The sequence below is a fragment of the Pipistrellus hanaki genome (assembly GCF_964339955.1).
Source record: "Pipistrellus hanaki genome assembly, chromosome: 6".
NCBI classification, from domain to species: Eukaryota; Metazoa; Chordata; class Mammalia; order Chiroptera; family Vespertilionidae; genus Pipistrellus; species Pipistrellus hanaki.
Window position 1 is genome coordinate 68,124,662 of NC_140508.1, and position 144,179 is coordinate 68,268,840.

The following is a 144,179-nucleotide window of genomic DNA, read 5'->3' on the forward strand; positions in this document are numbered from 1 at the left end:
TTGAGAAAATCCATGTACAACTTACATTTTCAAGATTCTGAGCATAGAATTCTGAGTCCGAAATGACTGTGCTACTTTAGGGGTTCTGTATGCCTCTAGAATTCAATGTCCATTTGTTGAGTTCCACAATGGGCAAAGCATTGTGGGAAAAGCACATTTTAGGCATTGTCCATTCTATAGCAAGGGGATTAGTGAAAACAAGGCATAAGAATACAGTAAAACACTCTGTCTATATAATAAAACATGAGAGGTGTTATATGAACAGGACAGACAGCCAACATTCTAAGAATTCAGAGGAGGAGATGACCGCCCTAAGGATGGCTACCCAGAGATGTGGGTTACATTTCCCCATCAGATGTGTAGCCCCCAGGGCTGTTTGGCTTTAAAGCTCTTTCTTTTCCTTTCCTGAAAGTTGGATTAACGTTGGTGAATCATGTTGGGAAATAAATGAATACATTTTGTGTGGCATTCCATCTCAGCTGGTTTTAATTGTCTGCATTGCTTTTAAGACAAGACTGTAAGACAAGAAAAGAACTTCCTGCCAAAGTCTATGAGCACCATGTGGCCTGAAGTGGAGTCTTGGTGGTCCAAGTCCATTCACAAGGATAGTAAAACTCACCACAACTATCCGGGAAGGGCTTGGAGCTGGAGCATTTCTCGTCAGAAATGTGAGGTGAGGAAAATGGCCAGAGATGAACTGAATGGGCCATAATTCTGGAGAGCTAGGAGCTTCATGTATTTTGATTTGTTTGTTGTAGTGAAACAATAGTGGCAGTTGGGTAGAACATGATCTGTGGAGGGAAATTGCAGGGAGGGAGTCAGAAAGGACACATAGCAATGCTGTCCAGTCCTAACCGGTTTGGCTCAGTGGATAGAGTGTCAGCCTGTGGACTAAAGGTCCTGGGTTTGATTTCAGTCAAGGGCATGTACTTTGGTTGTGGGTATATCCTCAGTAGGAGGTGTGCAGGAGGCAGCTGATTGATGTTTCTCATCGATGTTTCTAACTCTCTATCCCTCTCCCTTCCTTTCTGTAAAAAATCAGTATGCTGTCTGAGGATTGTGAGTGACACCAGGACATCAGTCAAAAGTGGCCATTGTTGAAATGTGTATCAGCATCCTGTGAAATTGTTAACAATTCCTGTAAAGACCACCTCCCTCCCCCCCACCGCTGTATTTCCCACAATGTTTATAATTGATTACATTACACATTAAATAAAGTATTTTATTCAACAAATATTTCATGGCTTTATGGTTTATTCAAGTCATATTGCACATTATTCCTACCCTCAAAAAACCCTGGTTCTAGTAAGAGGGTAAGACACGAAATCTGACGAATAGCACTAAATGGATAAAAGAAGAGAGCCATAGGAAGTCAGATGAAACATATCACTGGAGACTTGCGATCTCGAAACCTTAAGGAAGGCACTGGAGTCTGAATGGGGACCTTGAAGGACAGGGTCTTACTAGGTAGTGTGGAGCCTGAAATGCATTCCCGGTGGAGAACACGCACAATGGAAGAGCATAGCTGTGCGTGTGGAAAAGGCAGGGATGCACGTTGCTTAAGGTACAGACGAAAAGAAAAATGTGACTTAAAAGTGAGGCTGAGGCCAGACTTGAGGGTCTCTCCCATGCCAGGCTAACAATTGAACGTGGTCATCGCATCCTAAGAGTTGATGTGTATTTTACTTCAGAGTTTATGAGGAATAGTGTCTTTACACGTGATTTTCACAACAGTCATTTGAAGAAAAGATGATCACTCCAAAACAGACAACACAACTGAAGTCGGAGGAACTAAATGACCTGTTGAGGTCACAGAGCAGGCTCCTGCTGGTTCTGCCCACGCCTGTGCTTCCCAGCAGTTCATCCTCACCATCAATATCTCATTAACCGGAACACATCAGCACTAAGTGTGCACTTTCCCCTCCAGCACATTCTTTTCCTATGTGGGAAAAGCAGCCAATCTACTAGGAATTCCCACATGACTTCAAGTGGTTGGCTTAAGAAATTTCTTTGTGTGCAGGAAGGAGTATGGTGATTGGAGGAGGACCTTAGGTTAACACCTTGGCGTGAATCTGCTACTTCTCAGCTGTTACACTTTACTAAATAGCTTACCTATTCTGGGCATGTGTCCTTACCTTTAAGATGAATAATATTTACCTTATAGAGCTGTTCAGAGTAAACAGAAAACACAAATAAAATGCCCAGCATAGTGCCTGACTCAGTAAGCATTCCATTAGTGGAAATCCTAGATAATAAAAGGGTAATATGAAAATTAACCATCACCCCATCACAAAGATGGCAGCACCCATAGCCACAAGATGGCAGTGCCCAGTCCTCCCTCAGCCCCTCCGGAGTCCCCCCAGTCTTGGGTGGGAGGTGGCCACTGAGAGCTGCAGCATTTAACACCCGGCCATGGATGGCCTCTGGGCCATAGAGATCCTCTGGGCAGCAGGCAAGGAATGGCCAGGCCCTGCAGAGAGCTACTGGCACATGGATTCGTGCACAGGGCTACTAGTATTATATTGATAAAATATTTACCTAATAAAAGAGTAACATGCTAATTGACCATACCTTCATGATGCCCACCAATCAGGAGTGAGTATGCAAATTAACCAAAAAGATGGCAGGTTAATTTGCATACACAGGCACCAAGCAGCCCGGGGGGTGGGGAGGGATGCTTGCATTGTCGCCATGGTGACAGCACCTACTCCAGCTGCTCCAGGCCTCTGGACAGTGTGAGAAGGCGGAAAGGCGGCTCCGGGTTGGAGAAAGGCAGCTCTGGCCAGAGCAAAGGTGGTGCTGGCAGCCAGGGGAAGGAAGGCCCATTCTTGCACGAATCTCTGTGCATCAGGCCTCTAATTGTTGATATAATAGCTTTGAATTAGTAACTAAATGCTGTTCTTTTTATTCTTTTTACTTAATGTAGTTCGATTGGTCCCCAAATGTCCCAGATTTGAGCAGTGCAGGGATGACCTTGTCCTGCAGCCAAATGTTTACTTGCCCCCTGCTCACCTCGAAATGCCATTTTGTTGTAGATAGAGGATTTAGAAGGTCACAGAGGAGGGGCCGACTTAAGATGTAAACACGAGAGGGGATTACAATGAAGGATCACCTTACTGGAGTGACCTGAGTCTTCAGAACCTGAGCAGTGCACAGTCCTACAGGTCAACTCACCATCTTATTGAATTTAGTTGCCGGTGTCGTTTTTAGCACCATTAGTGCTAAAACACTATGGTATTCCTACTCCTGCTAACATAAAGAATTGAGATTTGCCAGTTCTTAAGAGGTTCTAGGCAATAGCCTAGAATAAAATAAAACAGAATAGTATAAGCCTCTCAAGCTTCAATTTGATTTTTTTTTTTCTTATTCCTAAACCTCTGTGTTGTATTCTTGAAGCACAGTTTTTATATGGGTCTCCCGAACTTAACCTTTCATTACTGCATCCAGCCTGTAGACTTAACGGATGCTAAAGCCCCATCTAGTACTTGGTCCATGCACATTGCACTATCCGGAGCACCCCTACACAGCCAAGCTACACAAAGCAAACATCCTACTGGGTATGTCCTTGGGGGGCCTTTTTGCTGCTTGCAGCCATTTTATTTTCCATCAATTCACCGTCCTTTGGTCAGGTGCTGCTGGGAAGCCAGACTTGATTAGTCACGATCTTCCTGCTCCCCTATCTGTGGGAACTCAATCCTCTTTTGGCCCATTTTCTCATTTATTTTAAAAATATTTTGCCCTAGAGAACCTGGTTTAATGAGCACTCTGGCACTTATGGGCTGTCCTTTGGGATATGTTTAATAAATACTTGATACTTACAATGTTGATAATTATGACAATTTAAGTGATGTGCCAAACAGCTGGGAAAATATAAATTTGGCTCCAAGAGGGGAGAGCAATGCAGGTGATAACTATAAGTCTACAGACACAATCTATAATAATAAAAATGTAATATGCTAATTAGACCACACAGCCAAATGACCTGGACGAAGCTGGGACTGCTATGGTCGAGCCCCTTGCATGAATTTCATGTGTGGGGCCTCTAGTTAGTTAATAAAAAACCTGGGTCCCTGTGCTCAAGGACTGCCTAAACCCTCTCCCAGGTTTATGTTGTCTAGTTATGGATTCAAAGTAGGTGTTTGCTTGGGATTAGGAAAAAGAATTATATTTACTTAATTGTTCCTGATATCTGGCCCGCCCTAGAGCTTTGGGCGATTTGGGGCATTTGGAGGAAGCCCTGCTGAAAGGAGCCACTGGGTCTAAAGGAGATGGTAATGGAGGCTACCCTAGAGAGAGGCTCTTTCTCCCGTTTGGTACGCCAGGGTGCAGAGGGGAAGGGCCAGGAGAAAGAAGGAGACAGAACCCACCATGCATGTTTCATGGAATACCAGGAAGATCAAATAACCCTTGAGTTGTGAGTTTGACCCCTAAGAATGGTAGATTCAGCTGGGAAGCATGGAAGTAAATTCTTTCTGGCTTGGAAGCTTCAGGAAGTAGCTTCCGACCCTTCAGAATTCTTTCCCTGGAAGGTTGCCCACCTGCTTCCTGCAGATACATGCCTCAGTTTCCCCTATGGTCTGCCACAGCCTCTTTCCTTGCCCTGCACAATTTCTTTTTCAGATTAAAAAAAAAATAAAATGAAATACTATATATTTAGAGAATGTATCTAATTGAATGTGTGGCTTATTTTATTATTATTATTAATTAATTAACTAATTAATTAATTTTTTAGAAAGTGTGCAAATACTGTTTAATACATATGGTGCTTCTACTACTTTCTATAAATATTTAGTTGTTTGATCTTGGGTAAGTCATGCCTCATTGTAACACTTGAACAGTTAGAGAATCTGATTCGACTCATTTTTAACTCAATATTTTCCTGACACATTCCATATTTTTTAGCATTGTCCATACTGTGTACATTTATATACTGCCAGGAAGCTAAATCCACTTGTAAAGTGTACTGCAGAATAAAAAACACTTAGGCATTTATATGTTACAAACATTTAAACAATTCAATGTAGAGATTTATACATAGGCTTTCTAAGTAGGAAGATAGAGACAATTGAATTAGTACATAAAGCTTTTATTTCAAGTTTCCCCCCTTCCAAGCAAGCTTCATTTACACATTCTAATACTGTACAAAATTTACATCCTCTGTGACTTAATTCTTTATTTCCCACTAATAACTTGTGTCCTTCTGAAGTACAGAAAGCTTTATTTATTGTCCTCATAAATGCTTTTTATTTATTTTAGTCAGAAATAAAACATAAATGAAGAACACGTGTAAGGAAAGCACACATCCGCATATAAACTGTGACATTCAGACGGGGGTGGTGACAGGTGACTGCGAAAGGTTCGGAGCAGACCTAGTTCTCTTTAGGGCGTCAGCTGGGACTTTCCCACAGGGCACTGTACCTTTTCTTGCTTTCTATATATTCAGATGCTTTCAAGGAAAAGGACACGAAGGCTGATTGCACTGATATATTTATATATATTTTACAACGGATCCTTTGGATCTGAACATACAAATAAATACAAAAACAACGAAGATTGCACTTGACTGTAGAGGCGCAGCAGATTCCGGTACACCTGTCTGCCTGGGTGTGTCCGCGGGGAGAGCTCAGCGCCTGGCCGTTTCCGTCCGTGGCTTCCCAGGCTGCTGTCCTGAATGCCACACGTGCTGAGGGGCTCACAGACATCTCTGGGTGATTAAAAAAGCACTTTAGGCTTTCATTGACTCCTATCAGATGTTTTCCAGATCCAAAGAGATTGAACATCCAACTCCTGTTGCTGCCAGTTTTGTTGGTTTGACTGGCCCCATGGAGACCATCCTGCCCTCCTGCCTCCCTCCCTGGGCTCCGGAAAACACCAGCAACTGCCCGCCACGCTGAGCTCGGGCGTCTCTGCTGGTGACAAACGTGGAGGATGAGTTGAGGGAATGACCAGGGTGAGTCATGTGCTTTTCTAGAGCCAAATCTAGAGCCATTTGTAGAGCCACAGTGAGGACGAGGGGGACCTGTTTGTTAGGAGCTCCTGTGGCTCTCGTAGGTCGTGTGCTAGGGACAGAGAGACAACTGGGACTGTCGTAACAGAAGTTATTCTTTCTTTTTGCTCCTGAACTCCTGAAAGCTATCTCCCAGTTTTCCTGTGGGTTAAGTTTGGGTCAGATATGTTACCCAACAGAATACACAACATGGATGACTTGCCTGCCAATCCTACCGTTGGGAGCAAATATCGGGTGTTCACTACTGGCTTATATTCTGTAAAAAAAAATAAATAAATAAAAAGAGCAAGACTCCATGGACCGAATAGTGACATAGTGTATTTTCTTTTAATCTTTCAGACAAAATTGAGGACACAGAAACGATGACTTTGGCTAGCGTGGGGCCTCCAGGGCAGAGAGCAATTGCCATCAGAGCCAGCCTCCTCCTCTCTCATCCCCGAGGCTGGAAGGGGCAGACGGCATAGATCAGGTTCTACAGGAACAGAAGTGCTGCTCTTGAACCTGCCAGGGTTTTCTACAACCGTGTTGCCTGGGGAGTCTGTGACGGAGCCACAGGTTAGGAACACGGAATCAAGTGGCAACTCCTGGAATGCAGGGTGCGGATTTTAGTGGGTCCCATTCTGAGTCATTCATGAACACGACATCCCCAAAAACGTCAACAAAGACCACATGCAGGTAGACTACAACGCACAACACTGATGGCCCGTCTCTCGGGCGCTCGCCTGTGTGTTTCCTTCCTCCTTTGGGAAGTTCAGATCCACGGGGAGGTGTTTCTGTCCAGCTGGGACAAGTTCAAACCAGTCTGAAATGGAAGAGTCTGTCACCGCCGGGAGTGGGTGGTGATCTGAGTCATAGACACAGTATCTGCTCAGGAGCAGGTCTTTTTCCTTTTGCAACCGTTCGAATGCATCGTTCCTAGTTCTAGCCGCGATGTCACCTGTCGCCGTGTCCCGGAGCGGGGCGCTGTCTGTCACTCCGGGGCTTCCTGGCGTCATTTGTTGTAAGGGACGCAGGCGGGCAGGATGACCGGGGCGCAGGCCGGGCCTGCCAGGGGCTCTGCCACGTCTCCCTCCAGCTCCGTCCAGCTGCCTTTCTCGGGACAGTAGCAGATGGTGGACGACTTGTAGGCCCCCTGCAAGGCAGAACAGAGCACTTAGGGCGCCGGCTCGGAAGCCTGCCAGGGCAGCTCATCGATCATGGGTACCCCGGTAAGCAAAGGCCCATTCTCTGCTCTTGTTTCAAAACCTCGGCATGAAAGCAGCGGGTCTGCCACTGTTTTAATCCAATGGGGAATTTGAGGTGGACCAATTTTTAAAATCGGTTTTTATGCGTGTGTAACTAATAAGAAAAGTTAAGTACCTAGAACATCCTGGATAATCAACAAATCCCTTAAAATAATTGACCACAAAAAAAAAAAAAATAGGAATTATCCTGCTGGGTTACGTTTAAAAAATTTCACCTGAAATAGTCAAATGATTACAGTAAATTGGATTTTAGATCGTTGCTCACATTTCCATTTTTATGTCACCGCTGTCGAAGGGATTAGCGCCGGGATTCAGAACCGGGTTAAAATGAGCTGCAGGCGACAGCGTGCTGATCTCGTCGCACATCGACTGGTTGCTTTCAAGAGGCCACATGGGGAACACACACAGAGCGTGTTCCCTTTGTCAGCCTCCGGGGTTAGTGCCTGTGGAACATTCCCCTTCCCAGACCGAAGCAGCTTCCTTTGTGTCACAGGGAACAAACAGACAAAAGTCCCCACCAACCTCACCATCACCTCCTGAGAGGGACACCTGGTTCCAAATCCGGGGACTCCGGTGGCTAGCCACTGACACTGGCAAACAGGCACATGCACTGCTATCTAGTTATGTGTGGCAATACACATGTGCCTCCGTATAACTAATATCTTCTTAACGCTCCCCCCACAACTTCACATGACTCCCTTGTTAGAGGCAAAAAGAAGTAAACTCATATGGTTACAACCCCGAATTAATCTCACAAAACCAACACATAGAAACAGAAAAAGATGCAAAGTCATCTTTTAAAAAGTGATGGTAGACGCCTGATGTGATGTGGGTTGAATTACGGAGCCTCATGTGTTTTTGCCAAAAATAAATAACAGAAAAAATTTTTTTTTTAAAGAAGAGCTGAATTTAACTAAGCCTTTATCTCTAACTTCCAGTCTACAGGGAATAGGGACACACGATGATTTTTAAATGATGTCGGCTAGCTGTAGAATGCGCGATGGCCTATGTAATAGACCCTGTTTTCCCAGCTGGCCAGAGGCATCGAACAAGAGTGGGAGAGAGGCAAGGCTGCACCTTGTAGATGTGTAAGAGCTAGCAACTACTACACGTGAGACACCTTTTAACACAGCAATTTGAATAATACATGTTTAAAAAATGAATAGGAGAATATTCACAAGAATATTATTTTGGATATAAAGCAATTATTGTTGATTTTGTTGGGTGTGATAGGGACTGTATTTAGATAAATGAATACTTTTAAAAGGTTAAATACTGACACGTTGAGAATAAAATAATGTGATGTCTAGAATTTGCTACCAATTGCTTCAGTAAAACAATTTTGAAGGATAAATGGGGTAAGTGTGGCGAAATGTGGACAGATGTTGAAGTTGGATGGTGTGTTAATGAGGGTCCACTGGACTCTAAATGTTGGGTGCATTTGGAAATTGAATGACAAAGGGGGGAAAGTGAAGCAAAATGGCAAATGACACATCCTGCACAGAACCTGTGGATATTAAATAATGGATTTCTGTTTTCATGCCTCACTGGGCAGGAACTTTTCAGACTCTCCTATCCCAACAATTTCAACAGAACATTGATGAAGCCACTTTAGTCTGACTTTTCCTTGGAAAGCCAGAATTGCAAAGCATGGGGAAGGAGAGAACCAGAGAGCTAACCCATTTATGACACAGCTGATCAGAGAGCAAGCCAGCTCTACCGCAACCACACTGACTCCATTACTAAAGTAATTGACTGTTGGCATCTAAGCATGATACTCTTTATTATTATTACTGCTTTCTTTCTTTCTTTCTTTCTTTCTTTCTTTCTTTCTTTCTTTCTTTCTTTCTTTCTTTCTTTTAGCATGATGCTCTTAAAAGGTACATGCATGGGTGGTAACACATTTTGAGGGAAACAACCAAAGAACTTGTATGCATTTATGCATAACTGTATGCGTAACCCAAGGACACAGACAATAGGGTGGTGAAGGCATGGTGGGGGGCAGGGGTGGGAAAAAGAGGTCAGTGCGGGGAGAAGGGGGGCATATGTAATTCTTTCAACAATAAAGATGGAAAGAAAAAAGCTGAAATGAAATTTAAAAAGAAGTAAGCACAAACCAGGAGGAGGAGCAGCTCAGTGAGTACGTACCATGCTCCAGCTGTAGCCTCCCACGAGGTAAATGCTGTCGTCAAGCACTGCGCAGCCAGGGCCGCTGCGGCCCTCCAAGATGGGAGTTTGGAGAATGTTCCACTGGTCACCTTTTGGGTCATAACATTCCACCAGCATGACATCGAGGTGGGAGAAGCCTGAGGGACACAGCAGAATAGAATCACAAAAGACAAACTCTCACAGTCCACCCGAAGGCCAGGGCTCTTTTCAGAAAAGGTCTAGAGGCAGAAGCAGATAATCGGTCTTGAAGGCATGCATGCTTACATTTATGGTGAAATTAGAAGTGTCAGAAAGACCTAAAACATACAAACAGCACACAAACAACCCGACTCTGGGTATTCCAGATGGACTGAAAGTGAGGATACCTGACTAGATATCCTTGGTTGATTATATGGGGGTAGATTTTATTCGAAATGGTTTATTGAAACTTTTTAAAAAGGCTTAAACTAATAATAAAGTAAGCATTTTATAGAGTACTTTTATAAGCTAAACAACTAGCTTATTATAGCATTTTCTATAAATGAACTAATTTAATCCCATCAGTCATCCTATGAGATAGTGATACCATTATATTTATTTTATAGATGCGAAAACTGAGGGACAGAGAGAGTTAATGACTTGAGTAAGTCACATGACCATAAGTAGATAGACTGAGATTTGAATCTAAGTGAACAGGCTTTACAGTTTTATAGACTAAACTCCCTCACTTTTATAGACTAAACTATATTGCCTTTTAAAAAATATATATTTTTATTGATTTCAGAGAGTAAAGAGAGGGAGGGAGAAACATCAATGATGAAAGAAAACCATTTATCAGCCACCTCCTGCATGCCCCCTACTGGGAATCCAGCCTGCAACCCAGGAATATGCCCTGACTGAAACTAAACCATGACCTCCTGGTTCATAGGTTGATGCTCAACCACTGGGCCATGCAGGCTGGGCTATATTGCTTTTTTTTTTTTTTTTTTTTTTTAAATATATTTTATTGATTTTTCACAGAGACGAAGAGAGAGGGAGAGAGTTAGAAACATCGATGAGAGAGAATCATCGATCAGCTGCCCCTGCACATCCCCCACTAGGGATGTGCCTGCAACCAAGGTACATGCCCTTGCCCGGAATCGAACCTGGGACCCTTTAGTCCGCAGGCCGACGCTCTATCCACTGAACTAAATTGGTCTTGGCTATATTGCTTTTCTTAAATGAATCTTTAAACTTCTCAAAATGTCTAACTAATTAAAATTTGTTGTTCAGCATATTTTACCTTTTTGGCAGCCTCTCTATGTTTATAAACAGCCATGACAATGTGAACCGGTTCCATATCTACTAAGGAATCGTGGGAGGCTACAGCTGGAGCATGGTACGTCCTCATTGAGCTGCTGCTCCTCCTTTCGAGTAGGGGGCTAACTTCCACTGAAGGGCTTCTCCCGACACTTCTGATAAAGTTTCTCAGTGGCTGGGACACCACTAGGTCACAGAGAACAACTTAGGTTTTGGGACTCTATTGGATCTTTAATGTAGGCAGTCAAAAAATCCCTAGTGGGAGTTTCGTGGTCATTGAGCAAACTAAGTCTTTAATGAATTTTTTTCCTAATTAAATGTATGGTATGGATATTTGCTAGCTGACCATTCTAATGCACATAATATAAATACATTGACATACTGGACTCTTCAAATTAATTGACAAGGTAGGCCAAAAAGTAGAATAATTTTCATTCTTGAAAAGGCTGACAGAGTATTTCAAGCTACCAATTTTTTACATAAAAGAAATCACATAGATTTGGGAACAGAGTAATGTGCTTACAGCAACTCAGTGGCATATTTTCTTTCCTTTACCATTAAGATAATTGGTGACAGTTTTTGAAGCATACATACTGGGAATGAAGGTTTGGGCAAATTCCTGGTTCTAAAACCCTAGAGGCATCGTATGAGAATGTGTGTGCCTTCTCTGTACTAAGTAAATTTATAGACTCTAATCCTCACAACTACCAAAGAAAGGATCACTATCCCATTTACAGATGTGAGGGAGAGTGTCTTACACAACTGTCAGTGCACAACTGGAATTCAAATCTAAGTTTAGATGCAACTTCCACACCCTTTCCTCTAAGCCACAGGCCTCCCTGAGCCAGCCTAATTTGATGTGCGTGCGTGTGCTATTTTTCATTTAAGTTGTCATTACTCAAATCTTTCCTTATAAGTATAAAACATACTTATATTAAGTATAAACATAAATATGAAAAGTTCCTAAAAGAAGAATTCTTGTGCAAAGAAATTAGTAGAAATCAAGTTTTAATGCAGGCAACTACTGAGTTAATATAAAACGCATGGATGTATGGGCCAGGGAGTGTGTGCTGACATGAAGGAGTGCCAACAAAGCAGAAAAATGAAGGGGGAGCGTAGCAGCAGTAATAACAATCCTCCTCCATCGGGAGACCGCAGCAGAGATCAGGAAATGACACTTCTGATTCAATATGAACTTGGATATATTCACATTAAAGTTATACTTGTCTGGTCTTTATTATCTTTAGGGGTAAATATGTATGTAGAAAAATAGAAAAAGTCTATGTCTAAGCCATTTTTAAAAAGCTGTCTATCTAATTGAAACCTAAGTGCTCAGATGGGCCTTATCTACCAGACCCAGATGGCCTCGTTCTCATTTCGTTCAGTTTCAAGGATCAGTTTCTTAATTTTCAGAAGAGGAAACTGAGGCCCAAAGCAATAGCAATCTTAATAGTATTCATCTCTCTGCTTTCCTATCAAGTTCAATGTCATAGAACTGCACATAAAGTTACATATGTGCGCATACACTACAAAATACGTAGTCATGCACTCATGTGGAGGAGGAGAGGAACCAAGAAATGGCTCTAAAAATGCTGTGCTTTAAGCAGGTGCTTTTATTAAAAAAAAAAAATAAATTTTAAAAAAAGCAAATAGGAAAACTTTGAGAATTATAGATGGGCCTTAAAAGAGATAATTCTAAATTTAAATTTAGACATGAAATTCTAAGTGTTTTCCTTAAGAAAAATCACATACTAGCTTTTTTGCACAGCTATGACTAAAGTTTTTATGATTACTAGAGAAAACAATTTTGTGGACAAAATCCATTACTATAACTTTGTTGATAAGGTATAATTTATTTTTACTGAATTCATTGTTACAACACATGTTTGTGCTTTTTCAGTTATTAATGCTTTCATTTTTAAATTTTCTGTAGACATTATTATTCATTTCCTTAATATGTGTGGTAAATTAAAAATAATCCTATCTTGTACAGGAGCCAAAATAGATGCTTGCCCAGTGCTACTGGTAAATGAACTATGTTTATCTGATGAGACACCCTCCCCACCCCCGCTTAGCGAGAAACGTGAAATGCAAATGTTATTGTGATTTCTTAAAAAAAGACCTTTCAAATGGTTTCCTCCAATTGCATACAAGCGATCATTCATGACAGCCAACGTGTGGATGGCGCGCTTTGTGTTCATGTCTTGTTTGCGAGCCCAGACGTCCATCACAGGGTCATAGCAATATAGCCACGGGACGTATTCTCCATTGTGTACGCCCCCTGTGAATTAAACACATATACACCCGTCAGGAAAGTGCCTGGGAACTGAACTTGGCAGCAGGAAGTGGGGGGAGGACTTGCCTGAAATGTAGATTTTCCCATTGTGCACTGCTCCTGCGTGAGCTGCCAGAGGCTGTGGCAGAGAGGACACATAACGCCATTCGTTTGTTTCCAGGTTGTAGCACTCCACGCTGGACAAATAGCCGGTTTCATTCCTCCCACCAATAACGTATAAATGTTTGTCCAGCCGACACGCGTAGAAACTGGCTCTTCTACGATGGAAACAACAACCCACCGTAAATCACACAAGGAGCCCAGGGGGTCGGGAAAAGGAGGTGCATTCAGCTTCAGAAAGGGTTGTAATCCTTTGGAAACCACACAGATAGCAACCTTCTCGATCCGAGACCTTCCACAGGGACCACATGCATGGCCATTCCCATGAACATTTCTGATATGAAAGTAACAGCAGAGGGGCAATTCACTAACTCTTTGTTGGAGCCCTTTTTATCTTACTTCAGACACTGGGAAAAGTGTTCCCTGATGTTTGGGGGATTTCGTACCCTGGAAGGATATCACAGCTCAGTAAGACAAAGTGAAAAATGAGGTAGATAATATAACAATAATAAATTATCTTGACATTCACTTTCTTTATGGTCCTTCAAGGGTCATTGTTCCCAATTTATAAGAGAACTACATCATCAAAATTTTTCTTCAATTATCATTTTTTTCTCTCCCCCCCCCCCCCCCCATCCAGTACTATGGCAAATAGAGAAACTTTTGTGAACTGAATGTAGTGTCGAAAAGTTGCTGTTATATAACCCATTGCAGGAATTATATCTGTAATATTTGGTGTTGATTCTTACAAAGCTATGGGATATGCTTTAGTCTCTTTTCTAGAGAGCCTCTATTAGTGTGTCTCATTATGTCACCAAAAGCATAAGATGCAAGCTGTGTCAAAAGGATTGGAGACAAAAGGACCCATGGGAGGCAGACCATAATCTAGGAATGAGGTGTTAAAGGTGTAAATCAGAATTTTAGTAGAAGACATGAACAAGGGTGAAAAAAAAAAGGTATTTTAAAGAAAGATGCAAGACTTGGTAACTAATATGATATGAGAGCCGCCCACCTGGTGTGGCTCAGTGGTGGAGCATCGACCTATGAACCAGGAGGTTACAGTTCGATTCCCAGATAGGGTACATACCAGGGTTGTGGGCTCCATTCCTCAGTAGGGGTGTGCAGGAGGCAGCCAGTCAATGATTCTCTCTTCAATGATGCTTCTACCTTTCTCTCCCTCTCCCTTCCTCTCTGAAATAAATACAAATATATTTTTTTAAAAAGATATGAGGACTGAGGGGGAATAAAGATTAGGAAAACTCAATTGAAATCCTTGATCCTTTGCTTCTTTTTCTCACTGATGCTTCTAGAATTATCTATAATAATAAAAGCATAATATGTTAATTAGACTAGAAGTCTTTCCGGATGACCTTCCAAACGAAGCTGGGGTTGCGAGGGAAGCCCAGGTCCCAGGTGCCAGAGGGAAGCTGGTGCCAGCAGCCAGGGGAAGAAAGGCCTGCTCTTGCACAAATTTCGTGCATCAGGCCTCTAGTATCTTCAGAAGGATAACAGGTGGTCCCATTTTGACAAAGTACAATTGTCAAATGCCGAGCCTCTTAGAGAGAGTATAATTTATGTGTGATGAATTATGATCTTCATAAAAAATTGATGCTAAGCCTCTTGGGCAATGTCAACAGGAAGATGAGAAGTCCCAGAAGTTTTTATCAGGTACACCTATAAGATTTGGAGATTTTCCAAGTTCTGTTTACAAAGAGCCCAAACCTCTTTGTAGCATCTTGATGAAAGGTTTGGTCTCTGGAATAAGATTGCCTGGCTCTACAACTTACTGGATGTGTGGCCTTTGACACATTACTTAACCCCTCTCAGACTTAGATCTGTAACGTGGAGTTGATGATGATACCTTTCTTATGCTTTATTTGCAAGTACACATGTAAAATGCTCATTACAGTGCCCAGTGTGTGGTTCATGCTCAGGGCCCATCAGTCAATATTACCTGAATATATTTCTCAAAATCAGCCATCAAGATGTGTGAAGGTTCCTCAAAAAATAAAAAATGGAACTGCCTTATGACCCAGTGATTCTACTTCTGGGTATATATCTGAAGAAACCCTAAACACTAATTTAAAAGAATGTTTGCACCCTTATGTTTATTTGCAGCATTATTTACAATAGGTAAGATCTGGAAGCAACCCAAGTCCCCATCAATAGAAGAGTGGATAAAAAAGCTGTGGTACATGTACCACGGAATATTATTTGGCCATTAAAAATAATAAAATCTTACCATTTGCAACAGCATGGATGGACCTAGAAGGTATTATGCTAAGGGAAATGAGTCAGACAGAGGAAGACAAATACCAAGTGAATTCAGTTATATGTGGAATCTAAAGAACAAAATAAACAAACAAAATAGAACAGACTGGCAGCTGTAAGAGGTGAGGGGGGTTGAAGGACTGGGTGAAAAAGATGAAGGGATTAAGTATTAATTGGTAGTTATAAAATAGTCACCAAGATGTAAAGCAGAAGGAATATGCACAACAATATTGTAATAACTATGTATGGTGGCAGGTGGTTACTTGAAATATTAGGGATGACATTTTGTAACGTATATGATTTCCTAAATGCTATTCTGTATACCTGAAACCAATGCAAAATAATGTTAAATATAATTGAAAAATAAAATTTTAAAATATTTGCATATATATTTTTCTCACACAGGGGTGAGGCAAAAGTAGGTTTACAGTATCCACTTTTGTTGCTCATTGGTTAAATTATCATCCATCATTACCTAAAAGATAAATCATAAGTAAGGATATGAAATAATAATAAAACAAATACAAGTAAACAATACAATAATAAATAATAATATAAATCCTGTTTTGCTTTCTCACAACTGTAAACCTTCTTTTGCCCACCCCTACATTTTAAGTGACAACTAAATTCTTTATTTGTATAGATGACTTATTACCATATAGGTATGATAAATGCTATATATGGTGATGTATTCAGTTTTATTTTATTTCCAGCTTTATTGAAGTATAATTGACAAATAAAATTATAACATATATAAAATGTAAAATGTGATGATTTAATACATGCATACATTGTAAAAGGATATCTACTATGAAGTTAATTAACACATCTATCACCTGACATGGTTACCCTCTATTTTTATTTTATGAGAACACTTAAGATCTACTCCCTTAGCAAATTTCAAGCGTATAACCCACTATTCACTATAGTCAGCAGACATCAGATCCTCAGAACTTATTCATCTCACTACTAAAATTGTGTACCCTTCAACCGACCACTCCCCCTCAGCCCCCGGGCAATCACCATTCTAGTCTGTTCCGTTAAGCTCAACATTTTTAAGATTCCACATATAAGTGACATCATACAGTGTTTGTCTTTCTCCCTCTGGCTTGTTTCACTCAGCATAATGACTTACTGTTTCAAATGGCAGGATTTCCTTCAATTCTATGGCTGAATAATATTCTATTTTATGCATACACCTTGTTTTCTTTACCCACTTCTCTGTGGGTAAAGACATCTTAGCTATAGTGAATAATGCTACATCTTAGCTATAGTGAATAATGCTACAATGAACATGGGAGTACAGAAATCTCTTCAAGATACTGACTTTGGTTCCTTCGGACATTTGTACAGAAGTGGGATTGTGGGATCATATGGTTCGGCTATTCTTCACAGTCCCAAAGTAGTATTTTGGCTATATTTGTTGTTTTTTTTTCCTATATATATATATATTTTTAAAATATATTTTATTGATTTTTTACAGAGAGGAAGGGAGAGATATAGAGAGCTAGAAACGTCGATGAGAGAGAAACATCGACCAGCTGCCTCTTGCACACCCCCTACTGGGGATGTGCCTGCAACCCAGGTACATACCCTTGGCCGGAATCGAACCCGGACCTTTCAGTCCGCAGACCGACGCTCTACCACTGAGCCAAAACGGTTTCAGCTTTCCTATATTTTTCTTGATACTTAAAAAAAAAACACATACGTGCTGAGGAAAATTCAGGAGGAGGATGAACAACAATGATGGAAAAAGGAGGCAGGAACCTGTAGGGAGGAGAATGAAGAGCAGGAGGGACAGATTTCACAAAGTAATGGTGGTTAACCTGGGCTGTGTTAACCTGAGGAGTCCAGGAAGCTCTTTTGAAATTGTTCTAAAATGTGTTTTGCGTATGTGCATTTTTGGGGAAGAATATGGAGAAAGGTTTTGGAGGAAGATTGAATCGTATTTTCAAAGGAACACAAACCTAAAAAAACTAGAGTTTTCTGGGATAGAGGAGTAAAAACTCATTGAAGTATAAAATTAGGTTTAAAAACAATTACAAAATTAAGTGCATCTAGGTGGGGATGTGGTTGGTCAAAGGGTACCCAGTTTCAGTTCTAAGATGAATCTTTTCATGTCTCTGGCCAGATTTCTACTGCTCTCTTATGAAATAGGATAAGTCAAGATGATTTTACCGGTGATTTTACCTCCTCAGTTAAAACGGTTCATTGAGAAGACTGACACATGTCTATAAAAATGAGGACATTGATATATCTTTGCACCATTGAAACAGCATAGACCAGGGTTCCTTCCCAGATGAGCCTGTTACAGGTCTTGGAGCCTCTGAAATAGTTAGTTTACTAATTTCACTACTCTGCCATTTAAAAGGAATTTGGACGCTGTGGGCAGTAAGGTGGTGAGTTCTTCTATGCACTATACTAGTATGTTGGTCTAAGAAAAAATGCCCATCATCATGACAAGTAGGCAAACGCTCCATGCAAGCGCTGGTAGTGGAGCATACTCGGAAGATCCCTCTTTGGGAGCGTGATCTCCTTTTATCGTCTACATTTCAAAGTTCTCGCTCCCCTTTCCTTCTCCACGGAGGCCCTGAGCAGCCTGCCAGGACTGGCTCTTTCAGCTGAGGTGTTCCTGATTGGATGCTCCGTGTGTACTCCTGGCTTCATCCACACAGTGTCACTTTAGGATCTAAATGGGAAACGACAGCCCACAGGTTTCCCTCCCTGGCGAAAAGTGCGTATTCCTGTAGCATTTCCGGCAGCGAGGACGCAGAGTCTCTGACTCCATCCCTTGCGTGCCCAGAGTCAGCCTTCACGACACGGGTCACAGACACACTGGGTCAGGGCCTGCCAGCCACTGTGAGCTTTTGCTCCAGGTGCAAATCTGCCTCCTGGGTGTGCTCCCTGCCCTGCCTCTGCACACCTGGCATGGGTGATTTAGCTCTTTTTGGAAAAGTTAGGATGATTAAAGATTCCTTAGTGGGATTACAGTATATTTTGAATTGATCATCTCTCCCCGCTACAAGATCCTCCTTACTCCATCGCCACAGCTAATGCTCAAAGGATTGAGATAAGTTACAAAGGACGACGGTAACATTTACAAACATGCATCAAATCCCGAATATTGTACTGGTTTTCCTCTGTCCTTCTGACCCTCGGGGCGGTCAGTTTATATCTACAGCCTGAGACGGAATAATCACAACCTCATCTCAGCTTGCATTTTTTAATTTCATCATCAGCTTAAAGCAACAATAGATTTTCAAACAGAATATTGTCTCTTGTAAGGCTTCCAGAAACAGAGTTAAATTTGGGAAATTTCTGATGTATTTGCTTCTAAATTTCACTTGCTCTGTGAAACACATGCTTTGTTTCTGTTCTCCAAACTGGCTTTTTCTTTTTCTTCCCATCAATCATGACAAGTATGCAAACCCTCTATTCAATATTCTGTTTGAAAATCTATTGCTGCTTTGGTGGTGGGACTCCCTCTCTCTCCCCTCCTCCCACTAGCTAGGGAATAAGATCTCCATAAGAATAGTACCTAAAATGTCTATTTTTATTAAAAAAACAAAACAAAACAAAACAAAAAAAACTTAAAGCCACCAAAGTGTTTCAATTGAGTCAAGTTTTCATATTTTGCCCTCATCTTTTCTGAAGAACCAAATCCCAAATCCGAGACCAAAACAACCCATCTGCACGACATTTAAATTTATACTTTTGTTTAACCATTTCCGTCAGGAAATTCACAGGCAGCAGGCATGCAGTCCAGGAGCGGACCTGTGGTGGAGAAGGCCTGACTGAGGCTGTGTGCCCATTTCCCCAGGGACATGGGTGGCATTCTGCATTGGGTCATACTCTTCTGGATGCGCTAATGAGGTAAGCTGGCCTAGGCATCCAGTCCCGCCAGCCCTGTGATTCAGAGAATGGGTTACCCCAGAGTGTTTTCGGACTCGTTTCTATTCTTCTCAGCTCGTTTGGCAACTTAATTAGCAGTCTGGTGGCAGCTAACAGAGTGGGGTGGCCTGGGAAACTTCTGGTGGGTGGTTTGATTCATGATCTATACAATGCGAATGAACTCACTCCAACCTTCAAGGAAATTCTCTTCTGATGTGTAGCCTGTGTCTCTCGTATGTTCTGGTTTTCTCCCTCTTTGTTTAATCACCAATTAGAACATGCGGATAAGTGGCCGTTCTTGCTATTCTGAGTGGCAGCGAAGACAGAAACATCTCCCTGTCAGTTGTGGGCAGCTGCCCGGGTCAGCCAACCCATAGGAGACGCGGAGCTGGAAGACAGACGGGGCATCCGTGGGCGCTGCCTGTGTCCCTCCGCTTGGCCAGGAGCTCTCTATTTGCTCTGTCGAGTTGATTGTTCTCGATGTAAAAAAAAAACACAACAACCCTCTTACCAGGGACCTGACATGATGTACCATAATGACTCGGGGAGAAACGTTAGACCGTCCATCCTGTCATCGGCGGCTGGCGGGCGCCGACGGACCGTGGAGGGCCCTTTTATCAGGTCAATGAGCTGCTCAGAATCGTCTTCGTCGGACCCCGCCAGGAGAGGCCAGAGTGCCTCCGAGGAAGTCATTATCGAGGATCAAGTAAACAATGCACATTTGAAAAAATTACTAATTAGGTTTTTGCAGCAACACTTCTCATCCCGAGGGGCTCCACGGCGAGATAATTGACCGCGACGTGAGTGATGCCTCCCGAAGCCGCGGCGTGAAGGTTAACGATCGTGGCGCCCAGCCCCCAGCGAAGGGGACCGGGGTGGGGAGATGCTGACATCTCAAATACGGTCTTGATGCTCACTTTAAAAATGTGGCTTCAGTGAGACTTTTTTTGAATGGTGTGGATGAAAGGGTGAAGTGAAGGGGCAATGATAACAGCAACCAGGAGAGAAGCCCCACGTGTGAGACACAAGAAGAAAGACCCCCGGAGGCTTTTACCAGCATGTGCCCCGGCATAGGGACCGGAAGGCTGAGCGGCATGGCAGGGCATCAGCTGGCTTAGAGTCATCTGTGGACGTACCTTTCGATTAGACGTTCCTAAACGTGTCTGAGATCCTTTCCACATAATGTGCCTCGTTATTTTCAGTGTGTAGCCCTTAGTCTCTTATAAGAAAGTCTTAACATGTGTACGTGGGATAGAAAGTAAGTTTCTTTATAGTCTTACTGTAGTAATTTTTTAATGAATGGCATAATCTGAAAGTTCCTTTTAAAAAAAAAAATCCTCACCCAAGAATATTTGTTTATTGATTTTTAGAGAAAGTGGAAGAGAGAGGGAAAGACAGAGAGAAATATTGATGTGAGAGAAACAAACACATCGATTGATTGCCTCCTGCAAGAGCCCTGACCAGGGCCCGGGCTAGGGAGGAGCCTGCAACCGAGGTTCATGCCTTAGACGGGAATTGAACCTGGGACCCTTTGGTCCGCAGGCCTATGCTCTATGCATTGAGCCAAACCGGCTAGGCCTGAAAATTTCTTTTTAACTTGGAATATATGATTAAGGATCTAACGTGATCTCAGTGCAATCTGATTGACTGCTAAAAAAAAAAAAAGGAACCGTTTGAAACGTCATGAAAGAAATAAGAAATTATTCCTTAAATAATTCAATCGAGAAAATAGGTTGTTGATTCTTGTTACAATTAGACTGAGGAATTTGCTCAAGAGGATGTGGAAATGTTATTTGAAAAGAACCAAGTGCGGAAAATTTAGCTTGCGAACTTGCATAGGCGCACTGAGTCACGGCCTCATGCCTAAGGGACAGCCAGGAGAGCCCCGGAGGTGCAAGTGGAGTTGTCATTCATGTCCTCTGGCTCGAGGAGAACTGGGCGAGATAAACACGGTATATAAAAAACGAGAGGACACCTCACAAAACTGTTTAGTTCAAAGCTAACAAGTGACAGGCTCTTGAATGTATGATGGAAAGACAGTTGAGGAGGCAAATGGGAAGGACTTGAATCAGTGAGACTTGAACAGTTTAATATTGAAATCTGAGCATCAAAACGCACATCACTGTAAACACGATGTTTTATATTTCCATTAGGATTTAAATATATCACAGCCACCGAAACCAGTTTGGCTCAGTGGACAGAGCATCCGTCTGCGGACTGCAAGGTCCCAGGTTCGATTCCGGTCAAGGGCATGTACATTGGTTGTGGGCACATCCCCCGGTGGGGGGTGTGCAGGAGGCAGCTGGTCAATATTTCTCTCTCATCGATGTTTCTAGCTCTCTGTCCCTCTCCCTTCCTCTCTGTGGAAAATCAATAAAATATATTTAAAATAAATAAATATATCACAGCCCAGGAGAGTGGGGCAGCCAGTGAGAGTGGAGCTCTGCTTGCCTCAAAGCCAATGCAATGTGGGAAAGGAAGGACAGTCATAAAACTGTTTTTCTTCCTATGTGAGGATAAATCATTGACTTGATTATTTTTCTCCACTGAGTTGCTAAGGCAGCTCATCCACATTGGCCGGCCCAAGGTTTGTATGTTGCCTCATCTACCTTTCCCTGTTCCCCTGAGCATGCCTCACCCGGGCAGGCCTTTCACACCCAGACCTCCTGTGCAGCCGCCACGGCATTTCCAACATGAGAAACACTTACCTCTCTTGCATGGGTGGGAGCTGAATCCAGCTATTAAAGCGGGGGTCGTATCGACTGACAAAATTGGTACTGTGTTTTCCTGCAAAATACACACAAAACTTGGATTCATTCCACTGTGGTTTTCTACATTTAACAGTATTTTATAAGACAGCTCTGCTCTCAGGCTTAACAAACAGATGCACGAAGCAGAGGGACTACCTAACAGGGTTTGGGAAGTGGAGTCAGTAGGAGAAAAAACGAGCCACCTCCGATGGTTTTCCCTTTTCCTCCCTTTTTGCTCCCCTTTTAATGAGTTCTGATAAAAATAAATAAACCCTAATAATGAGAGCAAATATGTTTGTCAAACCAGTTTCATCCCAAAGTTAGGCTAAAACACTCTAGGCTTTGGTGTTTTTATGCTTTAAAAACAGGGAGTTATCGCTTATAAAGCATCAGTTCCAAGACTGCCCTGTGTGGTATCTCCGGCTAGAGATTTTTTTTTTTCCTTCCTTTTTTTCTTCTTTAAATGACCCCAGAATTCCAGGAGTGGGAGAACCTCTCTCCCTGTGGAAATAGTAGCAATCGCCACAATACGAGGTTTAAAGAAGTCAGTTTTAATCTATACGTTGTGTGTGTGTGTGTGTGTGTGTGTGTTTGAGGGAAGCACAGTTGCTGTGCCCTCTCGCAGGTACACGGGCTGAATGGGGAACATGAACCCTTGGAGCGGGTTAACCAGCTTATCCCCTCTGCTGAACCCAATAAGCTCAGCAATGCCTCTGAGGTATTAACATTATTCTTATTTTACACACAGATTGTCGCCAGGAAATGGAAGCAAAGGAGTGTATTCCATTTTCTGAGGAGCACCTGAAATGACAATCACCTGAGATGCATGTGCATGTATGTGTGCCTGTGTGCATGCATGCATGTACATGCATGTTTCCACATAGGCATGTATACAAAACCCAATTACTAACTGCAGTTATCTATTGAGTACTTATTATGTGTCTTTTGTGTTAGATTCTGAGGATATAATGGGGGGGAAAAGGCCAAGTTTCTATTTTGGTAAATGAATAAACTAATATAGACTATATCATCAAGTAGATGAAGACGGAGATTGGTAGAGGGGAGGCCAGCTTAGGTAGAACGTCACAGATGCCTTTTGCAAGCCATGCAGATATGTGCAGCGTGAGCCTCTCAGGCCGTGGGGTATGGAGCAGAAACTCCTGGGCTGCTCATGAATTCAAACCCAGCAGGAACGCTGGAACGACAGGGACAGGAGTCGGAGGGGTGTCAAGGCCCAGAGCAGTGTGCTTTGTGGACTGGGGTAGGAGTCCATAAAGAATGAAGACAGGCCTGTGGGGGAATTGAGTAAGCAAGGAATAGGGCCTAAGGTGTCTCTTACAAAGACTACTCTGGCTGCTGCGTGAAGAACAGACTGTAGAGGCGCCGCTCTTGAAGCAGCAGAGCTATCAATAGGCCATTGAAGGAAGGTTCAGGCAGTGAGACGTGGTCAGGTTTGGGATCTACTGCATGGAAACGGCCAATACAATTTTCTGATTGTTAGTTTGAGGGTTTGAGATAAAGAGGAGATAATGAAGGACGGTTTCCAGGTTTTTTAGCCTGAGTAGCTGGACAGAAGGCCATGCGATTTGCTGAGGTGGGGAAAACCAGCAGGGGTAGTTTGGGGGTTGAGGAGAGAAGTCAAGGGTTCTGCTGCTTTGGACTTGACCTTGAGATCTCAAAGTGGAAGCACCTGGTAGACCACTGGCTAAATGAGGCTGTAGGTGCAAATTATGGCATTATTATTCCAGAAATATTATGTAAAGTCATCGAACAGGAGGAAACCCCTTTAGGCAGAGGGTATGACCATGGAAGGTAATACAAATCCTGGGAATTAGCCCTGGGTCAGAAGAAGGAAAACCAGCCAAGGAAAGACATTGTCAGAGAGAGGAGGAAAAGTGTGGCATTTTGGAAGCCGTGTCAAGCAGTGTTTCAGAATGAGGAGTGAGCATCGGAGAACTAACCATTCGTTTCTACCACAGGGAGGATGGTGGTGGCCTGGAGAGTTCGGCTTCCGTGGACGGGTGGGGATGGAAGCCCGAGTGGGGACCACTCCAGGAGACTAACATATGAGAAATCGGGGAAAAGAGGGTAGGAGAATGCTTTTTAGAATTGCTGCCATAAAAAGAAGATGATTAGAGCTGGAGGATATACCTCCTCAAGAAGCTTCTATTTGGTTGCTGGTGCTTCTAAGTTTGGAAGTATTGCAAAAGTGATTGAGCAAGCAAGAGGGAGTGAAGAACAGGCCTTAGATCGGGGCAGAGACAGCCATAGGAGAAAAGACAGGATACATGGGTAGCCACAGATACATGTGCATAGACTTGGTAGGAGCAAGATACAGATGTTTATCCTCGATTGCTTCTGTTGTGATTGCACTGAGAAGAGAGGCTGCACAATGAGTGAGGAGAGAGGCTGTGGAGAAAGGCATTTGAGAGAGAAGGTGTGGAGCAGTTAAGCCTGAGGGTGGGAGAGAGTGCTGATCAGGACAAATGAAACGGGAGCTGCAGCCGGGCCTTGGGTCAGGGAGTGGCTTTGACCTGGCTTTTAAAGAGAAGGTTCTGCAGACACTGCTCAGATCAGCCTGGTGCCAGTGACAGCACGTTCCCTTACAGATGCTCCGGTCAGCAGAAATCACTGGCGAGGAAGGACGGGTTAGGCAGCAATTGGGGCGCTTGCTGGGGGTATAGGGGGGGAAGCGGGAGGCTTTGTACCATCAAAGCCGTCATTTCAAAGGAAACTTGGAGGAGAGAGATGACCTATCATTTCCACTCCTGTTCTCTCAAGGCCCAGGACTGTCCCCTTTCCAGCAAGGAGAGCCGGGAACCAGCAGGCGGCAGGTCTCGGGAAGAATGTGCCCTGGCTTCGGAGAAACGCTCCCGGAGGTGGCTGGGTGGCACCCCTTTAAGACATTCCAGCGTGAACAGATGTGCCCATTCTCCATAATCTGCCTGGTGCAGATGCTGAGAGAGCATCCGAGCTAAAACAGACGCACGCGGCCCGTGTCAGCTCATCGGGATGTTCGGCGTTTTAAAGTGAAAACGTGTACCTGCCAGCTGCTCTGTGGTTTCTCGGCCATAAGCATCCCTGTTACACGGAAGGTACAGCCACAGCTCCCCCTCCGCGTGCAAGCTCCCCCCTCCTCCCCCGACCTGGTGCGTGTTCTGCCAGGCCCAGGTCCCCCTCGTGTTCGGCTCGGGAGATGTGTCAAAAGGCTTCGTGTCTCCGCGGGGAATGTCTGAAGCACCCACACCCACACCCACAGGCGGGGTGGCGGGGAGCTGTGGAAGGAGCCAGCGAAAGGTGAGCCACCTCCAATGGGTCCCCAGGAATAGAAGCTGCAAAGCAGCTCAGCGAAGGCTTTGTGAGTGCGACGGCAGATCACGCTGTGGATGGGAGGCCGTGGTGGAGACGGGGCGGGGGGGGGGGGGGAATTCTCAGCGCTGTTGCTGGCCCCTGTTCTGGGGAGGCTGGGGTCCCTGGCACCCATCGCTCGAGGGCCGGTGAGGAGAGGGGCCCAGTGCCAGCTCAGAGTCGAGCCCCAGGCAGCCTGTGATGAGCGCCCTGTGGCCATCCTCTGCCACCTCAGGCCTGACCTTCCTTCCCTGCACAGCCACCTCACTGACTCCTCCCCGGTCACTGGCACAGACACACATTTCCCACGGTTAAGATGCTGCAGCCACCAGGGCCTTTCCTGGCACACAGACTCATGGTTGTTCAGTAGTTACCATCATAAAAAAAAAAAAAAAATAGTTACCATCAGGCCCCGCCAGAGTGTCTCAGTGGTTGAACGTTGACCTAGGAGGTCACGGTTCGATTCTCGGTCATGGCACAGGCTGGGGTGTCAGGCTCCATCCCCAGTGGGAATGCAGGAGGCAGCCAACCAATGATCCTCTCTCATCATTGACGTTCCTCTCTCTCTCCCTCTCTGAAATAAACAAAAATATATCTAAAAAATAGAAAACACATTTAGTTACCATTAGGGTTCCACTGGTCCTCTCCGCCCAGCACGAACAGGAAGTTCTCCACCTCCACGACGCAGTGGTGGGCGCTGTTGTAGGGCATGACTGGAACGAAGAAGAAAACACAGATGCATGACCTTCGCCATCTTGGCCCCAGCCCGTGGCTCACGAGGCATTTGCTTCCACCAAAGGGTAGAGAACGTGAGACGAAGTCCCTGGGAAGGAGCGAGCCAGCAGCAGAGCAGGGAGCCCGCCCACCGCAGGGGCTCAGGGGGCCGTGCCCAGCCGGCAGGCCCGGCCCCTCTGGATGAGTTTTACATCAAGTTCGCCCATGAATTAATCAAGAACAGCCTGTCACTGCTGCTTGCAGGCCTTCAGCCGGCCCGCCCTGGCCTGCGGGTGGGTGGGGCTCTCGCTCTGAAGCAGGGACTGGGGCTCCCAATGGTCAGGGCGGGCTCCCTCCTGGAGGAGCTAACCCTGCACACACGTGGGGCCATTCAGAGGCCCCGCCCCCCCTCGGTTTGCCGGCAATCCCTCCGTGAAGACACTGGGGGTGCTGGGTGGCTGTCTGTCCTCCAGCACCCAGCGGGCCGGCTTTCCATACAGTGTTCAGCTTTTAAATTAAGGTCCTGCTGATTTAATGCCTCCTCCAAAGGCACACGCTCAATTTCCTGTACAATGTCATTAGCAGCACCATCACACACTGCCTAGCTCTCCGCTTAGGAACTCTTCTGGAACAAAGATAAAACCCACCGGAACATCACGGATATCCATCCGGCTCACCTCCCCGCTGCCCTGCCCCAGTGTGCGGGCTGCGGGGGGAGAGGGGGGTGGCAGCCAGGAGCCCGTGAAAGCCAGGCTTCTCGGGGTTGGTTCTCATTTACATTTTCATTTGGGAGACACACGCAACCAGAACAGGACGCCCGTGTCCCCCTGCCCGCCACCCCTTTCCCCCCCACGTGCAGCGCGGGGCTGACCTCTGCCGTGTCATCTCCCATGGTAAATGTGACCGGCCGAGCATCAGTTATCACACGCGCGGCGGCTCGGCCCGGGCGACACCCGGAGTAGAATGATGTCCTTGTTCGGCTCATCATATGGGCACCTTAAATCTAGGTGCGGGGAGAGGGAGGCGCTGTGCACGCTCGGGCAGGGAACGTATTGCCTGACACGGATCAGCAGAGCACTTAAGGAACCAGTGCGCTGGGAAATCAATATGCGCCAAGGCCAGCTCTGCCTCTGGCGCTCCCTCCAACGGGGGGAGAGGGAAAGAGAGGGCCCCTGTCTGACACCAGATGCATTTTGGAGGACACCCCTCTCTCATCTTATTTTGTTTTTATTGTTGTTTATTATTATTATTATTATTATTATTATTATTATTATTATTTTCAGAATGTGCTTAGGCAGGCTAAGGTATGCAACTAAAAGGAATCCCTAGGCAAAGCTTTGAAACCTCTAATGCAGCTTCTGAAAGAGCAAACCAGATAGTTGAAGCATTTTACTCCAGGATTCTAGGAGTTCTGATGATTTGATCACGTTTTTATTTTTGCTGTGACCATTCATTGTCCTTTGAGCCGACAGCCAAGAGGGAGGAGAAGGCACTGCTATGTAAAGCCCTGATTTTGGGGATAATGGAGGAGGAACTGGGTGTGCCCTTGGTCTGGGAGGTCCATTAATTAGGTCGATGGACACAGAGGGTCATCTTGGGAATGTCCCTCCCTCCCCCTCCTCCCCCTCCTCCTCAACCCTCAGTTATCTCTTCGGGAAAAGCTTTCAACCAGATAGATGGATTTTGCAGCTTCGCTTCTTAGAATCCATTTGGAGCAGAGTGGATGTTGGGTTCATTGAGCAACTAAGATTGGATAGGTTTTGAACATCCTTGCTTTTTTCTTTTTCAAATGAACTCGTCATTGTCTGGATTATGAGGATGGTTCCAAACACCAACAACCAACGACGCAACCCATATATACATTATGTGTCTCATGAACAGCCTGATGCAACTCCGTCCGTCACCCTGTCAGCTGGTCAGCAACAACTCTTAGCCTCGATGGCCGTCGGCTCACGGGAGAAATGGGCGGAAAAACAGAGGCCACCGGCTACAGCCAACTCGCCGATGGCAGCCCCTCTTCCAACGTTTACTTATAATTTTTGGCCCGTTCAAGGCCCGCATCTTATGAGCAATACAAATGGTATTCTCTTCTTTGTAATCGGAAGGCCAGCTTTATAATACAGCACTGTCCCTGAAAATACAGCCCTGCTTGTATTTTGTTTTTGCCATTCACTTGCTCTCACTTGGGCAGGCAGAAATGAAGTGAAGGAAGTAACAGATGCCTTATTCTGAAGCCCCCTTTTCATGTGATTACCCCTCCTGTTATGCTTCATGCAAACAAACGAAACGATTGCAGTAGGCTAACCACTGACACCTTCGAAATGAGGGAGGAGGTGTCTGAAGTTCTAATGGAAAGGCTACTTTGAAGATATTCCTCTTTATCGACACGGTTTTAAACCTCGTATGCTATCTTTCTTGGCAGAATTATTTCTATATTCTCATTCCTGAATTATTGTCTCTTTTGAATTACCACCATGAATGGAGAGGCTATAAACACACCCAAGAGCTCTTTGGAATTGTTCTGGATGTAACAGGCTCCGAGTTTATTAGAAGAGAATCTAAATGAAATCAAGGTTGGCGTTTTGCAAAAGACCTGCTTTCTCTGGCTTCTGGTCGAACCTGAAGGGAAGTGAAACCAACAGGGGCAGCGAGCAAGGGCAAACACCTGTTCCAAGAGGCAGGAGGCCCTGCCCTTATGGATCACCTTTCACATAGCGAAGCAGACCGGCCGGCCCCTCCCGGGCTTCCCGGGAGGTGGGCCCTCGCCGCGCCCTCACGCGCAGGTGCGGGGGGAGAAGTCCGTGCTCCGTGCTCGCGGGCGGCCCCGTGCGCGGTTTTTAGCGTGTCAGTCAGTGAGTCGGAGGGAAAGGGTAAAGAGAAGCTAATCAGGATGAAATGAGATTAAAGGCTGTCTAATTTTACAGCAACTGTGATCCATCAGCCGCTGTGAAAGTGACAGTGGAAATGAGTGATGGAGACAGACAGGTGGGGCTGCACATTCCCCTGATTTATCCTCAAATGCACTGGGCCTTATTTTATTGAGTGAACATGACCGCATCCATCACGACTGTCATCGGAGCCCACTTCCCTCCGCTTAGAAAGGTCACTTTACTCGCAGGGAGCAGGAGAGAGGCGCCTTCAGACCAGACTCAGCGTCTCCTCACACGTGGCTGCGGGACCCTGGGTGAGGATTCTCAACTTTTATTAAACCAACGACAATGCTGGAAGGAAAGGGGGAGGCGGGGAGGCCAGAAAACGGGAAAAGAAGAGAGCTTTGGTCACCTGTGGGAATGCACTCATGTAGTCTCTAAATTGGAAGCCATGTGTATCATTTTTGCCCTTCTCACTCGGAGGGAAATGCCATTCTAGCCTGGGAAGGGAAATAAAACGTTTGCATGGGGTGTTTTTCATGAAGAAAGCAAGAACAGGTGGTACCCTAAAGCAAACGAGGGAAGGCTGTGGAGTCCCAGCACTGACTCTGCGGAGGGGCCAGCCATCCCACGCTCAGTAGATGTCAGCAATGGCTACAGGTTGAATCTCGGCCACAAGTCACGTATGTGCCTGCTAATTGTTTCCCCATCATTTTGAGGCCATGGAGCTACCAGTTACCCAGGCTTTCCCTCCTCCCTGTACGGGTGAGGTAAAATAGCCTGGAGCGCTATGCATAAAGTTAGTCTTTGTGAAGAGCATTTTGTGTTACTTTTCACAACAGTCACCACCATTGACCAAATGTCTACCATGTGCCAGGAACTATGCTGGTGCTATATCTATATTTACACACACACACACACACACACACACACACTTATATTTACATGTAGGTACCTATATTATATTGCTGAAAATATAATAACATGTTTTATTCTTGCCACTCATTTGCTCCCATTCAGGCAAGCAGAAATGAAGGAAATATATATGATATTATAATGTATGGTAAGATATAATACAGGATCAAATACACCTCTATCTGATCTATCTGTATTTACCTATGTTTTTACATTTAATACAACTAACTACAAGGGAGGCATCATGCACTCGTTTTATTTCTTTAAGAAATACTGAGGTTTTAAGAGCTCACGTCACTTGTGGAAGGTCAGACTCGGCTAATGAGTGGCAGGAAGGACCCAAACACAGGGCTCTCTGGACCCCCACTCATGCTCCTACCCATGTCACTCTACCGACTCTCAGTAGGTGTGTGCACCCAACCAGCAAGTCATGACCAGCACCTGTGTCTTCAGTGATGGTATTCCTGATATTCCCTATCATTTTTGTGTGTTAAATCTTATTTTAAATGTCTATTATTTTCATATTTAAAGGAATCCTAATTAAAGCAAGTGGGCACTCCTTTAAAGTTTATTCTTGTTGTTGTTGTTGTTCTTCTGGAAATTCAATATTCAAATAGTGGGTTTTCTTAAAGTGGGATACATTTGTTTGAAGGAGCAAGGAAAACAGGGAGCAATCATGCCAGGGAAGGGCGGGGAGAGTCCACTGGCAGCGTTGTAAGCAATGAGCACCTGTCTCAACCTCTGAGCGGGTTCACCGAGACTCAGGCACAGAGACGCTTCGCCTGGCATGTGCACTGGGCAAGGGCTTGTGTGTTTGAAGGCCTTATCCTGCCGGAGAGCGACACTTCTGCTCCCTCCCCTGGGTCATTGCTGCGGAAAGCCTTCCTCCCCTGAGAGAGTCACGGGAACCCTCCACAACCACAGAATGTCCACGGACACCCAACCCGCGGGCCATCTGGCCATGCCAACGTCAAAAAATCGCTAAATAAAGGATGACCGGATATTTATCACGTTGATGTCACATTTATAAGGGCCTTGATTTGCTCTTGGCCTTAAATGCATAAACTTGTAAAACTGTCAAATGTGACATACGTCTACCTTGTTTTGAAAAGATAACTAGTGTTCATGGTAAAAACACTATCTTATAAGAAATAAGGTATGGAGGGCCATTAAGTCTTCCTCCCTATTCCTGAGCCTCAGCCTTTCGGCTCTCTGCCCCAGAGGCCATCGCTGGCACTGTGTTCAAGGTTTACCTTCCAGAGAGATTATGCGGAGGAGTCATTTCCTTTCACACAAATGGCAGCAGTGTTCAATGGGCACAATGCTTAGGGCTTCACTTTGTTGCATTCAAGAATCCATTCATTTATTTACTCCCCACCAACCAGCTGTTGTTTTCAGCGGTTACCCTATGCCAGGCAATGTTCTACCTGCTGGGGAGGTCGTGAGGAAGAGGAACAAGGAATGTTCCGGTCAGGGGAAGCACCTAGGCAACATGTACACAAATAGACAGGCACTGTTTTTAAGGACAAGTAGCATGAAGAGAAGTAAAGCAGGGTCAGAGGACGGGGAAGGACAGGGGGAGGGATTTTGAGAGCGGTCAGGGAAGGCCTTTCTGAGTGGGTGGCTTTTGAGTAGAAGATTGAGGGAACCGAACCGGGAAGGACGGAGATGCAGGAACAGTAAGTGCAAAGGCCCGGAGGCCCTGGTGCGGGGAGAATCAAGAGCAGCAGGAAGACCAGGAGCAGCGGGGTCTGAGATGAGGTCGAGGGGAAACCCAGGGCACCACCAGGTGCATGGTGCAGTCCTGGCCACAGCACAACCTTGGATTACCCACCACCATGTTCTTACAACAGCCCCACAGAGTTCCATGGGAGGGGTATGCTGCAGTGTGTTCCATGCCTTCTGACGGCCATGTATCAACTCCTTCAACACACCTTACAAACATTCACTAGGCGTTTGCTGAGAATATACCGGAAGTAAGCTGATGGTGTCCCTACTCTCGCAGTGCGTACATTACAGGGACAGAACATAAACAAATAGATTCGGGACACATGGGAACACAGCTAGGCAGTGACGTGATCTACAATGAAACAAAACAGGTCATGGCATTCGAGAGGGAGTGTCTGGATAGGACTCTGGCTGGGTGGCCAGGGAAGGCCTCACTGGGGAATGGTACTTAAGGGAGGGTTGGAGGGGTGAGAAGGAGCCAGCGTGAGAAAATGAGGGGAAGGAACCCAAGCTGAAGCGGGAATGAGCTGGGTGTGCCCCAGAAGCCTGGAGAAGCCTCCGTGCCTGGGGCAGAGGCGAGGGCCAAAGGCGGGGAAGGGGAAGTCCGGAGGCGGGCGGAGGCTGGCGCGGTGGATGTTGATAAACCAGGAGAGGTGTGTGGATTTTATTTTTAGCTTGATGGGGACATTGGAGGGGGTTGAAGCAGTAGAATGACATAATCTGGTTTATGTTTAAAAAGATTAAGATGTTGTGGGTAGAACAGGGAAGAGAGGGGGATCAGAGAAGGCAGCATGGGTGAGGGATGATGGATGCTGGATCAGGAAGGGGTCTCGGGATGGAGAAAAGGGGACACATGCTGACAGCTGTTCTAGTTACACCACACCCCTCCCCCCAGGAGTTTATCTGTAGAATTGATCCCCCCACGTGAAGCTCTGGGCTAAGGGATGGGTGCATTTTCATGGATATCATCACACTGTACCCTTTTTCGCACCTGTCCCTTTGCCCATATGGTAGGTAAACCACTGGGATCTAGTTAACATTCAAATCTGCATTGATTTAATTATGATACAGGTCCAGCATCCCTTCATGTTTAAAATCCATCTTTGTTTTACAGATTTTTTTTTCTGCTGGATTTTCATTTCCTGATATCATAATTTATGCTACCTGTACTTCTTGTATTTATGTCTGTAAAGTGCATTTCTATGGAGTTATCTTAACTGGCAAAATAAATGCTCTTTTGAAAGCATGGCATTGCTAGAATACCTATTTGTGAAAATATTTACTTATTGGAGTAAATTTAAATAGCAATTACATGCTGTTGAAAAAAAATATATATAAACCTGAAAGAAGGATGCCTCACTTTAACAATATTCAATGAGCATTCCTTGTCATGGGATTGTAGAGGTTTTGTTTGTTTGCTTTACTACTTTTTTTTTCTTCAATTTTACAGTCAGTGTAATTGAGAAACAAAACTGTTTAAAATGTCCTCATTAGTTTAATCCCTCCACCTGCGAAGGTCTAGCGATGTGGCCGATGCCACTCAGATAGAAGCAGACAAATGATCAAACATCTGGCAGCAGGCAGTGCCGGATGGAGATTATTGATCATCCCCAGCACAGGCTCTGTCCCTTTTTCCTGCCACATTTGGGTTGTCCTATCTCTGCAAACGACTAATAAACGGAAATGTGCTGTGCATCGGGGAGGACTCGATCAGCATGGACAGTTCATCTGGAAAATTAAATCCCGCAGGAAATTCACATGGTCTGATTCCAGTGCTGAGCTGGTGGAGGCTCTGAATTAACCCAAAGGTTTTCAACACTCCTCCACCGGCCCCAACTTGCTCTGCACACAACGGGCCGGGTGCCCGCCGTCGCACTGGAGACAAAGTCTTTGAAGTGAGTTCAAGATGCATACATCTGAAAACAAACAAACAAAAAACACGTGCACATGTGCTAAGTTTTGGAGGCTGTGCAAAACCCAAGAGAGCTTTTTCTCTGTTCCGGCTCAACACTGTATCTACGGAGAGTGTCCCGACAGCCAGTGCTGCTTTGTCACCCCCCTCTGCCCAGCACTGTACGGAAGGCATGCTTTACTACTCACTTGCCAAGTCATGACCCAGCTAACCACCAGTGTCTTTGAGTGTCATCCCCACAGAATCTGTGAGCTCCCTGAGGCCAGACCGTGCCATCTTTATAGCTTTCTGCCCAGCACTGTGCTCAGGACCTAAGGCTGGGTCAGACTCCTGTACTGCTATAGCCTTTATACCTAACACAGTAATTACAGATATTAGGGAAACAATAATGTTAGTAGCACAAATGAGTGAAATGCTAGCCAGCGAAGAGAGACTGGAATTCACGTCTCTGGAATTTGAAGAACATGTGATGGGAACCGGAAATATGCCGGAGAGAGGAACTGAAGGAAGAAAAGGGGAGAGAGGGAGGAAGGGGTGCCTTAGATCAGGATTCCTCGGCTTCTGGGATAGATGTCACCCTCTATGCAGTGCACATGTTAGCTTTAAACGAAGGGGGATTTGCAAGTTCTCCAAAGGCTATGACATATTTCATTAGGAACTATCCGAGGCCTGCTTGTGCCAAGCTTTCTAACAGGTCCTCACTGACTTACAGATAGAGTCTGAGCCCTGTACATGGGGTGGGGAGCCAACAACCAGTGAGACTTAAATAAAATAGCCTTTCTATTCGTTATTAAAGCAAAACTGACTTATTTTTATTTTAATTAGGATATTTTCACTGACCTAACCCTAAATTGTGGTTGTCATTATAACATCAGCTATTTTATTTTGGATACTTCCTGGTATGTTAGTTTAGACATTAAAAATAGTTTACTTTTGGAAAGTAAAACCACCTTTGGGAATGAAAGCTACAATCTATTCCAAACATTTCCCCCCGTTTCATAACGTGTTGTGTCTGCAGACACACGGATGGAACATGCCAATGAATGCTCCCATGCTCCCTTGCCGACGGGCCAACGTTACAACGTCTTCCTGGCCGCGTCTTTGGGGGGCTTGAGAGACTGTACTAGTCATTGTTCTGCACCTAAAACAAGGCTCATTAGAAAAACAGTCAACTCTGTAAATGGGTTAAACTAGTAAAGCAACACATGTTATTTATTTATTTTTTATTTTTTTATTAATTATCTGTGTACATATTTTAACACTCCCCCCTCCCATACCTACCCTCCTTCTCCAGAGTTTTGTGTCCATTGGTTGTACTTATATGCATGTATACAAGTCCTTCGGTTGATCTATTATCACCCCCAGATGTCCCTACCCTCCCGGCTATAATTTGACAGTCTGCTTGTTGTTTTACTGTCTCTATATCTATCTTTTGGTTCATCAGTTTATAATGTTCTTTATTATCCATAAATGAGTGAGGTCATGTGGTGTTTCTCTTTCATTGACTGGCTTATTTCACTCAGCATGATGTTTTCCAATTCCATCCAGGTTGCTGCAAATGATAAGAATTCCTTCTTTTTATGGCAGCATAGTATTCCATTAACACATGTTATTTAAACTTGTGAATATAAAATCCTTGACAAAGGTCGGGGGAGCCAGTGCTATGGAAACTGTGGATGAACTAGCAAGAGGACAGCACCAACGTCTGTGAAATCGCTTCCGCTCCCTTAAGAGGCTGGCCCCACAGTTGTTCCAACTTATTGAGGGGAGGAGGAAGGAAACGGGTGAGGTCTACCTCATGGGAATTCATTAGGAAGTGGATTCTGATAAAGATCACACACACTCAATGTGGGAATGTAAACTCTGGTTATGCACTTTATAACCCATGAGATAGCAAAAGGTACATTGAGAAAGCATCTGTCTACCAACTTATTCATTCTTCATCCACTCATCCCATTCACAAATAATGTATTTGAGGAAATACTGGTTATTGTGCTAAGCTCTGAGCATAGAACGATCACTTGGGCGCTGTTCTTGCAGGCCAGAGCTCACAGCACAGAAAGACAGAGGACCCATGAACTGCAGGGAGGACAGGCAATGCTATAGGGCAGCCCCATGTCAGCACCAAGGCAACTTGAATGTGGCTATGTCGTGTGAATGAAATTCATGTTATTGTTGCCTGAAATTTCCACTGTGTTTCCCTACACCACTCATTATCCTATTGTTCTAGATCAAGGGTTAACACACTATGGCCCATGGACTAAATCTGGCCCACCATCTGTTTTTGTAAATAAAGTTCCATTGAAACATAGTCACATACACACAGTCACATCCATCAGCTTATGCACCATCTACGTGGCTGCTTTCTTTTTTAAAAAAATATTTTTATTGATTTCAGAGAGGAAGGGAGAGGGAGAGACAGACAGAAACATCAACGATGAGAATCATCAACTGGCTGCCTCCAGCATGCCCCACACTGGGGATTCAGCCCACAACATGGACATGTGACCTGACTGAGAATCGAACTGTGACCTCCTGGTTCATAAGTCAATGCTCAATCACTGAGTCACGTTGGATGAGCTACGTGGCTGCTTTCTTGCTATAAGGACAGAATTGAATAGTTGTGACAGACATAATAGCCTGCCTGCAAAGGACAGAATATGCACTATCTTAACCTTTACAGAACATTTCCTGACCTGTCCTAAATGACCATTTTACATCCTCTTCTCCACTCTCTAACATATGCTTTTCCTGTGTACTTTTAGCCTATAACCTTGTTTCCTATTTTATGAAGAAAATAGGAACATTTAAAATAGAACTCCTCCAGGCTTCCCGAATGTACGTACCAAACTACCTTCACCGGCATACCTAGCCATTCTCGGCCTTTCTTTCTGTTTCCTTTTGTTACCAAGGACAGATGACCGTCCATGCTTATTTCCAAAGTCAAGACCTCCATTTGTGTGCTGGGTCCCATTTCCTCTCTACTACTCAAGGATATTTTTTCCAGAAATGTTATCACATCTTGCATCATTAATCCCCCTCCCCCCCCCCCATATCAGATGGCTCCCATCAGCAGAGAAACAAGTTGTTACATCGCCACCTTAAAAAAAAAAAAATCCTGGCTCACTATACTCTTCTTCCCACATATCTCATTTCTTTGTTTCTTTTCACATCAATAATCCTTGAAAAAGTTGTCTTCACCCAAAATGTCCAATTTTCCCCTTCCGTGGTCACCTAAGCCCTTTCTCATTGTATTTTAGCTTCCTCCTTCCACTGACACAGCTGTTGTTGACGTCCACATTGCTAAGCAGGATGTCCTTCTCAGTGTGTGCTCACCGGGTCCATCACTGACATAGCCCATGGCTCTCTCCTTCACCGGTGTCCTTCCGGGGGACCATGCTCTCTGGGCCCTCCTCCAGTCTGCCTGGCTGTTCCCTGGTCTGCACACTTGCTGGTTGCTTGCCATCACCTCAGTCTGTAAACCCAGCCTGTCCCATGTGCTTGCCCCCTTTCACCTCTACCCACACTCCCTCCCGGTGATCTTCCAGTCACATGACTTGCCAGGTCCACATGGACATCAGATGGGCTCTCCAGCTCCACATGCCCCCAGATAGAGCCCCGCTTTCCCACAAACACCTTCCCACCTAAGTCAGTGCCAACGCTATCTATCCTTGTACTTTCTCTTCTAGTATGCTTGATAAAATACATTATTTATCCCTCTCAGGATGAAAGATATGCTTTAAGACTTCACATACATATATAAAAATGGATTATAATATATATGCTTTTCTAACCTGCTCTTTTTACCTGTAAATATGTGATAACCTACTTCCATTTAAATAAATACAGATATTGATTAATTTCAGATATTGATTAATTTTTTAAAATAGTGATATGCCTTTTTTTTTTTTTTTTTTTTTTTACTCTGGGCAAACTAAAACTTGTTCAACAATCCCTAATTGTCAAACACAAATTTGGTTCCAATTAATTATTGTGGTAAACAATACCAAGATAGATATCTTTATTTCCCCCCCATTTTTTAATTAGGGTGTTATATGTGTACACATCTTACCATGCCCCCCCCATTCCTGTACATGCCCTCACCACCCCCCCTGAGTTTTGTGTCCATTGGTTATGCTTATATGCATGCATACAAGTTCTTCAGTTGATTTCTTATCTCCTTCATATCTCCCTAACCTTCCTGCTGTAATTTGACAGTCTGTTTGTTGCTTTATTGTCTCTGTAAGGATAGTTATCTTAAAAAAATATGAAAGATTACCATCTTACAGCAAATTTCTATAAGAGAGAACTGCTGAAATCTGGATCCCTATGTTTCTTAAAAATATATTTTTTATGTAATTTACATATAAATCTATATATAATATAAATACATTTTCCCAGATTCCAAGAGGATAGGGATATATTAATATTTGTTAGCTGAACATTATACAACAAATAAACTACCGATAATTTAGAAATTTTCTTTTACTAATGACATCTGAAGGGTAGTTACGAATCCAATGTATATAGAAGACATCATATATTCAGTTCACAGAGGACGTGCCTGGTGACGGGGGATTCAGGGACCCTTAGCCACAGCCCCCGGCTCCCCTCGCCTTCTCAGCCTGGCAGAGGACTGTCCATGACGATGTAGACAAGCGATGCCCTTAGCATATCATCACAAATGGAACCTGCTTCCTCTTCCATCATAGTTGCTCGCTTCATGACATAACCAACTGTTACAGCATTCATATTATTTCTGGTACTAAGCAGGCACGTAACCCCTTCTCATTAAAGCTGAGTAATTATAGACACGTAGTCAGGACAAAGTGGGGTTCTAACGGTGAGCTATTTAGAAACCTCCTAGATGGAATCTCCTATGTGCTGTGAGGCCTTCCCTCTGGAATTCGTGGCAACCACTTCAGCGCCGCTCAGGCACGTGGAGAAGGGCTGAAGGGAGAACTGAGTCTGTTCATTGCTGGGGGAGCAGAGGCCCAGGCTACATCCTGCTCCAAGGAGCCTTGCTGGGGCAGCTGCAGTTCCTAGAAGAGCCACTAGATGGTGTACACTGTCCTTTGCTGGCCCCCCAGAAAAAAGCATCAAGAACGAGGCTTAGAGATGGGGCTCCTGCCTAAGGAAGGCCAACAAAAGCAAAGAGGAAAACTGCAACAGTAAGACACACATTGGAGGAGGGAGGGGGTCTCTTTAAAACTCTGATGTTTTTTGTTTTGTTTTTTTGGAAGCAGATAATGCCGAGTTGGAGGATAATATCGATATTATTTTCTTTACTCAATTCCTAGGGAATTCCAAATATTTGAGCTGGACCAAAATCTATCTTTGATTCTTAGTTATTCACGGTAACCTCTTTTGAATTTCAAACCTCAGTGCAGAAGGCAACATAAATAGTTTATTTCCTCTTTTAGAAACTCAGATGGACAAATGCTGATCGGCGATATGCTAATATTGCATATGCAATATGCTAATATTGTTAAAGACAGAGTTTTACAATAGGCCAGATTTTCTAAAAACTTGAAGATCTACATTATCTGTGGCAGAGATGTAATGCACTAGAATTTACTGCTTCTTTTTGTCTATACGCAACTTTGACCCATGCATCAATGTAAACTCTATTTCCATATACCATGTATGCCCGATTTTCTTTGCTTTTTAGGGACTAATTTTACACATCAATTATTCCAAACATTTTTAAATTGAAAGTTGCATTAATAAGCAAACATTTTAGAAAAGTTGAAAAAATAAAGATCTCTTCCTTTCCTTAAGGTTTTCTCTTAGGTTTTTACAAATACAAAGGCACTTAACTTTGGATGACATTTTATTTAGAAGCTTCAACACATATTTTACTCTTCACTGAATCCACTTTTAAAACAGTAAACTACTTTCATAAAATAAAGAAATGTTTTACTGAAGAAATTGAGAGAATAAAGAGTCCTCTTCCTTATCTCCCAGATTTTTACAAATAACAAATGCATTTAAATTATGGATGATCCTTTTTTTTATTAAGTCATTTCAAGAATTTCTTTTACTTTTTTCTTGCCATATTAACCTAGATCCTATCAATACTAATAAAAAGGTAATATGCTAATTAGGCCAGGTTGACTGGCCATCTTCTGGACATTTTTTTTTTTTTCTGGAGAGGAAAGAGAGAGAGAGAGAGAGAGAGAGAGAGAGAGAGAGAGGGAGAGAGAGAGAGAGAGAGAGAAACATTAATGATGAGAGAGAATCATTGATCGGCTGCCTCCAGCATGCCCTCTTCTGGGGATCAAGCCCGCAACCTGGGCATGTGCCCTGCCCAGTAAACAAACTATGACCTCCTGGTTCATAGGTTGATGCTCAACCACTGAGCCACATTACCTGGGCATAGTATAGGCAGTCTTAAAGGAAGAGTGATTTGTTATAACTGCAGTTTTATGATAGGTTTAAGTGAGAAAACTGAACTGGACAAAGAAACGCCTGGAAGTGAGAGTGACAAGGGGAAGAAATCCTCAGGGTTGCTTTACATTTAGGCCACATAACTCACTCTTCTCCTGGGAGCCAGATGATGAATTGCAGACTTAGTCTGTGATTCAGATAAAACACTTGGGACAAAACAAAGAGCTATTACAAGATGCCCAGCTGTTCTTTGTCTACTCCTGAAAATGGTATTCCTTCATTCATGTATTCAACAAATATTTATTTATTGAGCTCTACTCTGTGCCATATACATAATCTTATTCTCTTAGAGTTGAGTCAGTTCTCTTTCATTTAATCTTTTTACAGATCTCAAAGACACTGTTTGCTTACCTGCTGACTTCAGAATTTCTATTTCTAGACTCTTTTCCTCTCTGTAGAACAATATTTTTCCAATCCTTTCTGAATAGCTCCCCTTAAATGTCTCCCAACCTTTAATTCTTCATTCCCCGCTGATGCATTCATCAAATATTTATTGAACACTTACAATGGGCCAGGCACAAGGCAGGACATAACGCCTATAGATACCACAACTTGGCATCTTTCAGACTAAATGTATTTCATCCTTTTCTACATTTGCATCTTCTTCTTTGTTTCCTCTTTTGAGCAAAGGCTTCAGCCCAAGTTGACCAACTAGCCTGACTATTCCTTACCTCCTACTACCCAGATGTTTAATTCCATTTATCAAATGAGTTTTCATTTTGCCATTTCTTCCTTGCTTTCACAGCTATGGCTGTAAATCAGGTCCTATTATCCCCTGCCTAGATTATGTAATACATGGTTACCCTGTCGCCAATACCTCCTGTACCAACTCACCCTCAGTTAGCTTTTAAACCCTAGATTTAATTATGTTGTTTCCCTGCTCAAAGATTTTTGGTGACTCCCCACTGACTATAGAATCAAATATAAATCTCAACCCACCTTTGGGCAGTCCCCAGCTCGTGCAATTTCCTAAATTTAAGATGCAATGTCACACTCTACGTTTGTTCGCGTTGTTCTCTCTCTGCCTGGAATAATAAGAACTCATCACGTTTGTAGGTTATTTACCAGATTACAGGGAACTTTCCCATTCTCCTTCTGTGAGGTAGGCCAGGATTATTCCCCAGAATAAAAATAAAAAGAACCAAGGCTCTGAACATGTAAATGATTTACAGAGGGTCTTATGATTAGTAAAAGAGCTAGATACTAAACATCAATGGGCACTAGCTCCAAAAAAAACCCCCACAAACAAATGAAAAACCAAATTAGATTGAAGGGTAGCATTTTTAGAGAATAAAATGAATTTGGAAGGTAGGTTTCTATCAGTACTCATAATTTATCAGTATTCAGAAAGGCAAATCTTAAATTCCATATATCTTTGAGTTTATAGCACTAATCCTAGTTTGAAAATAATTTCAATATTTTATAGTAACTGTGATAAACTCCATCCTGTTTTTAATCTTTGTGTATCTTTAGTAATGATATACTCACAATATTGGTAGTCGAGATTTCATGAACATTTTGTAAAAATAAAACCTGCTGGTGTCATCAGAATTTATAGTATGCTGTGTTACAATTTGATAGAAATACACCATTTCAACAGACATTTAGCTAGTATCTATTTTGTGCAACTATATTAGGTACTTCATAAAAGTTCATGAGAGAATACATTGTCAAAGCTTTCCCACAATTTTTTAACTTGGACTCTAAATAAGGTATGTTCATAGCCCATAAATCCATGATTCAAAAATCAAGATGAATTGGAGATTTTTTTTCATTAACAACTTTGGGACCTCACTACATAACCTTTTATATGCATACTAGAGGCCCAATGCATGGAATTCGTGCAAGAGTAGGCCTTCCTCCCGCCCCTCTCCCCCCCCCCCCCCCCCCCCCCCCCCCGCCCCGCTGCCAGCATCAGCTTCCTTCCCTCCAGCACCTAGGACCCGGGCTTCCCTCACAGCTCCTGCTTCATCTGGAAGGATGTCCAATTAATTAGCATATTATGCTTTTATTATTATAGATACCAAACAGTTTGATGCAACGCTCATCCACACTGATCACTGTATAAATAAAATGTGAAGGTAAACTGGCTGTGATTTGTTAGTTTATTGATTGCCAAGGTTCCCAAAGCTGCTATTGTGGTTTAGGTACTACTCCTTCAGTTCTTCAATAATTACTACGTGTGTTTGACTATAAAGATAACGAAGGCACATTATTCTTGCTTTCAGTATAGGAAGGCAGACTTACACAAATACAGTACAAAATGATAGACTTCCCAAGGTAAGTGTGGGAAGGGCACCCTGACAACACAGAGGAGGCCGCCAGCCTTTGCTAGAGCTGGGTCAGGAGGAGGTTCATGGCCAGGTGGGTGTAACGCCATGTGCTCCCTTAGCAACCTGCACCTACTTTCATCTTGGCCTATCCCTACAGAACTGATTCATTTCTGTTTCCTGTGAAAACTGCGTAGACCTTAATAATATGGGCCATGTCTTACTTGCATCTCAATTTCCTAGCACAAAGCCTGAAATCCAGCAAGTGTTACACAATGGAGTGTGGAATTAGACAGAATTGAAGAGCATTCCATGCAGAAGGAAGTACCTGAGCAATGGCCTAGGTAACGAGACCACATTTCAGAGATCTGCATGTATGTAGTTTGGAAAAGATGGGGGAAAGGAATGGAATGAAGGAAACAGCAAAAAGTGAACCTGAGAGGCAACATTAGAAGCATGAGGAGAAGCTGGATTTCATCTTGTGTGGTTTGGGGACTCACTGGAGATTGTATGCGAGGGATGGACAGTGTGAGTGGAGATGAAGAAATGATTGACATGGATACAGAGGTAATGATGACAGCGTTGCTGACAGGTTGCAGAGGGCTCAGAGGACAGGAACAAGTCTGGGATGACAGTCAGGTTTTCAAGCTAGGGGGATAGAGATGCCATTTGCTGGAATAGAGAGCAAAGGCAATGGATTTGAAGGCAAAATAAGAAATTTAAAGCCAAATGGAGATGCTCAGGAGATCATTAGAAATACAGAGAAGTAGGTTTTAAGAGAGAGGTCAGGGAGGGAAGCACCGATCAGTGGTCCATCATCAACTGCATGGATGCTACAGGTGTTTAGGATGAGGAAAGAACCATGGATAAACTTCTGCCAGAAGCTGGTCCTGAATGAGATGTCCAGGAGGGTACCCAAGAAAGTACGTTTCTGCATAGCTACATTTTCGTAGTAAGAAGATGACTTGGCCAGATAAATATAACTTTTATTGAGATGAAGGATATATAAGAAATACTAGTTATACAGAACGGATTCTCTCTGGATCAGAAACCATCACCAAATAAAACTTTGCATTCCACATGATTTCATGACCAGACCCACCAAGCTGCCTCACAAGTTGTAAACATCATCATCCCTCTCCTCTTCCTCAAGTTTTCCTGCCTTGAAAGCACAAGAATTTGAAGATCATCCTCCTCACATTGCTCTTCTCAAATGAAAATGGGAGAAGGTGGTGAGATGGCACAGGGGCCAGATGAAAAGTGCAGCTGAGAACAAAGTATTTTCTCCAAAGACAAGGCGCTTGACTTGCACGTGGGCCAGGAGTGGGCTAGTGCTCCGAGGCTGGCAATTTTAAGGCCATTCCAACAATTATACCCTCAATTCCATGCCTCTGGGCCTTTGATAACATTCAGAGGCAAGGGACAACAAAAGTGGCAAAGTGCACATTTCAATTCCTGCTGAGAGGAGACCTGGGCACTTCTTCATAGTTTGCAGTGACATACCTTGGGCAGCTTAGAGAGGCAGAGGGGAGTGTGTCTGCCAGCCTGCTGCCCTGGTGCCACGGGTCACAATAACTTGTGGAGATAAGATGCAAGCTCCTCCTAATGGAAATCTATTTTTTTAAATAAGGAAAACAATGACTTTCAAACTAGATTTCTATTGATAATAATACTCATTAAAAAGATTCACTATGGATACTACATTCATGGAGCATTTGTTCAGGCTTGATTCTCATGAAATTTACATGTTTACCTGCACTCTGTTCCCTCAAGGGAAGGGTTCCTCTACCCCAGGGGTGGGAATGTCCAACCCGAGGGCCATGTAAGGCCTGAGAAATCATTCAGTCTGGCCCTGCCAAGGCATTAGTGTTAATTAAATGTTTGACCAAATACAGCAGGTTAATTTTTAAGTTGATAATTTTGTATGGCCCGTGAATGATGTTATAAATATCCAAGTGGCCCTTGGCAGAAAAAGGCTCCCATCCCTGCTTAACCCCAACATTGACACATTCCTTTTAAAATGCTAATTAATCAAACTCATTTGCACATGACTGGCCTTCCTCAGTTACTAATCTGAAGACCTTTATGTGGTAAAAAAAATGTTAGAAAAATTAATTCTCACACATACACAACACTAGGAAGCCTTCTCCAATAGTCTCAAGCACAGTGAATCCACTTCCCTAAGTCAACCCATTGAAATCCACAAATACCCTTCTGACCTTGAAGAAAAGACAGGGCGACCCTCCCTCAGGACCCTCACAGCAATGGCTTTTCCTTCAGCATTCACTGGAGACCCCCAGGCCAACTACCAGCACACCATCTCTCTGATATTGGTGCCTCCTCTGTATCAAAAATAGAGCCTCAAGTCTCATGTGATCTGAACAACAATGAGAGAGAGACAGAGACAGAGAGACAGAGAGAGAGAGAGAGAGAGAGAGAGAGAGAGAGACTCAAAAGGGACCTGGGAAAACGGAGAAGGAACTTCCAGAGACCAACATGGATCTACTGGATGGAAGACAGTGGTCTCACTTCTCACCACAAACCCCCTTGTGTATTCTGATAAAGGGGAGCCAGACTACTAGTTTTTACTCTGTAATATCAATGTGTGCAAAGCACAATGCTGCCCCATGGAGACGGTCTTCAGTTGGCAAGAGAATTATGAGGAAGAAGAAAAGTAATTCATTTTTAAAAGTCAAACCAACATTCACTCAGGGTCATTCTTACTGAGAGGGGTGGGTCCAGGATAATACTGAATACAGGCTTGACTTGTGACTGGTGGGCAGGCTTGATGGCATCAATGCCACTGTCCCCTTCCTACCTGCCTCCCCTCCACTTTCTTTACTTGGTAGTGGGCCAGTTGGTCCCAACAGAAAATATTAGAAAAAAGTCAGGTATCAAGGAGCTCGGGTAAGCCAAAGTAGATACTCCACTCCCAAAGAACTGAAAGAGTACCTGGACTTGGACATGTTTAGTCATAGATTTGGGGTCTCTAATAAAAAGCAGCTGCATGAGTGGTGAATGCTGGGCATCTGCTGATGGCCCCACAGACCCACTCTCTACCTCCAGCAGCCCTGCTTGGTCCTCTGGTACCAGTGTCACTAATCACAACATCGAGGGGCTCCCTTTCTTCTGGGTTCTGGCTGGGTTTGGTTTCAGGAGAGGAAGGTCAAGGTATTTCCTGGCCTGGCTTCCTTCTCCTGGGTCAGTGTGGACTGCCTTTCCGGTCTGAGTAAGGTCCTTTCAAAATGGTTCCCTCAATAACAGCCTTCTCTGTCTTTGGTCCCTCCCTTTGCAGGCTTAGGGGTGGTAACAGTGCCACTGTGATCAGCCCTGGGGGACAGGGAAGGGCGGTGCCCTGTTCTGGGGGTGTCCTCAGCCCTTGCCTGCATCTCTGTAGGTGACTTTCTTATTAAAGAGGGTCATCTGTTTGCTGTTGCAATCCTGCATTGCTCACTGAATATGCTTCGGCTTTCACGTGGCACCTTGTGAGTTCTCACCTCTGAGTGACAGGAAAACAAAGAGCTGATGATTTGCCCCTCCAAATGGCTCAGGTGGATTGGAAGCTTCTAATGCACACTTCTCTAAATAATCCAGTTGGGAAAAAAAAAAACCATATTAGAAAGAGATCAAATAATGTCAGTTACAGGTCAAAGAATTCCTAATAAGGTTCCACAGAACACGGCTTAATAGAAAGAACACGGAGCTACATTAGGTCAGAAGGCACCGGCGTGAGTCACAAATTCATCAATTATTGCATGACCTTGACAAGTCACTTAACCGCTCTGAACTTTAGTGTCCTCATATGTCAGAGAGATCGTAATAGCTGACCTATTTATCTCACGGGGCTATTCGGGGGGGACCCAGTGAATGATGGACTTGAAAGTTGCAAGCAGTAGATAAGGATGTTACCCAGCGTGGTCATGAGGCTAAAATGTACCCAGTAAACAAACATGTGAGGCCCCGTTATCCTAGAGAGCCCTCAATGCACATCCACTCTTTTCCTGACAATCGCAGGGACAAATGCAAGCAGTGCAATGTCAAGTTTAAGAGGAAGGCGCTGAAGCCAACTGCTTGGGTTTGCCATCTGGCTCCACCACGAACTAGTTTGGAAACACTTCCTGACCTTGGTTAACAACAGAACGGGGATAATACTGATCTCAACCTCACATTGCGACGCTCCGTCCTTAATGAGCTGAGCCGGGTAAGGTTCACAGACAGTGTCTCTACATAGAAGAGTTCTCCATCTGTGTTCGCCTCCGGCCCTGGAAGGGGAGAGAGCACCTCCATGAAGACACTGGCGTGCAGGGGTTCAGCATGTGGCTTTGGGAGTCAAAGACTCACGCCTTGGAATCAAAGACTCACATATTTACTAACTATAAGTTTTCCTGAGTCTTTGTTTTTAAAAACAATGACATAAACACATTCTAATCAAGCGTGACCTTACTGCTTAACTATTCTGTCAAGAGTCCTCAGATACAAACTCCAAGAAAGTTAAAACTTGCTCAGAATGAAAGCCAATAAAGTAAATGTGACCTGACTGATAACAATAAATATAGACTCTGAGCAAAAAAAGGAGTGTGGATAAAAGAATAGCATCAAGTTCTTTGGGGAAAACAGATTTCAAATGCACCTAGGGAATGCTACTGTTTTCTGGAACAGCCTCTTTAGAAAAATATATTTTTATTGATTTCAGAGAGGAAAGGAGAGGGAGAGATAGAAACATCAATGATGAGAGAGAATCATTGATCAGCTGCCTCTTGCATGCCCCCTACTGGGGATCGAGCCCGCAACCTGGGCATGTGCCCCCATGGGGAATGGAACCGAGACCTCCTGATTCATAAGTTGATGCTCAACCACTGTGCCACACCAGATGGGCCCTAAGCCTTAGTTTTAAAAATCAGTGTAGTTACACAAGAGTTAAAATACAAGATAGGATATTGTAAGCATTAAATAAGACACATATAACATGTTAAACACAATGCTGGTCACACAATAACCACTCACTTAAGATGTCATTGTTATTTGGTGTTGCTAAACGCAAAAGCCCCCTTCTTTGTCTTTTCTTCCTCACTTCTTTTGCAATGCATCGTCTGCCAAGAGGCCGGTTTATGGTAAAGATATTTGCAAGTTCAAAGACAGAAAAGTAGGATAAGCAGAAAAATCGAGCTACACCCATTTAAGGGCTGGGCCTGTCTTTGCAAGGATGACACTGTCTCAGCACAAGCAGTAGTTAGCCTCTTGCAGGATCCCATGGCTAAGGGTGTTCCCTTGGTACTGGCCTGTTGGCCCTGGCAGGCGTGTAAGCAAACCCCTGCTCTGGTATGTGTCCAGCATCTGCAGGGTGTTTCCTGTGAGTCAGGCTGGCGGGTGTGGTTAGTCAGCGGGGAGATAGGACGCCTGCCCCTTGCTGCTGGCAGAGAAAGCGTGCGTTTATGTTAGGACAGAGCCTGTCTCATGTCAAAGAGGACAGGTCACAAAGCACCCCGAGATCGGATCCCTGGAGCGAGACCCCCTGAGTTGGCATCTTGGCTTTGCTTCTGCCTCTGGGCCTTGGACGCGTTGCTTTAGCTCTCGGTGCCTCGGTCCTTCTTCTCTAAAACGGGGTTCCCGTAGAACTTGCAGCAGGTGATCGCTGTGCGGATTAAATGAGCAAACACCTGCCGGGGGCTTAGCCAGCGTCCTAAGTGTTAGCATGATGACCAAAATAAGTCGTGTTTTACTACCAGAGGGCGCGACTTGTGAAGAAAATGGATGTGCCCTTAAGTGAGAGTGCGAGGGTTGGCAAACCACAGCCTAAAACCACAGGTCAATCCAGCCCTCCCCCTCCTTCCAGAAATGAAACCTTAACTCATCTGCACATACGCTTTTTGATTATCACTCAGGTGGGAAAATGATGGGTGTGTGACAAGAAGAAAGACAAAAAGAATGCTTTATCACTTTAAACATGAAAGCTGTAAAGTGGAAGAAATGGTTGAATCCCAGGAAATGGTTAAGCACACACCAGAGCAGCCAGTGATGTTTGGTAAAGTCAATGGTTATGGTAATGAGAAGCTTCAGGTGAATTTATGAATGAACAGGGAACAGAGGTGTGAGGTTCACCCAGACACCACAGACAGAGGAGTTACCTTGGCAGCATCAGTACAAGAGAAAACATGCGACCAGGAGGACATAAATACTCGGCTTTTCCCTCTTTAAAACATCACGTCTTGCCCCACAGATTTTACAATTATGATTTTTTTTTTTTTTTTGCAAGCGAGGAGGCACACACAGAAAGCAGTGGCAGGATTTGCAAGAACCATCATTCTAAAATAATTTTCACCTACATATAACCCAATACAATACTCTTCCTTTCATCTTCAATTAATAACAAAGGGGCTAGCTCAAGGTGCAACCAAAAACTACGCATAGTAAGACATGAATACATTCCGTCTGTGCAGAGAATATTCCATTTATTCTGCATAAAAAGCTGAAGGAGACTGCCTAGTCCTGCTCTACTTTTCACTCCGCTTACAATGCATGCGCTGTTAATGTGGTCATGAGATGCAGATAGGGTGGCAGGCTCTGGCGCTTCATTTGGGTGCACATTTTGGCTCTGTCGTTTACCATCTGTGTGACCTTGAGCAAATTACTTAATGTCTCTGTGTCTCCATTTCTTCATCTGGGGTAGAAATAACCAGAGTCCCTAATACCACAGAGTGTTGTTATAATAATTAAATGAATAAATGCAAGCAAAGGGCCTCGAATGTGTGCCCCACACAGTGTCTCAGAGCTGTTGGTTTTATTATGTTTCTTCCCCTGTGTGTCCCATGTGCTACGTGTGGAGAGCTGAATTGTGTCCCCCCCCAAAAAAAAATTATGTTTAAATCCTCACCCCCAGATCCCGTGAATGGGAATTTATTTGGAAATGGGATCTTTGCAGATGGACTCAAGTTAAGATGACATCCTATCGGATCAGGGTGGGCTCTAACGCCAGTGGCGGATGTCTTTATAACAGAAACGAGAGGAAGATTTTGAAACAGACGCAGTGCAGACAAGTCAGAGATTGGAGTGATGAAGATCCGAGCCAAGGAAGCCCCGGGGTGGCCAGGGGTCCACAGAAGCGAGGGAGACGAAGGAGGCATTCCCCCTCGGGGTCTTGGGCGGGCTCGTGGCCCTGCTGACACGTTGGTTTTGAACATCCAGCCTCCAGAACTGTGAGAGAGTACATTTTTGTTGTTTTAACCCACCAAGTCTTTGCTACTTTGTCATGGCAGCCACAGAAAATGCGCACTTCGGGTCAACTATGGGGATTTGTGGAAGGAGAGAATGAGAAAGCAAAAGGAGAAACCCTAGTACCTAGGAGAGGCCTTCCGAGTGGCTCACGGGGTGTTCTTGGAGTTTAGTTATTTCACGGGGTCACCTGTTTTCTTCCTGGCTGATGTGGGGCCTGCTCTGGGCAGAAGGGTTGGGGTGGCAGATGGTCCTCCTAAGACTTAGGACATAAACGATCATGAACACATCACACAGCTTTGTGCGGTGGAGAGCTGTGCTGTTAAATCAGAAGCCACTTGTCATAGAGGGCTATTGACATGTAAATTTATGGAAATGAAATAAAATTGGGAATCCGCTTCTCCCCTACAAGCCACAGTTGGCCCACTGCGAGGTGCAGATACAGAACACCCCATCACTGCATGCGGTTCTACTGTGCGGTGCTAGGGGACCTTCTCATTGTGAAAGGGTTTATTCAGGAGGCAAGTGAAACAGACAGACAGGTGGTGTAGACAAGAGGAAGGTCTCCTACTCTTGTGACGTGGGCAAGCAGCTCCATCATTTATTTAAAGAAAAAGAAAGAGAGAATATAGGAGAACTGACCCTCGACAGCTGCTCCCAAGGCAGGTCTCACTTGTTGAGTGGTCATTGTTTTCTTCTTCACATCACCTCCATCACTGCTTTTCTGTCCGTTGGACAAAGGGTATTGCATTCAAATCTCGTAGACTGAGAATTAAAACCGCTGAAAACTAACCCATATCCAATGCCAGGCATTGCCGTGGAGAGGTGTGGCTGGCTTTACCTTGATCTGGCTGAGATACAGCCCGGATGGAATTGGTTAATACTTTGGTCCCTTAATACAGAGAAGGAGGTAAACGCTACAAAGCGACAAATGAGATCAAGAAATCCGTGAGCTACAGTCTCTCCTCCTCTTCAGATCTAATCATACAGATGAATAAACTGCTATAAAAAATACCAAAAATAAAACTAAAAACAATGACTGAATCATTTTTTCTTAATCTCATGTACTCTGTGTTCAGGTAGCAAGAAATTTAATTCCAGTCGGACCAGTCTCCTGTGATTTTTTTCCCTTTTCATCTGAGATATTTTTAATGCTCAGAGGCATTATAATGGAAAAGCATGTATTTTTGCCTGGTTTATACCCATCATCCTTACCATTACAACAAGACAAAAGCATTAAAGTAAAATTAATCATGTCAAAGGATTTTAGCAAAAACAAGGGAGACCATGCATAAAGCATCGCTTTGTCTAGTGTGAAGTCACGCTCTGATTAAAAACATATAATGAAAGTGAAAGGGATACATCATTGCCTTAGCAGTGGGGTTTTCGGAAAGCGCTTTGCCTTCTCCACATAAAAATGTGGGAAGATTTCGGTCTTTGAAGCTCACAATGGTTATTGTTCTAGCTAAATAACTGGAATTCAATGTTATATTTAAAAAAAAAGAAAGAAAAAGAAATGAGGACTTAATGAGCAAAGAAAGCGTGCCAGGAGGATTAATAATTAGCACACACTCTAAGAAGCGGTAGTTTGCCTTGACATCCGGACAGAGAGTAAGAAGTGTTTGCTCAGCACTGCCCTTTCCCAAAGCCTCCTGAAGGCCAGCTAACGTGGCCAGGCTCTTAAGGCATCTTTAGTGAAGCACAACTGTTTGGTCCGTCCGGAGCAATATGATGAATACACAGGAAGGTGTGGTCAGAGAGTGGACTCAGGTTTGGGTGTGAGGAACAAAGCCACCATTTCTAACTGGCCAGAGTGTCCTGAAAAGCAGAGGTTTAACTGCCAAAAGACCCCCTAGCCTGGACTAATAGACTTAACCATTGTCCCCACAGTGTCTACAGACATGACATGTTCTTAGAAAACCCTTCTACTCCCAGGAAGAATGAAGTTCCAGGTTCACTCCAGATACAGCCAAGGAGGCTAACAGCAGAAGAATGTCCTGCAAGGTGGAACCAGGAACTATGGCGGACCAAGGGCAGTGAGCAGAACTACGGAGGGTCCCAGCCAACCTTGCACTGTCACTCTTCAAAGTGTCTACTTGGAGGAATTGCTAAATTGCTATGTTCTTTCCAAATTAAAGTGTTTATTGTGCTGATCCTGCCCTCAACCCACCACTGTGCAGCCCATGTGAGGGGACAAGACAATATGTGTTTTAGTTTGTTTCTAGATCAAATGGACCTGATACTGGAATAATGGTCCATCACCCAGAGATGGACACGGAGCCCAATGATTAGGGATGAGCTCCCCACAGGAGGAGGAGGGAGTGTCCTTTGAGCATGGCCTGGAGAGGACTGGGAACATCTGACGTCCAGTGGGACAGATTACGGCAGGCACGGCGTGTTGTCCACCAAATACTCGCCATTCTCTTCCCCCTGAACCTGGTAAGTGTATAGTTCCCAGCCCCCTTGAAATGGGGTGTGGTCCTGTAATTGAGCAGTACTGAACACATGTCACTTTTAATTGCCAGTGCAAGATGCCGCCGCACAGTCTTATCCCAGTTTCATGACGGGAAATACAGGTGAAGATAGCACTCCATCGGCCTGGATTCCTGAATGACTCTGACAAACAGATGCCCTCTGACAACCTACCCTGGACCTGTAGCATGAAGGAGAGATCCATCTTTTGTTGGTCTAAGCCCTTGGGATTTTGGAGTTGTTTGTTACCATAGCATAACCTAACCCATCCTAATACACATAAACTCCATGCCAGAAATAGAAATTTCATTCTGAATCAGAAGTATGTCTTCTTTCTCAAACTACTGATGATAAGATTCAATCTTCTGCTCAGCTGGTGTGACTCAGTGGGTGAATGTCAACCCATGAACCAAGAGGTCCACAGTTCAATTCCCAGGCAGGGCACGTGCACCTGGCTAACTCCTTCTCAACCTTAAGTTCTCAGCTTAAATGTCATGCATTGGTGATGTTCTCCATGACTCCTAAACTAGGGCAGGTTCCTCCATTTCAATATCTTATATATTCTATATCCCTTCTTCAGAGTACTATTGCATTTTGTTATTATATACTAGAGGCCCGGTGCACAAAATTCATGCACTCAGCAGGGGAGGTGGGGTACCACAGCCCAGCCTGTACCCTCTTGCAGTCTGAGAACCCTCAGGAGATGTCTGACTGACAGCTTAGGCCTGTAGTGGGGGCAGACCCTAGTGGTCAGTGCGCATCATAATGACTATTTGCATATTAGCCTTTTATTATATAGGATTGCTATCTGGGATTATTTATTAATGCTGGTTCCTTCCTAAACTTTGAGCTTAATAGAGATATAGTATTTGCTTTGACTCAGCACTAAATTATCTATAATTAGAACAATGCCTGATACCTAGAATATATCAATTATATTTGTTGAATGAATGAAATGTGTAAAGTGAGAGGGTTGGGCAAGGAAATAATTTAATCTTTCAGTACTTACATTCAATGATTTGCCAGACTTAGTCTGCAATTTACCTAAGAATGACACGGAGCATATTTAAGCAGCCCATATAACTCATATCTCCTTCACACCAGACTCAGTACCAAATAACACAGCTTGTGTATAAAGGAGGCATCACAATTATTTGTAGACATGCTTTCCTTTGGAGAAAAGGAAATTGCTATATTCAAGGGAGATGAAAATCAGAAATAAAGTCAACTGGTTTTTCTAGGTACCAAACTATTTAAAATACAGTATTTGGAATGACCAGCACACATATTTAAAAAAAAATCTATGAAGAATCCACTAATGCACTGGTGCATGAATACATAGCAGCAAATAATTCAAGAAATATAGCAATGTGTAGCCATGTATCTCAAATTAGAACTGAGCTCATTGAAGGTAAAATTAGATGCTAACATGCTTAAAAAGTCCAAACACAATTCTTTCTCCTTTTTCTTTGTCCAAAGTCATGAAAACAATTACTCCAGGAACTAAAATAAAAAGTTCCAAGCTAAGAGAGAGCAACTATCATGCTGTTGCGAACAGTTCTTTTGATCGCTGTGTTTTCACTAGCAGATGGGTAATCTCCACTTTCAATTCTTAATCCTTGAACCTATCCTAACAATTCCTTTAAAAAGTCCCATAAACATGGTTCTTGGTTAGCTCTCCAGTCCCACCACATACTTCCCCAACCTCTGAGTATCGATGCACAATTTCACTTTAGTTTCTAGAAGGCAACAGTTTTCTCTTGCCTTTTGGCATTCCTAGTACCAGTCTCTGTTACTAAAATACTTTCTCAGCCACCTCTTCACCTCGAAAATTCCTAGCCATTTTTTTTTTTTTTTTAGCTTTACAGGAGGTCACTGCTAGGAAAGTTCCCTGCCCTCCCAGATAAGGGGCCCCTTTACATATTCCTTTAGTATGAACCCTCCCCCACCCCCACCCCACCTCTCCCTTAGCACACTGCATTGCAATGGACTCCTTAGGTTCCTAAGAAGAGAGATGATCATATGCATGCTCTACCCTCCCACACAGCGGGGTATTCAGTAACTGTTTGCTACGTGTAGGAATGCGGCCTGTCAATAAGTTGGAATCCTGCCCAGGCATGTTCAGAGTCATTCTGGAAGCGCCTCACTGTTTCCTGAGGTACTCCTGCAACGAGAAATTCACTGCTTATGGGCTCTACCCATCTGCCTAGAAATTAAATGAAATAAAATGATTTGTGGTTTTTGGTTCTTGTTAATTAAGATAATATGAGCAAAGGAAACCTCTATTGAACTTACTTTTTATTTCCTTCTAAACAAATAATCCTAAGAAAGGATTATTAATTTTTGATGAACTTGACTTGTCCCCTAATATAACCTCAAAGAACAGCAAATGAAATCAAGAAACAGAAGGACCAAGAAAAGAAGTCCAGGTGAACGTGTCAGTGTGCAGGATTTTATTCCCTGAGTCAGCAGCGGTTAAAACATTCTCCATCGCTCAGATATTGGATATGATCAAACCTATTCTTAGCTTTTGGAACTGAAGCTCAATTTCTTATGTAAGATTTGCTTTCTCTGTGTTTTTCATTTAAAACTTATGGAAAGTATACTTTTTTAAAAATGTGAAAAGCCCACCAGCCTCTGATATATATATATATATATGTGTGTGTGTGCGTGTGTGTGTGTGTGTGTGTGTGTGTGTGTCACAGAGGAAGGGAGAGTTAGAAACATCAATGATGACAGAGAATCATTGATCAGCTGTCTCCCTGCACATCCCCTACTGGATATCGAGCCCTCAGCCCAGGCATGTGCCCTTGGTCAGAATCAAACCTGGGACCCTTCTGTCTGCAGGCCGATGTTCTATCCACTGAGCCAAACCAGCTAGGGCCAGCCTCTGATCTTTGTGACTCTCCTACAACCAATTAATGGCCCCCCAGCTCCAGGACCTTTCCTAAATGGAGGTGATCAAGTTAAAGGTCCTCCCCGAGTTAGAGGACACAAATAAAATAAAAAATGGTTTCCTTTATTTTCTTTAAAAAATGTTTTTATTAATTTATTTTAGAGATAGAGTTGAAGGGAGAGGGATTGAGATATAGAAACCTCCATGTGAGAGAAACATTATTGATTGGCTGCCTCCTGCACACCCCCTACTAGGGATTGAGCTCAAAGCTCAGGCACCTGCCCTGACCAGGAATCAAACTGGTGACCTCTTAATTCATAAGTTGATGCTCACCCACTGAGTCACACCAGCTGGGCTCCTTTATTTTCTATGACTTAAAAATACCAGTTGTCAAGTCCTTGCACATCCACAGAAGACAGAATTACAAACCAAAGGAAAGGAAGTGGGGGGGGGGGGGGCGGAAGGCATTTCCCCTGCCTCTAGCAGAGGGAACTTACCGAGGCCCAAAGGAGGACCATGCCCTTCTAACAGCTCTCCCAATTTTCATCCCAACGTTGCTAGTGGGAAGTCATCATGGGCACATGGAAGGATAAGCCTCTATTTTGAAATCTCTTTTCCTGTCATGCCTCACAGAAAGCAAGAAGCACTGCCTAATAAGTAAGGTCTCCGATCTGAAATGCAGGACAAAGGAAGCCAGATCCTGGGAAACACTCAGAAAGCAAATCGAAATGACAGCTTCGTAGTGCTCTCCTTGGGAGGAAGGTAAGCTGCCCCCATACGAGGGCTTCCTAGAAACTTTGCTACGAAAGAAACACAGGACAGAGAGTGCGCAGGAGCCGGGGAGGTTGGGCTTGATATTTGCATCAGGAACGTAGGGCCTGCAGCGTGCAGGAGGCCGCTTCCTGCATTGGCCTTGTAGTATTCCTGCCTCCCGCACTGCTTTCTATTAAGTTAGGAACGAAACGGAGGCTGCGTGCAGGAGTGGGAAACACAGGGAAAGCATCCTGTGAGAGAGAAATGAATGGTAGGGCATTCCTTCTTCCTGTCTGTTCTCAACAGGAGAGGGAACCACGTCGACTTCCTTGTCACCCCTCAGCACTCCCCTCACAAAAGGGCTTTCCAGTCGCTTGTCCATGGTATTTTTCAATGGTATTTTTTGACAGACACTGGGGAGCTTTGTCACTCTTCTTGAGATTAATTTTATAATGTTTTATTAAATGATTTTTCCTAAGAGGAGGACAGCAATGCAGCCGGTGCCAGCATGTTATCAACGCAGTCCTTTCCGTGTGAGTGACTGCTCCTCTCGCTGTGCGGGTGGATCACACCACTGGTTAGCTGACGGTTGAATTTTGCTTTCTTTCTATTACATAAACCTATTTTTTTTCCCCATTTCTATTCCCCTCTACTCCATTCTTGATTGTTATCTAACCGTTTATTATTATCACAGTGTTTCTAAAATATAAGGAACATAATGGAATCAGACTTAAGGGAAAGAAATGGTGGCTGGCCTTCCTTTTAATTCTGTCCTGTGTGCGGACAGCACAGTCCCACAGGGGGCCGGGCCCGCCTCTTTCTAAGGGAGCATGTCTGTGCGACAGGCTGCGAAACGCATGCTCAGGACAAGTGGGTAGAGGACCCTAAGATTCCGAGGCTCCAGCTAACCTCGGGATTGGGGATTTTGCTTGTTAGCTTATTTTTTAGTTTTTATGGAGCCGGTCATTCAACCACTCAGCCGACTCCAAACCAGGATCTGGCTGCCTCACCTCCCTGCCAATTAGCGAAGTGCTGTTCCAGGTCAAAGGTGAGACAACGGGAAGCTCTGCCAACATAGTGCGTCTCTGGATTTGGGGAGAATTGGGGCTATTTTCTTATTCCAATGAGAGGCATTTCTTCATTTATCACTAGATGGTCCAAATAGTGTGGAAATCTTTCAATATTCAGTCAATGTAGCCAAATGCAGTGCCTTAATTAAAAAAAAAAAAAAACCCACAAAAAAACCCCTCAAGCCCACAGCAGAAATCACCCAGATAAACCGTCTATATTTCTCCAACAAACCTGAAAACCATGCCCTTGCGTGGGCCCACAGTCACAGCCCAGCAGGTAATAAACTTATTTTTTCAAGTAGAAGTCACAGGGCAATAAAGAATCTGACTAGAGCAGACATTTATTTCCAAGCTATGGTGCCTGCGTCTAGGAGAAAGTTCAAGATCTTTGAACCTGTTCACATGGCAAGAACTTTCCTGCACGTGAATGTCTGTGTCCTTCCATTTCAGATTGGCACACGGAGCCAGCAGGTACTCAGCTCTCTTCACTCCTTTAACAACGGCCTTCAAACAAAGAGCACATTGGACCTGGCCAGGCACGTGTGCGGAAACAGGTGCCCTTTACTGCTGGGCCTGATCTTCCCCAGCCCTCACCTGTCTCTCTGTCAGCTCTCCTTGAGACCCCTTGGCCCTTCCTCACCCCTCCTCCTGGTAGTCCTGTCTCCTTGTGTGTGGCTTTCTCTGTTGATCAAGTGTTACCGAATGAATTCAGTTTTACTTTAGCCTGACTTTGGCCATGCGTTTATACATATGTAAGTCACGGTTTTGGTCAAAAAAGAGATGAAAGACCGTTTTAAGGCATCTCTTAGTTTTCTTTCTCTCTTCCCCTTAATCTCACTGCTGCTATCCCGCCACTTCTTGACGGCAACCGTGTGGCTGGGTGTTGGGAGGCCTTCCCATTGCAGACCCGGGACAAGGCCACCACGGGCTCAGGGGGGGAGGCTGGCTCCGAAATGCATGATTTCAAGCCCCGCCTCACATGTCTTTGATCCTCATCTGCTGTGCTGTTTCTGCTACTTTAAAGAAGTTGCAGTAAAAGGAAATTATTTTTAAAAAGCTGATAAAATATACAGCTACTTAAAAGATACAAGCAGCAACAAAGCCTACCATTCACTTTTGTTGGTTTTCAATGCATGGCTTTGATTTATGGATCACAACCGCCCCTTCATTATTTTATCTCCCCGGCTCCGGGCCATGCTGACAGTTAGAATGTGGTTTTATTGACCAGCGCAGCCAATGTGCCCACGAGGGACTGTGCCCACAGCCTGCTGCCCGCGGAAGCGATGAGTTTGATTCCGTGACTGAGTCAGATTGGGAATCACAACCGATTGAACAATAAGTTCCAGATCCCAGTGCCCAAGGCGAGAGGTCTGCGGTACCACACAATCATGCTTTGAGGGGGGAGGGGCAGGACCTTGGGTGGAAGTTTGAAGGCGCAATTGGATGGGCATTGGGCTGCATCCATATCGGTCCATTGAAACTGGGGAGCGACAGGAGGGGGTGTGTGTAGGCGTGTTTTCCTAAAGACTCAGTGCCCCAAACTAAAGATTAATGAGCAAAATGCCTAAAAAGCAAAAGGAATGCCAGTGACTGAGACAACGAACGGAATGTGAGAAAGTTTCCTAGTGCTACTGCCAACCTTTCACCTCCCGATGAGCAAAACGTCCCTGAAGAATTGCTTTTTGGAAGATCGGGGTCACTCCCCCTGCGCCTGGGCACAGACAGGGACACACATGTTCGCGAGGGTGGGAGGCCGGGTTTAACCGAGGCCCCTCAACCACAGGCCACCTCCATGGTCACCCGCGCCGTGTTAATCTAGTCTCTGACGCCAAAGCCCCAGTGTACACAAGCAGACGTCCGAAGGGTAACAAATCAATAACATGTCTAATTTGATTAGCCAGGGTTTCCAAGTCTCAAGACAGCTCTAACTCGACACCAGCAGGCGGGTAAGCAGATAAAGAAGGGCACTCACTTGTGAGAATTTTCCAAGTCTTCTTTTCGTCGTCGTAGTACTGAACCAGGTTGCTGGGGAGGCGGTCCGGCCCGGGAGGCAAGCCTCCGACCAAGAGCAGCATCTTCTTGTTGGAGCGAATTCTTCACCCAAAACAAAAGAGGAGAGGAAGAACCATGTTATCGTAGAGCCTTCTGAGTGGCAGCGGGATCCTAACCATCAGAAGGATGTTCCCTGCTTGCAAGATTTCTATTTCATTTTTTTCCTGTTTCTTCTCTCATTCATGTCTCCACGATTTTTTTTTTTTTTTTTTGAACCAAGCAGAAAAATGATCAGGAGAGAGCCATATCCCCATACTCACAGAATAATAAGCTCCCTTTATGCAATTTGTTAGAAGTTCATTCTAGAACGACCTTTTTCTTATATTATCCCTTTAAATCATCACTCTTTACAGCCGAGTACACATGAAATGCTCCGGAGTTGTACTAAGGTTAAGCATTCGAGTTGCATGTCAAAAAATCGTATTAGTCAAAATCATTATGATAAGCCATTCTCCACTCAAAGAACCTTGAAAAAATTAAGGTTATGCAGAGACTTTGTGAGCCAACTCTTTAATCACCCCGGGGGAACTTAAAATACAAGTTTGGTACAATTAGTGGCACGGGGCTCCCGGGGGTGGGTTAACCAGTAGGATGGGGACTTCTTATTCGTTTAACTTAGCTGAGCCTTTCTTTACCCCTTCCCAGCCCCCCTCCCTTCCCTGCCCTGCCTGCCACCCCGCCATCCCCGGGCACCGCTGGCGACACAGCAGCCCCCATTGGTAGAAATGAGCCTGCGAGGCTGTTTGGAGCCTCCCCAGGGTGGAGCCCTGCCAGTGCCTGCCACTGCTCCAGCGCATGAACCTGCTCAGCTGTGCAAAGTCACTCTAATTCCCTCCCTCTGTTTTTCTACCTTCTCCCCCAGGGGGCAACCACCGAAAGGAGTGACTACCCACCCATCAAGAGCTGGCAATTCGCTGCTATTAGCCGTGACTGTGATTCCCAGGCTGCCCGGCAGTTCCTGAGAGCAGGCCTGCCACGTCTCATATGCAGTAAAAGCTGTAAGAGGCACCCTGGCCGGCAGGCGCGGCCTGATGGATGGATGTACATCCTCGGGAGCAGGGATGGGCTGAGCACACTTGCCAGGGGAGCGGGGCGGGGAGGCCCGGACCCCTACAAGGGGCCTGCTGGTTTAACGGGCGCTTTACATACAATTGACCTTTTCATTCACCTGAAAGGCTGAAGGTGTTCGTGAAAGAGAGGGAACAACCATGATGGAAGGAAAAAGTCAATAAATACAAAAGGGCTCCTCGTAAGTAAGATCCCAGCCCGCAGGGTGGCTCTGATTCTATTGTTCCGTATTCGGCAGGTCCTTCAGATTCAAGGATGCTCGGAGAAGGATGCCCTTGTGGAGAAGCACTGTTTGTTGGTTAAGAACCTAACATTCTGAGAGTTAACTTAAAACAGTTAATGCTATTTCCATGGGAAGGAAGGGAACAAGAGAATTCCTTTAGTGAAACTCCGGTGCCATTGAACACATCACGGATGCCTCAGCAGGAAAAATACCTCTGAAGAAACTCCTGTTAGGAACTCACGGGTAGGAGGGGCCACACTTACAGAAGAATGCCTAACAGAGGGCCAGCTTGCAATGTTAATTTTGCCACAGACAAAAAAACACCTCAATTTCTTTGAATTTAAAATATTTTGGATTTGTGCCCTTATAGACCAGTAGTTGGGAGGTGAACACAGAATTCAATAGCAAAGAGGGCCGTATTTTGAGGGCTTCAATGATTGGGGTGGCCTGTCAAGAGGGGTTAAGGAAACTCAGTGTAGTAAGTATTATCACTTACTTTGAAGTGATACATACATTATTGATGTATCATATAATCTCCTAAATGCCTGGTTACAGAACTAACATAAGACTTTTTTTTTTTTTTATCACTGTAGTTTTAGTTCAAATAAGCAGCCACTCTGTGAGTACAAGAGAAGCCAAGATGGTAAGGAATACTTTTTTTAGGTTGCTGTCAGTTGCCATGTGAGACAGACCTGTTCAACGGGAAGTCGCGATTCTATGGCCATCGTGACATGACACATGTATGTGCTGCCAGACATGGGTAGGAGCAGATGGATCAATATCTGCCAGTTAGACATGGAGGAAAGGACTCATCGAAGTGATGGTGCCACCAGAGCAATAACATTTAATCCTTATCTAAATATTTAAATTAATATGCTGCTTGTAAAATGTGGTTCACCAGTGACAAAGGCAGATAACTTCATGGCTCAAGTATGTGTGTAAGGTCATTTTATTCATTGATCAGGCCAACTTCCCTGGACCAATCCCCTGGTGATTTCCAACCCTGACTTACCTGGACCATCTCTGAAGACAGAATCTAGAGTCTTGGTCTTCTCCACCCCACGTCATTACCACCTGACCTCTAAGAACTGGACTGAGACTACCAATATGAAAGCCACCAAGCAGTTGGCAAATCTAACGCCTAGCCCACCAATAATGACATGCTTCAAAGGGTGAGCCAGCATAGCAGCAAGGAAACGCTCTACACAAACCAGGTTAAATCTCTAAACCATCCAGGCCCCCCGGGAGTGCGGTGGGGAATTGCATGGAGTAAGGAAGGGAAGTCCCACCTGCCCTCCTGCTGTGTTGTCTGTGAAGGACCAGGACTGTGAGTGCATTATGTGTGGCCTTCTTCGCGACGGATGGCACACTCTGTGTCTTCTGCATTGTTTTTATATCACATTCACTCAATCTCTTATGGCATTTTACGAGGAGAGAATTTTGTTTCTAAAGCTTGTCACCCACTCTTGATGTTATTTAACTCTTAAAGTCTAAAACTCTACCTTGTGAGGGTGATCACATAGAAAAAAAAAAAAAAAACAGGATAGCACACGAGAAGCAGCACAGTACAGAAGAAGCAACACATAAAATAACAAAGCAGATTTGAGTGTTTTTCTCACTATTTTCTCTGTAGACTCTCAAGACGGCCCTATGTGGTAGGTATTAAAACTCCATTCTGCAGAGAGGCAAGAAAGTTCCCTTAGTCAAACCAAGAGGCAGAAACAATGTCCAGATCCTTTACTGGGCCAATGTCTTTTTAAAATTCAAATTTATGCCCAGCCAGTGTGGTCAGTGGCTAAGCGTCAACCCATGAACTAAGAGGTCACCGGTTCGATTCCCAGTCAGGATGCATGCCCCCCTTGCAGGCTGGATCCCTAGCGGGGGGCACACAGGAGGCATCCAATCAATATTTCTCTTCCATCAATGTTTCTATCTCCCTATCCCGCTCCCTTCCTCTCTAAAAATCAATAAAAACATTTTTTAAAAATTCAAATTTTTTCTTTAAAATTTACTTTACTATAGTTTCTAATTTAGACCCAACTTCCTATGTTAATTTTGCTATTTATCAGAGTGACTTTATATAAATTACCTGGCTTCTTAGAGACGATGTTTTCTTAGCTTTAAGTAGACAAATAATATCTAGCCCTCCCACTCAAAAGATTGTCATGAGGACTGTATAAAACAATGAACTGAAAAATTCTGTGTAAATTCTAAAGTAAATTATTATTAACCAGTCTTTAGACATTGACAATATAATGTGGGCTTTATTTCAACATGCCAAATTTTATTAAATAGTTAAAAAAGAAAAGTAATATTTTTCACTGAGATTCTTATTGAGTTTATGTGTAGAAATACAAGCTAATTAAGAGGACTTCATTACCAGTTGTTATCTTATAATTATGTTCTTAGAAAATTATTACTTTAATTGTATTGGCTATCTTTTGAACCTTGTTACAAGAAAGTATGCATTTGGACATTATATAAAACTATGAACCTTCCTGGATCCAAATAATGGAACCTAATAAAGATTACTCCACATTTCTTAAGAACAAAACAAATGAGAAAAACCATCACATATTTTACATTGATATAAGTGCAATGTCAACTATTCAATTACTCCTAGAAAGTAATACATGTGAATAATTCCTGTAGGAAAGCTCCCATTCTTTTTACAATTGCAATTACAATAGTGACAATGACAATAATGACAGATAATAATGATGTGTATTGGACATCGAAAACTCTAATTATCATGCTATTTGTATGATGTATGTGAGCTTCAATGTGAAAACACCATGAAAAAAAAATAAAAGGTACCTTGTGAACTAGAAAAGTAAAATTAGGAGAATCCGAATTAACTTGCTAAAGTGGGTTTCAGTTATTCCCTAAATAATTCCAGCAGAACCTTGCAGGTTTAATTTTAGACTCGGCAAAATCTATGAACATAGCACTACTGCCATAGGGTTCCTTCATATGGCAACACAGAATGCTTTTTAGAAGTTCTTTATATAGGGAAAAATTTAGCCAAGATTAGTATGGTCTAGTCAAATATATTAATATTTTAAAAATAATTCTCTTTGCTCATTATCTTAGTACCACTTTGACCAAAGTAATGTATTGAAAGGTAAGCAATTAGATAAAATTAAATAGCTGAGTATGTCATGATGAATAATATTTGGATGCCTTTGATTTGAGTTCCTAGATTCTTGCAGAGACAGATATAAGGTTAAAAAGGAGAGGGAACCTGAGCTTCCTTTGTTCCAGCTCAGTAATTGCCCAACATTTAGCATGTGTCACATCTGCGCGTGTGTGCGTGCATATGTATGTGTGTGTACCCTGCGCACACGCACTTGGGTTCCCTGGCTGAGTGACTGAAGGATGACCTAAAACCTCCTGGTGTAAACAAATTTTTCATCGTACTGGTTTTCTAAATGCAGCAAAGTCTCATTTATTTTTATTTCAGTGATTTGGAACCTTGATAATTGGGAAACAGCCAGATAAAGTTTTTCTTTCCGCGATACACAAGTAAGTTTTCACTGACCAGATGGAAAAGAAAATGTTCTGAAGCTATTTAAGAAATCAGGTGGCCTGCTGGCACGAATACACATTTGGACTAAACGCATTGGACAAATTATACATAATTCTCATTTATTAAAGAATATATCCTGCCATGTTCTAAGCATCATGGAATCAGGGACCCCAAGTCTGGTCACCAGGGTCCCAGAGGGAATCACAACATTTAGATTCTTAGTGTCAATTCTGGGGCCCCATTTCCAGAGATGATGATCCAAGGGGATGAAGCCTTAAAAATCATCAGTGGCACAGCCTCCCGACTGATTCGAACACAAGGCCAGCCTCAGTCTGGTTTTCTGTTTAATGTAGAAATCCTTTTAAAAGTTTTTTTTTTTCAAATGTAATTATTCTTATCTGTTAAAAATTTATAATGAGATACACCTTCGTTTTTTAAATCCACTCCACTGAAGAAAGTTGTTGGACGGGTGTGTGTGTGTGTGTGTGTGTGTGTGTGTGTGTGTGTGTATATTGTGTATATATTGTATATATATATATATATATATATATATATATATATATATATATATTTTTTTTTTTTTTTTTCTCTCTCTCTCTCTCTCTCCTTATGCTGAGCTGAACAGGTATCTAAAACTTCCAGAGAAAAAGAGCAGGCCCCATCTCTGTGGCACGGGAGCTCTTCAAACACTGGGGAAGCTGCCATATGCCTTCTCTTTCCCAGGTTGCAAATCCCCACTTTTTTTCTGAAAACCTTTCCGCTTTCCTTACCACACAGTTCACCTCCTTTGAGCTTCTCTACACTATCTGTCCCTCTAAAAATGCGAAGGTCAGAACTGCACACAATATAACAAATGTGACACGTGATATGACATGTGATTTTTAAAGGTTGGCTTTTTTTAAAAATCACATCGTCTTTTATCAGTCACAGCACAGAGGCAGAGCTGGGTTCTGTTAGCTTCCAGCTCACTACAAATACCAATTAAAAAACAAAAATAAAACCCCAAGTGTTTTTAAGCCAGGTTTTCCTAGCCTATCTTTCTCCTAAAATTTTTAGATGTCAAATGCATGACTATTTTTAATGTTTTATGTTCTCTACTGATTGAGACACTTTGTTTTCATTCATTTATTCCTTAGCAATTATTAAGTTCCTACTGTATGCCAGGTACTGTGCTAAGCACCAGAGGTATTGGTGGGAACAAGAGAAATAAATTCCTTGTTCCTGGTGGCACGTCCATCCTGCTGGGCAAATCTATTGAAAACACCATGATTCTTGAGGCAGGACAGCCTGGCTGTCCACACACCTAATGGACACGCCAGCTCCAGCTTTTCTGAACCGAGTGACCTTGACATAGCCTCTCTGACCTCATTTGTAAAATAGGAATAACAACAGACCTAAGGCATAGGCTTTTCCAACTTTCAGGATTAAAGGAAAAAATATATGTAAAGCATTTATAACAGTGCTAAATAATCACTATTCTCCTCCCTGTCCTTACTACTATCATCAACATTATTCATTTGTGTGATCGCAGGTTTGACAATCAAGTGGCCTCTCTCCCCACCCAAGTTTTATGACTTAAAAATAACACAACTGTATTTCTATTATTCAGATAGTTTAATTATCCTAACTCTTTCTCTCTGAAATAATCTTCAATCACCAAGATTTTTACTCTATAATCCCCCATACCTGGTCTTCAGGAGCATATGCCTCCCCCCCCCCCTTTTTTTTTTTCTTTTTTTTTTTTAAACATAAAGATTTGATGAAAAAAACTAAGCAGTTTTCAAGTGGCATAATTGTCATCCCACCCTTCCGAGGCCACGTTCATGTTAAGGGTCAGCCAGAACTGGATTAAAATTCTCTTCCTACCACTTCAGACATTTATTGTATATCTTTGGGCTAGCAGTCAACCTTATTAAGCCTCGGTTGCCTTCTCCATAAAGTGGGAATGTTACATGAAGTCACCTAAGTGTAATTAGAAAATAAATGGGCTACTTGTAAACCACCTCTTCAACAAATAAAAGCCACTAGTTGCCGAAACCGGTTTGGCTCAGTGGTAGAGCATTGGTCTGCGGACTGAAAGGTCCGGGGTTCGATTCCGGTCAAGGGCATGTACCTTGGTTGCGGGCACATCCCCAGTAGGGGGTGCGCAAGCGGCAGCTGGTCGATGTTTCTCTTTCATCGACGTTTCTAGCCCTCTATCTCTCTCCCTTCCTCTTTGTAAAAAATCAATAAAATATATTTAAAAAAAAAAAAAAAAAGCCATGGTTCCTCCCTGCATAAGGGAGGGAGAGAAAAAGCTAGGCTCCCAATGTCCCCAGCAGGGAGAGGCTGGAGACTGGGAGAAGTGATGCTTATTTCCTATGACTTCCCAATTCCACAGGACTTGACTCAGCCTGTGAAGGCTCAGTGTTTCATGCACGCAGTGAGCAGATGGGCGATTTCACATCTGGTGGGACAGCAGTGAGGTACAGGGGTGACGTGGGAGGCAGGAACCACCAGGAAGATCAAACCCCAGGGACACCCAGAAATAGAGATGGGTTTGGGATTCCCATAGGCCCCTGGTCGGCAAACTGCGGCTCGCGAGCCACATGTGGCTCTATGGTCCCTTGAGTGTGGCTCTTCCACAAAATACCACGGCCTGGGTGAGTCTATTTTGAAGAAGTGGTGTTAGAAGTTGTTTAAAAAATTTAGCTCTCAAAAGAAATTTCAATCGTTGTGCTGTTGGTATTTGGCTCTGTTGACTAATGAGTTTGCCGACCACTGCCATAGGCCACGTGGTTGTAGAGTTTTATAACAAATTTATCAGAGCTTTACCAGATCTGGAAAACCACCGGCTGACATCTATTTATGTAGTTAACCATAGTAATCAATGGTTACCACCGGCTGAAAAATATTTATGTAGTTAACCATAGTAATCAATTGACACATGATAACTATGAACCTTACAAAATCACTCATTTGAAGACCAGTCTTTGGGATTTTGGCATTCTCTTTTTCTGCTTAGCAGCCTTGCAGGTCCCATACGCTGCACTGTTTATAGTCAGGACACAGGGTGGGACAACAGGAGGTTTCCATTGTGAGTACTCAAAACAGAGTTTAGTCCTGTATTATTATTTATTAACTATTGTATTATTTTCCATAGGAACAACTGTAAACCTCTTTGTGCCCCACCCTGTAGTCATGGCATAAACATGCTTCACAAAAATATAAACCCACTAGACTTCCTACAGTGGTACTGACCCAGATCTCATTCACAAGTTCAGCTTATTCACTCTCTTGACTGCCATCTCTCTCTCTGTTACGGAAGTCCTTGGACCTTATGATATCCAAGCCACTGAGTGTTATGGTGGTAATCATTTTTTAAAAAAATATATTTTATTGATTTTTTTTTTTACAGAGAGGAAGGAAGAGGGATATAGAGTTAGAAACATAGATGAGAGAGAAACATCGATCAGCTGCCTCCTGCACACTCTATACTGGGGATGTGCCTGCAACCAAGATATATGTCCTTGACTGGAATTGAACCTGGTACCCTTCAGTCTGCAGGCCAACGCTCTATCCACTAAGCCAAACCAGTTAGGGCTATGGTGGTAATCTTGACTCTTCTCCCATTTTCTTGCTATATTTCATGTTTGCCCAGTCCTGTGAATTCTGGCCCTGTGATGTGTCTTTGATCCATTGATCTATCTCTTCATCCCAACCACATGCCATTTGCCCCGGACTGTTCCAGCAGGTCTGTCCTGGCCATCTGGGATCCTGCTCCCTCTAACCTACCTACCTTGCCTAATGAATTTCAGCAAAACAGTGATCAATGAGTTCAATCTCCTTTTTCAAGACGATTCAAGAATTCCCTACCATTTATAAAATGGTAGGAGATAGGGAATATAGTAGATTTATAATCTCCCTTTTCTCTCTGCCTCTGTCTGTCTCTTGCTCTCTCATAGATAGATGCCTTACTTGAGATTCTTTTCAGGTTTGAGAGCTTCTGAGTTAAGGTCTGAAAAAACGTGAGAGAGGAACTTCAGATGGAAAAGACCTTGACCTTGACCTTGACCAGGGGGAAGTAAGCAAAGAAGCTCCCAAGTGATCAGCCAGGAGGAGACTATGAGGAGCGGGCAACCTCCCCTGAATCCCAGCCAGAATGGTACCCAAAGGCTCCGCAGGAGAGCTGCTCCCCTTTTCTTACACCTTTCCAGAGAAGCAAACTCCCTTGAGAATCCGTTGCAGCTGACTGGCTGTTGTGTTTGGGTTTCTTTATCATAGCTGTTCTTGTAATTACACAGCGGCTTTCCTGGCAAGAGCCTATAAACAGCCCTGAAGTGCCTCTCTGAGGTAGGGAAGCACAGAGCATCATTATCCCCATTTAACAGGTGAGAGAAGAGAGGGAAGGGGGCTCGGGCACCCGTCCCAGTGTCTCAGGATGAGGTTTGTCTCCTCCGTGCCACAGAGGACCTACCCCTGGGGCCTTTCTGTGACCCCGGGTGTGACGGAGAGCCTCGCTGCTTGTCTCCTGACATCGGAGTCATCCCTTCTCCCGCTCTGAGTCTGGCTGTGTTGTGGCTGGAGAATGGTCAGCCACGTACATTATTTAATTTTTCTAAAATGGAAGTAACTTTAAGATTAGTTTGATCATGTTATAAGGACAATGCATGGTCACTGAGAAATATTCTGACTATACTTAAAAAATATATATATTTTATTGATTTTTTTTTTTTTTTTTATAGAGAGGAAGGGAGAGGGAGAGTTAGAAACACCGATGAGAGAGAAACATCAATCAACTGCCTCCTGAACACTCCTTACTGGGGATGTGCCTACAACCAAGATACATGCCTTGACTGGAATCAAACCTAGGACCCTTGAGTCCACTGGCTGACGCTCTATCCACCAAGCCAAATCGGTTAGAGCAATTCTGACTATACTTAAATGCAGTATGGTAGGTGCTCAGTAAATGCTTTCTGTGTGATGGAGAAGTGATAAATTAAAAAAAAAAAAATGAATGGGTGAAAAAGAGTCAAAGTCACTGATCATCCCAGGAATTATTCAGGAACATGTCACTGGAAATTCTTATAATCTTTCTCTCCCCCCCCCCCCCCCCCGAATCTGTTTTAAGGTACAACAGTGAGCGTGGAGGTGTGAGGAGGCAAAAGGGAACAAAGAAAAGGCACCTTTCTGAACTGGGGGGTATGGACAGTCCTATTGCCTCACCCCCACCTAACCTACTCCCTTTCCTCTGCCCCCAGCCCTCTCTCTGCCTTCCATCCCTACAGGAGCAGCCCAGACCATCAGCCTTGCTGTTGCCATGCCACCACACCCCTTGTTTTTATCGGATATCTCTGTTTTTCTCTTTGTTCTTCAGGATCAGAGCTGTTTCCTGGAATGAAAGGGAGCTATACCTGAGAGAGGGAAGTTTACCGAATTTCAGTGATTAGCACGATATAGGACCTTCACGGTATCTGCCATATCCACGTGCTATATTACTTAACATTTTATTTAAAATTGCTCACTTTAGACAAGATTAATTCCAGTCCATCCTGTGGTTCCCTCTACTGGCTTCTCTTTAGAGTCACCGGGGAGAGCCTTGATGAAATGTATCGAGGATAAGGACAGCTGTCAGAGGTCCTGATATAAGGATGTCGGGGGAGTCTGACCATTGGTGGGCTTTACAAAAAGCTTTCTGTGTGATTCTCATGGGCAACTGCTCTGAGAATCACTGTTCTGAGCAACTTTCTTTATGAATCATGGGCCTCTTGCGTTGTTTTATTTTTAATGCATGTTAAAATCTAGTACTACAGTACAATATAGTAATGCCTAACTATTAAGATAAATTTAAAAACTGGTTTCTCGTGCGCCATCTGAAATTGTCTCATAACCTACCAGTGGGAGGTAAACCATAGTGTAGGGCCCCCTGTAATACACCAGGATTTTAAAATCTGAACCCCTGAAAACCTCGTTCATCCAACTCTGCCACTTCTATGGTTGACTATGAGATCCACAACTTTATTGACTGCAGCTTTGCATACTGTAATTGTAATTAACCATCTTCCCGCCCCTTTGCTCCTCAAACACATCCCCTCCCCAACACACACACACACACAGCACACCAGGGTCTTCTCTGACATACTAATCCAGGATATTACTGTGTCCTCCAGCACATGTATGGAGCTCATGTATGCTTTTGCTACATTCCTCTGGATGCCATGCCTGTAGGCTGGCTAATGATGGCAGAGATAGAAATAACAAAATAGCCTTCATCTATGTCATGTGAGCTTTCCCAAGACTTCGCTCCTAAGTCTCAAGGGCCAGAGCGGGACTATCTCTATGTTGGACAAAGCCCTTCACACGTCATTCCTGGTCCTTTGCTTCATGAGGGACCACGGCACCCAGCCAACGTCACACTCACTGCGCTGTCCTCCTCCCCCACCTCCAGGTTCAAACTCCCTTTAGGAACTACAAAGCAGGGGGATATCTTCTTTGCTTGACTGCTTACATAATCCCTAATTCCAATGCCTAGTGCTTAGAGCCTTTCTTCTGAGGAGCATAAACCGCAGTGGAAATGGCATCTCTCTGACCCTCCCCACATCCCTGGGAGGAAGTTGCGTGGCGAGTATTACCTCTTGGACTAATCCTCCTGCAAGTGGGACGCAGGCTCTCACTGCTCAGGAGCACGTAAGCCCGCTGCCCACCCAGCTGGCGGGGACCAGCCATGTCTGTGTGACGGGAGCAAGCCCTTCTCCTGTTCAAGAGGGCCCAGGGGTTCTGTGCAGCCGGTCGGAAGGCGCCATCCCAGCCGTTCGCCTTGTGACAAGAGGAGGCACAGCGTCCCTCCAGTGTTAGCGATGAACTCATAAGTGATGTCTGCATGTCAATAAAGCCCAATTATTAGACTGTGCTGCCCCCTGAGATCCAGCCTCACTACCGAGGCCCCTCTCTCTGCCTCCCATCTGGCTGGCTTTGGGAAGAGATGAGTGACTTCCTGACCTAAGGAAACCTTGGTCCCTGCTGCCAAGAAAAGACGCAGAAAGACGGGAATGCAGAACAGTGTTGAAAGGTCAAGTGTGGGACAGCACATTCCCCCAACAGGACTTGCCTCATGCCTAGGATGTAACGGTAACAGTGAATGTTTACGAAGCCACATCCCAAGGAGAGCAGTTCAGCCATTCAGGATGACGACGCTGACCGGCCGGAACCCAGGCCAGATCCCATCCTGATCACCTGGAGACTGGGTCTATCCATTACTCTAGCTCCGGGGAGAGATTTCTGGGGGGAAACCGGGAGGCAGGTCCTGAGGGACTCAGCTGGGCCCTGCCACGCAGGCTGTTCCCAGGTGGAGTCCCTGCAGGAGGGGCCGTGCAGGGACACGGCAAGAACAGCTAGTCAGGAACCACATCTATGACTCCTGGCTCCACTGGGAAGATTCGTGGCCAGTATAGGTTCCCGTTCAAGAAAAGGGAGTTTCAGCCGACAGCTTCTAAATGGGCCAGGGTTTGCTTTTAGGGAAGAAGTCTATGACATCATCCCGGGGTGAGGACCAATGAGGAATGTTCCTTATTTTGGGTAGATAAGCAAAGAGGGACTGAGGCAGGGCTGGGGCATGCGGAGGGGACAATGAGGTGTGGCCTGTGGGGTCCTGCTCAGGGCCACCCTGCTGCTGTGGGAGGAATGAGAAGCCCTCTGCCTGCCCCTTCCTCTCCCTCCAGGGGCGGGAATCCTCTCTGTTCTTCGCTGCTTCGCCACCCCTGAGGGGCTAAGCGCTGAAGGAAACCTTGGCTCCGGGGCTCCGCAGGGTCTAAAACCTCCAATACCCATCACCCAAAGGACGGTGCGGAGGCCGCCAAGCCCCGCACACTCAGCCAATCCGTGACAGCACCCTTCCCATGATCAGCTCGCTGACAGGCAGAAACCCATTACTGTGGGGAAATGTACTGCATCCTCTGAAGCTGAATGGTGACCCCGATGTTGTGTGGCTTGACTCGTCCTGAAAATTCTCTAGGTTCCCAAATTCCATCATCCTGAAGTCAAACCCTAGAGTCTGGAAATTCCAATCACTTTCCCTACATCTCATTTCTTTTTTTCCTTCATGTCAGTTTTAATTTTATGACGCATTTTCTACAAACTTACCTTTCCGTAAGTCACTATCAGTGTTTCCCCCCATCTTCTACCAGTATGTAGCAAATTGGAAAACAAGCCATTGTTGGCTTAGTCTCAGGATTTCCAAAGTGTGGTTTAAAAACCAATGGCAGCAAACCCTCCTGGGACGTAGCTAAATATGCAGGTTCCTGGGCACACATTACAGGTCATAGAATCTCTGGGGGAGAGCTGGGGAAAATCTATTTTGTTTAACATGCGCGCGCGCGTGCGCGCGCACACACACACACACACACACACACACACACAACAGCTCTAAGGTTGATCCTCAAGAGAATAATCGAGTTAGACACGATTCTCCGGGGCCAGGAAGCAGGCCCCGTGCTTTCTTTCCTGTCTTTCTCTTCCAGCTCTGTGTTACCGGAGGAGCTGTATAAGTCCAGTTGAAAAGTAACATTTCAGTTAATTTCCCTAGCTTAGTTTCTAATTCTTTGTGTCTCGGTTAATTTCCCTAACTTATTTTCTGATTCCTTGTGTCCTATTCTTGACCCTTGTTATCAATTGAATTGGGTCTCCCCCCAATTCACATGGGGAAGCCTTAAGCCCCTGCTCTGACTATGTTTGGAGACAGGGCCACTGGGAGGTTATTAAGGTTAAATGAGGTTATAAGGATGGGGTCTTATAAGGCGGAAACCAATTTATAGAGTCCTTATAAGAAGAGGAAGAGACACGGGTCTCTCTCTGTCTCTCTCTCTCCCCCTGAGCACACAGAGGCGAGGCCGTGTGAGGACAGCGGGGGAAGGTGGCTGTCTGCAAACCAGGAAGAAAGCCATCACCAGAACCCAACTCTGGTGGCACTCTGACTTCCAGCCTCCAGAGCTGTGACAAAGCCCGTTTCTGCTATCCAGGCCTCCCAGTCTATGTTATTCCAGTAAGGCAGTTCCAGCTGACAAATACAGCCCTCCTTCCTAAAACTATCCCGCTAACAAGAAACATAGGGCAGAAAGGACAGGGACGGAGGGCAGAAAAAGGCCAGTGAGTCTCACACCCACTTTTGGGCATTGCCACTTGGGAAGGAGGCTGCTATGGTGCAAGTTGCAGGGCACCTCGTTTCCACTCCACAGCAGTTACACATCAAAGCAGCCTCAGGAATGAGAACGTGGAACCTGGGAGCAGCTCCTGACCTGCTGGGTGGGGCCAGCTACTGTCCACCTGCGGTGAACGCTAATGACAGCAATGGTCCAGTGGAGGAAGGGCAGCGGAGGGGTCAGCACAGACACGGCCAAGTGGAGAGAAGCATTCTGCAGAAGCTTGTGTGGCAGACTTTAATTAGTGTCTCTAAGCTACAGCCATAAATCTCCTCCTGCTTCCAGAAATTTTCAGTGCTTCTTATGCTCTGAGACTCCAAAGTTTCCTTGTCATAGAAAGTGTGAAGCATTCTGCAAAAACATCTTTCTGGTGCGAGGATATTCTTTCCAGGTCAACAAGAATATAGCTTCCTGGAACCTGGGCTCAGTGGGATAAGGCTGGTGGGGGCTCTGTGCATCTGATGAGTTATCATCCAGTGGATCTTATGAGTTATCACTGTCTTGGCAGTCAAAGAATTTTAACTCATATCCCTCCTGCCCGGGCGCCTCTGTGCATTTCCTCTGGGATGGATTCTACGGCACCACTAGCTGCTGGTTAGGGCGGCTGCTCCCCAACTGGAGAAAGTGCAAGCCTTGGATTTATTTGAGTGCATTTGAGCAGTGGTTAATATTTCAGTTTTGCTTTGTCTGCTTTTTCGCTTTCCAAATTTTGAACATAAGAATGAGTGACAGCTGATGTTTGTTAGGCTTCCAGGGGTTCTGAAGTGACTGCCTATGGCACCGAGACTTCTGCCAAAAGAGGAAGATGCTTGCCTTCTACACACACACACACACACACACACACACACACACACACAATTTAGAGAGGTTATCTGCTTTCTTGGCGTCTACTGGTAGTTCATACTAAAAACTATAAAATTATCAGATACGTTATTTATTGATTTCAGAAATGAAGGGAGAGGGAGAGAAAGAGAGAAACATCAATGATGACAGAGAATCATTGATTGGCTGCCTCCTGCACACCTCATACTGGGGATGGAGCCCACAACCTGATCATGTGCCCTGGCCGGGAATCAGACTGTAACCTTCTGGTACATAGGTCAATGCTCAACCACTGAGCCACGCCGCCCGGGCATAAAGTTACCAGATACCTTTGATAACACTTTGATCCCTTGAATATCCACATAAAGAAATCCATGTTCAAATTCCTACCATTTTTTTCACTCGGATCTATGATGGCGGCCTGAAGTCATTTTTGTTATATAATAGAAAAGTAAATCTTTTAACAGAAATCCAGACTTTGATTGTTCAAAGAGGGTCATAATCAAAATAGTAATTGTTCCATCCAGAAACATAAACATTAAGCTTGGAAAAAGGTTTGCTAAATCCACACACTCAAAGCAACAGTTAGTGAAGTATAATAATAGTACCTGTCCCACTAAGATTGGTAAAAGGAATTTCTTTGCAAGAGCAGCACATATTTTGTTGTTGTTGTTGTTGTTATTGTTGCTAAGGAGAATTGCAAGGAGGTTGTAACAAAGGAAGATGAAACCGAACTGGTTATTATCATGATTAACTTTCCCATGTCAGGACGACTGGACGATATAGGAAGTGAAGCCCTCAGTTGAATCTCAGCCTTCACTGACAATCCCAAGCTGGCTGTTTCCTGCTGATCTCATAAGGAACTGGCATTCTCTTTCAACCGAGAGTGTCTGGTTTGTAGATTTGCCTTTTTAAAACATGTTCTTCTTCTGCAGTGGATCTTATGAGTTATCACTGTCTTGGCAGTCAAAGAATTTTAACTCATATCCCTAAACACATTGTTGTATAAATATAGTTTGAATAAGAAATTCCTTTTGTGCCTATGAGAAAATGTAAGCAAATAAATTTAGTAATGATTATTTTTTATTTGAGTAAAATATTTGCTAAGCCAAGTCCAGACTATCACTTAAGAAATATCATGCCTAAGGCCCACATAGTCACATGAAGAAAATACACAACACCAAAATCAACCACCAAACACCAAGATGTTAAATACTAGACACATGTGTCAATTAGAAGTATCCGAGAATTTTCCACTGTCCATCTGGGTGCATTTCCTTTTCACTTTTGTAAAATAGAATCCCTAATTCCTACAGAAGGTGGGCCAGCTGTGATCTAGGAACTTCAAGAAGCCCTTCTAAACATGCTTTAGGACTCTCACCACTCAATAAGAAAAAAAAAAAACAACAACCAAAAAATGACCAAAGAATTTGACTAGACATTTAAGTACAAGTGGCCAATAAGCACATGAAGAGATGCTCTCAATAACATCAGCCATTAGTGACATGCCCACCACAATGAAAGGTAACCTCATACCCATCAGAATGGCTATGGTAAAAAAGACTGATAGCAAGTGTTAGTAAGGATGTGGAGAAATGAGAACCATTATATACTGCTGGTGAGAATGCCAAATGGTGTGTCTGCTTTGGAAAATAATCTGTCAGTTCCTCAAAAGGTCAGACCTGTGTTCAATGTTAAACAAGTACTACATGATGCAGCAATTCCTCTCTTAGGTCTATACCCAAGAGAAATGAAAGCATATGTCCATGCAAAAACTTGTACATTCATGAATGCTCATGGCAGCATTATTTATAACTAGAGGCCCAATGCACAAAGATTCGTGCAAGAATGGGCCTTCCTTCCCCTGACTGCTGGCACCACCTTCTTTCTGGCCAGAGCCACCTTTCTGCCTTCCCATGCTGCCCAGAGGCCCTGGGCAGCTGGGGCAGTGTAGAACATGATGACACAAGTGTCCTGCCCCCAGCTGCTTGTACCTGCGTATGCAAATCTTTGTTGTATTAATTTGCATACTCACTCCTGATTGGCTGGTGGGTGTTGAGGAAGTATAGTCAATTTGCATTTTTCTCTTTTATTAGTGTAGATAGCAAAAATGGGAACAACCCAAATGTCCATCAACTGATGAATAAATAAAATGTGGTCTACCCATACAATGGAATACTGTTTAGCCATAAAAAGGAATGAAGTACTACATGCTACAACATGGATGGACTTTGAAAACAATGCTATATGAAAGAAGCCAGTCAGAATACCACATGTGGTATGATTCCATTTATATAAAATGTCAAGAATAAGCAAATCTATGAGTCTATGGAGACAGAGAGTAGGCTAGTGGTTACCTAGGCTGTGGGGATGGAAGGAAATAGGTATGGGGTCCTTTGGGGGGTGATAAATGGTCTACAATTAATTGTGGTGATGGCTGCACAACTCTGTGAATATATTAAAACCTCAGATTTTAGTCTTTAAATGGGTGAATTGAATGATATGTAAATTACATCTCAATGAAATGTTTCATATGAATCCACCACAGTCTTTCTAACCTTTCCAGTTCCTGACATGGACAGATCAAGCCGATGGTCCAGCCTGTGGGACAAAGGTAGGTGGAAGGGACGCAGTCAACAGAAACACTATCTATCCAGAGCAGCACTGGGGACTCAGGCTGTGAGAATCCAGCTCTAGGAGGAACGCATGCTATGGAATTAGAAGTCTTAACAGGCAAATAGGAAGGCAATTAGATATAAATAGAACTACACCTATAAAAATAAAAGCTATTAAGCATTCACAGCCAGACACTATGTTCTGTTATACACATATTCTCCCAACAGTCCAAAGTGCCCTAACAAAGTGGGTATTATTATGTACATTTTATAGATAAGCAATCTGAAAATAAGAGAATTACCAAGCCAGTTCATAAGTTGTCAAGGTGGGGTTTGACCTGCATCTGTCTGACTTTTAGGTCTTAATTACCATGCAATGGACCTATTTAAGATATTTGCATTATAACATAATCTTCTTATTTGTTCCTCCTGCTATGCCATATTATCTCTCATTCATATCTCTATCTCTATCTCTACATCTATATCTACATCTATGTCTATCCTCATCCATATCTATATTTTCTAGCGTTTCTTTGCAGTTTCTATCTACAAACATCATTTTGGAGTGAACACTTGTGAAAACCTTACGACAGGGAGACTACAGGAATTGCCACTGACAGTAGTGGTACAGTTGTCATAGTAACCAATCCACCAAATTGGTCTGTGCTCCGAGGCACACACTTCTGCCTCTAGGATACACCAATGTTGGCTGGGATCCCTCACAGTCTCAGTGAGCCCTTGTTAATGCAGATGAGACAGAAAGTGCTGCGGGCCTACTGTGCATCTTCAAAGCGTTACGTTTTCCCTTCCATGTCTCCCACTCTGCCTCACAGATTGCACACCCCTCTCCTCACCCCTTTCCTTTGCCCGTGATATTCTGGCGGGGACATCTAAGCAGGATTTATAAATGTGACTACGTTCTCTTTGGGCAAAAAATGGCTCTCCCAAACCCAAGGATTCCTCACTCAGTGCCAGAACAGAAAATTGACTGTCCCACCCCCATCTTCATGTTCAAAATAGACCTTTATCTGATAAAAACAAAACAAAACAAAACAAAACAAAAACACACCTCAGAAGTCACTGGACAGAATATTTAAAGCTGGAACCTAATACTATGCATGCTGACTGCACACACACACATCTACCCACATGTTCCAACAGACACACACACACACACATCTACCTACATGTTCCAACAGACACACACACACACACACATCTACCCACATGTTCCAACAATGCCTCTCCATAAAGGACTCTTCCTTCTTTCATTCTCTAACGTTGGTGCTTTCTCCCTTCCTCCTCCTCTCCATCTCACTGGCCTCGCCTGTCTCAGAGGCACCTGAAGGCACATAAGGCGGGGAAGTGAAACCGCCTGTAATTCTCCAGTTCACTTCCCTGCGGCCTCCAGTGAGCCAGGCTCCATACGGTGGCCCAGCTGAGCTGGAAGCCCGGGTCCCTGCGCAGGTGCAATGGACCAGGCCTGGCAGGCAGGCAGGCAGCGCCCTGGGAGCCAAGAGCCAGGCCCAGGGGGGTGGGAGGGCGGCTGGGAGGGGGGCGGCAGAAAGGGAGGCCTCTGAGCTCAAGTTCATGAGGTGAAAAGAGGGAAAGAAAGACTTCTGTAGCTAAAAAAAGGCCCCATTTCCCCTCTCAGGGGTGAAATGGGATGCACTGTGGAGAGCCATCAGAAATGCTGATCTCCCCACTTCCCTCCGATGCCCTTGTGTTCGCCTTCGGGGCCCCTCGCACCTCATTCTCCTTGTGTTAAAGGTCCCTGACGAATTAATTCTGTGCCGTCCGTGGGACCACAGACATGTCCAAGGGTTTTCCTGATTGCCAAACATGCATCCAGGTACATTCTCTTCATGGATCTCCTAGGACCGATAATCACTGAATTTCAAAGAGCATTTTCTGTTTACATAGCTTTCTTCCTCATCTCAGCTGATTGTTACCAAGACGCCGGTGTGTGTCACTGTAATTATTAACCCATTTGCTGGTGTGGGACTCAGCTACAGCGGAGGGAGGGAGAACACACCTGCAGGGTCCTGGTTTCGAAGGCAGCAGCGTACTGCCTGCTTTCTTGGTTCCGGTGGGAAAAGCACTGGGGTCCCACTATGGAAGTCACCCCTGGCTTGGCTAATCCTGAGCAGAGCCCACAACTTGCTCTGCCACCTGGACACTTCCTGCGCAATCTCTAACCACAGGCACCTTCTCTCGGCTCCTGGAAGGCACAGGACTCTTCTGCCAGATGCTCAGGCAGGTGCTGGACCCTCAGGGACGCTGTCTGTCTTCCCCCGGCTCCCCCCCACCTGGAGAGAGAACCTTCCAAGGCTCATCTTACTCTCTTCTGTGGACAATGTCTTCTTGGGCCACTGGGTCAAGGCTGCAGCCCTGATACCCGGTCTCCCAGCACATGGTGCCTGTGTAATCATTTCCTCTTTCTCCTTATACTGTAAACGACAGGAAGTCAGGAATGTGTCTGTCTTATTTAGCCATGGATCTCTCAACCACGCACAGAGTTTGGAGCACAACATGCTCAGTACAAATCTGGGGGCTGTTCCATAGCGGAACTTCCTGTGGGTGGTAAATGCAATGCATCCGTGGGTGTGGCGGGGTCATGGGCGCAGGCCCAGAAAAGCTGCCCGCGGCGGCGAAGAGCCCCTTGCTTATCCGTCTGCTGTCCGTCCCAGTTCCACTGGGAACTCAAATTGTCACAAAGATCACAGTAATATTTCACATCTCCTCTGTTGAACCCTGACACTTCTGAGAATCCTGCATTTAGCACAGCAGCAAAGAGCTGCTTATTACACATCCTGATGAACCTCAATTACAAATATATAATAATTGTACCGAGTCAGATTATGGGAGCCAAGTTACCACAATTGACCTTTTTTCTTTGGGAAACACTTTTTTTTTTTTTTTTTTTTGAGGACTGACGTTTTCGCTTTCTAATGGAACTCCATGCTTAACTCTGTAAGTTACATAAGTTGGGTATGCAGTGATTTAAATGCTTCTGACTTGGTAATTATTTGTCCAACAAATATTGAACAGCTGCTCTCCACATTCTAGAATTTCCTTGCCCATCCTTCTCTGCTGCAAGTTTTATTTTTTCTTTCTTTCTTTTTCAGATGGCTTATCTCTTTCTCTCTCCTTTTTTAATGATGTTAATTTATTTTTTAAAGGCTTTTATTTTTTTTTTGGAGCAGTTTTAGATTCACAGCAAAACTGAGAGGATGGCACAGAGATTTCCCATCTACCCCTGCTCCCACCCATGCATAGCCTCAACCCCCTACGGGAGTGGGACTTCTGCTACAATCGATGAATCTACATCGATACATCTCTTCATAATTTGTTTTTCCCTATTTTCTTGCATTTTCCTTACTCCTTTTTTTCTTCTCTTTCACTTCTCTGTGATTTACTTTCTTTCTTCACATCATAAATAGTTGCTATTTTCATTGTTTTTACTATTATAAGCTTATCTTTCTGCTTTTAATGTTGTAAATAGTCCTAAACCTATTGTCACTAATATCAATGGTGAATATGGAAGCCTTTCTGCCGTTTACAGTAAATCAGACATATTCACTGTATCATCTGTTACAATGGAGCGTCCTTTCCCTGGTTAACTCAGCCTCCTGCCCATTTCCGAACGCGTTTGTTGTTTTTGTTTGTTTGTTTGCTTTAAAGCACTCAACAGTACTAATTCATGCATCATGAGCCATCTGGGAAGTGAATGGAAAGGACATTGCAATACATGTATTTTCTGAAATTCTACATGAACAACAGGAGGCATAAACATTTATGGCACAACAATTGTTCAACTGGTTTTCTTGGAAACAAAACATGAGCAGCATACATTTCCAATTAGGGTGATCTTGCTTCATGTTATTAAAATACACAGGTGCTTCGGTCCTTCTGGCTGCTACCTGTTGTACTCCTCACCTATACGGACCCCTCACCTGCATAGCTTTCCCTGGTCCCCATGGAAACAAGGCTGAGGTCACTGGTACATCAGTGCACAGAAGTCTGGGGTGGGGGCCTCTGGGTTCAAACCCAAGCAACAAGGCCTTGTTTTAGTTTGTTTTGCTTCCACAGCCATGTTCTCGTGGTTAAATGAAAAGTTCTCCTTTTTATAGATTTGCGTACAATATGTTACCTCCCGCCCCCATTTGTCAGTAAGTCTCTATCACAGGGACACATCTCAGCAGCTCCTTATTGAGCCCCTTCACTGGGAACTGCTGGCCAAGTGTGGTGGACCCGTGGGGAAGGAGTCGGGCTCTTCTCTCCCACCAAACCCAGCTTGACCCTAAATGCGGACCTCAATTGTGTTGAAGACAAATGCCATTTCATCTGGAACTTCTGCTTTTGGATGGAGGTCAGATGGTGAGTGAAGGGCTTTGATTACAAATACTCAGAACCGTCTCTAATGGGGGAGACAGACACAGAGGCCGAACCTACGACACAAGTGCCCCTCCAGAGGTTGCCCACTTCGGACGAGGCCGGAGCTGCCACAGACACACGGTACTGGATACAGCTCCTTCACACAGAGTCAGGAACACTGAACACACATGCCCTCCGGTCCACGCAGGGGGACATACAGGTTGGCATTTGGAAAAATAACTGTTCACATGCTCACTTCTGTGCCTAGATTCATTGGCTGAATATGCGCATGTCAATCTCAGAGAGCAGAGGGTTAAATGTCCCTGAATTTCCAACTGGAAGTTATTAAAATACTTAGAAATAACATGTAACCCTCTTCTCAATAGTGCCCAATTTATGGTAGTCGGTTCACTATCCTTAGATATGTTTGGGGGGGGAAAAATGAGAACCTCATTCACTGTTGTTTTTTTGTTTTTGTTTTTGTTTTTAGGCATCGCATTTCCTGATTTCAAATTATACTACAAAGTTATGGTAATCAAGAGAGAATGGCATTGGCACAAAAACAGACATATAGTCTAATGGAACAACATAGAAAGCCCAGAAATAAATTCACCCATATACAAAAATCTGTTTTTCAACAAGGGTGCCAAGAACATACAATGGGAAAAGTATAGTCTCTTTAATAAAGGATGATGGAAAAAATGAACATCCAATGCATAAGAATAAAATTGAACTCTTACCTTACACAATACACACCAAAATATCATTTCAAAATGGATTAACTAATTACTATCTACCTCCCTGGAATCACTATTGAAATTCGTAAGCCTTACTATGGAAAGTTGAAATTTTAACTTAGCACGGTGGATTTATTTAGACTTGAATTATCTCCGAGTGGAGGGAGAAAGACCTCTGGGACTCTTCCCACTGGAATAAGGACAGAATTCTGGGTCCATTTTGTTCAGCGATGGCTCCCAGGTGCCCAGAACGGGGGCTGGCCAGCGGTGACTCAGAGAAACTCCAGCCTCCCTCCCATTAGTGTGCAGCCCCCGCAGACAGCATGGGCTTTACCGTCGTTAATGGTTTTTAAAAATCAAAAGGAGAATAATATTGCATGACATGTGAAACATGAAATTTCATGTCTACAAGTGAAGTGCTATTGTCCCACAGCCACGCCCATTCATTGATGGGTTGTCTATGGCTGTTTTTGTGCCACAAAAGAAGAGGGGAGTGGTTTCAACTTGCCTCACCCCCCACCCCTCAAGCCACAAATAAGTACTATTTGGCCTTTTACAGGAGGACAGGGGGTGGGGTGGGGAGGTGAGGGGAAATGCAGGCCCAGGCCTAGAACAAGACCTCTCAACTTGTTTTAAAGGCAGATACATTAATTTTTAACCTTCACAAATTTCTTTTTGGAAAGGAAGTCTAGTCTATGTAAACCTCTGAGAACAATCACCAGATCATATCCTGGCATAGAGGCTCACGGCAGAAGCAGACACCCTGGATGAGACAGGGACGCCAAGGCCCCATTACCTGGACTCAGATGGGCTCCGCCCGCCACCAGCTGTGCAACCATCAGCAAAACGCTTACCTTCTCTGTGCATTCGTCTCCTACCTATAAAACGAGGCTAATGATGGCACCCATCACTTAGGGCTATGATGAGCATTACATCAATTAACATGGTAGGAAGGAGCTGTTATAAATAAACGTATTTTTTACTGCATGTTTATGCCAAGAGAATGGAGATACTTAGAAAGTAGCTAAGATCATAAGTAAACCTCATCATGTTTCTGAATATGGGAAAAAAGATAAGCAGGAATTAGAACGTGGACATGCGCCCTTTTGTCGGGATGTACTCTAAGCCAATGACATGCGTTAATATCTCCTCTAATTGCTTTTTGATTGGAGGATGTAACTATTTGTCTCCCAAACCAGGGGCATAATTTTGCAATCAATGGCCTTGTTTCAGATAATAAACAAATTGTATGCTGAATGGTTGAGTAAATTCTGATACAAAAATCTAACTACTTAACAACTCCTAATCTGGGGATATCAAATTGGCATAAAGCAGAGGCACAATTTGTGGAATGCCTAGTGACGAGCTTAGCTTGTTTGGCGAAGGTTGTGACCAGTTCTCAGAAGAGAGCCAACAGAAAACAGTGTCTCATATTTAGAGAAACAAACACATCCTCAACACCACGCCAGGAACCAAAACTGGGGGTTAGGAAATCTACAGCTTTTTAATAATTGCAGGTCATCATAGCAAATGGTCCGTCCGGTGTTTAGATCTTTACATTCATTGACGTGAAATCTTTAAATAGACTATGTTTTGTAGAAAGTGAAATCTTTATAGGGTAGTCTTCTATCTTCTATAAAACATAATATCTTGAAAACTATACACTAACACAGAACTCTACACGGGACGGCAACACCTGCTGGTGGGCAAGTGTTTAAAAAATGTGACCATTCCCACGAACGCATTTCCGCTACAGGTGTTTCTGGAGGAAGTCAAGTGGCCTTGTGAGTGTCACGTTCAATAGTGACATCCACTGAGAACGGTATTGGTGAAGAGCAATGCTGAGGCTTTTTAATTCTATAACCTTATTCCTCCAACTTTCAATCAGCATTTATTTTACGCTTCCATTGTGGGAGGGGCAATGAAAATGCAAAAGAGAAAGCAATTAATCCAGCCCAATTGGATTTATTTGGGACAACGGCTAAATTCTGCATTAAAATGTAAAAAATAAAAAAGAAATTTTGGGTTGCTTAAGACAGACTTAGATTATAAATCTCCTGTTGTTTACTTCTTAATGGTTCTAAACATTGCATGTCATGTCCCTTTACGAAATTAAATTTTTATGCTTTAGAAATCTTCAATAATGACTTTTCCAAAACTTTTCAAGAACTTATTTCTTAAGTTTTATATTCCTTGCAAGAAAACAGAACAAAATAATGAAGAAAGAAGACTTCAAAGTATTTTAATTTTTGTCTACTCACTTATCTTAAATTACTTATGTATATATTTGAATATAAGAAAGTAAATCTCTTATGTTTTTAAATTTATTGCCCTAAATGCTTAGTTTGCTAAAATAAAATATGAATCTGACCATAAATGACATACTTAAAAAACAAATCAACTAGAGCAAAAATTAAAAGTTAATTTGGTTATTTATAAAGTCTTTATGCTTGGGTTGCTTTATTTTTCTAGACTTAATAAAAATGCAAAATTATTTAATATTTACAAACATGTTTAAATTTTGTTATATTAATAGACCTATTTTCTATAGATAACACATTCTTAACAAGTAAGTTCTCTTTGAAGTTATTCTATTTTGTTCTTATTTCAACAGACTGGTCAATTTCCATTTTCCACCTGCTCTGAATTTAAGGAACTATTTAGACTCTAAGAACTACAGGTGGACAAAAACTAATAAATACAATGAATGCCCTTCCTCTTCAATAAAAGTGATACAATCGCAAAAACAATGGTTTAACGCATTTATCTCCCTGTTAATCCACACACAAGGCTGAAAGAACATTTTTATATTATGTTGATACTATAATAAATGGGCTGATATAATGCTATTGGCTGCAACTCATAGCATTTTCTACATTAAAGTTAGTAACCTGATGCTTATTCTTGCATTCTTTTCTTTTTAGTGAATTAAAATGAGAACGATGCCATTAGTCCCTAAAATTAAAATGTTATAGTTAGCAATAATGTAACAGACTCTCAATTACGTTTCTTGCAGATCAACAATAGATTCCCATGAACTATTTTCTGCATCTTTCTCTTTTAAAGGAAAACACAGTTTCTCACTCTGCACAAGTATTAGATGCTTGCAGCATCCATGTCACTTGTAAGCATTCTGTGGTCAGACATCACTACATATCCTTCAAATGACATGGCCCAGCGGAGCCGGGATGTGTCACCATGGAGCCGGCAGCCCGGTATCTCAGCCATCCACCAGGACAGAGCCGGCAGGCCCGGCTGGCGCGCTGCAGCCAGACTAAGGTGGGAGATGGATTTTGCATTTTAAAAGTCAACCCTTGTAACACGGACTCCTGGGACATACTTATTCAGTACAAGTGCATGGAGGGCCTCACAGATTATTTATTGGGTCAAATGTATAAAGCTCATTTCCAAAAATTACTCTTCGGACAAGCTAACTCTTAATTTGATTATCCTTCTGGCTTTCTGAATGTATACTAGATAGCACATTTTTTTTTTTTTAAAATATGGGCACATGTATATTCAGGACTACCGCTGTGTATGCTGCAGGAAGTTATAAAGCGTAAATAACATAATGTTAATCGGCAGTGCCCACTGTGCGATGACACTTGCCCATCACACTAAGCTTACCATTTGGATCGTTAAACACGTGGAAAAACCCCTACAAAATAAATGTCCATTTCATCGTCTTAGTCTCACGTGGGTGCCGTGTTCACTGCTTAAGCATACAGGGCTTTGGAGTCTTGCTTGTGTTATTGTCTTCCTGTCATCTCTTGCTACCCCAGATTATTAACTCATCTCTCACAAATACTAGAAAAACCGACTTACAAGGCTCCTAACGTCAAGGTTTCCCATGCCTCCCCTGGGCCTCCCCGAGCACCAGGGCTGCCTCAGCATCTGCGGAGAACACCTTCCATTTCTTAAAACTTCAGTCACCTGTGTCCGGCAGAAACACCAGCAGGAAGAACAAACCCTGAGTTCCCCAGGCTGCTTGGAGTGGACCCCGGCCCTCGGACATCCTTCTGAATGGGAAAGTGCCCTGATGGGTGCCTGTGCCCTGATGGGTGCCTGCGCCCCGCGTTCCCTCATGGAACCCCTCGGTGGATCAGACTCGGGTAGCCTGGCATCTGGGATCCTGATGTTTCATCACAGGAAACAGAACAGATACCGCTGCCGCTTTTCGAAAAAAAGAGGCAGCGTCTCTAGTCTGGGGCTCATTAGAAAGGGTTTACAATAGGAGCTGGTAAAAAATGACTGTCAGATCCTATGGGGTATTTTTCTGTTTTTGTTTGTTTTCATCTCAGCAGCACTGTACAAAGGCATCCTTTCTCTCTCCCCTTGGACACGAAATCCGATTGGAATACACGCCAGGGACAGATTGCAGAGAGCAGAACCGCCTCATCAGCTCCCCAGGCTCTCCGCGGCTCCTGGGCAGCACACAGACCGGCCAGGGCCAGATGACTGCCTACCTCTCCATCCTCAACTACCTCCCCTTTGAGACAGGGGCCACAGGGCAAGATCCACGACACCCCGAAACCTCTGGCTTTGCCCTCCTTGGAAAGTGACAGGGAAAGGCTCCCCACAAGACAGAAAAGTTTGCCTGGGCCAGGGATGCCTGCGTTTCCAGGAGCCACCCTCACAGACACAGCACCTGGGGGCTCCTCCTCCCCAGGGAGCAACCCCAAGGCGCTCAGCACCAGGAACCCCCCTGAGCATCTGATGAAAGAAGGCTAGCTTCCCTCCCCAGCCGCCAGGTGCTTCCCAGGGCTCAGGGCCGGGGCGAGGCGGAGGTGCAGCCCGGAGGGAACTTCTGGTCCAGGAGAATTTGGGTCCAGGTGCCTCCCAGATGGAGATGGATGGAGAGGGCTGCAAGGCTGCGCTCTCACTGCCCTGGCCTTGGCCCCACCTGCCTGCCCATTTGGGTCCATGAGTCCCAGCTTTCCCGCTCTGGGGGTGTGCGGAGGACCTGGCCGTCCAGAGGCTGGGGAGGCTGTTCCAGGCCCGCCCCTGTGGACCTTCTAGGCACCCTGAAGTCAACTTTCCCGCCGCCTTCTGGGTTGTTTGTTTGTTCTGTTTGCAGCCTGCCTGAGCCCAGTGCACCCTTCTCCCTACCCCTCTTCCTTGCCCCCCTGCCCCCCCCCCCCAGCTCTCCCCTCCGCCGCCTACCTGCTGGCCAGGCTCTGCCGGCAGTGCTGCCGGAAGGGCATCAGGTGGTAGTTCATGGCGTCCAGCAGCAGCTTCTGGCAGACGGGGTCGCTGCGCATGAAGTCCACCGGCTGCACGCGCTCCACCAGCTCGGGCGCGGGGATGAGCGCGAAGCGGAGGCGCTTCATGAGGTCGGGCGCGTGCGGCATGCGGGCCTCGCGGTCGTGCTCCAGCCACAGCACGGCCATCTGGAAGAGCGCCAGCTCCGACTCCACGGGCGGCGGCAGCGCGTCCAGCAGGGCGCGCAGCTCCTCGAAGTTGAGCAGCAGCACGTCCTCCACCAGGTACTTGTTGGCCAGCTTCTTGGTCTCCTCCAGGCCGTGCAGCGCGGCGATGCGGCACACCTGCTTGTAGTTCTGCACCGAGATCTGGTCGTTGAGGAACTGCACGCAGAGCCTGGTGACCTGCGGGATGTGCAGGATCTTGCTCACCGACAGCACCTCCTCCGCCGTGTCCAGGGACAGGGTCACGTTGGCCGTGTAGAGGTACTCGAGCACCAGGCGCAGCCCGACGGACGAGCAGCCCTGCAGCACCAGGTTGTTGATGGCCCGCGGGCCGGCCAGCAGCTTGTCGTCGGGCGAGGACGCGGGCGTCCCGGGCTCCTCCTGCGGCGGTGGCGGCGGCGGCTGCTGCGGCGGCTGCGGCGGGTCCTTGGGGGCCCCGGGGCCGTCCTGGCCGACGCCCCCTCCCCCGAGAGGCGGGGGGCTGGAGAAGAGCGAGCGGAAGTACTGCGAGCAGGAGGCCAGCACGGCCTTGTGGCAGTGGAACTGCTGGCCCTGCGCCGTCAGGGTCACGTCGCAGAACAGCTGCTTCCTCCACAGCAGGTTGAGGCCGTGCAGCAGGTTGTCGCTGTGGCTGGGGTCGAAGGTGGAGGTCCGGTCCCCGGATCTGGACATGGCGAGCGGGCTGGGCGCACCTGGCTTTAAACCCTCCTCCAGCCTGGCAGTCAGGGGCGGGGGCGGGGGAGGGAGAGGCGCGGGGAGCGGAGGGGTGGGGTGGGGTGTGGCGGGGTGGGGTGGGGAAGGGTGCGGAGGGGAGGGGAGGAGAGGGGAGGGCGAAAAAACAGCGATCAGGGCTCCGCCCGGCTCCTGCCCGGCGCGCCTCGGACCCCAACTCCCGGGGGGACCCGTGAGCGCCGCCCCAAGGTCCCCAAGGCGCGGGGTCCGGGCGCCCGTCGGCTCCTGCCCCTCCCTGGTCCGCTGCCCCCGCGCGAGGCCGCTCACTGGCCTACACCCGCCCCGGCCGGGCGCCTCGGGGGCCGGGGTCCATGCCGGGCCGGGCGCGGGGAAAGCCGGGGGTGGGGGGCCGGGAGGGGGAGCCCCCAGGGCGCAGGGGCCGCCGACGGAGCTTCCCGGTCAGCGTGTGCCGGACGCTCTGTGTCTCGCAGTTGGTTCCCCCCCTTTTTTAGGGGGGCAGGGGCAGGGGAAGGCGGGAAGGGACTCCGACCAGCTTGCGGGTGGGCGAGGAGTCTTCGCCTTCCGAAAGCGGGGAGCCCTCCCGGCGATCCGTGCCGCCCCGAGAAACTCCGGGGCGCATGGTGCGGGGAGCAGGGGCGGCCCGTTCTCCTCCCGGAAAGTGCGGGGCGGGGCGCGGGGTCCGCGCGGCGGTCGCGCACAGCGGGGGCTGCCCTCAATCCCGGCCCCGGCCCCGGCCCGCAGCCTCCCGCCCCGCACCCCGGGCTTCCCAGGGCCGCTCGGCTGTCCCGATCGCCCAGAGGAGCCCCCCCACCTGGCAGGAGACCCCCGCCGGCCCCCCACCCCGGCCCCTCCTCCGCCCCCCGCAGCTCAAGGCTCGGAAGTTCCTACGGGGTGTCCCCCTTCCCCGCGGGGCAGCACCGAGGAGGGGGAGGAGGGGGAGGAGAGGGAGGGGGAAGAGAGGGAGGAAGTGGGGTGACGGGGGTGGGTGTAGAACCAGAACCGGGAGGCATGGGGGGGCGGGCAATGGCCCCCTTCCGGGACCCCGGGCGAGAGGGCTTTAACTCCAGCAACTGAGCGAAGTTCAAGGGAACCGGCAGGTGTGGGGGAGGGGCGGGGGCTGGGCAAAGGGGGGGTGGGGAGGCGCCGTGCCTCTCAGGGGGGTCTCTGCCTACCACCCCCCTCGGCGCCACAACCTCTGGTCCCCTTCGAGCCCCCCCCATGCACCCCCCCAGCGCCCCCCTCCAACACACACACACTGAGGGGGGGGGACCCCACTTCCCCGGCCCTGGGACGACTTCTGCAAAGTCTGAGCCTCCTGCAGCCCGGCCGAGGCAGGCAGGGGGGGCGGCTAGGCGGATCGATACGCCGGGTCCTTAACCTGTAATTGCACCTTCCAGGGCTGAGCGGAAGGAAGGAAGGGGACCCTCTCTGTCCCCACCTCCGCCCGCGCCCGCCCGCTGCCCGCGGGGACCTCAGCCTCCTCCGCCTCCGCCGCCCCGGCCCGGGCTCCGCGGGACCCGCCGGACCGGCCCCTTCCACTGCGGCTCCGGCGCCGCCCGCCCGCCGCCCGGCGCGGTCCCGGATCGCCGGCTTCCCGCTGGAACCGGACTGGGCTCCTGGGCAGGCACTTCGCCATCCCGTTCCAGGGGGACCCTGGCCCCCTCTCCCCGGAGCTCCCCCCCACACTCGCCCCCACAGCGCTGGCTCCCCTGACCAGTCCCCCAGAACCTCCTGTGTAAGTGGACCTGGTCAGACCTCTCTCCTCTCTCCGCTTCGTCGTCTCCCCCCCCCCATCTTTTGCTGTTCCCCTTCTGCTTCTCCCTCTCCTGCCCCCCCCCCCCACCCCTCGTCTGCTTATTTCTTGCAATACTTTTCATCTTTATGAGCGCTGGCCACACAACTACCCGCCCCCCGCCCCCAAACTCCGTCCCCACCCCTTCCCCTGCCAACAGCCCCAAAGACAGCCACACACACAGCCAGGCACAGACAGACACAGGCCAGAACTTACCTGCTTTCCACCAGCTGCAAAGTCAAGGCTCACTTAAGCTTCCCCCCAAAAAAAAATCAATTGTCCTTCCTTTTTAAAGGTTTGCTCTCTCCTTGGGAGGGGAGAAACCCTTCTGCCTCCCAACTCCAGGCCGTCACTCTTTACAATTTATTTTGTCGTACATCATTTGATCACCATGAATTAGCAACAGCAAGAAAATGTAGGAGAGGGAGAAAAGAGAGAAAGAGAGAGGGAGAGAAGGAGAGAGGGAGAGAGGGAGAGAGAAGGAGAGGGGGAGAGAGAGAGAGAGGGTGCAGAGCTTTCTGCAAGAGAAGAAGAAGAAAAAATGTACGTGTGACAAATTATGCTACCAAGAAACAACACATCATTATCCTTGGGCCTGGGGCTCAGTGAGTCGTAACGAGAGTAATAGGAAATCCACGGTTGGGGAGAGAAACGGTCGTGCTTGGCCGGTGGAGAGAGACCATACAGGGGGATGGATGCTGGAGAGACTCGCAAAATTATGGCTCAAGGCTATTGTAAAAATTGTCGAGCGTAAATGACTGCGATTTCAAACATCTTTGGAAGAAAGAAGGGGGGAAAAGCGGGCCCCCCTCCCTCCCTCCCTCTCCCTCTCTTTCTCTCTCTCTCCCTCTCTCTATAAAGAACCGTCAAGTTTTAGTGCGCATTGCTAATTAGTCAATTTCTCTCTGCCTTCACAGGCTGGCGACTTCGCTGCTGAGCTGAAACTGCTAATTTCTGTGACCAGCTTTTTTCTTAGCTGTGATCTGGATGAATGAGTAGCTGTCTCACAGAGATGACAAAAATAAACTCTAATCCCCCCCAAAATTTCCACCACATCTTTCTCATGCATAGATTTATGATCTTCAAGCGCTCCGTGCAATATGCAAACTTTTTTTTTGTGTATCCGTATGTAAGCTGTTGTCTCCAGATTTCACTGTAGTGGTAGGCTGCTCGCCACCCCCCCCCCCACCCCCCCTAAACACACACACACCATGAAATGCAGAAACTGCCTGGCTCAGAGGGTGCCAAGGTGCCACTTGACAATGTCTCCCATATTTGGGGTGTGAGTCTGAAGACACTGGCCCTTGCCTGAGGCGGGTGGGGGATGGGAGGCAGCACTGGCTGGTTTGTTTCTCTGCACCATCCAAGCCCTGGGAGCTCCTCCATCATTTTGTGTGATTCAACAACCCTCCCTGAACTTCGCTGTCAGCTCCACAGATGAGGGTTCAGAAGGCACATTTAAAAAAAAAAATTATTATTGGAAGATTATCTTAGTGTCAGATTTGTCTTCCCATTAGGAGTCTTTTGATTTACAGGGGCTGGAACCAAGCCCTAGGAAACTCAGCTGCAATTTCACAAAGGTAACCTTTCAACTCTGGGGTTCATCTGATAAATAAGGTCAACTGCGGAGGGCTCGCATTCCTGACCCTGCTTAGCATGCAGAGCGACCCCAGCGGGAGGCCCAAGCCCAGCTGGGCCAGAGGCTCCTGTGCACGTGGGTGGAGGACACGCTCCCTGCTCCCTAGACTTACCCCCTGATGTATCCCGCCCTTATGTTTATGGCCCTGCATTTTGGCTGTCAATGGGGGTTGGAGGTGTCCAAGGAAAAAAGAAAGAAAGAAAAAAAGCAGAAACAGGAAGGTATGCCCTTGAACAAAATAAACGTGGAAGAAAGCTAGACACGAGTAATGGGGAGTTCTGTTTGCTATGAAATATATGAGCATAGCTCGTTCTAAGTCATATGTGCTCTGATTAGTAAACATATTGAAATACTCATCAGGGCACCCCGAAAGGCCAGCTTTTCACCTTCCCCTGTGGTTTGTGAGCGATGGAAAGTCACCTGCTGAAGGGCGGGGAGAACTGAGATTCTTTGGTTCAGAACCAGGGAATTCCCCATTGAGAATGGTAGGCCTTGACATGCGTATGGGATATTTCCTCTTATGGAAACGATCCTTCTGAAGCATTTCCCCCTCACAAAGGCCTTTTTCTATGAAGTCCCAGATTATCTGAGAGTCAGACTTCTTGGTTCAGATCTTGCTGAGATGCTACATCCTCATATTCATATCGACAGTAGAAAGGCCCCACTATATGGTGAAATTAAACAAAAAAAAAGGGATTTTTTTGTTTGTTTGTATAGACCAAGTCTACAGGCCCCACTCTTTGTTTTGATTTTTCTTTTTTGAAGCCCTTATGCAGGTCTTAAATAGGAAGATTGTGTAACTATAATATAGCACCGTTTTGGGGTTCCAGTTCATCAGCAATTGAAGCTACCAAGTATGTGGAAGGAAGGTCGCCACATTCTCACACACGCAAAGCACAGTCTGTATTGTATGCTTTGAGGCTGATCTTGTATGAGCTTCCAATGAAGTATTTGGAACTAAGTCCAAAGGGGGATGAGAGTTTTGAACTCTTAAATTATCACCATCTTTTCATAGTAAAGGAATTTAGGTATGTTTTGTAGACTTCAAAATGTCCCAGTTTTGAATTTTTTTTTTTCTAATAGGATATATCGAACACTAATTATGACTATTAGGATCTTTGTTGTTTCCAAATAATATAAAAAAGTGCCATTTCAAAAAATGTGACTACCGGTACCTATCCCTTGAATGCTTATTTAACAACCTCACGGGGATGAGAAGGGGCCCAGGGCCTTGCAATTCCAAAACAGCTGCTGGAATGAAGAGTCTGGACTGTTTTTTCTGAGGTTTAAAGTTGCACTTTTGAGGATATTTAAAATTCCAGAGGGGAAAAAAAAAATTACAGCTATGGCCATGTTGAAAACAATGAAAGAAAAATTGATAGTTGAAAAAAAAAATCTCTACATAAACGGTGCATAAGCTAGCATATATATCACGTAAATCTCACACACGTCCAACATCTCGCACTGGTTTTGACTGAAATTATTGCAGAACTTACAAACGACATGGCGCTGTTTACAATAATAAATCCTGTTACAAGAGATTCCGTTTGCAGGAATCAGATGCTAGCGCCTAAGCGATTGTAAGTGTCTGAATTTTATCCTACTTGGCTGTTTCACGTCTACAGAAATTGTATCCGCGCGTTTGATCTGTCCTGCTGAGCACTGCCAGCAGCTTGCCTCTGGGCTGCGATTGTTTTTAAAATGGCAGGAGGGACGTGAACTAGGCCAGGGCCTGCTGCAGGATGGCTCTCACATGGCAGAGAGAAGCCAGAATTGTCTCACAAAAAATTAAATACATCCATGTAGTCATCTATTATAAGTCTGCAGCCTTCCTCTGTGGGCGGGGCGATCAGAATGACGCATGGGTGAATCTGCATCTGAACTGTGGACGGTGGGAAGGTGCTGAAACAGTGGTCACTGAGCAGTCACCTAAGGCTGCCTCTGGCTGAGCAGTATGCTCCGCCTTCGGGGGGCAGGGACCAGGCGGGTCAGTGGCTCAGGAGCTCAGGACCATCCCACTGGCCTGGATGGACTGGAGATGGTCTTCAGGGCAGCTCTACAGTGTTTTGTTGCCTACCATGTAAGGGCAGCCACCTTAAAATTTATTTTCCCCATCCGGGACTGGCCTGCTTAAGACCCAGGAGCATAAACGACAGGGCCCGGCCTCCTCTGGGTTTCTTTTCTTGAGTAAATCCTACTCTTTGAGGCCCAACCATTAAGATAGTTAACAATTTAAAAAGGGTGAATGTGCCCTAACTGGTTTGGCTCAGTAGATAGAGCATCGGCCTGCGAACTGAAAGGTCCCAGGTTCAATTCCGGCCAAGGGCACATACCCAGGTTGTGGGCTCGATCCTCAGTGTAGGGCCTGCAGGAGGCAGCCAATCAAAGATTCCCTCTCATCATTGATGTTTCTATCTCTCTCTTCCTCTCTGAAATTGATAAAAATATATTTAAAAATAAAATAAACTGGGTGAATAAAGAGAAACATGATCCCATTTTACTGATGGAATAAACTTAAGTAAAGAAGGACCTCCTAGCATCTTCACATCCAGGGAGTGGGCCAACCCAGACAAAACTCCTAGTTTCTAATGTTTTATTTTAAATCTTGGGGGGCATGGCCAGAGCAATCACAAAGCCGTCAGCATCAAGGAGCTTACTGAAGAACAAACATCTGAGCTAACAATAACAGAGAAGAAGTGGAACTATCAACTTGCCTTTTGTCAAAAGCCAGTGATTTACTGTTGTCCAAGGTCAGCGCTGGTTTCATGGCAAAAGTCTGGGTTCGCGGGATCTGGTTCTGGCTCTTCTGGGGAGTCTGTTGTTAGCTGTTTTCTAACCGCACCCACGTTCACGCCCAAGTGTCTGTGCTTCCGTTGTGTCCTTTCGAGAGGCCTAGCTTCTCTACAGATAAAAACCCCACCAGTCTCTCAAGATTTCTTTCCGTTTCCATTGAGAAAGTTTCCCTGGCGGCCTCGAGCAGAACATTACTAGTTAATCCTTTCTGAGCTCATTACTTGTGTGGTGGACACTGGTCTAAAGCCTTTAGATGTTTTATTTTATTTATTTGTGTGTGTGTGTGTTTTAAATATATTGTTGATTTCAGAGAGGAAGAAAGAAATAGAGACATCAATAATAAGAGAGAATCATTGATTGTCTGCCTCCTGCAGGCCCTACACTGGGGATGGAGCCCACAACTCGGGGCTCATGTGCCCTTGACCGGAATCAAACCTGGCACCTTTCAGTCTGCAGGCGGATGCTCTATCCTCTGAGCCAAACCGGCTAGGGCTAGATGTTTTATTTTTTTAGCGCTCTTGCTAATCCTATGTGAGAGTACGGTCAACCATCCCTCTTGGGGTAAACACCCCAGTGTAACATGGTTTTGCTGATGTTCCTCATCAAAAGTACAGTCTTGTTTCCCAAACCTACCAGTGCGAGCTGGTCCGTGACTTGCGTGGACCAATAGAAGGTGCCAATAGTGGCTTTGTGTCCACTCCAAGTCTGAGCCTCGAGAGGCCGTGACAATTCAACTATCCCTCGTTGGACCCTGCCAGCTGCTGTGTGAGGAAGCCCAGGTTAGCCCTTCCCCAGCTGACCTCATAGCTGTACTCAGTTGTCTGAATGAGCCCGGCCCCGACAGGAGAACCAACATAGTTGAATTACTGACCCACAGAACTCGGAGCTAAATAGATGCTTGCTGTTTCAAGCCATTTGTTTTGAGAGTGAGTTGTTCCATTGTAAAATAAGCTGATAAAGAATGGCACTAGTGTAATTTCACCAATGAGCAAAATGAAGTGCAGAGAAGTCTACTAAAATGTTCAGGGCCACACAGTTTTTTAAAGGTAGAACTGAGATTTAAACCAATATAGCCTGACTCCAGAGAAGAACTACTAATATTCTGCTACCCTGGTCACAAAAGAACTGTCTGAAGCCAGAAAACTTCATTCATTCATTATCTTATATAATAAAGAGGTAATATGCAAATTAACCATCAAGCCGTCACAAGATGGCTGTGCCCCCAGCAAGGCGGGGTTCTCATAACGAGCAATCAGCAGGGACCTGAGGGTACATGGAGCTGGGCTGTGCCAGGGCAGAGGACCCGAGGCTGCATCCCCTCCACCCCCCAGCCCAGCAGGGCTTAACAGGAGACCTCAAAGTGGATCCCCACCCTGGCCTTGGCCAAGGGACCTCAGGCCATGCACCCGGCCACAGTGCCAGGCTTGGGGGACCTCAGGCCTCGTCCCCTGCCAGTCAGGGTTTGAGAGGGGACCTCAAGATGTGCCCCCTGCCCCAGTGCTGGGCCAGGGGACCTCAGGCCATGCCCTTCACCCTGGCTGGAGGACATGGGGCGCAGCCTCCTGCCTGGTGGGACTTGACAGAGGTGGGGCTGGCTGGGTCTGGATCTTGCTTAATGGGAGTGGACTGGCCAAGTCTGGGTTTCACATGATTTCAATGTGCATGTAGGTAGGCAAGGACTTGACTCTGGGTCATGCGATCTGACAGGAGGAAGGTTTTCATATACATTTTACTAATTTTTTTTCATCTCTGACACTTGTATTATAGAAAAAGGGCAAATAGCAATATTAAAATATTTTCTCTGATTAATTCCCCTTTTAAAAAAAATATATTTTATCGATATTTTACAGAGAGGAAGAGAGAGGGATAGAGAGTCAGAAACATCGGTGAGAGAGAATCATCAATCAGCTGCCTCCTGCACCACCCCCACTGGGGACATGCCCACAACCAAGGCACATGCCCTTGTCCGGAATCGAACTTGGACCCTTCAGTCCACAGGCCGAGGCTCTAGCCACTGAGCCAAACCGGTCTCAGCTGATTAATTTCCTTTTAATGTGCATGAATTTTGTGCACCAGGCCACTAGTTTATTATATAAGACAAACTGCTATACTTTGTAGATACAATTATGAATAACACTGCATCCTTGCCCTCAAGGGGCTGATGTTCTCAGAGGAGAGACAGGCAGGTGAATTCAACCCAGCGAGCGAATCACTACAATGTGATCGTTGTTGTAACAAGGGTGTATGTCATAAACTACTTGAGCAGGAAGGTGCAGGCCCCTGACTTCTCGCAGTGTTTCCCAACCTTCTCTCATGATGAGAATCACCTGGTGGAGTTGTTAAAACACAGATTCCTGAATCCCAACTAAGAAGTGCTAAACTAGAATTTTTGGGAACATATAGGTAAAATTGCATACCTAACTTAGTGCTCTGTATATAACATCTATGTTAGAGCACTAGTTAAGTATACAATTTTACCTATATGTTCCCAAAAATTCTAGTTTAGCACTTCTTAGTTGGGATTCAGGAATCTGTGTTTTAACAACTCCACCAGGTGATTCTCATCATGAGAGAAGGTTGGGAAACACTGCCTATAGCACTTACTATCTGTAATACTTTTGACACTTATTACTTACTGCTTTATATCATTAATTGCTTATTTAGGGACATGTATTTTGTGATTTCAACTAGATTATAGGCTTCTGGGGATAAAGAGCCTTGTGTGGGGGAGAGTCTCTCATGGCACATAGGTCTGTGCCTTTCCCACAGTCGTTATTAGATAAATATGTAGATGGATGATTAAAGGTGAATTTTCAAATGTATTAAGGTAACAGAAAGAACAACGTATTTAACAAGAAGAGACTGTATTGGGCATCAGTCCCTTGATGATGCTGATCTACTGTCTAAAACGGAACAAATCTTTATTATATTGGGAAACAAACAATTTATTGTTCACAATACATAGATAAGAGCTTGATGGGACCTTAGCGAGCGCTTCCTTCAAACCCTTCGCCCATGACATCCATCATTCAGCAAAGTGCTGTGAACCCTTGGAGAGCAGTTACTTTTATGGAAATATTAGTTAAACTACTAAAAGAGGGTAGCACAGCGTCCTGGTTCAAAGCATGGGTTCTGGAAGCAGAACTACCTGTGCTTGAATCTGAGTTCTGTGACCCTGGGCAAGCGCCCCCTTTCTCTCTCCCAGGTTCCTCATCTGAGAATGGAGATAATTTTAGAACCCACTTCTCAGGGTTTTATGATGCTTACATTTTTGTAAATATTTGTAAAAGTACTTAGGACAATGTCTGATGCATAGTGAGTGCCATGTAAATATTTGTCAAATAAAAATTAAATAAACATATGTAGCTGGAGAGTTCTCAATAAATATTGGAGGAAGGCAGGAATAAAGAAATCACTTTTCACCCTAGCCAGTTTGGCTCAGTGGAAAGAGCACTGGTGTGTAGATTGAAGAGTCCCAGGTTCAATTCTGGTCAAGGGCATGTACTACCATTGTAGGCTCGATCCCCAGCCCTGGTCAGGGACTTTGCCAAGGCCACCAATTGAAGTGTCTCTCTCACCTCAATGTTGCTCACTCTCTCCCTTCCACTCTCTCAAAAAATCAATGAAAAAATATCCTCAAGTGAGGGCTAATAACAATGACAACAACAACAAAGAAAAAAAAAAAAAAGAAAGAAATCACTTTTCTTAGAGTTGCAATGATTCAGGATGCTATTCAAGAGGCAACTGGTCACTTCAACAGAAATACCACTATTTTTTTGGTATTTTCTGTTCATTTACCTATCATTTTAAAAATTTAACTATAGTTTAAAAACCATCATTCTTTTATCTTGGGGTGCATTCTTAGGTAATTGATGTTGTAAAAAACTTAAGGGTCTTTGTTACTAATGGTAGTTTCATGATACGTTGCAGAATATAGTCTGACTCTGAAAGCTAGCGGTTAGGCAGCAGGCCTTCATGCCAATGACGGAGATGAGAGCGGAGGAGAGGCTGTGGTTCAGCATTGGTCTCTGACATTATCTGTGACTCTGGACAAATCACTTTTCTTCTTCAGTCTCAATTTTCCCATAATCTGAGAGAGATGCAATGTCTTTTATTTCATTGCTGTGTAGGGGGTTGCATTGAGGAGAAGTGACTAGAATGAATATTCCCCAAAGAGCAATTGGGAACTTTCCTAGTGATTCGTGGAATAAGATGAATGTTTAGACAATAACAGAAGAAGAAGAAAAAAATTCTTCTCCTCCTGAAATATGCTCAGGGGCTTGAGGCCAGAAGTAATTACCCAGTCATCATTGTAAAAGCAGTTAGGTACAAACAACAAGTCAAAAATTGAAAGTGTTTTTGAGTGTATGGCGGAAATTACACTAGCTACATTAATAAATAAATTATTTCATATGCATGAAAAGTTTTCACAAAGTTGAAGTTTATGGAAAAGTGTTTTGTGTTAGAAATGCCACATTCTGAATGTTCATTTAAAAAAGGCATGGAATTATTCCCCTAGAAGCAAGACAATGCATCTTTCTCATAAAGAGTTACCATCCCGATTTGCAAATTATTCTCATCACCTCCACCCTAATTTTTTTTTTTTAATTTGTGGAAATATTTTTTAGGCCCTCTTAATTTTAATTCTTAAAAATAAAGGTATGCATTGTTGAGTTGGAATATTAATAGCTCATTGTATTTTTTAGAGTTAGTAGAGAAAAAAAACCTAAGTTTCTTAGTCAAATACCTTATGCTTAGGCATTAAATGTTGTGGCATCATAACAAAGATACCCCATCTTGAATGAGGTCCAGTTTCCCTTTCAGATGATATTAATACTTTGAAATATCTATTTATTCTTGCTCCTAGCTTTTTGTACTAGTGCTATTTTTTTCAAGTTTCATAATAATCCTTCTTTTCCATATCTTCCTCATTTCTCCATTCCACCCCAGTATAACCAATCCCATTTCTACTTGTATTTTTGTTTTATAATATTTCATGGTATTTCAGTAAAGTTGTCCAAATTGTTCAAAATCTATGAGTTAATATGGTGATATTATTAAAGTCTTATATGACAATTTGGATAAATTTTAGGTGTTGACTGACTGAGGTGAGCAATAATTTTAAAATCCTGTTGGTCATTTAAAAACATTTTTTAAAATATATATTTTTTACTGATTTCAGAGAGGAAGGGAGAGGGAGATAGAAACATCAATGAGGAGAGAGAATCATGGATTGTCTGCCTTCTGCACATACCCTACTGGGGATCAAGCCTGCAACCCGGGAATGTGCCCTTGACTGGAATGGAACCTGGGATTCTGTAGTCCACAGGCCAACACTCTAGCCACTGAGCCAAACCAGCCAGGGCTTTTATTTATATTTTAAAACTAAACTGATTAATTAATGTATATATTTTCTTAAAATCCAATAGTACTTTGAATCTTTGTATTTTGTCTTGACATCTTATTGAACCCAACAAGAGAATAAAAACCTGGGTCAAGAGTAGAACTGATTTAAGTTCTCCTTGGAGACTTGAAACCCATCTATAAGGATATTTGACCAGTTTTATTTTATTACTTTTCTCAGCTTAACAGTGGTCAAAGGAAAACAAATCTTTCTAGAGAAAATGTCAAGAACATTCCTACAAGGTAAGAAGGACATCTTCAGCATTCTTCCCTTTAAGAAAGGTTTTCCATTGTAACTGCCAGAATAAACCTGAAATGCATATACAATCCAATCAACACAAAATTCTATAGCATCTCTAAAGTAGATAAAATGTGTCAGTTGAATCTATATGTAAACGCCTATTTGCCCATTTAATGAACGTGTGTTATAGGATGTTAGGGGTGGGGGAACTCAAGTATAATGATTTTAGGTAATATGTACAGTATTTCATTTTGAAGGTGAAATCATATGTGTGCGTGTGTGTATTTGTTGTTTTCCCAAGTTAGTATTCCTCAGTATGGGTAATGGTCAGTATTTCCAAGTTTATTTTCTTTTGGAACTATTATTCATATAATATTTTATTGAGTCTTTTTCTAAGATACAGAGGTACTTTTAAAATAAACTGTTTATCTTAGAATGGATTTGGATTTACAGGAAAATTGAGAGGATAGTACAGAGAAATCCCATATACCTTGCACCCAGAGGATGTAGAGTGGTGCTCTTATGGAGGAATAGTACAGCCCTTAGTAAAGGTTTTCAGATTTACTGTTGAATTGGGTTATACCTCAAATGCTCCAGTGTGACACGTGAAAAATGAATACTGCGCTACTGAAATCCGACATCTTTTCAAAGTCCAATATCTTTTTCAATAGGAGAGATGCCAGGAGTCTGTAACCTTAGAGGGAGCTCTCAGACACAGGCCTGTGGGAGGCAGCTGTAAGAAAAAGCATCCCCTCCTAGCCTGACCTTCCTCCTATAGCTCACGGATCCTGATGACCAATGGAGGTTCCTATAGCAGTGATGATTGTATCTATAGTTCACCCCATAATTCAAAGTCCAGTGAGAATATGAAGAAAGAACATGGGATTTGGAATAGAAAAACATGGATTTGAGGGATCACCTCTATCCTTTGTTGGAGAAAATAGTCACAAGTGGCCCCATGTCTCTAAACCTTAGTTTTCTCATCTGCACAATGGGCCAATAATAATTCTTAAAAACTTACATTTTTAGGGGCAGTGTAACAGCCAAGAGAGCTCACACATAATGTGTGAACTAATAAAACAATGCAAAAATATTGTATGGAGTTGGGGAGGGGCTGTGTAGTTGCTAATGTATTTTTTTTTTTTTTTTAGCTCTAACTTTCTCAAATTCTGAATCTCTATTTCTTTAAAATGCTGACTGAGGCATGGGGTATGAACTCCGAGTTCATAAATGCAGAACTTTAAATTCTCTTGAAGTAAGTAGAGGGCTTGCGCCTCCCAACTTAGGAATGACAAACCAGAGGTAAACGTCACCCCAGTTCAGTACCCTGGGAAGGCCCATCACTTGCACAGAGTTCTGGGAAGGGAACTAGCCAACGCATACAATTTCCCAAAATACGACATTTTAATTGCCATCAATTAAGATTGCTTTCCATTTCCACTCTGACTTACTCCTCATGTTTATAGAGGGGCCATAAACATTTCTGTGATGTGGCAAAAGAGAAGTTGAAATTGAGGATTTAGTGTGAATTGAGTTAGTAGGATGCAGTAGGATGCATTCATGTGCTCATAAGTACTTCCATGTAGAATTAAGTTGTTCCTTAACGAAAGAGTGACTACCCAATGAAATAATGACTACCAGGCTATTCTGATCCACCCCCACCCCCCGTTCCCCTCATAGTTCCTTCCTTCCGCCACCCTGCCTCTCTCCCACCTCGAGAGAATATAGTATTGCGACATGCATATGCACTATTGCAATAGCCCTTGAAGAATATGCAGGAATTTAAGAAGGTTCCCTGAACTCTTGAAGTTTTATAATTCACATATGAAACAAACTTAGAGAGTTTCCCCAAAATACAGTATATTCCAGACACATACAAGTTAGGAAGTTGAGAGACGTTTTTCTAGCCATTAATGATAAAAAAAAAAAAAAAAAAAAAAATTCATTTTGATCAATCATGTTAGAAGAAAAATTAGAAGGACCAAGTGATCTATTTTTTTCTCTAGAAAATGATATTACAAAATCTTTGCCACTCTAAGACTATGAGGCCAACATTTCAGAGAAAAGAGAATATACAGTGGTGTCTTAGGCAGTTATTTAGTTAAAATTATTTGTTTTTTTTTGTGTGTGTGTATTTTGTAATGGTGTGATATTGCTAGTTTTTAAAAAGTTGTAATTTTAGGCACCAGAGGAGGAGTATCTGTCCCCTGTACATACCTCGTAGTTGCTCCTTTGAGAATCCTATCAGGTCTGTAACAAGTAGCCATGAACGTGGGTGGGTTTTTCTGATGAACGAAGATGCAGCACTGAATATAAATTTCCTTTAAGATCCTTTCTATTTTAGGAATCTCCTCCTTTGAGACAAAGAGGTAAGAGTCTTAGAGCTTTTTTTCCCCTGTTTGTACAGCCCCCTAAATATGAATTACATATCTAATTACATATTTACATACATATACACATATAGATATACACACATCTAATACTCTGTATGCACTTTGTAAAACTTAAGAGTTACTTTGCCCATCCTTAGAGTATATATGATCTAATAAAAGTTGCTCTAGGACCTACGTACTAGCTTTAATGGGGTAAGAACTACCGCCTGTCTCCTATGACCCACGTGGATTCTACTGTTTAAAAACAGATACACACGTTTGCTCAATGGCTATGTACATTGCCCAAGACTGAGGCACCAGCTGGCAGATGCCAACATTCAGCAACTAAAAATGTTTGCTCTACTTTATCAATACTTCAGAGGGGGGCCATGTAAGTCCCCAGGATTCAAATTCCTGTACAGCTCCGCCCCGCAGCATGCAGTGCGTGGAAGGAAGAGCCCATCTCTGACCTCCCGGCAGCCAAGGAGGCAAACGAATCTTAGCTGCAGATCACTTAGGTGTGGTTGATCGTTCTACCTCCTAACAACTACGCGGGCATGACAGTTATCAGATGTGTACAGACACCAGTCTGTCACCCGTCACAACAGCCTGGCCAGGAGCTGCCTGGAGGCCGGGCCTGCCTCCCAACACCCGCTCCTGTGGGAGGCTCCCCGGATTCCTCTCCCACAGGCTCTGCTGAGAAGACGCGCAGTGCCACTCGGAGGGCCCACGGGCAGCTAAGTGGTTTCCCAGGTTACAGAGTACTGTTGGCCTTCATGCACTGACTCTGCTGAAGAAAATGAATTTACTAGAGGGACTCACTCCTCCTGAAATACCCACAACTTACAGATACATAACAAGCGGAAGAGAGCTTGGAGACGCTGATGTATTAAACCACTTTCCTAAAATACCTACCGCCTCTTCACGGGAACAGAAGAAAATCTTGAAAGCTGTGGTTTGCCAGACAATTACTCTGTCAAATCTCAAGAAATTGCATAATAAATTGTATACATGCATCAAACATGAACACGAGAGGAGTATAACAAGCTATGTATTTCCAGTCCACTTGCTCTTTCATCCAAACAGTCGCTGCCGTTTTCAAGAACAATTCTGTACCCTTCTCGAAGACTTCCATAAAATAGGGCTATCCGTTTATCTATCAAAACTAACTAGAAATAATGGAAACGCTTAATATGCACAGGAAGAGGGAAACGCACGAACAACTTCATTATTAATATCTATTGATTATTTACATTTCAAATAGGCAAATGTAGCTGCTAGTGAATCTATCAAGCAAATCTATATGCGTATTTTGGTGTTACCTGGTTATTGGCAAATTTACAATCTATATCGTGGACATTTTTATTGCTTTACGCATTTAATTGCTATGTGTATAAACCAAGGTCGGTTTACAAACTAGTGCTGACTCCATTTGATCACCATGTTACACGTCTGAGCCTATTCTCCCTTTGGAAAATTAACTGTACCAGGAAGCCCAGTAAATCTTTACTTAAAAATTCCAAACTTTTAGATTGATTTCTGCAGTGAGTTTGTATTGATCTCCAAAGCTTTGCGTTCCTAACTAAAAACGAATCTGTATTTCACCCTTTAGTGACTGCAGCCGTAAATATGCCTGCTGCTCCCCGTGCAGGGCGGATTGATGGCTCTGGGAAATTGGGGCTTCCCACGGAGCCTGGGACACCTTCACCTTTGCAGGACGATGTAAAGGCATTTACCCCTGGGCGGCTATAATCCCTGGGCCACTGCTGACATCTACCTGAGTGTTAAAGAGGAAGCAGGCCAGGGCCTGGGGAACAGGGCCCGGGGGACTCTGCTGGGCTATTCATCACTTGGTTAGATGGACTGCTGTGCCCGACCCGGCTGCGTCTGGCCGTCCGAGCCACCGAAGGACAGGACACGGCCTGGTGTCCTCCACTCGGGAGCCCACGGTAACTCCCCGGGAGGCCCTTCACCCTGTGCCTCACGGAGGGGCTGTGGCATGGCGGCGACTCACCTGTCATTATCATCCCAACTTGGCTGCACTGATGGGACAACTGTCTGAAGAGGGTGTGCAAGATCTCATCGTGGAGAACAGAAGAGTGAGAGAGGGACGGAACAGAGTTTGTGATGGAGGGATGAGTGATCGTATTCCAGGCAGCAGCAGACAGAAGGCTGACTCGTGGTAATGAACTCGCAAAGCAGTGTTTCTCAAAGTCTGGTTCCGTACCTCCCGCGTCACAGTAACCGCTATGACGTCACAGTAACCAATATTCCCCCACGCCCTCATCCCACCCCCACAGCACCGACTTAGCCTCTCTGGGGAGCCAACATTCTGAACCTCAACAAGCACGTGAGGAGCTCCCCTGCCCTCCAAAGTGTCAGAGCCGCACCTGCAATGTTGTGAGTCTAATATCTTCAAATCAAGTCACCCCAAATGCCTACGGGCTCATATTTCTTCATGTGTCCACACACGTGAAATCTTAGAGACTCCTGCATGTTGGCTGGTGAACATTTAATTATATTACTTTTATCTCCTCTACATTTAGCCTACAGATAACTGGGCCATGCAATAAGAAGACTCAATTTGTGCTAAAACAGCACTAATAATAATAATAACAGCCAACACTGTATGGTATTTTTTCAGTCTTCAAAGTGCTGACACATTTAAAATTTCACTTGATGATGCAATGGATCCAAACACACCATCTGAGCCAGTGCAACTTAATGGCAGGAGGAAAGAATAAGCACAAACTGTTGCAGGCCCAGGCTGGATTCTTTTCTTTGTCGTTATATCTCTGGTTCTCTGGCAGTAGAAACGACACTTGAGAAGATACTTATTAAGTGAATGAACACCTAGATAAATAATATTGAAGTATTCTTTACTAATGAATCTGCAGATGTTTAGACTAAATCCATTTAGATGAAGAGAGAACTTTATGAAAAACATTTCCATTTCCTAACCATATGTTTGACACTAAGGCATTTGACAAAGGTTAACACTCACTGACTTACAGACTCACTGTAGAGACTAACTTATTGTCTTAATTTGAGTAGAAAACATAAACCTAAGATAGCTGCTGGGCCCCTTCATGAGACCAATATTTTTTTGTGTCATTCTGAAATACTAGTAGGTGGGAGGATATAATTTTTTAGGAATATATTTATAATATTTAGGAATTGATTTAAACAATTCTTAAAACAATTTTTATTATACCAATAATACAGATTGGGATATTATGCTATGTCATTTTATTAAGTATGACTTAAAAAGTATTTTTTAAAATTTTAAAAATAGTTTTAGAAAATCGGGGAAATAAAGCACACACACAAAAAAAAACTTCTTAAAAAGCTGGCACCTAGTTAAATGCTAAGTTTATTAAAAGTATTAATCAAATACCTTTATTAATATTTCAGGATTGTCTTCCCAACCAAATACTTCGGGGTTTGATTATGCTTTGTTTCAGCTCTAAGACTCAAAAAATAGCATCAAACCCAAGACTCTAAATCTTTTCACAAGCATTCCCAAACCAGCAAATCCCAAACTGCAGTATTTTCAAGCAAATTTCTGATAAGGAATTTGGAGTATTGTCAACAACAAGAATTTAAAATTAAATTTCCAGGAGCATGCTTTAGTGGAAAAGATTCAAGCTTTGGAGTTGGAAAACTAGGTCAAATTGCAGCTCTGTAATTTACTAGCTAGAACAGCAACTCATTTACGCCACTGCGCTTCAGTTTCCTCATCTGTACACTGGGCAGGTAATAACACCGGCCTCACAGAACTTTTGTTCCCATCAAACAGAACTACTCATATGTGTGTTGACTAGAAACTGGCAAATAAAAGGTCTCTGATATGCACTAGTTCTGGTTACTTTGAATGCACATGAAATAATTTTTAAAACATAAAAGGATATATAAATGTTGATTGATCTATTACTCTTTGCCAAAGACAAAGTGAGCTATGGGGAGTGGGGGGGAGGAGAAACAATTATAATAATCCGAGCAATAAAGATTTATTAAATTTGAAAAAAAAAAACCCCACTAAAAACAAAGACAAAGTGAAATAGTGACAGTTGGGAGGGGGGATATGTTCTTTTTAAAAAAATATATTTTATTGATTTTACACAGAGAGGAATTGAGAGGGATAGAGAGTTAGAAACATCGATGAGAGAGAATCATCGATCAGCTGCCTCTTGCACACCCCCCACTGGGGATGTGCCCACATCCAAGGTACATGCCCTTGACAGGAATCGAACCCGGGACCTTTCAGTCTGCAGGCCAACGCTCTATCCACTGAGCCAAACCGGTTCCGGCATGGGACATGTTCTTTTAAAGCATATATTGGAAAATTCATATCTGCTTGATTACAAGGTTTTCTTCAGTTACTGCACTAAAGATTCATATAAAATCTGAGGACATATCAAGGGGTTCTATCAATTTGTTTGAGGAAAAGCCATGTACAGTTTCTTACCAATTCAAAACAAAGCTGCTCTTAAATTCTCAGATGCTGAATGACACAGTTGACGGTGGCATTGACTTTTTAAAGAAAAATAAAAAATAAAGATGACAAAGGAAGGTAGTGACAGTGCCCCAAATTACCTGCCTTAGGTTTTTAGGTCATTTCCCCATCACCATCCACCACTTACCCTGAATAAGTAGCAATAAAATAACGATGAACCATTATCACTCTGGCTCCTCTAATTCACTGATCCTCCGTCTTTCCTGAGCACTTCCAAAGAGCCCTGTGCTAGGAACTTGAAGACACAACAACCTGAAGACGAATTAAGACACAACATCTGCTCTGGAACAATGAAGCCACCCAGTCCTACAGGACAAAAGTGACAGATAGCTACGAGAACCTGAATAATTGTTGAATAGGGGGCTAAAGTCAGGCCAGCGAAAGTAGCCAGCAGACAAAGCACTAACTACAACACACTCATTCGCCGTGAGGAAGCTTCACACTGACATCTACACACTTTATGAACGATACTACCGGCAAACCGGTCAGAGAAGGCTGAAGGCAAGGATGTAGAATGCCTGGTAGCTCTAAGTTTCCCAAAGTTTCTTATAGTTATAAGCATAAGGAATTATTTACATAGAATAGTCAGACTTAAAGTGTGGTCCATAGACCCTTGGGGGTGCCTAAAATTCTTTGAGGGTCCATGAGGTAAAAACTATTTTTATGCTAAGCCAAGACATTATCTGCATCCCTCCCCCCCCTCCCCTTCCCTCCCCCCCCCCCCCATGTTTACATTTGTACCGATTGTGGAGAAGCAATGGTATAAAACTGCTGGTGCCTCAGTAAGAATCAAGGCAGTGGCGCCGAATGGAACGAGCAGTCACTGTATTCCTAAGGCTGTGCACTTGTTCAAAAAGATTGTCAGTTTACCTAGGACATTTTGATGAAGCAAAGTTGCCCTTTGCCTCGAATACATATCTGTTTAGCATTCTGTGTGACAAACGGGAAGGTCTCCAGTACACCGAAGTATAATGGCTGTCCCACGGAAAAGTTCTTGTACAACTGCTCGAGTTGCAAGCTAAACTAGCTGCTTTTTCATGAAAAAATGACTTAACCGGAAAGAATGACTGAGAGATAGCTAAGATATGTGGCAGAAATTTTCCTGGCAGCGAACAAGGTGAACTTGTGACTTCAAGAAAAACATCTGATATTTACTGTCGAGGATAAACTTTGAACTTACTGGTGAAAAACAGAATTTTGGAAAACTAGCATTTAGCACCATGAACATGATATAAACACTTGGTGGTACTATGAACAAGATGATTTTTTAAATATTGAATAATGATATGAGTCAACATAGAAGCTTGGCATAATTCTGTGTAGCAAAATTTTCCAAATACCAATGCTAGATGATACAAAATCATACATGGGTAAAGAATTCATTAAAAAAATGCAAGGTAGACCAATGGATTTTAGAGTACAGAATACAGAAAGTTAATATAATTTCATATTCCATACTATAACTGATCCAAAGAAAACTACCACTTGTCCAATATTTTTGTGTGTGTATAACTTTAAACAAAATTTATTTTATTGTGTAAACTTTAAAGTATTACACACAGTAGTACATATATCTCCTTTTTCCCCCAATTGACCTTCCCCCCACCTCCCCTACCCCTGTCACATGCCCTCATCCCACCCCCCCCACTCTCCCACAAGTGTCTTGTGTCCATTGGTGTGCTTGCATGTATACAAGTCCTTTGGTTGATCTCTCTCCGTCCCTCCCCAACACTCCCCAGCCTTCCCTCTGTAATTTGACAGTCTGTTCAATGCTTTACTGCCTCTGTATCTATATACCAGTTGTCCAATTTTAATATAATATTAAAAAATTCAAGATTATCTAAAATGGCTGCAAAAATACTCTCTCTTTTTCATTATATGTCTGTATGTGGATTTTTTCATAAGCTTCTACCAGAGCAACATATTCTAAGAAATTGAAGGCAGAAGTAAAAAGGAGAATCCAGATCTAAGCCAGACATTGAAGTGCCTCGCAAACATTTTTTAAATGCCACAATTCTAATTTTTGTTTGTTTTACTTTTCATAAAATTGTGGTTTATTTTAACTTGTAACAGGTTTGTCATTTTAAAATAAACGAATCAATATCTTTGTGAAATATACATCTTTTCATTTCTTATATTTTAAATATCATAGGTGTAATCCATGTAACTACATCTCTTTGGAGCACTCAATATTTTCTAAAAGTGTAAAAAAGGTTCCTGAATCAAAAGGTGTGAGAATCACTGGCATGGAGTATGTGAAAATTACTGTTGGCAACATCTTGATTTCTCCCTCGCATTCTCTTAGGAAGTCTCAACAATCTTGTCACATTGGGCACAAAGGCCAAGGTTAAAAGCGCTATGATGAAGGTCATGGGGATCCCTGTGGGTGTGGTGGGGGTGCTGAGAGGACTTCCTGAGGATCTGCAGAGAGTATTCTCTCTGACAATAGGCCCCTCTGGCAAACTCCTCAGGATGTTTGTTCTCCTAGCACTGGAGCATGAGGTGCTTTGATCCAGTGGTACCCCGAGATGTAAGCAGTGACCTTGAGAGATGATGATGGAAAATACCCCTTCAGTGTCAAATAATGTTAATTTGCTTTAATCTTGAAAGGGTTATAAATGTTGAATTTATGACTTTTTTAGAGGTGTGTGTGTGTCTGTACACTAAATGTGGTGTCTAAAATTTACTAGTTGGGGGGTAATGGACATTAAAATACGAAAAGGCATCCCATGTTGGGACAATGCTGATGATGTGAACTAATGTGACCATTGCCGAAGCTCACCTGTTACAGTTTTCCTTCAACACCAGCCAACTTTATTCTTTTGTTTTGCCTCTCTCTTCGCAGCGAGGTTCTAGCTCAGTACCCTTATTGTAATTGACTCCCCCAGGCTCTGTCCATTTTTATTAAGCACCCAAATGTCAGCTAGTTAGCCAAAGATGCCGCTGAACTCTGCACGGCGCACTGCACACACTCCTGGTTAAAGGTGTACACGAGCAAGGGAGGCGCTGTGCACACCAGGAGCGAGTCCAGGAGTCGGGAAGCCTCTCCTCCCGTCTTTCCCTGCAGATGCCAGCGCTTCCTCTCAGCACAAAACCCCTCCAGGTTCAGGCTGAAGCAGGGGGAATCCAGATGCTGGTTTGGAGCATTTGTCCCTTCCTTTGAAAGAAGAAACCCAGGACCCATTCCGTGGGGATCTGGAAGGAGAGCCCGCGGGAAGGGAGGGCTGAGAGCTGAAGGTGCAGGGGTCAGTGACACCAACATGAGTTGCCCCTGGAGTCTGTGGGGTGGGAGGGTGGGTGCCAGCGAGGCCTGGGTTTGAGTCTCTCTCCCCCACTCACTGACGGGCGGGTGACTTGAGGGCATCTACTTAATCTCATGCAACATCGACCTTCTCAGGCAGCAAATGAGGACACTTGTATCTCCTTGGGAGGGCGGAGGGGAGATGCAGCGAGAGCAAGCATGTGACATTCCTGGATCACAGTAGGTGTTCGATACAGGTCTCTTTTCTTGTTCTGTTTTAGAAATTTGCACACACATTTTGACAGTTGTTACCTTTTGAATGGGCAGACGGACCCATTTTTCAGGGAGCAACTGGACATTTTCTAACTTCTTCCCCACACCCTAAGAAGTTTACCTGTTTTGAAACTGTTCATAGCACCTCACACAGGCCACTATCCAAAGCTTTCTTCTAAAAAAAAAAAAAAAAAAAAAAATGGGAAGAATAGAATATTCATTCTATTCTCCCGGTGGTCACGGTCAGTGTGTCCTCCAGAAATTCCAAGAAGTCAGTGAGGTCTGACCTTCCTCTCTTTCTTCTTTTCATTTTATCAAGCACGCCAGCAATCTTTAATCATGGTGTGACTTTCTCTATGCCACCCACGTTAGCTTCTGAAGCAGTTTCAAACAAAGATCGAACCCACAAACATAAACAGCTGATCTGTACTTCTTAGAGAGTACACAGAAGCATCTTACTTTTTTTAAAAAAAGTATTTTTGTCTGCTTTCTCTTTTTATTTCCATATTCATTTCTAGAGAGAAGTACTTCTTTTTGATATAGATTTTAATAAAAATTCAGGCCTACCTACAGAGACCCTTGTGTGTTTATTCTTTATTGGGTGGATTAACATGCAAAGCATTTTATATTGTTTTTTTTCTCCCCCCCCTTCCCCCGCCAAATAAAAGTGGATAGGTAAAGTGAACAGAGTTAACCTATTCCTGCTTCCTAAGTCACTTGGTTTCACCTGATAAAAACTCATTAGCTTAACAGAGTTCACCGTTTGAAAGGAGAAGTCCTGGGAAGGAAGGAAGATTACTAAAGAGAAACAAGGCTCAAAGGAGCTTAAACCAAGAATATCAAGTGCCCTAAATACGAACAGAGCTCATGCTGTTGTCCCATCTTACTGCATGCTGAAAAGTAGCCGTCCAGCCTCTCTGATGGAAGATGAGGGCAGATAAAAGAGAGTTAGGGTCTGAGACAGATGCAGATGGTCATGGCCAAGACAAAAACAAACAACAGCCAAAACGTCTAGAGCACATGTGTCAAACACAAGGCCCGTGGGCCAAATCCAGACCACCAGGCCTTGCAATGTGGCCCGCACCTCGCTGTCATCACTGCACTCCACTGTCAGTTTATGACTGTTCAGTAAACCATTCGGCCCGCGATTTAGGCTGGATTTTAGATTTTGGCCCCTTCTCTGATTGAGTTCGACACGCCTAGTCTAGAGGAAGACATTTCGTCGGAAATCTGAGTGGGCCTCGGGAGAGCGAAGCTCACATCAGATGGGTTCCTGGGGGTGACCGTCTCTCTGTCCACCTGGGGCGGTGACATTAATATGGATTATAATTGGGGAGAGCCGGGAGCACAGTGCAAAAGGGCATAATGTGGTAAACTGAGCTGCAAACAAAGCCAGTGATCCTGGGATGTGTAGGAAGTAAAACGACAGCCAAGGTATCACTAACCAGCTCCTTAATTTTTCATTGTTTTCTCCCCTTTGTTGGGGAAAAAAAAAAAAAATCAGAATCCTTATATTTACTGAAATACTATTTCCACTGGAGAGTTCGCTATTGTTTAGACTCAGGGGTAGCTCATCCGTTTTGTGTTATAAACCCCTTCCTTTCCTGAGACTGAGCAGATGAAAATGCTGGGGTACTTTTTTTTTTTGAGTAAACGAAGCATATGGTGCGGGATACGACAAAATTCAGGGCCATTTGATGAAGAAGACATGACCAAGGGGACCTGGTGCCTAGTGTGGTCAGTCTTTTTGCCCCTCCTGCTACATTAGGTCTCTGGCTTGGAGATTTACTTCCATTTCTCTTAGATCTCCAGTGCATGCAGTGGAAATCCTCTGGAGCCTCTCTCTCTCTCTCTCTCTCTCTCTCTCTCTCTCTCTCTCTCTCTCTCTCTCTCTCCTCCCAAAAGGTTGCATGCTTGCTTCACCACGTGACAAAGGTCAGGCAGCACTGAGACGGGTTTCTCCACGTAGTGAGAATGTCTTCTGTCCTTTGTTGAATTTCTTACAAGGGCTCGCCTTCATCATGCCCAACATGCAAAATAGACTGCAAATAACTATCCATCTTCCATCACTATTTCACCACTCCTTCTCCTCTGGGTGAGTGGAAATGATGCTCTAAGATGTAAACCACTGCTGACCAGCACAAAGGCCTCTGCAAGCACTCGGACATGTGAGAAGCCACCGCTGAGTAGCTAGCAGGGGCCCCCTCCCCCTCCCCTCGCTATTGGAACACTTCATCGCTCCATCGTGTTCAGCAAGTCACTCACACGAGTGGAGTGGAATTCTACCTGTCCCTCAGGTAGACTGTCTGCTAAGCTCCTGCAAAGGCTGCCTGCTGGGCATGCGCAGCTGCTGCGGGGAGAGAGCTCATGGTCAGGTGAACGCCAACCTTGAGCGAAAGCTTGGTGACTTCCTGTGTTTGTCTGAGATCACGCACCAATTAAGCCGGTGTTCAAAACAGAGCTGCACAAAGGCAGTCCTCTTTTTTCAGTGGCATTTTTTAATGCTACAGATACAATTTTTCTGCCAAGGAAAGGATGCTCTGAAAACAGCGGAAATCCAAGCGTTTCTGAAAGTAAACTTTCATAAATGCCACCATTTCATAAATGATGGTGGAGAGGGGTTTTTTAAACACTGGCTTTAATTTCTACCAGGTGTCACGGCTCAGTGAACCATTGCAAGTGAGCCGGCTCACTGAGCTGAGCTGAGCTGAGCAGATGGAATTCCACCCTGGCCACGCCTGAAAGGCCCCGTGAACAATACATGCTTCCCCAAGCCCCTCCTCACAGCCCCTCACCTTCCTACTGCTGGAAGGGGGCCTCAGCTCTTTGTTCCTTTGTTCCGTGCCCTCCTGCAGGCAGAGGGAAGGCAGTCGTCCATCTTGAAATCCACAGACTACTCTCATCCCCTTCAAAGTCCTGGTGTTATTTTCCATTTGTTCCCAGGTGGATGTTGGGAGTGGAATGTTTTATTCTCTTTTAATTTTGCCTAGAGTTGTACTTCACTTTAATCTATCCCTATATAGATATACCTTGAAAGTGTGTGTGTGTGTGTGTGTGTGTGAATAGGCCTGAACAATATGGATTAGTGTTCTCTTTGCCTTTCTTCAATTTATTATTTAATTTCTCTTTCTTTTCCGGAAGAACAGATGAATGCCAGACCACAGACAAATTGTTTTAGTCCTTTCTTGGCTTCCAAAATCCTCACAGCACAGGAAAAGTAAATGGACAAAAAGGGTGTAGACATACCTTATTTACTTGCTTAACAAGGTGCTAAATATTGTCTTCAAGGACCAAGAGATCAACTGGCTGTTGGTGGTGAATTCATTAAGCACTAGTCAATCAATTAATGAATTCAATATATATATTGATTAATTAATTAATATATATATTTATGAGGGTTAACTAGTGCCAGGCATTATACTGGACATTAGATAGGGTTTAAAATGGAATAAAGAGTCTGTAATTTAAGGCAGATAAAGCTAGAGATGGACAATTATGTGTTTGAAAATTCATACCATTCAAGTTGCTTGATTTCTTCTATTTGCCTTCCTGCTCACCTTCAGACTCCTGACTGCCACCATTGTAAATTGACTTGTGACAAGCATGCCGATATCTTCAGTTTTGGGGTTTTGCAGAATATGTTTATTTCTAAGGCTTGTGTTTTGGAAAGCTTCAATCTGATTTTGCTTCTTGGAAAATCAAAGCATGTTCTTACAGGATTTGGGGGACAATGGACCAGAGATAAAGCCAGAAGGCCCAGGACTGGGAGTTTGGTTAGACACAAAAGGTGCTGGCAGGTGGGTCATTGATTAATGCCAGAGAGGTCAACTGAGAGAGATTAGCAAGTAAAAGGACCAGAATCCAGGGAGACGGGCAATAGGGATCAGACGTTGATGTCAGGATTCCGAACATACAATGTCAGGGGGGCAAAAAAGAAGTGTTTGGCAACAAGGGGTCATGAGTCCAGGTCAAAACCCCTCAACAACAAGGGATTAGGAGCCATTCAAAAGGTCTGAATAATAGGCACAAGATGTAACCGGAAGGCAGGAGTGTGATGCTGAGTGATTCTGTGACTCTCAGCCCCTCACATGGCTCTGAAGTAGGGCCAGTCATGGTTACAGGGCTGCGCATGTCTGCTTGAGACCACGAGTTGGCAGTTTTTAGAATAGATGAAGGAGAGGGCAAATAATTAAGCATTTTGTGAGGACAATAAAATACAGAATTTGAAAGCTGTCTGTGAATCTGCATTTCTGAGTTTACATATTCCTTAGGGATTAAGTCTGTCATTTAAATTTTAGGCAGTAAATATAGTATTGAAAGTCAGTCTTAGCACTTACAGACAGTGAACTCTCTGTGTGAACTTGTGTATGTTACTTAACTTCTAACAGGCATGGCTTCTTCAAGTGTAAAATAAGAATGACACCCATCTCAGCATGCAAAATAGTCAATATCTAAAAATAGTAGATGCACGATCAGACTGTCAAACCTCAGTAGGAAGGTAGGGGAGAGTGGGGGTAAGGAGGAGAGATCAACCAAAGGACTTATATGCACGCATATATACCTAACCAGTGGTTACAGACAACAGGGGGTGGGGGGCATGTGTGGGGTTGGTTGAGAAGGTAATGGGGGGATGAGGACAAATATATAATACCTTAATCAATAAAGAAATAAAAAAAAATAAAGATAGTAGATGCAAAATTATTAGTTGTGGATGTTATTATTATTATCATGATCCTCATTATTACAAACTTGGATTTTTTTTAAATTCAGGAATTTTATCCTTTTCCCTTTCAGAATGCAAATATTAATTCCTACAAAGTTAACAGTTTGGTAATTTCCATTGATTTTCCTCCCCAAAATTCTTTCAAAAGACTTTGCTTATTTTATTTATTAAGTTTAACATATAGCAATAACACAAGCTTATAAGGAAATGTACTTAAAACCCCTACACAAAAAGCTTTGAAACCTACGCTCAGAGATGGTCATCTAGTCACATGAATTGAAACACCAGGTAAACTGGACATCTAGGGATGGCAAACATAACTCCTCTATCTTGCAACTGAGTACGGCCCTTGACCAGAATTGAACCTGGAACTCTTTAGTCCGTGGGCTGACACTCTATCCACTGAGTCAAATAGGCTAGGGCTGATAAGTTTTTGAATGGAATTTTCTCTTTTTCCATTATGTCTTCTTGCATTCTCCTTTTTACTATTTATTCCTTCCCATTGCCTGACCTGCAATTGCATTATTTGCACACTTTTCTGAATCCTACCTCATTTGTGTTGCCTATATGTTGGTGTCACATGCATTGGGGGCTCAACTTGAAAGTTGAGGACAAGAAGGCCATTGTCCTAAAAGTTACCATCGGTCTGTTGCTGGCTCCACAATCGGACAAATTTCATTCATTTTATAGATTAATTAAGGTTATCTCCAAATGTTATGCTTTTACTTCGGGGGGCAATGGAACGGGTTGTGTGGATAGTTACTTGGTGCTTGATGTGAAGTTGGCAATATCTTTGCAGTTGTAGATTCTTCTTACCCTATCAGCGCTGGGCATGAGGGCAGAATACTGAGAAGTCTTATGTCCACATTCAGGTTTGGTACATCCATTGAAAGGCCTAAGAGTGGACACATAGCCAATTCTACACAGACAAGGTACAATCAACTGCTCAGAGTTCCTCCCATAATCCATCTTAGAGATGCACAGTTATCTTAGCTCATGTTGTTGCCTCTGGAATGCCTCTCGTAACCCCTCCTTTGCCCTTCAAGGTCATATATTGTCTCCCTTGAAACGCTTTCTCCCATACCCATTTGCTCCAGCCCTAAACAAGTTTAATTGCATATTTCTCTGTACTGCCACAGCAGTTATTTATGACTCTTTCTCCTCCATTCATCCGTGAATTGCTTCACAGGAGGTCCTATCTAATCTTATTCATCTTTGGAAGGCAGAGTATGTTAGTGGGTAAGAATATGGACTCTGAAGTTAGACACTTTGAGGAAAACTTACACTTTCTCTCTAGTTGTGTGATCTTGGAAGAGATGTTTGACCACTCTGAGCCTTAGTCTTAATCATCTGTAAAACAGTCGTTTATTACCCTACAGGGGCTGTTTTGAAAATTAAAAGAGCAATCTGCTTAAAGCACTCAGCATGTAGTAAGCTCTCAACAGCCATAAGCCCTGACTGATCATAGTTTGTACACTGAAGGATGGGAAGGTGTGAAGATAGAACCTTTCTGTGAAAGACAGTAGAAAGAAACAAAAACAGAAATACTAAAGCTGAGCTCATGTTTAACATTGCCAAGAATATTACCAAGATAAGAGATTAGGGAGTTACAGACTCTTGGTTCCAACTTTTGAATGGCTTCTTAGTTATGGTATGAATCCAAAAAATCCTTTTATTTATTTTTTGGTAGCTCAGTTACAATATACACAAAGCAGATGTGCTGGTGTTAACTTGCCTTCTCTAAATGTAAAAAAAACAGAGCACTGCCAAGCCGGTGTGCCTCCTTGGTTGAGTGTCAACCCATGCAATGACAGGTCACCGGTTCACTTCCTGGTTAGGGCACATGCCTAGGCTGTGGGCTCAGTCCCCAGTAGGGGACATGCAGGAGGCAGCCAATCGATGTTGATGTTTCTCTCTCATTGATGTTTCTCTCTCTCTCTCCCTCTCTTTCATCTTCTCCCTCAAAAAAAAAAATCAATAAAAACATGTTTGTTAGTTAGTTTGTTTGTTTTTAAGAAAATAGAGCACAAGACTCAACCAATTTTATTCTAAGCCCCTCCTGCTCTTTCAGCAGGGAAACTGAGATACCAGTTTGGGGACTTGATCAAGGTCGCAGTCAGAGGCAGAACCCAATTAAAATTCATGTTCGCAGAGTCCTTTCCATGCCAGTGCTTCACCTACTGACCCATGGGGCTGCACCAAGAAGCACTTCTGATTAAGTGAACTTTCAGGTTTCAATAACACAAAACCCTGGCAAGGACTTAAGGCAACAACCTCCTATCATAATCTCCAGTTACTTTTGGCAAGGACTGGTTATCTTACATATAGATGTTAACTGAATTGCCTCATACAGGCCGATAATGAAGAAAGTTGTGTGTTTTCAAAGTTGAACTGAGAGGACAAGAGCTTAATAAAGTCCATATTTGAAAAATAAGGGGAGGGGGGGGGGATGAACAGGAGGAACAGATGCCTTCCTTGAAGACTGTGCAGTCCATTATCAGGGACCATGATTCTTTTTTTACCACCATTGAGGATGCAGAGCCTAGCATGGCACCTACATATGATATATTGTATGTTCAATTAAATATTGAATAAAATATCTCAGTTGTAGCTGAGTAGCTTCCCACACTTTGGTGCAATATTCCTCTAACACTAAAATGGTGGCTATTTTCCTTTATCTGGTGTTTATTTTTAATTTGATAGGTGTATATGGAATAGAAAGCTAAAATTTGTTTTGAGCACAGTTTGATGATGCAATAGATGTCGCACACCAATGTGAGGGGCTAGATCAAAATGTGCATATTCAAAGCAGACCAAGAGGTGGCTTCACAAATGTGAAGCTGGACAATAAGGGAGGACTGACCTGAATGGAGGACGAGTAAATGCTGACAGAAAGAGAGACAGCTTTTGAGGACATTTCTCAGGAAAGCTGCAGTGACAGCATCCTCTTTCCCTACGGGAGGAGGGCCGGGGACATACCTGGCCTCACTCAGAGTAAGGGACAGCTCCAAGGCTTGCTTCTTTTCCCTCCTCCGGGTTTGAGCCCCGATGGACTGGGTCTGCCTTCAGCTCAGGAAATGAAAGAGCAGCCAGAAGTGCTGGAGAGCTGGTTTGGCAGCTGAGCGGCAGTGAGCCTCTGATGCATCCAAAAAGTGACTTCTCTTGCCACAAGTTCAACCGGGTAAAACCCCAGGGGCCAGAAAGGGAGCTGATGTAGGAATGGCCTGAAGCCCTTTCATGCCCTGGCACAGAAGCTGGTGTGGAGGAGGCAACAAGATTCCAGCAGAGAAAAATCTCCATAGAATGGATAGTCTGAGAATCAGGGCCAATGCTGGGGTAGGTGTGGGGGGGTGTGGAGCATAAACTAGAGAAGCACAAACTAGAGAAGACCAGCAGGGACCAAGTTAGCTACTATTGCCTCCATGAGAGAAAGAGTTGGCTTCTACCTCTTCCAGAGCAGAAAGCAAAAAGTCAGCTTATAGCAACACCAACTCATGAAAGAAATTTCCTGCCTACCTTTCTGCTTCCAGCTCCTCTTGTTGCTACCTGGGAGTGGTAATAAACCACAGCTAACGGGTAGGATAGGAGGGGCAGAAGAGCCAGACTAGACAAAGGAGTGGCCTACCCTATAGGTGAGGCAGCTCTCCAACTGGCCCAGCTGGTGGACAGGAGAGAATTTCACTCAAAAGCAAGTTCAGAATTTGACTTAGTACCAGCAATGGACACCTGACTATTGAACCTCAGGTAAATAGAGAACCATCTATTACTAAACAGTAAAAACAACTAAAGGGAGATGTTGAAGAGGGTATTCAATGGCAGGGGACAATTTCCCCCATTGAGTACATTTTAAAGGGAGAGTGAAGATGGAAATACAGTAATATTTTGAATATACTGCATAAGCTGAACTTGGTAAAAAACAGCAGATAGATTGCTCCTGATTTTATTGTGTGTGTCCTTTGGTAACCTTGAACCAAGCTCTCAGGTTAAAAATGTACAATTTTGGTAGCTTTTGAAGACCACCCCTGTGTTTAAAAGGCTGTGCTGCCTACCTTTTAGGGGCCACAGATCTGAGGAGGCTGCCCATGGTTCATCAGCCCTACTGCCAAGAAGCCAGATTTGTAAGAACATGTTAGTCATGCTCGAATCAGTAGAAAGGGGTTGAAAGAGAATTAGAAATGATTTGGTCTCACCCATCTAATGTATGCACTGTCTCCATTACACACTGGAAAAAAAAAAAACAATCCACTGCTGATATAGTTCATATTTTACCACTATCCTAATCAATGTTTGCCAGATAGAGAAAAGCACTTCCTATAATATGGTTCATTTATATGTTTTATTTCCTTATGATTTCTCAAGGTCTTTCTACTCTTCCATCATCCCGCTGGACCATCAGACCTTAAGAGTTGACCTGGTAATGCGGATACTACTACCTTAGTGGAAGGAAGAAGAACATGAGAAGGGAGAGCTGATGCCGGGTAAACTGTTGGCCAAGGACGGGACGGGGGAGAAAGGGAGTGGAGGCAGTGTTCACTAGGCACCTACCCAATCCTTTCACATGATTAATCTGACTTCCTGTGGGCAATGGTTCCTTGAGAGCAGGTATTTCTGTGTCCTTTGTCTAGAGGGGAATAAGAGAAGGGACTTGCTCAATGTCATGAATTTGGGCCAGTCGGACTGCGCAGTTCTTGCTCTTCCTGCAATTCCATTCTGCTTCCTTTGAAACTACACTTTACATGTTGGAAGTTTACTTGTAACTTTCTCCTTCATTTTAATTTTCAGAATCTAATCCTATATCAAAACTGATAGTGTTTTTAAATAAGGACATTGTTTTTGATTTCCATTACTACATTTTTATGAGACTACATTGACTTCTGTTATTAGAATTGAATTTCAGGATAGCAAATGACATGTTCTTTCTCAGCACTGTATACCTTTCCATTATAGTGCACACTAGTTCATTCCAATCAACTTTTTTTTTTAACTCATTCCACATTTCCAATATTTTTCTACTTCTATTACCATTCACAAATATTCTCAGAAGTGTGTTCCAATCTGGTGATATTATGATAACTTTCCCCTAGGGGTTTATTAGCTTGCACGTTACAGTATTCATTTCACCTACTTTCATTTCCTTGGACTAAGTCCAGAATAGCCCCTGGTCCTGTTGATTGCTTCACAAGCTGTGTGAGGGAACATTTTTGCAATGCACTTGGTGACAAGCCTCCATTGGACTCCATTCCTGCGGCCTATCAGTCATTGTCAGGGGGTTGAAATTGCGTCACATGGACGACTTTTATTTCTCTAATGCCTCCACATTTTTTTTTCCTGTTCATTGCCTAGCTTTTTTTTTTTTTTTTTTTTTTTTTATAGGAAAACATATCGCCTCACATTAATATTTGTTTTTATAAATTTGATTCTTTCCAGAAGAGAATCAAAATCTTTCTCTGTGAACCAACCAGACAAAGAATGCCACCTTGAGCCCATGGTGTATTCACCAAGATGTTGACATGCTTCTGGAGGTAGAACTGCCCAAAGTGAGCCACTGCCATAGGGGATAAGGTAACCTCTCCAAAAGACCTTCTCCTAAGGCGGTTCAAGGGCAAAAGTGATTTCAAGTCCTCGGGAGATTCTCAGTGTGGCAGGTGTCTGCCCTGGGAAGTCCAGTAGGCTAGTGACTGTACATGAACCCAAGTCCAAGGTCTGCACTGTGTCCATCCTTCACTGAAAAAAATAAATCTGCTGCTGACCTTGTACTTTGGCCAAATACTTGGCCACTAATGTGAGTGCTGCTTAGATCTGCACCCTCAGAGGTGCAGAAATTGCTCATTTTATTTTTACTTGATCTTCTTTGCCTGTGCCCCTTCTAAACACTTTAGTCTCCCCACCCTAGTGGCCCCCAAACAGACCTGTGTTACTTTTCATCTGGAATTTTAGCAAGTTATGCTAGTACTTGAAGTTGTTAAAATCTCGCACCTTTCATAAAATCTCACTCAGAGTCCCCTGGCACACCCTAAATTTCCGTGGGCCTAAGACAAAGGCCTCTTCTCTCCAGCCTGAAGCAGGCAGCATGAGGGCAGAGGGCTTGGTTACTGGAGCTGGGGTTGGAGTGCAGCTGCCCTGCCCCCAGCCAACCTGGGCTTCCCATGCAGAACATAATGTTCTTCCCCAAGGGGCAGCCCCGTCCACTGCCTCCTCAGGACACGCTCGCCCAGCAGCCAATTCCTAAAGCGATAGCTGCCTCTACAATTCATTAGGTGATTAATCATGTATCACTTGGTGACATCCCTTCAATGGCTACTTTTTTTAAAAAAAATTCTTGTATCAATATTTTTATTTTCAATGTCTTCATACCTCAGAATGTCCCCACTCGAGGGCAGGGTGTACTCTACAGAGTGGGGCCAAAGTAGGTTTCCAGTTGTGAGTCTGGGGAAACATAGAGTGTATTCTTCTGTTATTATTTACTTATTGATATTTGTATTATTTTCCATATCAACAACTGTAAACCTATTTTAGCCCCGCCTTGTATGTTCTCAGAATAGACAACACAGTGTCTTGCCTTGTAGGAACTCAAACAATATGATTGTTGATTTTGCTCGAATTGTTTCTATGCAAATAAACATAGGTGATTACCAATGAAGCATGAACCTGTCAGCACGAATGACCGACAATTGGCTGTCCACTGTTAGCTGGCAAGGATGTTTCTCCCAACACACGTGCGCACTCACACACACACTGCCGTTGTAGCGCAATTATACTTCACTTTTCTTTCCATTACACACCTTTTACAAGCTAGTAGAGTGAACGAGCCACAGCTACAAGGGGAGAATTATTTTTGTACTTGGATTTGCACTGAACGCCATGCAGACCTTCATTAGAGTTAGGCTTTTTGAGATAATCATTTTGCCAACAACTACATACACACACACGAAGCACTTCAGGGCAAACACAGATGCGAGCACTTCAGTCTCTGACGGCCATGGGATTTCATTGAGTGGGAGAAGCATTCATTCACAAACGCAATGTTCGTCAGAGGACACACGGGCCAGAAAGGCAGCACCGGGAGGTGCATCAGGCATCCAGGGGAGCCGGGAGCTGAGCGCTTGTGTGGAGCTGGGCGTCGCCAAGGGGCGGCACGCTGCACAGGCAGGCAATGCAAAAGGGGGGCTGGGCAGAGGCCGGGCATGGGAAATGGTCATCTACAGACCCATCCTTGAAATCACAACTGCCTTTCTTTGCTGTACAGCCACCCTGTGCACAGCCATCACAATGCCGTGTCTGTGTACCCCCGCCCCCAGCCCCACCTTTCTGACTGAGGAGATGTGCTGAGGTGGGTTGTCACGGCATTACCCATTTCAGTCCCCAGCAACCGCACCTGCCACATTAGCGGCATAGCGTGTGCGTTACGCTTTCTGTCTCGTTATGCTCTAGAAAGAAAATCTCTGCATGGGAAGGGATGGCGGAAGCACTGACAATTAAGTTTCCCTTAGCCGTTTCCTTCCAGGGTTTTCTCACTTGAACCAAATTTTCATCCTTTAGCCAGACTTGGGAGTATGCTGCAATAGTCTTTATTTATTTATTTATTTATTTATTTATTTATTCATTTATTTTTATTTTTATTTTTATTTTTTTTAATCCCCAACAGTCCTTTTGTAATTGCCACTCACCTTAGCACAGCAAAGGGAGAGTGAAATTTTATACAGTAAAGTTATTTCAGAAGTGTGTGAGTGGTGCTTGTGTATTAGAACAGCCCTTCTGTCGGTACCAGTAGAAAAACCAGAAGAAGATCCAAAGGTCTCTGACTGGAGGTATTAACCCCCTGACTGGAGAGAGGCTGGAGGCTAGGGTCAGGGTTAAAGTTAGGGTTAGGCTTAGGCTTAGGCTTAGGGAGCGCTACTAAGGCTGCCAGTACTGACGGGTCATGAATCCATGGAGGTTGTCCCAGTATCTCGTGCAACGTTCTCCCTCCATGCATATGTGGAGTTTTTGCTTTGCAATGCTGGGAAGATGAAAATCAGAGCTCAGGGTTCTGAGGGCAGCCAGAACGTGAGAAGCCAAAGTCGCACAGGGCGGCGGCATTTGCTAATTTATTGGTATCAACTCAGAGGTTGAACCCCAAAGAGGAAACCTCCTGGGAAGAGGATGGGAAGCTGAGTTAACGGTCAGCAGTCCCGCGGTCCCGGGGAAACACAGTCACAGGCAGGCCCACCAGAAAGCAGGATCTAGGAAACGTGCCAGTTTTCCACTGAAACCCAAAGTCTACCCTCCATCAGGAGAGATGGCGGGGTGGGGCGGGGGTGGGGGGAGCCCACAAAACAGAAATGCAGCTTCATTTTAAACCCATCTGAACTCAGATCAGTATAAACTCCCTGTTCTTACTGCTTGCCGGAAGCCAGTGTATAGCATCCCTCCAAGAGGATGGCATCACTCAGGGCTTCAAACCATCGCTCACAACATCTGCTGCTCGACAACAACAAATTACCAGGAAGGAACCTACCAGGAGACAACACCAAGTTGCAAAAAAGCCGAGAGAAATCAATAAACAAAACGGAGGCTGACAGGTGAGTCTGATAATGGGGACACAGGACATGGACTTCAAAATAACTGTAATTGTAACACTATGTCAACCAGAGAGAAAAGCTAGCAAGAGTGATTACACTAACTTCAGAGAAAGTGGGCTTTAAGATAAAAGTACTAAGTCGTCATCATGAAAGAGGGTCACTTCATCAGGAATATATAGTAATTCCAGGTAGCAAGCCTCAAACTATATAAAGCCAATTCAACAGAGTTAAAAGAAGTTGGCATGTCCATAGTCACAATAACAGATGGAAACACATTTCTTTTAATGACTAAGACAGCAAGCATGAGGAACAATTCATGTGGATATGGGAAGTTTGACTAACACACTACATGCTCTTAACCTGTCTGACCACTATAGAATACTACTCAACACAACTGCAAAATGTGCATGCTTTTAAGCGCATTTCCCAACATCTACCAATATTGAACATATATTGTGCCATAAAGTAAAATATTTCAAAGTTCTAGTATTTGAATAAATAAGTATATTTAGCAAGGTAATGAGTACAAGCTCATAATAAAACATCAGCTGTATTCCTATATACTAGACACTAACTGTTAAAAAACAATTTTAAAGGATATATGCAAGAAAAGATATTATTTACAGTAGCATCATCAGAGTCAGATACCTTGAACTAAATCTAAAGAAAGTTTAAAGAAATATATACTGAAAACCATAAAACATTGAAATGAAAGTTTTATTCAAATGGGTAGACAAATTATAGTTAAGAATTAATAAATTGTCAATTTTCTCCAAATTGATTTATCATTTAATGTAATCTCAGTCAAAATTCCAGTAGATTTTTTTGAGGAGGTGGGGTGGGGAAGTATGGGAAATCAATAAGTTGATTCTAAAATATATATGAAAATGCAAAATGCAGGAATAAACAAAAATCATGAAGGACAGAATTGGAATGCACACGGTGCATCAAGAACTCATTACCATAACTATGTGATGAGACAGTGGAATTGACATAAGAGAGACTCTTAAACCATCAGAACAGACTCCAGAAATGATTCCACATTCTCTTGACAACATGTGGGTCTCTGGAATGGTGACATTGGTGACACTGAAGATTGTGGGAAAAGCATGCTTTTCCTATAAAAATGCTGGGCCAACTGGGTATGGCTTTATCATCCCCATTTAATACCCCAAATCAGTGGTTTCCAATAAGAGTGATGTTGGCTCCCTTACCCCCAGGGACAATCAGGATTGTCGAGAGACATTATTGTCACGACTGAGGATGTGTATGCTCCTGGCATCCAGTGGGTACAGGTGAGGGACTGCTAAACATCCAGCAATGCACAGGAGAGTTCCACACAACAAAGACTCATTTGTCCAAAATGGCAATAGTGTCAAAACTGAGAAACTTGTTATAAACACAAGTCAATCTCAGGATGATTGCATGCTTAAGTAGGAAAGCTAGACCATTAAAGTTTCTTGAAGGTAACCAGAAATAAGATAGTCATGATTGGAGATGGTAAATATCTTTTAAACATGATACAAAAGCAGTAAGCATTACGAAAAATATTGAACAATTGCTGAAACCGGTTTGGCTCAGTGATAGAGCATCGGTCTGTAGACTGAAAGGTCCCAGGTTCGATTCCGGTTAGGGGCATGTACATTGGTTGCGGGCACATCCCCAGTAGGGGGTGTGCAAGAGGCAGCTGGTCGATGTTTCTCTCTCATTGACGTTTCTAGTTCTCTATCCCTCTCTCCTCCTCTCTGTGAAAAATCAATAAAATATATTAAAAAAAAGAAAAAAGAAAAATATTGAACAATGAGATTATAATTTATCGAAACATATCGCTGACATAGTAAAATGGTAAGCCATGGAGGGTATATTTGCAATATAACCAACAAAGTACTTACCTGTAGAATAGCTAAGCAAAGTCTAAGAATCAATAATAAAAAAGGCAGGAAACCCAATAGAAAAAAAAAGGGCAAAGAACTTTAACAAGTACTTCATAATAGTCAGTACCCATTTTGGCAATACAATAGATAGGTGAGGAAGTGCTTGGCATCATTAGTCACCAAGAAAATTAAAATTAAAACTACTGTGGAATAGCACTACTTACTCACTAGAAAGGCTAACATGGAAAAGACTGAGAAACCAAATGCTGATTAAAAGGTGGAGCAACTGGGATTTTCACAACCTGATGATGGGGTTGTAAACTGGGACAACCTTTTTGGAAAACCACTGTACCTACTAAAACAGAACACTAGATGTATACCCCAGTGACTCAACAATCCCATCCTAGCAGAAATGCACACACAGATTCACCAAAACATACATGTACACATCTATGTATGTTTATAGAACCATTATTTTTAACAGTTCAAAACTGGTAACAAGTCAATTGTAGGTCAAAAATAGGATGGATAGATTCTACTATATTCACACAAAGGAATCCCTCAATTAATGAAAATGAACCACTGCTCTGAGCATTAACATAAATAAACATTAGGGAAAAAAATGTTGAGTGAAAGAAGTCAGACACAAAGGGGTACCTACTATCATTTTATATATCTATTTATATAAAAGCCTAAGCAATGGTTATGACCTGTCAACCAAGTGACCAGTCACTATGGTGATGCACTGATCACCAGGGGGCAGACACTTAACACAGGTACGCTCCCACAGCCAATCTCCTGTAGCCAACCAATCTCTTGTGGTCCCTTCCCCTAGCTGGCCCCGATCAGCCCCCATCTGGCCAGGTTGAGGGACCCCACCTATGCATGAATTCATGCACCAGGCTTCATATATTATATTTAACAATTAGGCAAAACTAACAATTGTGCTACAAGTGAGAACTGTCACCTTTGGAGGAGGGGTGATGGGATGAGAGATCATGGGAGGCCTCTGGGCTGGGGGGATATTTATTTCTCTCTCTGGGCTGTGTGCTCATTGTGTGAGAATTCATTCAACTGCACAATTGATTTGTGTACTTTTCTTATTTGTGTATTGACAAAAATGTTTATTAAAATGTATGAGAGGGGTAGGGGAAGAGGAGTTGATGCAGAAATAAACAAAATATACTTTTAAAAAAGCAGATTAGTGTATGAGCGTATTAGCAAAGAATGTTGATGCTAATTTCCTATATACAATCCTAGAGAATTATCCTGAGTTTCCCTCCAATTCTCTCATCATAAAATAAGTTGGCACAAACTTTTATAGGTATTTCTTTCTTACCAGATTCTCCTAGTTTTATCTATCTATCTATCTATCTATCTATCTATCTATCTATCATTTATTCTATCTAATAAAAGGGTAATATGCAAATTGACCATCACTCCAACACATAAGATGGCTACCCCCATATGGACACAAGATGGCCACCACAAAATGGCAGCAGAGGTGGGCAGTTAGGGGTGACCAGGCCTGCAGGGGAGGGCAGTTAGGGGCAAACAGGCTGGCAGGGGGGCAGTTAGGCATCAATCAGGCTGGCAGGCAGAAGTGGTTAGGGCAATCAGGAAGGCAGGCAGGCAAGCAGTTGGGAGCCAGCAGTCCTGGATTGTGAGAGGGATGTTTGACTGCCCGGGTAGGGTCGGGCCTAAATGGGCAGTCAGACATCCCTCAAGGGATCCCAGATTGGAGAGAGTACAGGCTGGGCTCAGGGACACCCTTTTCCCCCATCCTGTGCACAAATTTCATGCACTGGGCTGCTAGTTTATTTTATAAACTATCATTGTGGGCCTTCCCCTCCTTCTTGCACTTTGCCCTCAGGGCTGAGTCACAGCCTTTGAACCTCAGTCTTGAGAGGCCACTCACCTTTCCCTGTGTTTTCCCCTGAGAGAGGGTGGGAGACATGGCGGCTGTGCTGGGGCATTACACACCTGAGCGCCCGGGAAGCCCCATTCCCATTTCCCAGGACCGCCGCGTGACATCTGCCAGTCATTGCGGGGTGCCTGGCAATAGCTGACTTCCAATATACACCGTTCTCGCTAATAATGTTTCCCATCAGTGCACATCTATGTGACCTCCAGAAAGCAAATGTGCTGTTAAATCTGTAACCTGTTTATTGAGAATGGTTATTGTATTTGGTTTCCTTCTTTTACACACCACTCACATTGTTTCAAGATACGTGCAAACACAATGTGCCACGTTCAGGAAAGGAACTTATTCCTGAAGAGAAGCTAATATTTTGAATCGAATAAAGCTACCAACCAACTCTTACAGTGCACTCCAACTACATTCTGAGCAGCTTCCTAAACTGATGCCCAGGGACACTTAGGGTCAGCGGGGTCCGCTCTCGTTACCCAGAGGCTCAGTCAGCTTTCCAAACTATTATACTCTCCACATCCAAGTCCTCACTTCAGGTCCACGCGAGGATAAGCAGGGCCTTTCGGAGGCGCTGCAGCATCTCAACAAGTGATCCTGGGAGGAGAGGGCCTCCGGAGGCCCTGGGCCTGAGTGAGCCTTCCAGAAGCTCCTGTCTGGCCATGACACTTGTTTCCACCAAGTCCTGCCGGGCATGGGGGATGAGGGGGGAGGTTGTGGCCTTATGCAGCGGGCACAGGAGGACCCCTGTGCGCAGAGGGCGGAGGACCGTCGGGGGAGAAATAACGCTCACCTATGCCCTGCGTGGAGCTGTGTGCGGTGGGCAAACAGGACCAAGGAGGAGAGGGGTGGACATGAACAGGTGTGAAAGTCACCGCTTTAGTAAAAGCTGTCATTTCCTGGTCCCTGTAGATCCGGGCCCCAGTAAGATAGTATTTAAAGACAGGGCCTCAGTACTCAGAACATCGGGGGTGGGGGGGTGGGGGGGACGTGGACATGAAGGAAGTCGGGTCTCACCCTGAGAGTCAAGCTGTCAAATCGGTGCCCCTGGAATGAGGCCCATGCCACCACCCCAATGCGAGGGGTCCCCACACCCGAGGGGGCGTCCCGAGATGCTGCTTCTAGTGCAGGGACCTGGGGCTCAGCTTCCCTCGGGGACAGGGACCCACTCCCCACAGCCAGCCTGATGGGCCGCTGCACCTGCCAGCTCAGCCCGCAGGGGAGGGTCATCGCTTGGTTCTGACCCTATTCCCATGGGCCCTGCCCCAATTCCCCACGGGGGAGCTTTGGCAAACATCCTGTGGGAAACGCCAGGAGGCTTTTCCTAAGGGTGACGTACACAGGAGTGGGTGTTAAACACGGGTAATTCTAACCTGTCCCTGAGCCCAGGCTCACTTTCTGGTAAAGCTGGGGCTCCGGCCCCCTCTCTCTGCAGGCCAGGGCAGGAAGAAGGTGGGAGGGAGCAGAGAAGGGAGGGGAGGACCACGGGAACGCAGCCAGAGCCCACTGCTGAATTCAGGGTCAGAAAAAATCTGCTGTCGAGATGAAGAATTAAATAGAGCAAAGACAATGGTGGCTCCGACTCCAGGTTTCACTCGTAAAACAACGTGAGGCAGGGCTGCAGCCACCGGGCGGAGGGAGCCTGGCGTCTAATGGATGCTTCGCACGTCTCCCTGCAACGCAGGCTCTGGGCGGCTCCTGCTGGAACCTCTGAGCTGCAGCCTCAGCCCCATGCACCCTCCCCCAGGGCCACCCCGCGGCCTGTCCTCGCCTCCCTCCGCCTTCCATCAGGAGGGAAAGAGCTCCTTCCATCCGCTCACCACGATGGCCCCTCCGCAGCCCTGTGGACTGAAGCCCTTTAGACATGGTTTTCCCTCCAAAGCCCTTTCCTTGCACATGCCTGTGTGAGCGGCCTGCCCCAGCCTCAGACCACCGTTCGCCTGGCCAGCCCAGCCGGCCTCTCCGTAACCAAGGCGATGCCAGCTGCCCCTGGCCTGCTGGTGACCTTGCTCCTGTCCCCAGACACCCTGAGAGCCACAGAATTTGCCGGGGCCGCGCCCACGCGGCAGGGCTTGCCTGGGATTTTTAGAGGCATCTGTCCCAGACCCAGGGTTCAAGCCACCGGAGGGCAGATGCCCTCTGGCATGCTCCCCGGAACAGGGCTGCAGCGCTCAGGGGCGCAGCATTCACCCGCCCGGAGATGCAGGGCGCACGCTGGCCGAGGCTCGGCGCGGGCGGAAGGCCTGGCAGCAGCGCCGGGCTCTGGGAGCGGCACGCCATCGGTAGTCTGGGTGCTTGTTCGCCTCGTGTTGATGACTGCTCCCTCTGGTACGCTCCTGTACATTTCTGGGTTCACTGTACAACCAGCTGTGCGGTCTCTCCCCCTCCCCCGCTCCTCCCTGCAGCCCTGAGAGCAGGAGCAGAAGGAGCCACCGTTTTGTGTGGTGGGTGTCACATTGAATAATCTAACCACCGAAAACAGGGCAGCAGGCGCGGGCAAAAAAAAGAGACAGATCCCATCATTTCTGTACTCGGTAATAGAATCAAACATGGCATTGAAATTCAGGCTTCCTGCTACTTGACTCAATGACACAATACCGACCCTCCCCTTTGCTCCCTCTCCAACGACAAACGAACCACTGGCTTCCCCCCGGTTTTCTCCTTTAAGTGGATGAGTGTGTGCATGTGGGTATGCGTTTGTGTGTGCATGTGCATGTGCGTGTGAGTGTGTGTGTGAGAGAGAGTGTGTGTGTGTGTGAGAGAGAGAGAGAGTGTGTGTGTGTGTGTGTGTGTGTGTGTGTGAGTGTGTGAGTGTGTGTGTGTGTGTGTGTTTGGAAGCCCTGTTGTATGCAGCTAAAGGGAACTTATCCCCCCCCCCCCCGCCCCTCCCCAGTTAATGATAAACATTCAACACTGTCACCGAGTTGAAGAATGTGAGGGGTAACACCCCAGGCCCGCCCTGCCTGACGATGCCATCAGGAGTTGTACAGGATGCCTCCAGTCAGCCCGGAAAGCCACCAGTCACATCGGAGATGAAGGAATTTCCACTTGCAAATGAAGCAGTTATCCATCTTGTACAGTTTCTGAAATTTGATTATGCATTATTGTTAAGAAAAAAAGCAGGCTTCTTTTTTGACGTAGGAAAAATAGACACCCACATTGGGGGGGGAGGGGGGAGTTTGTGTCAAATGTTCAGATCCGTCTCAATGCTAAGCTAACTCCGTGGCCATCACCTCAGAAGGCCCCTGAGAGTTTAATGCTCTGCCACTGGTTTGCACGGGCTCACGCCGAGGCCCCGCTCTCCCCGGCAGCAGGGTCCCCTGCTGTCCGGGAGGTGACTGAAGGCTTTGTGGCCGAGGCCGTGGCCAGCATGCACCCGTGTGTTGGTGCCATGTCCACAGGGTAAGAGCTGTGTGCATTCTGCTTGTTGGGCCTGAAGGTGACTGCAGCCAGGCCCATGATCATACAAACAGGCCTCCGCAGTCTTCACACACCTTCAGCATGAAAACAGCAGCGACGGGGCCTTTATTTTTTAGACGAGTCACTGGCCAGACTGATTTCAAGTCATCAGTGATAGTATTTGGAGGCAATAAAGATCTCAGCTGGGAATTCCAAATTCTGGGACTTGTTTCAGCTGAAGCAGAACCAGCCACTCAGCACAGCCATGAATGACACCTGGCTCTGGAGAAATGAGCCTGTCGGGCTGCTGCTGTCTCCCCCGCTTTTCCCCGCTTTGAACCACAATGTGAAGGGGCCAGCACACAGGCGGCCTGGTGTGGGCAGAATGGGCAGGACCAGGACTAGGACAGAAGAGGCGATCGCTAGAGGGCTTACTGAGGTCGGACAACTTCGTTTTGGGTAGTGCTGTGGTTTAACCATGGGGTCTTGCCATTCACACTGCCACATCCTAGCTCTGAGTCCACCAGCAGAGTTAATTCACCTCTCAGTTGTTCAGTTTTATGTCACGTTAAATGTGAATCATCACACTACTCAGGTGAGAGAATTATTGTGAGGAATAATTTCAGATACAGTATGGAAAAGTTTAGCAAGCACCTACCTCTTAGTAAGTGATCAATGAAAGCCATTATTACCAATAACTAGTAAACTAAATAGTTGTAGCACTATTTTCAGTCAATTTCCCTTCAACCACAATGGCATTAGTGAGCATCCTCAGTGTGCTAGGCACTGTCCTACATATCGGGGTGTGTGTGTGTGTGTGTGTGTGTGTGTAAATATGATAAAAATGGGGCTCTGATCTCCAGTTACTTAGAATTGGCAGGGTGGAGTTAGACATGTACACAGCTAACCGTAACGAGGGTATAAAATCTCCAGAATAGAGACACACACCATGTATACAAACCATGAGGCAGGGGCGGAGAGAGTCTCTGATTCTTACTTGAAGTGGGAAGGAGCGGGGTAGGGGAAAGCCAGCTGATGGTTGGCACTAGTCCTGCAAGCATAAGCCAGAATGTGAAAGGGTTTAGGAGTGTGACAGGATCTTCCAAGGGAAGTTGGGGGGTTGTAGTAACTGGTCCGAGGCGTGTGAAACACGTCTTACTTCACCGGGAGCCTTCACGACGCAGAGAAAAGAGCCTGAGGTATGAAGTCCCCTCCATCTCTGGTTGGATCTTGGTTTTGCCTTTCTTCCCTGGTGATGTGACCCAACCCTCACCTTATATGAGATAGATAAACCTGGTTTCTGTGTACATACAACAGTGATGATAATCATCACATACACTGAGTGACCAGATTATTATGATCTCTGAATGCATAATAATCTGGCCACTCAGTGTGGGATATATATATATATATATATATATATATATATATATATAGAGAGAGAGAGAGAGAGAGAGAGAGAGAGGCCCGGTGAATGAATCTGTGCATAGGTGGGGTCCGGCCAGCCTGACCAGGGGGAGGGGACATGGGCGGTTGGCCGGCCTGCCTTCTTGTCAAACTCCTGGTTGAGGGGACAATTGGGACAATCTGCATATTAGCCTTTTATTATATAGGATATACACTAAATGGCCAGATGATTATGCGTTCAGAGATCATCATAATCTGGCCACTCAGTGTATATCTCGTAGCATTGTTGTGGGGACCAACAGGAATAACCTACATAAACCACCTGGGGTATGGTAGCTACCAGTAGGCATTTCCTTTGAGAGCCAGGTCTGTCCACCACTTTTTAGCACAGTCCAGCTGCCAACTGCCAGCTGGAGCTGCCCGGTACTTGAAGCTTCATGGAAATGGACTCCAGACCCAAACCCACTTTCCATGATGTCTGCGCATTGCTAGGTCTCCGCTGGCTCTGAGCCCGCAAGCTTCCCCTAATGTTCCTTCATGTTCTTGCTTCTCTTCCAAAAGCCACCCTGGTCCTTCTGAGAACGGCTGCCTTGAAGATGGTCCAGGCGGAAGGCACAGTGAATACAAAGAACCTGAGTGAAGAGGGTGCTTGAGCCACTCAAAGAAGCGGAAGGAGGTCCTAGGGCCTGAGCAGACAGGGAAAGCAGCCAGGCGACAGGAGGTGCGGTCAGAGCAGTAGTCAGGGGACAGGTCATAAAAGAAGCGTCACGGACTGTGACAAGGACTACAGATTTTATCCTGAACGAGAAGACACGTCTTTGAAGAGTTTGATAAAGGGAGGGAGATGCTATCTCTTATGCTTAAAGAGGACCACTCTGACAGCAAAAAGAAAAATAGCCTGAGGAAGAGGCAGAAGAGACCCCCTGGAGCCCACTGAAGCAATCCAGGTGCCAGCTGCTGGTGGTCCCAGCGCAGGGGAAGTGATTAAAAATGCTCTCCAGAGAGGTAAGGGGATTCATTCACCCATTGGACTCAAAGGTGAGAAAGAGAGGGGTCAAGGGTGAGTTCAAAATGTTTGGCCAAAACAACCAGAAGAAAGTTATCATTTACCAGCGCCGAAGGAAAGCCAAGAGTTCTGTCTGGGACATGTGAAGTCTGAGACATCCTTCCCTATTTGTTTGTTAGGGAGCGGTAGTCAGGGGACAGGTCACAAAAGAAGCATCACGGACTGTGATGTGAAGTCACTTCCCTACAAATTCCAAATATATTTTATTGATTTTTTTTATACAGAGAGGAAGGGAGAGGGAAAGAGAGTTAGAAACATCGATGAGTGACAAATATCCATCAGCCACCTCCTGCCCACCCACTCCTGGGGATGTGCCCGCAACCAAGGTACGTGCCCTTGACCGGAATCAATCCTGGGACCCTTTAGTCCACAGGCCGACGCTCTATCCACTGAGCCAAACCAGTCAGGGCTGTCCTTCCCTATTAATCATCTATTGAATGGAATTGTGGGGCAGATATTCAGATCCATGGTTTTGGAATTCAGGGGGCAGCTTAGGGCTCATTTGGAAATACCCTCCACTGTTAGATGAAAACACTGCATCGATAGCTCAAAACTATGGAAGGAACACAGATGTTGACCAAGAGGAAAACGTTCTGTTCTACACCTGTTGGCCTTGAACATCACGAAGCGCCCTAGGGGGCAGGGCCCCAGAAGCAAGGCCAGCTCCTCGCCCTGTGGCTTGTGCAGGGAAAGCAGCGCCTGTCCTGGCCTGAGAGAGATGGAAGCGGGAATCCAAGCTGTTCCAGAACACTTCCAGAGCAGACCAGCAAGGCCCGTCTTGCTTTGTTTCGTGTGTTTTATATCACTGAGCAACTTGATTAAAACAAATCAGCAGGACAAAAAATGGAGTTGCTTTTCTGTGGGGAGACAAAACCAATGAGAAGAATCAAGGTTGACTGAATGTCCTGTGGATACTCAGGGGAAAGAAGACGTTTTCCAGAACGAGCCGGTGGGGGATTCTTCAGAGTTGCCTTGCTTTCTAACACACGCTACCTTCTCTCAGCGCTGTAGATAGGGCTGGGACACACCTGAGGACACATGCCCTGAGAGGGTTCCAGAAGTGTTGACGACCCGGTTTTCATTTGATAAGCTATGGGCGTGTTTCTCAGAGGAATTTCTTTGTCCAAGTCCTGGCTAAGCCATTCAGAAAGAGCATGCATCCAAACACAGTGTGGCCGCACGGATGTAACAGGCTGACTGGCTGCTATAGATTCCAGCCCAAGCCACGACCCTGGGAGGGAATCATGACCACAGGGGTAACCGCGGGGGGGGGGGGGGGAGCCACTTCAAGGAAAAACCTGCTATGGCATACACACAGGCCACATCCTCTGGCTGCGGATGACTTGGGGACCTGCCTCAGCTGCTGAGCAGCCCCAGCTCATGCAATGCCCTCGAGCAGAGCGGAGAGCAGGGGTGGCCGGCTCCCCGGGAGCCCCTTACTATGCTGCTCCTTGTGAGGCGGGTGGGCTGCCTCGGAGCTGCATGTAGCCTGGGGCTTCCTCTACCCGCTCTCCATCCTTCTCAGAACTTTCCACGGCACAGACCTGCACCACGAGCTCCAAGTTTCCTCAACTGCTCCCCTCCCCTCCCCTCTGTCTCTCCCAGGCTCTATCCCCAGTCACATCTCGCACTTCTTGCTCTGCCTGGGTGTCTGCTTCCGGGAGGCTCATCAGACAGTGTGACCCTTCACTTTGTCACATCGGGGTGCTCACAGAGCAGAGGGGCCTCATGGCCATGAAGCCTGCTGTGAGTATATTCATGTATTCTTATCTGGCTTGTGTAGAGCAATGTTGACTTTTCCTAGAGCTATGCTGCACCCCGGGACCGTCCAGGCTGCCAATCCCTGATCTGCAGGCTTCTCTTCTGGTTGGGTCCCGTGGGCTCTGTCTGAGAGAGAATTTAACAGCATTTGATAGAACACAGGTCAGGTAAGAAGCATCAAAATGTTTGGCCAAAACAACCAGAAGATAGTTACCACTTACTGAGACTGAAGGACTAACATTCCAGAAAAATTGACGTTAAAAAATGCATACATTGTTTAAAAGATAAATTCCCCCCTGACAACTAAAAAAATCAAGTTTCTCAATGACTTTGCCAATCTTCCTGGTGGTTCTCTGACACAGAATTGGTTCCTCTCAAACAGACGTGTTTCTTCTATCCCCAGGGCAGGTTTAGGGAGGAGAGGCTGTGACAAAGCTGGATGGTGACTGGATGGAAAGCTTCTCAGCGGAGCATCCCAGGGCCTGCTGAGTGTTTGTCTTAACAGCATCCTCACCGGCCTGGACCCTGAGAGCCCTGTGCAGTGCCTTGTGAGAAGCCGAAGCTGGTAGGACCAATGCTTTCTTCCTCATTTTTCTTCTGAACAGAAGCCTGGGTTTGAATCCTGAGCCCACAGACCAGCACAGATGGGCGGCGTGTGCAGAACACTGCCCTGTGGGGCAGAGAGCCTGCTTCCTTTCTCTGGCTCAGCTACAACTCCAAGTGACCTGGCTGACCCCCGCACTCCTCCACTCCTCCCGGCGTTTAGGGTCTCCCTTTCCACGAGTATGAATGAGGGAGTTGAAGCAGCAAAGCACTCCGATCGCTTTCGTCTCGGAGTGCCTATAACTGTATGAACTTCAAAAGGAGTAATATGTGCCTGAGGCGGTCCTCCCCGCACCACTTCTGCAAACATGGGAAACGTATCCGTGGTCATGTGTCAGAGCCGGCTTCTGCCGTCTTCTCACCCTTCCCTGGCTCTCGTGGGGCAATCTCAACAAATTCCAGAGGAATCAAGAAGACCAATTTCCAAGTCATCTGGAGTCATTAATTCCAGTGGTTGGAGTTAATTATGATGAGGCAATTCATAAAGTATACAGTAGCAAAAAGGCAGCAATTGATGAGACTTTGTCTGCAGTGGGGTTTTTTTCAAAGGCATTCTTCTGGCAATGCCTTTCCAAGCTACACACATGTGCTTCTTGGTGGGAAAACAGCTTATGAGATTATCATCAGCCTGGGTATGAATTATGTGCCAAACGCCCTGTGTATATTTTGGCCGATAGGATACAGGCCTAATTGGTGGATAACGTGGAAAAGTTAATGGCCACAGCAGAGACCCCACCAACTCCATCATGTTTTTTTAAATGTATAACCTATAACATTAGTAAGATGGCACAGTATTATGAAATAATATTAATACCAATATGAGAAATTAACAGGAATATGCCTAGTGTAAAAATGACAATTTGGGAAGCACTCTCAAATTTGTGTTATAAAAATAAAGAACTTGCCATAATGCAATAACAGACCATATTTCTGTTTTATGATTCTGATAATAAAGCACTTAGGTTCCACTTTCATGGTTTACGCAGCTATCGGAACCCCCTGATATAATTAGATCGTCTTATTTTAGATAATTACTTATATTTTTTTATTGCGTAGCAAAAATCCCACTGCCTGCCGAGGAGCCTACCTCTAAGAGCTATGTTGCTGAAATGAGCCATGAGAGCTCTGAAATCAAGTTCATTCACGATAAAAAAGCCAGGATTTTTGTAAGCTGATTAATAATGACCAGGCCCTGTGTGTTTACATTTTTTATAGGTTATATGTTGATTTTACTTCCATGAACTCGCTCGTTTTATCCACACTTTGTAGGTGGAGAAGTCCATGCGGAAGGCGTTAGGGTCATAATAAACAATAGAGACTCAAACATCTCATCCTATTCTAAAATGCTGTTCTTCTCACAACCTTGGAAATTACGAGAAAAACCATCCTGTTAAGGAGTGTGACGTATATGGTGTGCTTTACAACGTTGTGTTTAAAAACTGTTAAAATCTATTTCTGATCCTTTCTCAGAAATGCCAGGTCTTCGCCTTTCATCTCAGAGCTGGGTGCCTGAGGTTTAAGTCTGGTTTTGTGGGTAACTGCCTGCCCTCTCTGACAATAGGGGGCTGAAGTCTTTGTCTAGATCTAAAGCACTTGATTCAAATTTTGTTAAACTGAAATCAACGTATTGCTGATTGATTGACCATGTCACTGTCATTATGCCACCATATTGTAATGGTTATAGAATGCAATCAATGGCTCAGAAAGTTTGCTACAATAAGGACAAGCTAAAATACGCTTGGATAAGACATTTCCTTTGAAATTATTAAAAGGTCCTTTCCTTTAAATATATTTATGAATAAGGCAAAACTTAACCTACTTCTCTGGGATAAAAGGAAGAAACAGAAAAGGAAGAAAAATCCTCAAACTAAAATCAGCTTCACAATGTCTTAATAATTTTCTTATTTCTTTACTGATGTAGAAACCACATCTAGAGAAATGTTTTATTTATTTTGAGCTGGAAATGACCTAACCAGTCTTTTGACATTAGTATGTCTGCTCCGATATACCATGCTAAAATTATAGAATTCTCTAAAAATGCTACAAATGTACTTGTTGCTGAGAATGTGAATGGAGCTAAAACATTTTTTAAAATATATTTTTATTGATTTCAGAGAAGAAGGGAAAGGGAGAGAGAGAGAGATAGAAACATCAAGGATGACGGAGAATCATTGATTGGCTGCCTCCTGCACGCCTGTAACCCCAGCACATGCCCTTGGCCGGAATCTAACTCAGACTCCTTGGTCCACAGGTCGATGCTTTATGCACTGAGACAAACCACCTAGGATGGAGCTAAAACATTCTAAAAAAATTGTAAAAATGCTGGCCATACCCAATGAAAATATAAATTTGAAATAAATCCCAAACTTTTATCTTAAATACAGGCGTTTGAATGTTGTTCTTGCTTTTTTTTGTGTGGCATTTTAGGTAAGAAGTTGTCAATGAAAACATTGTTATTTAAAGGCGATATTTCAGCTCGAATTATTCCTATTTCTTGTCTAACACATTTACAAGCCCTCTCCAACTCTGTCCTAAAGTAAAATCCATGCCCTGGGAGCTATTGTTTCTTGTGGGCCCCGCATTTATAATATTATTATTAATAATAATATTGTTACTTCTACCTTCTAATCAACCGTGCAACTGAGGAACTGTTAGCTCCATTTTGCACACAAGGAAAACGAACTCAGTAGTCAATTCAGGGCTACCTGCTCAAGGCAAGCTGGTTTCATGAACCACCAACCTTTCAGTCCATCTTTCAGCCTATTGCCACAGCATCCTACACGTGTATGTTAGGAAACATGCATACTACTGTGGTGGAATTTTTTATGGGGTGGTGTTTTGGAGCATGGGAAAATTCTAGGAGTGTTCATGAATAATCCTCATAAATGATGATGTTCCCCCTTTATGGCTGGGGACAGGCTTTGGTGGTTTACACTGATGTGCTTTTGTGTTTGTTTCTGTGTTCCGTGTCTCTGTCTATTGGCAAACTTTCCTGAGCTTCCCTTAACCCTCTCAGCACATGATCAAGTTTTCCTGGGAAGAGGCATGACCTGGGACACTTGCCTATTTTATCTATAGAACCATAAAGATAACGATATCCTCCAGCAAATGAGGAAACCTGTGAGCTGTAAATGCCTGTGTCTCCAAATAATTCACAGAATCCCCTCCAAGGGAGGGACTTATTTTGCATTTGAACTCCAAAACACCTTTCAAGATTGTTAAACTTAACACCAGCCTGAAAATCCCAGTCATGCTGGAGATCAATTAACTGCCTCTAGTGCTCTACTGGCTCCTGTTTAAGAGGCTTGCATTTCAGAGTAAGTAATGTGGCCATTCCCACATTTGCACCAAATAAGAGCACATTATTTTGTATGTGGGAAGTTCATTGATAATACTCAAGTCTACTAGAAGCCTGTTCCTTTGCTTTCATTCCCAATCTAATAGTCAGATGGCATCTTTGTTCTTCTTTATCAGTTTCAAGTCTCAGATTGTCTTCCTCTGCACACTTGTTTTATTGCATCTCATTCTTTCCGTTACACAGTTGCTTTCCTCATTCCTACAGAGGGATTTAAATGCTCTCAAACTCTCCTCTCACATACTTCAGGCCAACTTTCTCATATTGCATCAAACTTCACCACTTTGATTTCCTACTTCTTTGTCATTAACTTTAATATTTTAAAATAATAATGTCTATGACAATAACTGATATTCATTATAGAACAGAAGATTTATACAATTAGTGAATGGATAAAGAGAAAATATGAAACACTACTGTATCATCAACAAGAAATCACTACTATTGCAGTTGTACAGTTTTTCTGTATTTTCATGGATATTTCTAATTAGAAATATTACCATAATAAGTCATGCTGTGCAAACTTTTCCCACAATATAACATGAAAATATCTCTATTGCCCTTGATATTATTTTTCAATCTCATTCATAATGGCTTTATAATCTTCAATTATATGGATAAATTTATTCAACCAATTCCCTATTGTTGGCTTTAGGTAATTTCCATGTTTTTGGCTATTTTAAACAAGCATATAATAAAATAAATAAATAAACAAGCATATGATAAACAACCTTGGTAAATAAATCTTTGGGAAACCTAGAATCATTTTCTTAGGGTGAAATCTTAGAGGAAGGATTATTGGGTCATAGCTTGTCATAATTTTAGGAATTAAGAAATGGGTATGTTTTTCCAAAGTTTCATTTAGTGCAGGTGTGCCAGTCTATAAATACATACTAAAAGTGTTGATGGTTCCTGCATTACTATTTCTTCATCATCCTCAACTATTATTAATTTTAAAGTAAATGTGGTAAGTAAAAACTCATAGATTCAACCAATATTTATTTGACTAGCTGAAAAATTGAACTTAAAACTTTTTCCTGTCTATCATTTGTTGTTGTCTATATGTGTGTGTGTGTGTGTGTGTGTTTTATTGCTTTTGCATTTTCTTTGCTCACTTGTTCATTGGAATATATGTTCTTTTAAAAACTAATTTCTAAAAACCCTCCATATGTTAAAGATAGTAAAACTTTAATTTTGTGTTATAAATATTTTTGCCAGTTTTTTTTTTTTTAAGGCTTTCAATTATTTGTTTCAGACAGCTCAAAAAATGAGGGGGCATAAACCATTTTCCTTAAAGTGTTTGCTATTTTGATGTCACAGTTATCAATACATTTGAAATTTAATAGTAATAATAATAATAATAATTATATATATTTATATTTATATATATTCAGCTGTAGCACAGTTGCTAATATTTTTATGGTTTTACTCTAAAGTTTAGATTTTCATTATTTAAAAACGCAAGGCTAACAAAAGATTAGAAAGATATCAAAGAAAGAGGCAGAGGACTTACCACCTTCTGAGAGATGGTCTTGGAGGAGGTCAGGGTTAGCAACTCATGTTGTGGGGTCTCCGGGAGAGGAACGCCATCAGCATCTGGACAGAAGGTGCCAAGGAAGGAGGTCAAAGCCAGGCCCGCACTGCTTCCCAGTACCCTGGGCTATGGTTCAGAGCATGAACCTGTCCATCATTTCTCATGCTCCCGATTGGCTGAGTTCCACCCACACTGAGTGTGAAGACCACACTTTTCCAAGGCACCACTTTGGAAAAGAGGAAAGGGCGGACACACCCGGTGGTTCAGAGTGGCATAGAGAGAAAAACAGGAAGTGACTGCCGGGGGTGAAATCCATGCAGGACCATTTGTTTGCAGTGTGTCCCTTTAAACATCTCAGGCAAGAACCAATCGTAGTCATGATTGTATCCTCAGTGAGCACTCTGCTCTTATTAAATCACACCAAAAATGGTGCATGAAAGGACTGTGTTGCTCTACCTGCCCCTGTGTGTTATTAAATAATATCCGATGTCTGCCACGTAATGATAATGGAAAGATTGGCTATTACAATAATATGCAATTTCTATTTTAAAGATAAGTATATAACATTATAATTGGTACTATCACATAATTTCAGTGTATCATCCCAACCTTTTAATTTTAATGATTAAAGATGAGCATATCACTTTGAACCAAGTGAAAGAGTCTAGAGAAAAATAGTAATAACAATATCAAATGATTATTGGCTAGTTACTATGTACCAAACACCATTTTATAGGCTTCATGATTAATATTTCACTACTATTATTTGTGTTCATTATTAAAATTACCAGTTTACAGATGGAAAAAACTGAGGTATGAAGTATAAAAAAAAGTATTATAAAATAAGTGAGTTAGAATGTGTGCTTAAAAGGTAACAGGACCACCTGGATTTAGAAATCGAAGTTATATAATTTTACTTACTTACATTTTACATTCAGGTATTTATTAACTACCTGTATGTGGCTAGAACTTTGCTATGTGGTGGGCAGGAACCACATTATTGGGCGGCTGTACAGAGGAACTTATGCTAGGATTTAAAGAGATCCATTTAATCTTCAAAAGGTAAAGTAGGACGAACGTGTATTCTAATAATCAACAAGAAAGTTAATGTGTATAGGGGTTTACAATTGATTTGTGGAAAGCATGTAAAACACACTGTTTCTACTTGCAAAAAGCTTCAGTTATTTAGTAAAAAAAAAAAAAAAAGGAAGGAAAAGTAGCAAACATAGTCAATGGAACTATTCAGGAAAATCATAATGTTTTAAGTACTAGTAAAATATAAGCAAGAACCAAAAGGTACGGTACTGACATGACATATTCTAGTTCATGGGGCAAGAATCAATGTTGGCTTTAGTTTGGCGGAATGTTTAAGAGAGGCTGGGCTGTTAGGGTCTTTGTGGGACTTGGGGCATCTGAATAGCAGGTAGCAGCTGAACAAAGCTGCTCTGAGGAAGCTGGAGGGAGATTGTAGTTCCAAGCAGTCATGACTGATTTTTATGTGTACAAAGACACCCCACCCCCTTCTTCACTTCTGCAAGGATGTCTAAAGTTTGATATTATACTTTAGAGATTGAATTTTATTGCATAGAATAGGAGGGGAAAACAATAAAAAGTGACAACCAAGTTATGGGGTTTATTTCCCCCCGTATCATGGGAAGTTCAGTGTTGGTGATGGGGTCTCCACATATGATCAGGGACCAAGACTTCTGGGTTGCTGCTCTGCCCTCCTAATGGAGTTGTCTCTAGCAGCTGCCACTTCAAACCTTTAGACAAGAAGGAGAGGGATAAAGGGTAAAATTAAAAAGGAAGAAGTCAGCTAAGACTGTCCTGTTTAAAAAGGCTTACAGAGCATCCCTTAACCAGAAATTTCTGTGAACGTAGTCTGGCTAGGAGAGTATAGCAGGAACACCTTTCACTATGGGAAGTCTGGAAAAGAAGCTTTTCCATGAGTATATTGGCAGCCTCAACATAATTGGGGTTCTCTTTGTCACGGAAAAAGGGGAGGCTAGAGGTTGGATGGGTAATGTGGTCTCTGCCATTAATGGGAGAAATTTTGAGAATCACAAGTCAAATAAAATGTGAAGATTCTAAATAATAATATGCTACGTACAATACCAGCTTCGACTTTCTTATTTCGTAGGGTTATTGTGAGTATTAAATGATGGAAATACTCAAGAAATCTTAGCCACGATTGTGGGATATCATGAAACACATTTAATTGAAATGCAGTAATGTCTGTAAAATGCTGGATAGAACAAATACTCAAGAAACAGTAGCATTTCTTTGCTGTTATGAAAATGTTTCATTCTCTGTGATTCTTTACTTCTGCCTCAAAAATGATTCCATGCAGAGGTTTTTATTTTCTACTAGAGGCCTGTTACATGAAATTTGTGCACAGAGTGGAGTTTCTCAGACTGGCCTGCACCCTCTCCAATCTGGGACTTCTTAGACATCCTTCTCACAATCCAGGATTACTGGCTCCTAACCACTCACTTGCCTGCCTGCCTGATAGCCCCTCTGTCTGCCAGCCTGATCGCCTCTACCTTGCCCCCCCTGCCAACCTGATCACCCCTACCTTGCCACCCTGCTTGCCTGATCACCCCTAACCTCTCTGCTTGCATGCTTGATCACCCCTAACTGCCCTCTCCTGCTGGCCTGATCTCACCTCCAACTGCCCTCCTTGGCTGGCCTGATCTTGCCCCCAACTGCCTTCCCCTGCTGGCCTGGTCACATCCAGCTGCCCTCCCCTGCCAGCCTGATCACCCTTAACTGCCTCTGCCTCAGTCCCCACCACCATGGCTTTGTCTGGAAGAATGTTGGAAGTCTGGAAGATGGCCAATCGACCCAGTCTAATTAGCATGTTATCTTTTTGTTAGTATAGATAGATTATATAGGATAGGATTGCTTAAATGGGGGTGGGGTGGGGTGGGAGAGGAAGCCTTTCAGCAGAAGGAGATGCTCTTGGCAGACAAAAACACAGAATCTCTATATCTGGACTATATGCACTATATCTGGACATACGCACTATACTGCCAAACCAATCATTAAAAAATTGAATCACTTCCTTTTACCTTACAACAAATAGCTGTTGTCCTTAAAACCCCTCCTTAGCCCCCACCTTAGGTTCTGCCTTCGCAATTCACCCAGAGTAGGTTCTGATTGGTTGGTTTCTATGCCAGTCAGTGTTAAAAAGCTCCGCCTCCTAGGCAGCCAGAAACAGCTGGAGCTAACATCTGGGGCTCCCAGATCTTTCCAAGTCATAACAAAGCCGGCGTGATTTCATAACCGCACTATGAATTTCAATTCACGTGCTGGAGAGATGCCTGAGGAACCAGGTGGTGCCGGGCATGCCGGATGAAAGCTCAGTCCTCCGACTGCCTGGGAACGCTCCTAGGGAGAGAGACGACATGGAAGCAAGGTGTGCCCTAGACAATTCCCTAAGCAAATATGAATCCCGCCTGCCCAGGCTGATGTAATTGGGCACATTTGTGCCTCTGCATGATTCTCACCACTTTTAGATCACACGGGGAGTGTGTGCGAAATGGGTCCCTCTGAAGTACAGTCCTAAAGGAACAGGATGAGTCAGAAGACCCCAAACTAGACTCTCTGTCAAAGGCCCCTCGGCCACCTGTCATTGCTAATGAGTTCTGCCGTTTTAAGTCACAGGTCCCCATGACAGGTTTTCTTTATCATTCTCATCAAATGCTTTGGGATCCTGGGGCAGGAAGGAATTATGTAAATCTAAGTTTTCATTACTGTTTTGCCGTTATGACTCTTCTCCTCTGGCTTTTATTGCCTCGTCTGACACAGGTAAACATGGCGATCTCACGTGGAGGTGGGGGTCCTGTTCTGATGCCTCTGCTCCCAGGCTTTGCAACCAACACATGTTCATTTAATGACCTGCGATTTCTTAGCAAGGGGAGGAATGTAGCCTCCATGCCGTCTGCAGCCCCTCTAGTCATTCCTTTTTTGCTCGGGACACCATGTGAGACCTGCAGATGCTGCGCAATCTCTCCCTGCACCAGCGCAAACAAAAAATGTGAACCATATGCAACTCCAACCTGTTTGTCCTTAAGCAATGCAAAGCCACGCAGAGCTGCAGGCGGGCAAGGGGGGAGCGCGGGCCTGACACTCCACACAGGGCCGCTGTGGGGAAAGGCGTGATGGTGCATCATAGACGTGAGCACGTGAAACCTATATACAATAGTTTTATGAACCCATGTCACCCCAGCACATTTAATTCTTTCGAAAGCAGAGCATGGCATCACAGAGTTAAGGGGATGGCTAGTCGAGCTGGGTTCCTTTCTTCTAACTTTTCTTACTGATGAAGGTTAGGGATGAGTAGAACAGATGAACTGCTACTTACATCTTA

At 44.4% G+C, this 144,179-nt stretch overlaps 1 protein-coding gene across 1 annotated transcript; it reads right to left on the bottom strand.

Moving 5' to 3' along the window:
* Nucleotides 1–5,070: 5,070 nt before the first annotated feature.
* On the bottom strand, nt 5,071–87,765 carry KLHL14 (kelch like family member 14). Its single transcript, XM_084888718.1, has 8 exons — nt 86,372–87,765; nt 58,585–58,706; nt 25,977–26,066; nt 21,964–22,042; nt 13,061–13,251; nt 12,821–12,979; nt 9,400–9,557; nt 5,071–7,139 (listed from the first exon to the last, which is right to left on the bottom strand). Exons 1-8 carry the CDS (start codon nt 87,304–87,306, stop codon nt 6,999–7,001), a joined length of 1,875 nt encoding a protein of 624 aa, XP_084744844.1. The 5' UTR covers nt 87,307–87,765; the 3' UTR covers nt 5,071–6,998.
* Between the last annotated feature and the right edge of the window lie 56,414 nt (nt 87,766–144,179).

Excerpts from the sequence above, each read along its gene's own strand:
- KLHL14 (XM_084888718.1), bottom strand. The coding sequence starts at position 87,306 with ATGTCCAGATCCGGGGACCGGACCTCCACCTTCGACCCCAGCCACAGC. Across the intron at positions 58,707-86,371 it reads CGGCAGAGCCTGGCCAGCAG|AATTCGCTCCAACAAGAAGA; the intron begins GTAGGCGGCGGA and ends TTTTGGGTGAAG. Across the intron at positions 26,067-58,584 it reads GACTTGGAAAATTCTCACAA|TCATGCCCTACAACAGCGCC; the intron begins GTGAGTGCCCTT and ends TCTTCGTTCCAG.